At 55.1% G+C, this 136,730-nt stretch overlaps 5 protein-coding genes, 2 long non-coding RNA genes and 1 pseudogene across 23 annotated transcripts; 5 read left to right on the plus strand and 3 right to left on the minus strand.

Moving 5' to 3' along the window:
* Positions 1-2,446: 2,446 nt before the first annotated feature.
* Positions 2,447-16,041, plus strand: UBE2L6 (ubiquitin conjugating enzyme E2 L6). Its single transcript, XM_027562284.1, has 4 exons — positions 2,447-2,802; positions 8,870-8,965; positions 12,061-12,247; positions 15,353-16,041. The coding sequence occupies exons 1-4, from the start codon at positions 2,776-2,778 to the stop codon at positions 15,502-15,504; spliced, it is 462 nt and encodes a 153-aa protein (XP_027418085.1). The 5' UTR covers positions 2,447-2,775; the 3' UTR covers positions 15,505-16,041.
* A 2,032-nt stretch (positions 16,042-18,073) lies between these two features.
* SMTNL1 (smoothelin like 1) lies at positions 18,074-32,157 on the minus strand. 5 transcript variants are annotated; one of them, XM_027562286.1, is made up of 9 exons: positions 32,057-32,133; positions 27,748-27,887; positions 26,047-26,708; positions 25,705-25,837; positions 25,336-25,387; positions 23,565-23,726; positions 23,298-23,412; positions 23,033-23,184; positions 18,074-18,325 (listed from the first exon to the last, which is right to left on the minus strand). In XM_027562286.1, exons 3-9 carry the CDS (start codon positions 26,704-26,706, stop codon positions 18,181-18,183), a joined length of 1,419 nt encoding a protein of 472 aa, XP_027418087.1. In that variant the 5' UTR covers positions 26,707-26,708; positions 27,748-27,887; positions 32,057-32,133; the 3' UTR covers positions 18,074-18,180. The 5 variants fall into 5 exon arrangements, with proteins under 5 accessions (XP_027418087.1, XP_027418090.1, XP_027418089.1 ...); XM_027562289.1 differs by lacking the exon at positions 27,748-27,887 and having other exon boundaries at positions 23,565-23,723; positions 26,062-26,708; positions 32,057-32,157; XM_027562288.1 differs by lacking the exon at positions 27,748-27,887 and having other exon boundaries at positions 26,062-26,708; positions 32,057-32,157.
* Positions 32,158-32,894: 737 nt separating this feature from the next.
* On the minus strand, positions 32,895-35,991 carry LOC113905266 (annotated as a pseudogene).
* Positions 35,992-41,256: 5,265 nt separating this feature from the next.
* Positions 41,257-43,899, plus strand: TIMM10 (translocase of inner mitochondrial membrane 10). 2 transcript variants are annotated; one of them, XM_027562292.1, is made up of 3 exons: positions 41,257-41,336; positions 41,816-41,932; positions 43,475-43,888. In XM_027562292.1, exons 2-3 carry the CDS (start codon positions 41,862-41,864, stop codon positions 43,674-43,676), a joined length of 273 nt encoding a protein of 90 aa, XP_027418093.1. In that variant the 5' UTR covers positions 41,257-41,336; positions 41,816-41,861; the 3' UTR covers positions 43,677-43,888. The 2 variants fall into 2 exon arrangements, with proteins under 2 accessions (XP_027418093.1, XP_027418092.1); XM_027562291.1 differs by lacking the exon at positions 41,257-41,336 and adding an exon at positions 41,344-41,696 and having other exon boundaries at positions 43,475-43,899.
* Positions 43,900-46,365: 2,466 nt separating this feature from the next.
* LOC113905268 lies at positions 46,366-48,444 on the plus strand. The gene is made up of 2 exons (XR_003514626.1): positions 46,366-46,543; positions 47,374-48,444. It is a non-coding gene; the product is annotated as an uncharacterized LOC113905268 (long non-coding RNA).
* A 9,452-nt stretch (positions 48,445-57,896) lies between these two features.
* On the plus strand, positions 57,897-88,741 carry SLC43A1 (solute carrier family 43 member 1). 8 transcript variants are annotated; one of them, XR_003514628.1, is made up of 16 exons: positions 57,897-58,348; positions 59,598-59,764; positions 71,469-71,646; positions 71,758-71,813; positions 71,977-72,053; positions 75,353-75,445; positions 77,470-77,603; positions 78,942-79,117; positions 81,123-81,269; positions 81,356-81,391; positions 81,721-81,803; positions 82,828-82,969; positions 83,417-83,490; positions 85,673-85,764; positions 86,063-86,186; positions 87,751-88,741. XR_003514628.1 is itself a non-coding variant. In XM_027562297.1 (16 exons), the coding sequence occupies exons 3-16, from the start codon at positions 59,611-59,613 to the stop codon at positions 87,895-87,897; spliced, it is 1,656 nt and encodes a 551-aa protein (XP_027418098.1). In that variant the 5' UTR covers positions 57,912-58,348; positions 58,830-58,930; positions 59,598-59,610; the 3' UTR covers positions 87,898-88,433. The 8 variants fall into 8 exon arrangements, 6 of the variants coding, with proteins under 6 accessions (XP_027418099.1, XP_027418098.1, XP_027418095.1 ...); XR_003514627.1 differs by having other exon boundaries at positions 57,901-58,348; positions 81,686-81,803; XM_027562297.1 differs by lacking the exon at positions 85,673-85,764 and adding an exon at positions 58,830-58,930 and having other exon boundaries at positions 57,912-58,348; positions 81,686-81,803; positions 87,751-88,433.
* Positions 88,742-92,161: 3,420 nt separating this feature from the next.
* LOC113905272 lies at positions 92,162-94,715 on the plus strand. 3 transcript variants are annotated; one of them, XR_003514629.1, is made up of 3 exons: positions 92,162-92,253; positions 92,537-92,706; positions 94,354-94,715. It is a non-coding gene; the product is annotated as an uncharacterized LOC113905272 (long non-coding RNA). The 3 variants fall into 3 exon arrangements; XR_003514630.1 differs by having other exon boundaries at positions 94,559-94,715; XR_003514631.1 differs by having other exon boundaries at positions 94,572-94,715.
* Positions 94,708-111,557, minus strand: RTN4RL2 (reticulon 4 receptor like 2). Of its 3 annotated transcripts, none has more exons than XM_027562299.1 (4): positions 111,176-111,557; positions 104,306-104,784; positions 102,451-102,669; positions 94,708-96,067 (listed from the first exon to the last, which is right to left on the minus strand). In XM_027562299.1, exons 1-4 carry the CDS (start codon positions 111,204-111,206, stop codon positions 95,318-95,320), a joined length of 1,479 nt encoding a protein of 492 aa, XP_027418100.1. In that variant the 5' UTR covers positions 111,207-111,557; the 3' UTR covers positions 94,708-95,317. The 3 variants fall into 3 exon arrangements, with proteins under 3 accessions (XP_027418100.1, XP_027418101.1, XP_027418103.1); XM_027562300.1 differs by lacking the exon at positions 111,176-111,557 and adding an exon at positions 104,963-105,129; XM_027562302.1 differs by lacking the exon at positions 102,451-102,669 and having other exon boundaries at positions 111,176-111,554.
* Positions 111,558-136,730: the final 25,173 nt, after the last annotated feature.

Genomic DNA, 136,730 nt, shown 5'->3' on the forward strand with positions numbered 1-136,730 from the left:
TTCTCTACATCTATGCGCTTGGTTTTCAGTTTGTTTGTTTAGATTCCACAGAGAGGTGACTTAGAGGCCTTTCTCCCGCAGCCTTTTGCTCTCTTTACAGACACACATCTCTGATTCAATGGTGAAGACAAAGGTTGACCTCAGCCCTCTCCATGTCCTGCAGAGAGCTCAGCACAGGCCTCACAGTAGCAGGCACTGATTAAACTTTGTGGAAGAAATGAATACAAGCCAACTACATTAGAGAAAAGTAAAAACAGTTCTTCTGAAACCTTGTGACTCAGACTTGGACTTGAACCCGCCGTCTTTTAGCTGAGATCACACACCTTGATTTCAAGACTTAATGAGGCTCTTGATGTCTCATCGCAGAGAGAATTTTGTGAGACAAGGTGATAGGCAGGAAGTGGATTTATTTAGACGCAGCACACTCCACAGATAGAGTGAAAGCTGTCTCAGAAGAGAGTGGCCCTGAAACCTGGTGTGGTTAGTTTTTATGGGCTGAGTAATTTCATAGGCCAGTGTCTGCAATTCACTTGTAATTCACTTTGTCTCTTCCAGGACTGCCCTTCTCTGAGGCTGGATCCAGTAACCCTCCTGCAGGCTTCCACAGCATCAGATGATTGTGTGTAGCCTAACGCTTATCACTTTGCATTAAAAATGCAGGGACTGTATTCTTTCTCCATCTCAGTAGCCAAGAACTTCTCAAGTACAAGGACCCCACGTTCTCACTGTGGTCACTGCCTGGTGCTCCCTAGTAAATGCTTATTAACTGAGATGAACAACCAGAGACGGGCTCAAAGGCCTCAGTTCCTTCATTTCTACCTATGCTAAGAGCTTGTGGACAGTGTCCCATTCATTTCTGGCAGAGAGAAGACGCCCTGTTTGGGAATTCCCTGGCAGTCCAGAGGGTAAGACTGTGCTTTCACTGTTGTGGGCTTGGGTTTGATCCCTGCTCAGGGAACTACATTTTAAAAAAAAAAAAGAGAGAGAGAGAAAGAAAGAAAACAAGAAGATTCCCAGTTAAAACTCATTGAATTCAATGAAACAGAGAATAAATCATTCTGCAAACACATCCTGCACACCAGCAGAAAAGTTGTTTGGTATCAAGACACCTAGATAAACAGGAAGTGAGGCCGTGAATTCAGAACTCAAAGTATGTGCCCAAAATGTTTTCCGCCTCCTCTGAGCTGAAAGAGGTGAGGGTAAGGGAGACGGGTTCACCCAGTCTCACCGTTACTGGGAGATTACTCCTCAGATGCTGCCCTGTGCTCTGGGGCTCCAAGCCCATGAGAGCCTTACCTTCATGCTGGGGAAAGAGCCCCTGCCCTCGCACAAGGGCGGAGAGCCCTGCCTGTGTTCTGGGGCACACAGTAGGCCTGCGGTGTGTACTGGACCCATGCTAAGATCAGGGAGGGCCCTGAAGTCTGTGCTGGGGTGCCACCACCCAACTGTCTCCCAGATCTGCGTGTAATAGGTGCTCGTGAGCGTCCTTAGTCGCTCAGTCGTGTCCGGCTCTGTGTGACCCCATGGACTGTAGCCCCCCAGGCTCCTCTGTCCGTGGGATTCTCCAGGCAAGAGTACTGGAGTGGTTTGCCTGTGCCCTCCTGCAGGGTAGTAGGTACTTCAGTCAGTCAGTCAGCCAGTCAGTTCAGTCGCTCAGTCGTGTCCCACTCTTTGTGGCCCCATGGACTGCAGCACGCCAGGCCTCCCTGTCCACCACCAACTCCCGGAGTTTGCTCAAACTCATGTCCATTGAGCTGGTGATGCCATCCAACCATTTCATCCTCTGTCGTCCCCTTCTCCTCCTGCCCTCAATCTTTCTCAGCATCAGGGTCTTTTCAAATAAGTCAGCTCTTCGCATCAGTTGGCCAAAGTATTGGAGTTTCAGCTTCAGCATCAGTCCTTCCAGTGAACACCCAGGACTGATCTCCTTTAGGGTGGACTGGTTGGATCCTTGCAGTCCAAGGGACTCTCAAGAGTCTCCTCCAACACCACAGTTCAAAAGCATCAATTCTTCGGCGCTCAGCTTGCTTTATGGTCCAGCTCTCACATCCATACATGACCACCAAATACGAAACCTAGAAAAGGACTGAAAGGCCCACCAGACCCCCGAAGCTAGAGGATGGGTCTGAGGGCGCCCCTCGGGGTGCTCTGCACCCAGCGGTCACGTGGGGGAGGCTGCCTCCCCTACCCAGTGCGGGACAGCACAAAGGACCCCAAGGGAGGGCCCTGGGGGCGGACATCGTCTCCGGTGTCTCCCAGCCATTTGTAGAGTTGGGACACGGGGCAAGAGAGGGTTAATGGTTTGCCCAGGGCGGGCTCCGGGAATCCGCTGGAGGGGCTCAGGGCGCCGGTCTGACGGTGGGGACCCCAGGCGGCCGGTCGGGGAGCTGCGCGTGCACGGCGAGGATCTCGTGTTTACTCGGGGCGCGCGCGTCTGGAGCAGAGCGGGCTGAAGACTGGGGTGGAGCCCGGCGCGGCCTCGGGCGGAGGCCGAGGCCCCGCGCCCCGCGAGTGCTCGCTGCCCGGTGCCCGGCGCCCCGCGATGCCGCGCGCTCCCAGGCCCGCCGGGCTTTAGACAAGAAAGCGCTCGAGCTCCCGGCTCCGGAGCCCATCGGGGCCCGGGCGCGCCCCGCTCCTCGGTGGCCCCGCGGCCGCGGTGGGCGGAGCGGAGCGCGGGCGGGGCCCTTGGGGGCGCGGCCCAGGGGCAGGGCGCGCGAGCCCGCAGGCCGCTCCAGAGTCTGGCGAGTCCCCCGGAGCCCCGCTCTCGGTTCTAAGATGACGGCGAGCAAGCGGGTGGCGAAGGTAACCCCTCCCGCGCGGCTCCGCGCGCCTTCCCGGGCCCCCGCTCGTCGCATCCCGCCCTCTGCTCCCCGAGCCCGTTTAGGGGATCCGGGGCCGCTGATCCCTGCGTCCCTACCCCCTCCCCGAGGACCAGTGGGGCTGCGAGAGGGGCTGCGGTTTCGGGGGGTGGGAGGACATGGACGGGGGTGTCGACGGCTCTCTGAGCTGTGCTGGGGGATGAGCCGCCTCCCCCGAATCGGTTTCAGTTTCATTTCTCCTGCCAGAAACTGTGACAGTTACCTGCGTCCCGGGTGCGGGGCTTCCCCGGGGGCTCAGCTGGGAAAGAGTCCGCCAGCAAAGCGGGAGACCTGGGTTCGACTCCTGGGTTGGGAAGATCCCCTGAAGGAGGGAAAGGCTACCCACTCCAGTCTTCTGGCCTGGAGAATCCCATGGACTGTATAGTCCACGGGGTCGCAAAGAGTCGGACACGACTGAGCGGCTTTCAGTTTTAGGTGCGGGAAGGGTTGGTTGGTTCCTTGGCGTCTTCCTGCAGCCGGGCGCTGTGGTGGCAGGTGCCTGTTAAGCAGAGATAACCAGGGCCCCCGTGCTTTGGTGCCCGCTTTAGAGCCCGGAGAAGGGGGACGTCCCTGGCGGTCCAGTGGTTAGGACTTCCACTGGAGGGGGCACGGCTGGATCCCCAGTCGGGGAACTAAGATCCCTCAGGTCGTGCAGCGACACCTCCGCGACCCGCCCGCCCCCTCCCCCTCCCCGCCGCGCTCAGAAAAAAAAAAAGTCCCAAGAAGTATGGGACGCTGAGTAGGAGTTGAGAGCAAAGTTCTCAGGGTTTTCTCCGGAAGAAAAGCTGCCAGGGCGAACCCAGGAGGTTACCTGGAGTAGATGGTGTGAGTTCATTTGGTCTACAGATGTTGTTGAACGCCTCCCATACGCTGGTTCCTGCTCTAGGAAGTACGGAGGCAGAGAAAATGAAAAAAGTCTATCTTTTTTCTGATCAGGGACACAATTTTGAAGTGAGGTCGGGAAGGATGGTGAGGGAGGGATTTTCCCCAGGAGGTGGGAAAACCCAAGGTGTTTGGGGGACTGGGGTGTGGCTGGGATTGGAGATAGATGGGGAAGGTGGGGGAGTATTCCCTGGTGGCTCAGCTGGTAAAGAATCTCCCTGACGGTGGAGCAATTCTGGGGAGGTGGGTCTGACACCCCTGAGGCTTTGAGTCTCTCAAAAGTGCCCCTCCTGTGTGCAGGCATGAGGAGGGTGAACAGGAGGTGCTACCCTCAGCCTCTGGGAAGAAAATGATCACAGGTTGGGGCACAGAGAAGGCTCAGCCCCAAAGGACTGAACTCTGGAGGTTTGGCAGCGATGAGGCAGAGAGTTTTTCCCACCAAGCAGGAAAGCTGGGAGCCAGCCTGTGTCTCCCCGGCACCATTAAATGGCAGGTAGTTTACAGCGGTCATTTCAGCAACCCTGTGAGATGAGTCCTCTACCCCATTTTACAGATGGGGAAGTTGAGGCTCACAAAGACTAAATTGATTGTCCTGGGTCACCCGGCAGGCAGTGATGGGGCTGGGATTTGAGTCCAGGTTGGTGAGGCTCCAAGCCAGAGGTTCTTTCAGCGGCTTCTCTATTTTCATTTTCTGTTCCTCTGAGTCAGGTGATTTCTAGCAGGCCTTGGGGAACAGCTGTGTCTAACACAGCTGTTGAGACAGCTGTGGGTTTCAACACCTCCAGGCTTTGCAAAAGTCTTGACAGAACTCATGTATGACAGGTAAAGTCCAAGTTCCTTCAGTTTTGGTAAAGTTGGGAAAATGTCTCTTCCGGGGCTTTTCTGTGCACTGTGGGGCTTCCTTGTTGCTCAGGAGTCACAGACGATCCTGGAACTGGTAGCAGCAGATGCTTCTAGTTTGGGGTAGCAGATCAACGAGGGATCATAGACTCTGGGCCCTTTGTTGGCATGAACAGAGGTGGAGTGTAGAAGGATAAGAAACAGGGGATAAGGGTGTGCTTATATTTTGGGGCTCAGAGAAAGTATAGCAGGCGCACAGTGTGAAGGGTTCCCCCAGCCGTGGACCGTCTTTGGGGCCCTTTCTCTCTGCCTTTGTTTATACCAGAGTTTCACAACTTTGTCGCCACTGATATTTGACGTTGAGTCATTTTCTGAAGGATGTTATCACACCCCCGGTCTCTACCCACTGGACGGAGCAGCACTCCTCCACATGTGGCAGCCGGAAAGGGGTCTCAGTTCAGTTCAGTTCAGTTCCGTCCCTCAGCCGTGTCCGACCCCATGAATCGCAGCACGCCAGGCCTCCCTGTCCATCACCAGCTCCCAGAATTCACTCAGACTCACATCCATCGAGTCGGTGATGCCATCCAGCCATCTCATCCTCTGTCGTCCCCTTCTCCTCCTGCCCCCAATCCCTCCCAGCATCAGAGTCTTTTCCAATGAGTCAACTCTTCTCATGAGGTGGCCAAAGTACTGGAGTTTCAGCTTTAGTATCTATCATTCCTTCCAAAGAACACCCAGGACCGATCTCCTTTAGAATGGACTGGTTGGATCTCCTTGCAGTCCAAGGGACTCTCAAGAGTCTTCTCCAACACCACAGTTCAAAAGCATCAATTCTTCGGCGCTCAGCTTTCTTCACAATCCAACTCTCACACCCATACATGACCAGAGGAAAAACCATAGCCTTGACTAGACGGACCTTTGTTGGCAAAGTAATGTCTCTGCTTTTGAATATGCTATCTAGGTTGGTCATAACTTTCCTTCCAAGGAGTAAGGAAATCTTTTAATTTCATGGCTGCAATCACCATCTGCAGTGATTTTGGAGCCCCCCAAAATAAAGTCTGACACTGTTTCCACAGTTTCCCCATCAATTTCCCATGAAGTGATGGGACCAGATGCCATGATCTTCGTTTTCTAAATGTTGAGCTTTAAGCCAACTTTTTCACTCTCCTCTTTGACTTTCATCAAGAGGCTCTTTAGTTCCTCTTCACTTTCTGCCATAAGGATGGTGTCATCTGCATATCTGAGGTTATTGATATTTCTCCCGGCAATCTTGATTCCAGCTTGTGCTTCCTCCAGCCCAGCGTTTCTCATGATGCACTCTGCATAGAAGTTAAATAAGCAGGGTGACAATATACAGCCTTGACGTACTCCTTTTCCTATTTGGAACCAGTCTGTTGTTCCATGTCCAGTTCTAACTGTTGCTTCCTGACCTGCATGTAGGTTTCTCAAGAGGCAGGTCAGGTGGTCTGGTATTCCCATCTCTTTCAGAATTTTCCACAGTCTGCTGTGACCCACACAGTCAAAAGCTTTGGCATAGTCAATAAAGCAGAAATAGATGCTTTTCTGGGTCTAGACATTGCCAGAAGTGCTAGGGGCGGGTAGATAAAGGAACACCCCGGTTGAGAACCTCTGGTTTACACCCATTCAGTGTTCCAGAAAAATATGACCTGCCCTTGAATGTCTCTTTTTAAATACATTTATTTATTTTTTGGCTGTGTCATGTGGCTTACAGGATCTTAGTTCCCTCGCCAGGGATCAAACTCTGTGAAGGCGTGGAGTCCTAACCACTGGACAGCCAGAGAATTCCCTAAATGTCTTTTTATCTATTTTTTTTTAAGGTCTATTGCCAAGGGGAGGGGAAGAAGGGAAGGGCAGCGTTGAGTAGGGGGTAAGAGGTACAAACTATTAAGTATAAGATAAGCCACAAGGATATATATACTGTACAATATGGGGAATATAGCCAATATTTTATAATCACTATAGACAGAGTATAACCTTTAGAAATTGTGAATCACTATATCATAACATATAATATTGCCCAGCAACTATACTTCAATTAAAAAAAAACTTCTTTAAAGAAAAGAAAATACATTTTTGAAAAGGTCAGTTGTCCCACGAAAAGAACCCCAAATGGAGAGCGGGAGTCCTTGGTCTAATACTGACACTGAGATGTGCTGCACACTGGGGCGCACATCGCCGAGCACGACAACGTACAGCCTAGTGTTAACGGCTTTGGAAAGTCCCTCAGGGAAGAACTCGGTTTAGCCTAGTGTTTCCCAACGTGCTTGACTGTGGAATCCTTTTCCGGTAACAACTGTGAACTTTGCACGGGACACGCTGTGCACATCTGCTCTAACTGGGCCCTGTGCCCTGGGGCTTCGCCAGCTCTCTGCAGGCGGACTCCTGTTCCTGCTGCAGGGCCCAGCTCAGTGTCACCGCTGTGAGGCTTTCCTGCTCCCCACGCCCTCCCCTCTCCTCTCTTCTCCTTTTGAGAGGGTAACAGGCAGGAAGGCCAGGGGTCTCCAAACGGAGGAAGCAGGCTGCAAGCGTCAGACGTTTTTTTATCGCTCTCTTAAGCGGCAGGAGGAAACAAACAAGTGTGGGATTTTTTTCCCTTCTCTATATTTTTCTCTATATTTTCCATTCTCTAAATTTAAAAGGAGGTTTTTCTTAAAATTCTGTGTTGCTATGACGATCCCTGGCTCCACCTGAAGTTAACTTTTCGCAAACCTTGAGTTTACCAATGCATTTTCTTATGGAAATGTTTGTCTTATGCTATGTTAACGACCTGTGTATTTACCCTGGACTCTGTCTGTCTTCAAGTCGGTTCAGCTTAAGACTCAGAACCGATAAGGGCTCGACAAACCTGTGTGTTTTACTCGTGCATTGTTTTCCTCGTTGATGTTAATGAAACTATATATTTCCTTGGAAACCTGTGTTTCTTCAGCATTCATGTCAATTTCTTTATGGCCCGGGATGACTCACCTGGTGCCAAGGTCATCTCAGAACGCACCTGTGGGTGAGGGGCCTGGTGCCAAGGTCATCTCAGAACGCACCTGTGGGTGAGGGGCCTGGTGCCAAGGTCATCTCAGAACGCACCTGTGGGTGAGGGGCCTGTGCCACTCCGAGGTCTGAGACATCTCCTGTCTCTAGTTAGCGGCCTGCCGATAGAGTGTACCATGCTGTGAAGGCTAGCAGGGCGGCACTCTTTCTGCCCTCTTCCGATGTCTATGTCAGAAGCTTTCTCTTTTCATGCTTTAATAAAACTTTATGACACAAAAGCTCTGAGCAATCAAGCCTCGTCACAGGCCTGGGATTGAACTCGGTCTCCTCCGGAGGCCAAGAATCCCGGCGTCTTTCACGACTCGGCGACCACCTTTCCGTTTCCCCTCCTATTACGCGTCCACACTTTATTCATGGAATCACAGCGTCCAGTGAAGCTCTCGAGGGCGGGCCTGTGCCCTAGTGACCTGTCCGTGGAGGACGCTGTTGGGAGAGCTCAGTGGTGCTCAGGGGACGGGCCGCCTTCCTGGAAGGCAAGTCGTTGCTTGTCCTCTGGTTTCCCTGCTTGCCGTGTGGCGTTCTCCTCTGCTGCCGTCTGCCTGAGCGGTGCCCCCTCCCCAGGCCTGCTCTGGGGCAGTCTGACGGGGACAGGCTGGCGTCTCTGCTGCCCGCCCGCCCTGCCCCGAGCACGGTGAGGGCGTGTGGCCATGCTGCTCGCCAGTGGGTAGAGGGAGGCAGGGCTTCGTGGCTCCCTAGAAGAGAGCCAGAGGACAGACGTGAAGCACCTTGGGTTCTGGAGAAAAGACTCTTCAGAGAGCTGTGATGTTGTTATTTAGTCGCTCAGTCATGCCTGACTCTGCAACCCCGTGGACTGTAACCCACAGGCTCCTCTGTCCATGGGATTCTCCAGGCAAGAATAGTGGAGCGGGTTGCCCTTTCTTTCTCCAGAGGACCTTTCCCACCCAGGGATCGAACTGGGTCCCTTGCATTCCAAGGCTGATTCTTCACTGAGCCACCGGGGAAGCCCCAAGAGGTTTACTCCCAGGTTATAATATCTAGACCTGGTGATCTGCATCATCCTCCACCTGGTACCTACCGAGCTGGAGTGAAGCTAAAATCTGGCGATTCACTAAAGGCCCTGAGCACCGGGCCAGACACACTCTGAGTGCGAAGTGAATGCCGGCTTCTGTCCTGCTTGGAACTGGGGACGGTCTGCTGTGGGGGGCGGTGGGGAGGGTGCCGGAGGAGGGGAGACTCGGCCAGCTGCCCGCTCTGTGCCCCTACAGGAGCTGGAAGACCTGCAGAAGGAGCTTCCCAAGTACCTGCGGAACCTGTGCAGCGAGGAGGACAACGTGCTGGTGTGGCATGCGCTCCTGCTGCCTGTGAGTGTCCGGGGGCCCTGCTGGGGCTGGACCACTTAGGGCAGGGGCCGGGGCAGGGAGGGCTAGACTGGGCGAGGACGTTCCCTGCCTGAGAATCCTTTCTTCTTATTTTTGGCTGCACCGGGTCTTCGTTGCTGCACGCGGGCTCTCTCTAGTTGCGGCTGGGAACCAATCTCTAGTTGGGTGCCGAGGCTTCTCAGTGGGGTGGCTTCTCTCGTTCTGGAGCGCGGGCTCCATGACCGGCACACTGCCTTAGCTGCCCCACAGCGTATGGGATCTTCCTGGGCCAGCGATGAACCTGGGTCCCCTGCACTGGCAGGTGGAGTCCTAGCCACTGGCCCATCAGGGAAGTCATGGAATTCTTTTTTCACTGGAGATGATCATTGGCAGACGGGGGTGTCTCTCTCTACATTGATTGCTTCTGAGGTGCAGGCCAACTGATGAAGAGGCTAAAAGGCTTTTGGACTTAGTTGGAGACCCCTTCTTCAAGCCAGTAGCTACTGAGCTCATCTTGGAAGCTTCAGCAGACAAAGAGCATAAAAAAAAAAAAAAAAAAAAAGGCTTCCTTGTTGACTTAGTGGTAAAGAATCTGCCTGCCAGTGCAGGAGACATGGGTTCAATCCCCGACTCGGGAAGATCCCACATAGCCGGAGCAACCAAGCCCGTGCACCACTCCATTGAGCCTGTGGTCCAGAGCCTGGGTCCACAATGCCGGAGCCCACCTGCCATGACTGCTGAAACCCGAGTGCCCTAGAGCCCCCCTTTGCTGAGGCCTCACCCTTGGTCTTGCATCTGTGTCCCAGCCCCAGCCTCTGCACGTTATCGAGAACACATTTTCTTTATCTGTCCAGCATTTGCTCAGACATACCCATGACTACCACAGCTTCCTTTCTGCCTTCTGCTCAAGAAGAGGAAATTTCTTAAAACCTTGACTCTTTTTTCAAAAGGTTTATTTATTTGGCTGCACCAGGTCTGAGTTGCGGCCTGTGGGATCCGGCTCCCTGACCAGGGATCGAACGCGGGCCCCCTGCTTTGGGAGCACGGAGTCTTAGCCACCAGGGAGGTTCCACGTATGTCATCCTGACGGTCATCCTCCTGCCTTCTCTGCCACGAAGGTTTTGAAAGGGTTTGGAGCTTTCGCAACAGCCTGGAGGCCCCTGTGCGCTGTACTGGGGTCATCCGAGCCCCGGGGTCCCCCCACTAGGGGTGTGGATCACTGCTCCCATGTGGAACAGTCCAATCGACCGTGCTGAATCCCCATCTGGGCAGTGTTGCTGTGACCCTGGGCAGGTTACTTGTATGCACTGAACTTGTTTCATCTGGAAATCCTGATGCTAATACTATGAGTTCTCAAAATACTTACCCTAATAGCTGACACATATGGAGTGCTCGCCATGTGCCTGGCCATGTTCTAGATCCCTAACGTGAATCAGCGCAGGACTTCCCTGGGGGTCCGGTGGCTAAGACTCTGTGCTCCCAGCGCAGGGCACCTGGGTTCCATCCCTGGTCAGGGAACTAGATTCCACATGTTGCAACTAAGACTCAGTGTAGCAAATACATAAATAAACAGTAAAAAAAAAAAAAAGAAAGAAAAGAAAAGAAAAGCTGGTGCACTCTTCATTACCTTAAAAGAAAAGTGAATTGACTCATTTAATTGCCGCCCAAGCCCTGTGGAGAAGGCTGTGACTCTTTCTGTAAGGAGAGCACAGAGACGTTCGGCTGCTCGTCTAAGGTCGCACAGGCATGGGGTTGACAGAGCCACGACTCACACTCCAGCCACGTGGCCCGAAGACCACGTAACCCCTACACCCTGCTGCGTGGGCTAATGCGTGTCAAGCCCTTAGCAGCAGGCAGCACAGAGCGGATGCAGGAAAGCCTTCCAGTTGCTCAAGTCTAGAGGGTCTTCTGCTGGCTCTTGGCAACGCTTAGGCACTCCAGTTCCGAACTGTTGTTTTAAGATGGTAGAATACCCATAACAGTATGTACCCTCTTAACTATTTTTTTTTTTTTTTGGCTTTGCTGGGTCTCTGTCGCTGCAAAGGCTTTTCCCTAGGTGCAGTGAGCAGAGGCTACTCTCCAGGTGCAGGCTTCGCGCTGCAGTGGCTCCTCTTGTCATGGAGCACGGCTCTAGGGCGAGAGGGCTTCGGTATTTGCAGCTCCCGGGCTCTAGAGCACAGACTCAGTACTTGTGGCGCACGGGCTTAGTTGACTTCCCTGGTGGCTCAGACGGTAAAACATCTGCCTGCAATTCGGGAGACCCAGGTTCGATCCCTGGGTCGGGAAGATCCTCTGGAGAAGGAAATGGCAACCCACTCCAGTACTCTTGCCTGGAAAATCCCCTGGACAGAGGAGCCTGGCAGGTTACAGTCCATGGGGTCACAGAGTTGAACACGACTGAGCAACTTCACTTTCATGAGCTTAGTCACTCTAGAACATATGGGATCTTCCTGGACCAGGGATCAAACCCACGTCCCCTGCACTGGCAGGCGGATTCCTAACCACTGGGCCACCAGACACGTCCTAGAAAAATGGTCAACAAAGTAAATCCTAAAGGCTTTCATCACAAGGGGACATTTTTTTCCTTATTCTTTCTCTTCATTATTTTATATGAGAAGATGGGTGTCAGCTGAACCTATTGTGGTAATTCACAGCATATGTGAATCCAACCATCAAGCTCAACGCCTTAAGTTTAGTGATGTGTATCAGTTATTTTTCAATGAAACTGGAAAGATGTTAATTACCGATATAATAAAAAGAAGCTAAGGTGGTCCTGAGGATGCCTCCAGTCAAATTGCACCCATTTTTCAAGAGAGGAAACTGAGGCTTAGGGGTGGGAGGCAGCTGGCCCTCAGGCGCACAGCAGAAGCCAGGATCTGACTCGTGTGAATACCAGGCCAGGGCGCTCTGACCCACAGCCCAGTTGCTAAGTGAATGCACGTGCAGTCTGTGTCCGCATTCACGGTCCTTGCTCGGAGTGGAGCAGAGGAAGCCTGGGCCCCTGGGGCAGGGCGGGGAGGGCGGAAACCAGGCCCAGGTCCTGGGGGGAGGAGGGCAGCTGTGCCTCTGCCCAGAGCGTGACCCCTTCTCTCGCACAGGAGAGGCCACCCTACAACCTCAAGGCCTTCAGGCTGTGCATCAGCTTCCCCAGGGAGTACCCGTTCCAGCCCCCGACGGTGAAATTCACCACTAGGATCTACCACCCCAACGTGGACAGGGACGGGAGGGTGTGCCTGCCCATCATCAGCAAGAAGAACTGGAAAGCCAGCACCAGGACCTGCCAAGGTGGGGGGCCCCCCTGGACGGGGCCCTGGACTGAATGGGTCGGAGGGGGAGTCCCGGGACCGCTTTTGTGTCGGTTGCTCCTGTTTACTGTCGCTCAGTCGCTAGGTTACGTCGGAGTCCTTTGTGACCCCAGGGACTGTGCCCCAGGCTCCTCTGTCTGTGGAGTTCCCCAGGCAAGAGACTACTAGGGCTTCCCTGTAGCTCAGACGGTAAAGAATCTGCCCGCGACGCGGGAGACCCGGGTTTGATCCCTGGGTCGGGAAGATCCCCTGGAGAAGGACATGGCCACCCACTCCACTGTCCTTGCCTGGAAAACTCCATGGACGGAGGAGCCTGGTGGGCTACAGTCCATGGGGCTGCAAAGAGTCAGACGTGACTGAGTGACTGAATTCGTTGAATTCCCTTGTCTAACTCAATGAAACTAAGCCATGCCTTGTGGGGCCACCCAAGACGGAAGGGTCATGGTGGAGAGGGCTGACAGAATGTGGTCCACTGGAGAAGGGAATGGCAAACCACTTCAGTATTCTTGCCTTGAGAACCCCATGAACAGTGTGAAAAGGCAAAATGATAGGATACTGAAAGAGGAACTCCCGAGGTCAGTAGGTGCCCAACGTGCTACTGGAGATCAGTGGAGAAATAACTCCAGAAAGAATGAAGGGATGGAGCCAAAGCAAAAATACCCAGTTGTGGATGTGACTGGTGATGGAGGCAAGGTCCGATGCTGTGAGGACAGCCGAAGGGGCGGGCCTAACAACGATAAATGCATCGCTTCATTAGGCACTCTGACCCTGCACTAAAAGCATCACACGGTATCTTTTTAGTTCACTTTTTTTTTTTTTTTTTACTGAAGTATGGTTAATTTTGAGGGAAGGAAATGGCCACCCACTCCTGTATTCTTGCCTGGAAAACCCCATAGACAGAGGAGCCTGGCAGGCTATATAGTCCATGGGGTCGCAAAGAGTCGGACACGACTGAGCGACTTGGCTTTACTTTTATGGTTCATTTACAATGTTGTGTTAGTTTATGGTCCACAGCAAAGTGATCCGGGTATACACGTGTATATGTATTCTTTTCATACTCTTTTCCACTGCTGTTTATCACAAGGCACTGAGAACAGGTTCCCGGGCTGCACAGCAGGGCCTTGCCGTCTGCGTCTTTTGCGTACGGCAGTCTGTATCTGCTCACCGCAAACTCCCCGCGTAGCCCTCCTCTCCTGCTTTCCCCCAGGTCTGTAAGTCTGCTTCTGTTTTGTAAATGAGTTCACTTGTATGTTTTTACGATTCCACATGTAAGTGATATCATATGGTCTTTGTCCTGCTCTGCCTGACTTCCTTCACTTCCTTTACTTGATACGGAGATCTCCGGGTCTATCCGGACGTTGCTGCAGATGGCCTCTGTTCACTGTTGTTTGTGGCTGAGCAGTATTTCCCTGTACGTGTCTGCCACATCTTCTTTATCCCCTTGTCTGTCGATGGACATTTAGGTTGCACTCGTGTCTCGTCTGTTGTAAATGGTGCTGCTGTGAACGCTGGGGTACACGTAGCTTTTTCAATTAGCGTTTTCTCTGGGTATATGCTCAAGGGTGCGATTGCTGGACCATTCGGCAACTCTACTTTTAGTTTTTGAAGGAACCTCATGCTGTTTTCCAGAGTGGCTTCACCAATTTACCTATCCCACCAACAATGTGGGAGGGTTTTCTCTTCCACCCACCCTCTCCAGCATAAAAATTCACTTTTTTCTTCCGTATGGTATTTTTGGTATACATCCATGGATGGCCAATTGAAATTATAATGGATTAATCATAATTCAGGAATACAAAAATGGAGCTGGGTGGCCCTTGAGGACTTGGTCTCACATACGTCCCTGCACCACTGAGAACCTGAACTTTCTAACCCAGGCAACCAGCCATTTTTAACACACCAACCTCATTCAGTCCTCCTAGAAGCCCCTTGAAATAGTGCTCTCACCGGCCCCATCAGGACACAGGCGTGTGAGAGCTGAGCTCTTACCTGAGCTGGCAGGTGGTAGAGCTGGGATTCGAGGCCTCCCTTGGCCGGCTCTGAACCTCGCGGCTCAGCAGAACTTTCTTCAGTGATGGAGTCGGTACATAGCAGCCGTGTCCAATGCCGCAGACGCTGGCCCCATGTAGGTTTCAAGCACTTGAAGTGTGGCTGTTGTGACCGTGAACTGCTTTGCTAATTGTCGTGAATTTCAATTAATTTAAATCAAGATGACCACACATGGCTGGCAGCTACATGTCGGGCACCGTGGCCCTAGTCTATGGACGTAATCAATATGTGATCAGTCCTGTTTCTGGGGACTTGCCTGGTGGTCCAGTGGCTAAGACTCCACACTCCCAATGCAGGGGGCCTAGATTTGATTCCTGGTCAGGGGACTAGATCCCACAAGCCGCAACTAAAGATCCATAATGAAGACCCAGAAAGGCCAAATAAATAAATAAATGCTTTTTAAAAATATCCCACCTCTGGATCAGCCCAGGAGTTCTTAACCCTGGAAACAAGAGTGCTGGGAAGAGAGGGAGGCGTGGTCCTTGGTGAGCACCAGAGCTCTGCAGAGCGCCCCGAGCCCAGGGCCGCACGCTGGTGTGTGTGCCTACGGGCACGGGGGGAGGGGGACACTGTCTCCGCCCAGTTCCCGAAGTCACCCGTGAAAAATTTCAAGCCACAGGGCAGGAGTGGTTTCCAGTCTTGAGCCTCAGAACCCTTTTTCCCCAAATAAAAAATTTTGGAATCCTATTACTGTCTCCATGGACATGAATTTGAGCAAACTCCAGGAGATAGTGGAAGACAGAGGAGCCTGCGTGCTGCAGTCCTCAGGGTCTCAGAGAGTCAGACGCAACAAAAGCAGAGCGGTTCTGGCTGAAAAGGGAACAGAACCCGGAAACCATGTTGATCTCACCAACCCCCGCGACGGGGGTTGTGACACGGTGTGAAAACCACTGACTGCCATCTGATTTGCTCGTAGAGCCGTCCTCAGGCGTGGGTTGGTGTGGGTTTCAGGGGGATCTGGGAGTGGGCAGCATCGCTTCCTTCCCAGGAGTTTTTTCTCTCCCTCCTGATGTCCTGATCCGACTTTTCTCCCCAGTCTTGGAGGCCCTCAACATGCTGGTGAATCAACCGGAGCCGGGACAGCCCGTTCGGCTGGAGCTCGCGGAGCAGCTGACACAGGACCCAGAGCTGTTTGACCAGATGGCCCAAGAGTTCACCCTCCAGTTTGGAGTGGACCGGCCCTCCTAACCCAGCTTCTGAGCCGCCTGCTTTCTGTGTGACGGATGGACGCCCCTCGTGGATGGGGGACCAGAGCCTCTTTGCGATTTTGCACTTGCTCATGTCTTCCAAGATTTCCTTCTTAGGTTGCGTGTGTGTGTACGGGGAGGGGACTGCCATTATGAGTGTGGACCCACTGGCCACAGATGTGCTTTCCCCAGCCCCTTTCTCTGCCCCGGAGCCAGAGGCATTTACGTTTGCAGACTCAAAATCCAGCTCTCCAGTGCTCCGTGATGGGGGTTCCTGGTCCCACCGGTTGGTCCATCTTAGAGACTCAGGCCACCTTCCCGGCCAGATGAGCAGCCAACCCGAATCCCCACCCCCCACAGAGCCCTGCTTGGGGGGCAGCAGATAGGAGGGGGCCGGGGGAGGAGGGACTCTTACCACTAAGTACTCTGGGGATGGAGTGGTTGAATCGTAGACTTGTATAGATTTAGGTGCAAAACCTTTCCGTTTCCACTGATGAATCATAAAGTGAAGAATCTCCTCTCCACCCCAGAAATCTGACTGTACGGTCTTTCGCTTTGTTTTTTTTGGCCGAGCTGGTATCGTCACTGCTGGCTTTCCTGTAGTCTCGGCAAGGGGGAGCAACACGCTAGTTGCAGTTCCTGGAGTCTCGGCAAGGGGGAGCTCCTCGCTCGTTGCAGCCCCCGGCGTCCCATCGCACGTCCGCTCTTGCCGAGAGCGGACTCCAGGACGCAGTAGCTGCAGTTCGTGGGCTGGGTAGTTGTCGCACGTGGGCTTAGTTGCTCTGCGGCCTGTGGAATCTTCCCCGATGAGGGATGGAACTGGCGTCCCTTGCACTGCAAGGTGGAATCTTAACCACTGGGCCACCAGGGGAGCCCTGACTACATGGTTTTTAACCCACTGCTGTCCCGTTCGGAGGCCGGTTCCTAGCGTCAGCTTTATGCACGGAGGGGTTTCCCTTCCAGCTTGAGTCCAGGGGGAGCCAAGGAGACCGTGCGTTTGCTCAGCTGTTAAGCACAAGGGTCCACCTGAGCGTTCACTGAGGGGGCAAGTGGTTCATCAGGAGGAGGCTTGTTTAGCTGCAGTCGAATGAAAGATGCCTGCTTCCCCATCAACGGAGGGCTCGCAGGGCATGGAGCCTTGTGTGACCCCAAGCGCTGTGGGGAAAGCTGGCTGTGAGGGACCCGGCCACCCTCAGCCAGAGGGGTCGTCGACCCACCCACAGGAATAACGCCCCCGTTTTATACAGGAGGCAGCCAAGGCTAACCGAGCACTCCAGTGGGTTGCCACGTCCACTCTGCTGACCCGGGCAGAGTCCACACCTCTGGCCACAGTGCCGAGCTGGCGGGCTTTCATTTCTGTGTTTTTCCTGAGCTGTTCTCATCAGCGCATATGCTCCCAATGGCTGATAAAGCCAGACAGGACTGTTAGCAGGACATTAGGGTCAGCTCCGGGCTTCCTTGGTGGCTCAGCGGTAAAGAATCTGCCTGCAAGACAGGAGATTCCCCCTGGAGGAGGGCATGGTGACCCATTCCAGTATCCTTGCCTGGAGAATCCCATGGACAGAGGAGCCTGGCGGGCTGCAGTCCACGGGGTCGCACAGAGTCGGACATGACAGAAATAGGCAGCTGCAGCAGTGTACTCAGCTCTAGGGCTCATCTCTAGTGAGCAGCAGAAAAACGGAAACAAAACCTCAGCCAGAGTTCAGGGATTACCTCAGCACAAAGGAGGAGCTTCTGGAGGAGCTTCTAAAACCACTGGCCTTTTTTTTTTTTTCATTTTTTTGGCCGCACCACACAGCATGCAGGATCTTAGTCCCCTGACTTGGGATCGAACGCATGCCCCCTGCAGTAGAAGTGTGGGTTCTTAACTACTGGACTGCCAGGGAAATCCCCAAACCACTGGCTTTTCAGAGACAGAACATGGAGTATCTTAGAGTCAAAGAAATCACCTCCGGGTCCCACGAGCCTAGTTTGAGTGAGAGTTCTAGAGAATCTTCTATTCCAGTCCCTGTCCTGGAATTCCCTAATCTAGAAGTGTGGAAAGAGGGGAAAAGATGTGGGAAAGTGCCACCCGTGGCTGGAAACGTGAGGATGCCGTCACCTTGGCCACTGCTTAGAGAGCGTTTACGTGGCGGCCCCGGCCGGGCCTTTTGTCCTTCGTTGCCGTGTTAGTCGCTAGATGGCTAAGTCGCGTCTGACCCTGACCCCGTGGACTGCAGCATGCCAGGCTCCTCCGTCCCCCACTGTCTCCCAGGGTTTGCTCAAAATCATGACCACTGGGCCGGTGATACTGCCTACGTAATCCCATTTAGCCCTCACAGCACCTGTGGGATTTTGAGCCGCTATTATCCCCGTTCAAATGGCGAACTGAAGCTCAGAGAGGTTCTCTCACTGGCCCAGGGACGCACAGCTTCTTGGCGATGAGACCCAGTGCACTGTCCTGTCCCAGATGCCTGTCACGGTTGTTGAGAAAATCACCTCAGGTGAGGAAAGCAGGCGGCTGAGGCTGCTTATCCCAGAGTGAGAGAGGTTCCCAGCAGGGTAGGGAGGGAGCCCCGAGGAGCCAGACAGGATTTTACAAAAGAGCCTTTAATGCAGGTTAGACTGGGGCCACCTGCCCAGCCCCGCCGCCTCCGTGGAGCTGAAGGGGGCCTCCGGGCCAGCACCGGCCAGCCCCTCACTTCTTCTTGGTCTTCACCAGCCCCTTCTGCACGAGGCTGCGGTACAGCTCCTGGATGTAGGTGTAGACGCACTTGGAGTCGGGCACCGCCAGCCGCACCATGTCATCCACCTCCAGCAGCTGGGCGCAGTCGGCCAGTTTCCTGAGGGGCAGACGGGGAGGGGTGAGAGGTAGGGATCAGCTGTCAGGGGAAGAGGTGGGGGTCTAAGGGACGGGTGGGGCAGCCCCCCAAGGATGAAGCCCGCAGGACTGTGTGCAGCAGCGCAACTATCCCATTGTACAGATGAGACAGCTGAGGCCCAGCAGAGTCAAGACTCAGACTCAGCGTGGGTTGATTCCAAAGCCCGTGTTTCCACTGCCCCACGTGTCATCACGGGGGAGTGGGGCCCTCCGGTGTGGGGTTCCGAGGTAACCCACCCATCTGTGTGCGCCTGTGTCTGTCCTCTGGAAGGACAGGCCCCACAGGAAGAGTGAAGAGCACAGAACGCTAATCCCGGCTAGAGTGCAGGCTTGCAGCCTCAACTCTCCAGCCTCAGTCAGGCTCTGTGCATGCACTGAGGGGTGCCACGTGCTAGGTGTTCTTCCGGGGAGTTCAACACTGAACAGAGTAAGAATCCCCCATTCTCATCAACGTTCTCGTGGCAGAACACAGGCAGTCGTCAAGTAGAAATTGATGGTACGTCAGAGGACGAGCGATGCTACAGAGAACAATAAGGCGGGGAACGACTGGACGTGTTTATGTTCAAGGGGATTTGCTTTTGTAATATGTTGGTGATGGCATTTATTTATTTATTGTCAGTGCCTCGCAGCTTCTGGGATTTTAGTTCCCTCACCAGGAATTGAACCTGGGCCCTCAGCAGTGAGAGCACAGAGTGCTAACCACTGGACTGCCAGGGAGTTCCCAAAGAGAGAGAGAAAGAGACAAGTCGTTCAGTCGTGTCCAGCTCTTTGCGACCCCATGGGCTGTAGCTGACCAGGCTCCTCCATCCATTGGATTTTCCAGACAAGAATACTGGAGTGGGTTGCCATTTCCTTCTCCAGGGGACCTTCCCGATCTAGGGATCGAACCCGGGTCTCCCACACTGCAGGCAGACTCTTTACCATCCGAGCCACCAGGGAAGCCCGGAGTTCCCCTAGGGGATTTTTAATAGGAAAAGTTCTCTTAAAGAGTACTTTTAAGCTCAGGAAAGTAAATCGGGTGCATATTTGCAAGAAGGGGGTTCCAGAAAACAGCAGGTGCAAGCGTCCTGAGGCAAGCGAGCTTGAGCAACTGCGCGGAACTTAGCAGCAAGTCCTGTTTCTCTAACTTCCCAGCTGCTCTTTGGGACCACGGGCTACTCCTGGCCTCGCTGAGGCTGACCATCTGATCGAAGCACTGTTGGGGCCTTGCCACCACGTGCCAGGAGCCTTATCAAGTGTTTCTCTCTCCCCTCTGTTTTTTTGGCCACACGGCACAGCTTACAGGACCCAGCTCAGCCCAGGGCAGTCAAAGCCTGGGATCTAAACCACTAGGCCAGCAGGGAGCTTCTAAATGCCTTCTCTTGAATGCCCTCATTCACTCCACTCCTCTGTGTTCAACCGGCAGAAGGGGAGCCGGAGACTCGCAGCATCTTGGTGGTTTGCCCAAAGTGAGCGGCACAGCTGGGACTCCACCGCAGGCCTGCTGGACGGCCTGGCACCCTGGCCCTGAAGCCGAGCCCCGGAAGGCTCCGCCACCCAACCGCTCGGGGTGCCGGCGGGAGGGGCCACCAGGGTCCCCTCGGGCATCCTCTCAGGGCTGAGTCAGCTGGACCAAGAGCCGAGCCAGATGGGCCTGGGGGCAGGTGAGGAGCACGGACCAAAGGGCTTCAAGGCCCCGAACGAGCTCCCCGCAACCAACGCCGCCATGCTGCCGGCTCCTGGGTGTGGCTCGAGGTGCGGTTTCCACCCAGGAGAGGCGAATGCTTCATTCCCACCGGGCCTGGGGAGCCGGGGCGGGCTCCTCCAGCAGCTCACTAATCAAGCCCCCCAGGGGCCCAGCGCTGGGCTCCCGGGGAATCAGAGGAGCCTTCTAGAAGGGAGCCAGCTGTGGCCAGGCCCCTTACTTTGCACACTTCATCTTCATACCCAGACCTAGGAGAGGTTCTATCAGCTGCCAAGGGTCAGAGAGCAAGGGAAGGGGACTTTCCGCGTGGTTCAGCGGTCAGGGCTTGGAGCTTCACTGGCAGGGGCGCACGTGTGACCCCTGGTCTCCCGTGGTCAGAGAACTAAGATCCCACATGCCTGATGGCACGGCCACACACGCACAGCCTGGCAGCCGCAGGAGGACAATGACCCCTGGCCCACAGGCCAGGGACGCCTGGTCAGGGCCAAGCCACACGCCCTTCTGATGGTGACCGAGAGCTCACAGCCCCGGCCAGGAGTTTCCCTTTCCAGGGCCGGGTTGGCCACTGCCCTCCTGCACCAACCTCCCATAACTCCCTGCTGGCAGCCACACAAGCATCGTCGTGACCGTCAAATCAGACAATCCAAGGGAAGCACTTAGCAGGACGCCTGGCATCTGGTCACGCTTGGTTCACGTGGCTTGTCATGGCCCTTAAAGGTGCTTCCGAGCTCAGAGCAGGACATGGGGCTCCCGACCCCTTCACCGCCACCCCCACCCCCACCCCAGGGCAGGATAATGTGAAACTGGAAGGGGCCTTACAGAGCACCAACTCCGCATGCATGCCTGTGTACCCAGTCGTGTCTGACTCTTTGTGACCCCACGGACTCTAGCCCTCCCAGGCTCCTCTGTCCATGGGATTCTCCAGGCAAGAATACTGGAGCTGGTTGCCATTTCGGTAAAGAATCTGCCTGCAGTGCAGGAGACCCGGATTCAATCCCTGGGTCGCAAAGATCCCCTGGAGAAGGAAACCGCCACCTACTCCAGTATTCTTGCCTGGAAAATCCCGTGGATAGAGGAGCTTGGCGGGCTACAGTCCGTGGGTCTCAAGAGTCTGACACGACTTAGAGACTAAACCACCACCTCCAGGAGATCTTCCTGACCCAGGGATTGAACCTGGGTCTCTTGGTGTCTCCTGCACTGGCAGGCAGGTTTTTTTAAATCACTGAGCCCCTGGGAAGCGATTCTGGAGCACCAAGTCTGGGAGTTTTCAGATGGCATCCTTGGTGCCCGAGGGCCCAGGAGATATGCTTCAGGATCATCTTAGGAAGGGGGTTGGACACTGATCTGGGGTGCTCCGGGAGCCCCTCCAAGCCTACAAAGGCCACCCTTAAATCTGTTTACTGTGTTGGGCATCCTCTTACTGTTTTGTTTGAGGAAGCTGCCGGTGGGGTGAAGGACCCATTTGAAAAGCACCGGTCAGTATCAGCCATCTGATTTTGCCGATGGGGACACGCAGACCCAGAGAGGGGAGGGTGGCTGCCCCAGGCTTCTCCACGGGTTGGTGGCCAGGCCTGAACTCGCTCAGAGGGCTCGGCCTCCCGGACCGAGACGCTGGCAGCATCCCCAGTGACTTGCCCCATGCTCCGGGCCTGCAGAAATGCCCTCAGCCATCCCTTCCCAGGCCTCAGAGCTGTCCTGGAGGACGACACCCTCTGCCCAGACCGGGTGGCTCAGAAGCCTCCCCCAGGCAAGAAAGGATGCGTGAGCCAAGTATGAGCCCCGGAGAGCCTCAAGGCCTCTGGGGACTGGCCGGCCTCTCCGGGGACAGAGGTAGAAGCCTTTGGCCCAGTCCGGCTTTGGGGCTTTGGTGTGGAGACTGCCTCCGCTCCCCACTGCCCAGCAGCCTTGTGTTCGCCTCTCAGGGTCTTCCCTGGGCCCCGCTGCTCCTCACGCCCCTCCTGTCTAGTGCACCCCTTCCCCATCCCTCTGCGGCCCAGGCACCCAGCTGTGTAAACCTCAGCAATAAATCTCCCTCCGGGTCCCACAGGGGATAACAAGTATCATCACAGGGGCTTCCCTGGTAGTCCTGTGGTTGGGAATCCGCCTGCCAGTGGAGGGACCATGGGGTCAGTCCCTGGTCTGGGGTGATTCCACATGCCTCCGGGCAACTAACTCTGTGGGCCAGCCAGAGTCTAGAGCCTGGACAAAAGAAGCTTGAGCACCACACGAAAAACAGTCGCTGCTGTTCATTGCACCTGGAGAAAGTCTGTGCAGCCAAAATTAAATTAATTTTAAAAATATGTATCAATTGTGATATCATTCATTTTAGTATAGGAACAGCAACTAGGGGTTTTGTTTTTTTTAAATGTTTGCCATGGGTTAGGCACTGTGATAGGGCCTTTAATTATTAATTCTCATCACAGCCCTGCCGAATGTCACGCCCATTTTAAAGGTCAGAATATAGAGGCTCAGAGAGGTGAACGAGACTACCCAAGATCACACAGCTGACAAAAGTCAGGGTCAGAATCTGGCCCCAGGTCCCTGCAAACTCCCAGTCTTCCCCTCCTTTCTCTCTCACCCGCCTGCATTTTCTCTGCCTGTCCCCTCACATTTAATTCCGCATGTGTGTGTATTTGCTGTCTGTCTCTTTAGAGTGTGAGTCACGGGACTTTGCTGGTGGGCCAGTGATTTAGACTCTCTGCTTCCAACGCCAAGAGTGAAGGTTTGATCCCTGTTTGAGGAACTAAGATTCCACATGCGACGGGACACGGCCGAAAAGTAAAATAATATAAAATAGAATAGGAGTCACAGGCAAGCGGGGATTTGGTCGGTTTCACCCACTGCTCCGTCCTCCGCCAGTTCCCCGCATCTGAGAAGCACCTGTCGGATTCAAGGAGATGTGGCCATGGGCTCGGCCTGACCGTCCTTCCCCGGGCCCCTGCGGCTCGGCCCCCGGTCCCCGCCGCGCGGCGCCCCCGGGCTTACTCTGCGGTGGAGAAGGCCAGCGTGAAGTTGTGGCGGCGCTGCGCGGGGTCCAGCGCCGCGTAGTCAAAGGCGTCGGGGAAGAACTTGTGGATGAGCGCGCAGAAGGCCATGCCGCTGCCCCAGCTCGAGGAGAAGTTCTGGATGTCCACGTGCTGCGGGGCCGGAGCCGCGTCAGGGGCCTGCGCCCAGCCCCGCCGGACCCCAGCCCAGCCCCGCACGGCCGCCGCCCGCCCCCGGCGTGGCCGCCTGCGCCCGCCGCGCGCACCTCGTAGCTCCTGGTCATGGCGCGGCACCACTCCAGCAGCATGTTCCGAACGCCGCCCACCGCCGCGCCCGCCGCCTTGGTGTTCCGGAACAGGGCCGTGGGGCCCGCGGCCGCCCTGTGCAACGGGGCGGGAAGGGGGGGTCCCATCAGTCGGCAGTCCTCCCGGGTCGGGGTAGGGCCCATCAGATGTCCCTCTGGGGCTCGGGCTGCTCCTCCGCCCCATCCTCCCACCAATTCAGCCCCGCCAGCCCCTCGCCCGAATCCTACCCCCCGAACTTGTCCACGATGGCCTTGCGGTTCTGAGCTCGGGGTCCCCGGGGCCGGGTAGGAGCGGACACTCTGCGCTCTGGCGCCTTCTCTTTCTTCTTCTCTTCTGAGGGAGGGGGCTCCGTGGGGCTCTGGGGCACATCGCTGGGCGAAGAGTCACTGCTTGGAAACGTTCAGAGGAGCATGAGGGGGGCTAGGACGCGCCTCTACAGGGAGGAGGCTGGCTGGGCAGTGGTCCCTGCGGGCCCAAGAGGCTACAGAGCTACAGTCCCAGCCTCACACACGTGCCTCCAGGCCCAGCACTGGGAGGCGCTGGGGAGAAAGAATGAGGTTCAGTCTGACTGCGTAGGTTAGAACAAGGGCACATCTGAGGTCTGACCTAAGTTCCAATCCTACCTAGGCTTCTTATTTGCCATGTGATCTTGGGACTGTCAAACCAGTCCATCCTAAAGGAAACCAACCCTGAATATTCACTGGGAGGACTGATGCTGAAGCTGAAACTCCAATACTTGGGCCACCTGATGCGAAGAGCTGACTCACTGGAAAAGACCCTGCTGCTGGGAAAGATTGAGGGCAGGAGGAGAAGGGGACGACAGAGGATAAGATGGCTGGATGGCATCACCGGCTCAATGGACATGAGTTTGGGAAAACTCCACGAGTTGATGATGGACAGGGAGCCCTGGCGTGAAGTCCATGGGGTCACAAAGCGTCAGGTGCGACTTAGTGACTGAACAGCAACTTGGGACTGTCAGGTCGCTTCTATGAGCCTCAGCTTCCTCGTCTGTATAGTGGGGACAGTACCTGACAAGGTGGGTCTGAGGCCTCTGTAAGAAGGGGAATGTGAACGCTCACCAGGCACCTTTCCCTAAGGAGGTCACACGGAGGTGACTTTCAGCTTGAAATAAAGAAAGGCTTTTCTAACGACAAAATTTGTGCCCTGGCAAGAGGAGGGCTCTCGTGTTATCCAGCATCTTTCAGGCACCAGGCGTCAGGCTGAGTGCTTTATACACAGACGTCATCTGAGCCTCACAAGAAGCCTATGAGGCAGGTACCCTGACCGTGTCCACTTCCCAGGGGAGGAGGGGGAAGTGATACGATCAGACAGCGGGGCTTCCCCAGTGGCTCAGTAGTTAAAAAAAAAATCCGTCTGCCAAGGCAGGAGACGCGTGTGCCATCCCTGGGTCGGGAAGATCCCCTAGAAGGGGAGATGGCAAACCCACTCCAGTACCCTTGCCTGGGAAATCCCACGGACAAAGGCGCCTGGTGGGCTACAGTCCATGGAGTCCCAAAGAGTCAGACAGGAACAACCTAGCGACCGAGACAAGTGGCAGTGTCGCTGTCCAAACTCAGGCTTTCTGCTCACGTGTGACTGGTGACGCTGAGACTGCGGAGACAGACAAGACTGGGGCTCCCATGAAGAGCCCTGGGGTGCTGGAGAGGAGGCTTCTCCAGCAGTGGGTGGGAGGCCAAGCAGGGATGCCCCACTGCCCTTTGCTCCCCGCTCCAGCTCTCCTCGTTTCCCAGGCTCTGCCCTGAGCTGCTGCTGTTAAGTCGCTTCAGTCGTGTCTGACTCTGTGTGACCCCATGGATGGCAGCCCACCAGGCTCCCCCGTCCCTGGGATTCTCTGGCTTGCCCTGAGCTAGGGGGCAGCAATATTCCTGGCATATCTCGAGACTAGACACTGGAGGCCCAGTCTCAGGGGACAGCAGGCTTCAAAGGGAGCAGGTTGTGGTGTGGAGGGGGAGCTGGGGCTCCAGCGTTTGACATTACCTGGCTGAAGGACCGAGTTCTTCAGAAGCAGCGGTGTCTGGGCTCAGCCCCTCTGAGGGAGAGGAACAAGAGGGAGGGAAGCGGGGCGACCCCGGCGTGCCCCCTGGGCAGGGCCTACAGCAAGGTGGGCTCCTGGCCCCCTCCCCCTCCAAGCCCCACAGGGTGGCCCCTGCAGCAAGGTGGGCTCCTGGGGGCCCCGCATGACCCCAGGTGGGCGGTGCAGCAGGTGGGCTCCTGGCCCCCCTCTTCCACCCAATGCCCCCCTGGGGTGGCCCCTGCAGCAAGGTGGGCTCCTGGGCCCCTCCCCACCCCCAACCCTCACCCCCGGGGCGGGCCCAGCAGCAGGTGGGCTCCGGGGCGCCCCCTCACCTGGGCTGGCACTGCCACCCTCCTCTGTGGGGCTCTCGGGCCATCCCTCCGGGGAGCTGGGAGGCCCCCCTGCCCCGTCCTCAGCCTCTGCCCCCGCGCCCTGGTCCTGCTCCTCATCAGGACTGCCTGGCTCCTGGAACAAATGCACCCTGGGTGGGCTCGTGCCTGCCTGAGGCTTCAGAAAGATCTGGAAGGCAGTCTGGGGCCAAGCACGGCTTCCGCCACCTGCTGCCACCCAGGCTCTTGGACTTACCCCGAGGAACAAAGCGGGACAGGGGCTTACTTGGGGGAGACTCTGGACTGCCATGGGGCCCCCTCCCTCCTCTCCACTCCCTCACTCACCACCCGCTCCGTCACCTCCTCCTCCTGTGGCTCGGGCTTGGCCTCGTCCTCCACGGCGGCCTTCGGAGAGTCAGGCTGGGCCGCTGGTGCGCCGGCTTCCTCCCGGGCTTCAGCCTGGGGCTCCTCGGTCTTGCCGCCCTCCTCCTGAGGCCCTTCAGCCTCCCCGCCTCCAGCCTCGGCCTCCTGCGCCCCTGAAGCCTGCTTTGGCTCAGCCTGGACCTCTCTGCTCGCGTCGACTGTCTCCCTCGACCCCAGCCTGGCCTCTTTCTCATCAGCGCTCTGCTCCTCAGAGGCCGACGCGGTCTCCCTGTCTCCCTCAGCCCCCGCGGGCTCAGAGTCGGTCTGGTCTTTCCTGTCGGTCTTCCCATGGGCCGCAGCGGTCTCTCCCTGCCCCGGGTCTTCCTGTTGAAGCTCAACCTCCCCTTGGGATTCCGCCTTGACCTCACCCAGCCCATCTGCCTGGCATTCAGCCGAGACGGCGTCCTCGGCCGGGGCCCGCTCCTGCTGTCCCGCCGTGGCCGGCCCTGCTCTAGCGGCACTCTCAGCGGGGCCTGCAGTCTCCTCCTCCGCAGAGCCGCCACTTCCCGCGGGCTCCGGGGCCTCCGCGGCTGGGGGGACAGTGGCCCCGTCCTCGGAAGACTTCCCCGCCTTCTGCTCCATCTCTGGAAAGAGAAGACAGACACACCCAGTCATGCCCCCTCTCTCCAGGTGAAGGCCCTGGAGTCGGGACGCCTTCAATTCAGTCCCGGGGCCCCCATTGCTTGGACGTGAGACACCAGCACGCACTTTCCGTCTGGTTAAATGAAGGGGGAGGGCACCACTTCCCCCAAAATGGGGTGTTGGGCCAGCTCTGTTTACTTGATGTCCACCGAACGGTTCTCTGTGGGTTGTGACTTGGGCTTTAAAGAACACTGGGTCAGGACTTGCTTGGTGGTCCCGTGGTTAAGAATCTGCCTGCCAATGCAGGGGACATGGGTTTGATGCCTGGTACAAGAAGATTCCACACGTGGAGGGGCAGTTAAGCCCTTGGACCACGACTACTGAGGCCCGAGAGCCTCACAAGAGAAGCCCTGGGCATCGCAGGGAAGAGTCGCCCCACTCGCTGCCACTAGAGAAAGCCTGGGCACAGCAGCAGAGACCCAGCACAGCTAAAGGCAAATAAATAAACACACTTTAAAAAAAAAAAAACAGAGTCACATAATGCCTTTTCAGTGATTTGGCCCCTTTTTGAATAAGTCAGCGAGGTGGTTACAGTTTGACACTCGCATCCCTGGACAGTTGCTCCTCTTCCCTTTTGATGGAGATAGCTGTCCGCAGGGCCCGCAGGCTCAGAGCCCAAAGCAGACAGGAGTCTCTAGATAGAATCAAATAAGACTGCTTTTATTCCAGTTGGATTTATTTTTACAGTTACGTTCTATTTCTGGCCAGTGACATGGAGTTTCCAATAGTGATATAAAGTTTCTTTTATAAATGCATTTATTGAAGTTAAAATCAGCTAATTCGAAGGAAGATATTCAGGAAAGCAGGATACGAGATACCTAAGCCGCGGAGATGGCGTAAGGATGCCTGAGATTTGGGGAGCCCTGGGCCTGCATGGGGTCTGTGTCTCTGCCAGGCTGTGTGTGAGTCTCCGAAGAGCTGGCCCTGGGCCTGGCAGAGTTCCCTTTGGTGAAGAACAGATATGTGCTCTCCCTGATTAACCTCCGCAGGGAAGTCTGATCCTCCAGCTGCCGGGGGTGGGAGGAAAGGGAGCGCGTGACACTTCAACGTGAGGTTTCCTCTTCAAGCTCCGTATGTACAGTCAGCCTTCCATGTCCTCGGGCTCAGTGGATTGAACCAACCTCGGATGCAAAATGTTTGAAAAAAAAAAAAAATCCAGAAAATTCCAAAAGGCAAAACTTGAATCTGCAGCCGCTCCAACTATTTACGTAACATTTACATTGTTATTAACAATTGTTTACATAACATCGTCATTGTACAGGGCATTACAAGCGATCTCGAGCTGACTTAACGGTATCAGAAAGGACTGTGTAGGTTATAAGCAGACGCTGCCCCATTTCATGTGAGAGACGAGAGCATCTGCAGATCTTGGTGTCCACCAGGGAGGCTGGGACTGCTTCCCCACTGACACTGAAGGATGGTTGTGCTGTCCCATCTACGGAAATAGCTGGGTAGGGGGACAGAGCCAGCTCCTTCTGCCCTTCTTGGGGGGTCTGTTTACAGAGAAAATAATCCCCGAATAATGTTTAGGGCATGACTCAGGCAGTAAAAGAAGCAGACGTTGCTGTCACTGGCTAAAAATACCTCCTGCCCCCTGCAGGGCCGTCACTCTGGGTACAGTACCGCTGGCACCTGGGCAGTTGGGACGGAGGCAGGAAGACGGGCATACGAGGGCCAGGGCCCTGTCCCTGCCAGCCATTCGGGTCCTGGGGGTCCCCGGTTCAGTCTCCCACAGTTTCCCCAGGAAGCGGGCTGGGATTTTCAAAGATGCTCACGCTGCCCTTCAATTCCATCACTCCCACTACAGCCCATGGTTCACAGCTCTGGCAGTGAATTAAAGCTGGAGGGAAATCAATGAAGCCGGGAGATGGAACGCCCATCGGCAAGGAGCTAGGAGCTTGTCCTGACCTCAGCCCTGAGCCTGGGACTGGAGCGAGTCTCCTTGCCTCTCTGGGGAGTCTTCACTTCCAACACAGACGGGACCGGTCTAGATCGAGTTGGCAAACTGTGTTCTGTGGAAAACTGTGCTGTGCTCAATCGTTCAGTCGTGTCTGACTCTTTGCAACCCCATGGACTGTAACCCCCCAGGCTCCTGTCCATGGCGATTCGCCAGGCAAAAATACTGGAGTGGGTTGCCACGCCCTTCTCCAGGGGATGTTCCTAACCCAGGTCTCCCGCATTGCAGGCAGATTCTTTACCAGCTGAGCCACCAGAGAAGCCCAAGAATACTGGAGTGGGTAGCCTAACCCTTCTCCAGGGAATCCTCCCAACCCAGGGATCAAACCCAGGTCTCCCTCCTTGCAGGGGGATTCTTCACCAGCTGAGCCACCAAGGAAGCCCCAGAATAGTGGAGTGGGTAGCCATTCTCTCCTCCAGGGGATCCTCCTGATGCAGGAAATTGAACCGGGGTCTTCTGCATTACGGGTGGATTCTTTACCAGCTGAGCTACCCCGGGAAGCCTGTGGAAAACTAGGGCCTCCTAAGACGTTAATAGGGCTTTCCAGGTGGTGGCAGTGGTAAAGAACCCGCCTGCCCATGCAGGAGGCGAAAGAGACTCGGGTTCGATCCCTGGGTCTGGAAGATCCCCTGGAGAAGGAACTGGCACCCACTCCAGTATTCTTGCCTGGAAAATTCCATAGGCAGAGGAGCCTGGTGGGCTACAGTCCATGGGAGCTGCAGTCCATGGGGCCACAAAATCGGACACAACTGAGTGAACAAGACATTAATGAGGGCTTCACTGGGGGCAGGAGGGTGTTCACTGGCTAAGATTGTTCCAGAAACAGCCTACTCTTAACCCTTTTAGAGTCTTACAGCTTCATTAGCACTTAGAGTCCAGATACCCCATGATAAAGAAATCTTAACTTTGTTTAGCTTCCTTTAACTCATTTTTCTCCAAACATATTTTCTTCCTTTAACTCATTTTCTCCATATTTGGCCTTGGGTTTTCTTTTTCTTGCTTTCTTTTCATTTTGCTTTGTCTACCCTGAGGTAGTCTCTGCCCCGAGTCTCTTTCTCCTCCTGCGTGGGCAGGCGGGTTCTTTACCACTGGCACCACTTGGGAAGCCCGATTAATGTCCTGCTGCTGCTGCTGAGTCGCTTCAGTCGTGTCCGACTCTGTGCGACCCCAGAGACGGCAGCCCACCAGGTCCCCCATCCCTGGGATTCTCCAGGCAAGAACACTGGAGTGGGGTGCCATTGCCTTCTCCAATGCATGAAAGTGAAAAGGGAAAGTGAAGTTGCTCAGTCGTGTCCGACTCTTTGCAACCCCGTGGACTGCAGCCCACTAGGCTCCTCCGTCCATGGGATTTTCCAGGCAAGAGTACTGGAGTGGGGTGCCATCGCCTTCTCCAGATTAATGTCTTAGGAGGCCCTAGTTTCCACAGGCTTCCCTGGTACAGATGTGAGAGTTGAACCACAAAGAAGGCTGAGTACTGAAGAATTGATGCTTTTGAACTGTGGTGTTGGAGAACACGTTTGAGAGTCCCTTGGACTGCAAGGAGATCCAACCAGTCCATCCTAAAGGAAATCAGTCCTGAATATTCATTGGAAGGACTGATGCTCAAGCTGAGGCTCCAATACTTTGACCACCTGATGCGAATAGCTGACTCATTGGAAAAGACCCTGCTGCTGGGAAAGATTGAGGGGCAGGAGGAGAAGGGGATGACAGAGGATGAGATGGTTGGATGGTATCACTGACTCAATGGACATGATTTTGAGTAGACTCTTGGAGATGGTGAAGGACAGGGAGGCCTGGCGTGCTGCAGTCCATGGGGTCACAGAGAGTTGGACACGACTGAGCTACTGAACAGCAACCCTGAGGCGCATCTACCGCCCTCTTGGGCAATGCCACCTTTAGCAGAAGAAAGTATAGTGAATGCTGGTCTAAATGGTCAACACGCCCCATCCCTGCCTTGCGCTCTTGTTTGGAAGGTGATATGGCGAAATGGTGAAAATCACTGATTCTTCAGCTTCCTACAAGGGGATTCCCAGCTCCCACTGTGACCTTGAGCAAGCTTCTTACCCTGCCTGGGTTTTGCCTTCTGGAGATAAAAATAGGTCTCACCTCATAGGGATGGTGGAGGGTTAAGAAAGCCAATGCATAGAACGTATTTGGGGGTGTTTCTGGCACGGAAGGAGGACTCAGCATACATCAGCTTGTACGGTGTAGGTTGGCTTCCGCCCTGCCCTGGGCCAGATTAAGGTCCTGACTCAGCCAGGAGGGCATTTAGTTGGTAAGACAAGGCAAAGAGAACTGAACACCGGTAAGATGAGGAGCTGTTTTTATGCCTCAAAGTGTGGCAGTGATAGGCTAAGACATAGCTGAGCCCTGCAGCCATCTTACCCTACATCCACGCGCCACAGACACAGCACGGTGGAGGGGAAGGGCAGGTGTGTACACACACACACACACCAGCACTAACAATTGTACACCTTGCACTGTGGGCACCCTCCTATACCTCCCTGCTTCCTCACTCTAACCCCTCAGAATAGGCGTTATTGGCCTTGTTTTACAGATGGAGGAATTTGAGGCTCGGGGAGTGGAAGTCCCTTGACTACAGTGGTGCTTAGGACAATTAAATGGCCAAACTGTATGTAGAACCCAGGTCTCCTGACGACCAGCCCAGAGCTTCTGCCGGAGACGCTGCCCCCAGTGGCTCCTCAGCCAGGGCCCCGTGGAAGGCGCCCAGCGCGGGTGAGGGGGACCCCAGGAGGGCAGTCAGATGTGGCTGAGGAGGTCGGCTCTCGCTTCCAAGTACGTGGTAGCCTCCTTCCCCCTGCCCTGCCCGGGAAGCCTTCATTCTGCCCTGGTTTTGTGTCCGCCGTGGCAGCTCCTGTCTCTTCCTGTTTGCCTTGGCAGACGGGAAGGCAAAGTAGCCAGGAGCCCAAGTTCCAAGCCCCACATAGTGGAGACGGTGCTGGGAGGCTCTGCTGACACCTCCACAACCTCTGCCGCTCGGTCTGCCTTCCTGTGGTCCTCCAGCCAGCCACATCCCTCGGAGATGCCCCCCTCAGCTGCTCAGAGACGCCGCCTCCCACCCCAACTGGACTGGGAAGTCTCCGAGGCCCTCTCTGCCCATCAGGTCCTGGTGGGTGGCCACCTGGGGGCGACTCTGGTAGACACCCCAGGGTCTCCGACCTCCAGCTCAAAAGAGTTGACATAGTGATGGAGAGAGTCAGAGAGGATTTCTCCAACCGGGGGGCGCAGCTCAGAGGCTCCTGCCCTTGGAGGTGGGCAGAGGGGTCGGCAGATGAAGGGGCTGCTTGGAAAGCGGTGCAGGGCTTCGCCTACCTGGGGGGCCTCTGTCTGGGGTCCTGGAGCCGTCTCCTTCCTTGAGCTGAGCGGTGTCTCTCCCGGGCTGTCTTTAAGCCCCTGGGCTTCTAGCCCCCACCTTCCCCCCACCTGCCCCCCCACCCCCCCACTTCAAGGGCCTGGGGCCACGGACCAGCATTGTTTACTACCCTGTTGGTACAACACTCCCCCTGGACCCGGAGGCTCGGGTTTCCCGTGGAGCGCCGACAGGTGGCACCTTTCAATCACTGCCGGGCCCTCCCGCCTGCCCGGGCTGCATCCATCCTGGGCCCGTTTCCTTCCCTGCGTCCTCGTCCTCGCCTGGCCCGGGCAGGCCCCAGGGGCCCTGTGGAGCATGGTCGCCAGCTGTCCGGCCTCCCCTGCCCATCCAGAGCCCAGGTCCTGCACCTCCCTGCCCTCCACCCTCTGTTAAACAGTCCCTTTACCCGTCCTTGGACTAAAGCAGCTGCAGGAGGTTGGTGAGGGAGGGGGTGAGTGGACAGCTGCCATGCGGACCTGTCTTGGGGGCCCCCCGATGGATGGGGTGGGGGAGGGGCAGAGAGAAGGGAGAGGGTCCAAGCTGATGGCTCACGAGTCCAGATGATACAAACCGAGCTCTATTTTGTGCTGAAGTGACCGGGACACGGTAGGCTCAGAGCAAATTTTTGCACTGAATTGAGATTTTTGCTCCCCAAAACAGAACATCTTTCTTTACTTTCTCCAGGGGTCCTGTGGTCTAAGAAGGGGACTGCTTTCGGAGAATGCGTGAGGGGGGCTGTGACTTACAAAGCTGGGGCTCCCCCAACCCTCCCCCCGCACCATCCCCACCACTTCAGCCATCCTGGCCTCCTTCCAATTCCTTCAATAAATTGCCTCCTTTCCGTTCTCGGGACTACCACCGTTCCCCTCCTGCCCTTTGTAAGACTGACTTCTACTCTGAAATGTCATTTCCTCCTAGAGGCCTCCCATGACCTTGAGTTCCTCTCCATCATCTCCGCATAGTTTATTTCCTTCTCGTATATTTATTGAAATCCAAAATCACCTCATTCATCACTGGAGTTTCTCTCTAGACTCTAAGCTCCAGTAGGGCAGGGGCTTTACCTTCCTGTTCATGGCTATATGCCTGGGGCCTAGCAAGTTGCCTGGGTCAGATGGGGTGCTCACTAGATAGATATTAAATGAGCAAATACTTTAGTTAGCTTAAATATGGAATGAAAACTCAGGGGCTTCTGCCTGGCATGATCTGAAAGCCTGGTTTGGGTACCAGTGGTTGAACAGTGCAATGTTGCTGATTGCCAGCCGTACTTAGTGTGAAGACGTCTATAACTTTAAGGGCCTGAAAATTGCAATGTGGAAAAAAGACCTCATCTGTTAGAGATACAGTTAGATGGAGAAAATACGGCTAAATGCTGACAACTGTCAAGTCCTGGTGATGGGTGATTAGCATCTGAGAATTCAGTATGCCGTGCTCCCCACTTTTCCGGACTTGTATTTACTTATTTTTCATGTTTCTCCTTGCCTCTCTGTTCAGGTCTTTATTCAAAATCAGCTGCCCCAGATGAGTTGGTGTTTATGGAATAAGCAAACGTAAGTGTGCGCAGCAGCCTTCTTTCCCTCTGGGGTAGCCTTCTTTCCTGCGGGCTTCTTCTCAGCTGCTGGTTTCTTGGTGCCCTGCAGCCTTTTTTCCCACCGCAGGTTTCTTGCCCCGAACCCCCTTCTCATCTGATTTGGTGTCTAGTACTGCTGCCGCCTTATCCGGACGGACTCTGGTTCTTGGCCTGTTGAAGAAGGGCATTCTGGTGCGTGGTCTTTGCGTGTGGGTTAAGCTTCAACATGAGTCTCAGGGTTTTCAGTGCATTCTTTCTCAGGACTCTGCGATGAATCTTCTTGCGTGGTGCTCAGAGTGCTCTTTGGATTTCTGGGCTTTTCAAGAGGCTGCTGAGGTCTGTATTGAGCATCTTGTGCAGGGGGAGATTGTAGTTACTCTTGAGGGAGGCTGCTTGATGCCAAGTGCCATACAGCTCATCTGGCTTTCGGAGAGCGCTTTAAGTCCGAATGCAGAAACGCCCCACATGACCATCAGGAGCAAGTTTCAAAATGTTCAGCTTGCTTCCATTAATTCCAGGGATGTTTCTGAAGGCCCTGATGATACCACTGTCTTCGTTACAGATGAGGCTGGGTCCCCTGCGCTGGACACGGCGAGGGTTTCTAATTTTACCTCTGCCAGCTCTCATTCGCTGAGAGGCGTAGACCTTTCTGATGTCATTCCGGGCCTTCAGTTTCTTCAGAAGCAAAACAGCCTGCTTGGTCTTCTTATAGCCTTCAACTTTATCTTCAGCCTCCAAAGGAAGTTCAGGAGCTTCCCCTACACAATGACCTTTAGGCATGACCAGCAGTGGCGAGGCCGGGGTGGCTGGCGCAGAGCAGATGGAGCATCGCTGCTGCTCTGTACTCGCTCTGCGGTGCCAACGTCGTCAGGTCCTGGTTGGTGCAAACAGGTGGCCCCCACGACACGTATTTCCAGAAGCACCCTGGCCAGAACGGGGAGTCCCGCCACCTGGAACCCTGGGAATTCGAGCCACAGCTCTGCCGGTACCCCGACACTCGGCACGGGTTTGATGACCTGCTGATCGACTGGCGGCAGAGGGCTGTCTGTTGCTTTTGCGCAAGTTGGTGTGAACCTAGTTCACACTATCTGGTCGAGTGGGAGCCTTGAACACAGCAGGCAAAGTGACATTTCTGCCAGAGGAGCCCCCTTTTCGGAGCACACTGGGGTCAGTGGACAAGCGCACGCCGTGGCGGGGAGAGGAGAGCAGCGCCCACAGCAAATGTCTTCTGTACTTTTAAACTTTGCCCTAATAAATAAAACTCCAAAAAGAAAGCAACATTTCATTGTTATTGAGCAACTGTCATGGATTAGATACGCTATTTTTTCTGTTTGTTGTATAATGATTTTTAAAACTTCATTTTGAAATAATTATAGGTTTATAGAAGTTACATAAGTAGTACCGAAAGGGAACTGAAGGTTACATTTTACTTAAGATTTATCCACTGAAAGCCAAATCTTACATAACTTATGCAATATCAAAACAAGGAAGCTGGCCTGGATATCATGGCTTGTATGGTGTTATGACAGCTTAGATTTGTATAAAACCTCCACCCACAATCAGGACATGGAACCATTTCACCCACACAAAGATCTGCCTTGTGTTATTCCCTTAGGCACACTTCCCTCCCTCTCCCCACCAAATCTAACCCTAGGCAATCTCATTAATCTTTTCTCTCATCGCTATAATTTTGTCATTTTCAGAATGTGGTTTAAATGGAATCATACAGTTACACAATCATTCATAAAATCTGATTTAAAAAAGTCCCGTCTAGGGAGCAGATTCTTCTTGCAAGAACCCATCTTCTTTTCCATGTAATTTCTTAATATTCCATATATTTATAATGTTTTCAAAAGCAAAAACCAGGATCACATATGTACAATAATATACATCACAGTATTATCTCAATAGACAAAACTGGAAACAACCCACAAGTTCATCAACAGGAGCATAGATAAATGCATTACAGCTGATTTATACAATCAAACACTCGACAGCAATAAAGAAAAATGCATAAGAGATACACACGACAGTATGGCTGAAATCTCACCAATGCTACGTTGAGCTAAAGAGGTGAGGCACAAACAGAAAGTAATGTATAATTTTGCTTACATGATGTTCAAGAGTAGGCAGAACTAACTGATGCTGATAGAAGTCAGAATAGAGGTTCACTGCAAGAGAGGGGATATTGACTGGGAAGGGACATGAGATAACTTTTTAGGGTGCTGGAAGTATTTTGTATCTTGATCTGGGTAATGGTTATAAAAATGAATATCTGTTTAAAAATTAAGATTCTGCATGTTATTACTTTACTGTCTGAATTTTATACCTCAGCTTAAAAAATTTATTCATTTTTGGTTGCCCTGGGTCTTTGTTGCTGTATGCCGGCTTTCTCTAGTTGCAGAGAGGGTAGGCTCCTATCCATCGCGGTGTGCGGGCTTCTCATTGCAGTGGCTTCTCTGTTGCAAAGCATCTGCTGTAGGTGTGCAGGCTCTGTGGCGTGGCTCAGGGCTTATCTGCTCCAAGGCACGTGGAATCTTCCCGGACCAGGAATTGAACTCGTGCTATCTGCAGTGGTAGGCAGATTCTTATCCACTGTGCCTCCAGGGAAGTCCTATACCTCAATTTTAAAGTATCAGGGCATAGGGTTTAGCAGAGGTTGAGTCCTTACAGCAGTGCTGTAATGAGACCCAATGTTTAAAATCATGGCTTTCCCAGGAAAGTACATCGTGACCAACCACATAAATTGTCTGGCCCACCTTCTCCTACAGGCAGTGTACCCTTGCATCATTAACTTGCATCTTTAAATTTCGTTCACTGGGATGTCCCTTGAAGTATCCAGGATTGAGGTGGATTTTTTCTTGGGGTCAGGGGAGGAGGGCAGGGAGCAGGAGACAGGCATGCAGAGAAGCACATTGTCTTGTTCCCTGGTGGCTCAGACAATGCGTCTGCCTGCAATGCAGGAGACCCAGATTCCATCCCAGGGTTGGGAAGATCCCCTGGAGAGTGGATAGTCTACCCACTCCAGTATTCTTGTGTTTCCCTGGTGGATCAGACGGTAAAGAATCTGCCTGTGGTGTGGGAGACCTGGGTTTGATCCTAGGTTGGGAAGATCCCCTAAAGGAGGGTATGACAACACACTCCAGTATTCTTGCCAGGAGAATCCCCACAGACAGAGGAGCCTGGTGGGCTACAGTCCATGGGGTTGCCAAGAATTGGACATGACTGAGCAACTAATACCCTTCACACTCACACACACTCACAAATACCCTTCTTCTTCACCCAAACATGCTAGGATGGCTCTGGTGGCAGCTGCAATGGCTGCCTAATCATCTTTATGAAGAGATGGTCTGGGGCATCTACTTCAGTTCAGTTCAATCGCTTAGTTGTGTCGGACTCTTTGCGACCCCACAAACCACAGCACGCCAGGCCTCTCTGTCCATCACCAACTCCCGGAGTCCACCCAAATCCATGTCCATTGAGTCGGTGATGCCATCCAACCATTTCATCCTCTGTCATCCCCTTCTCCTCCTGCCCCTAACCCTTCCCAGCATCAGAGTCTTTTCCAACGAGTCAGCTCTTCCCATCAGGTGGCCAAAGTATTGGAGTTTCAGCTTCAACATCAGTCCTTCCAATGAACACTCTGGACTGATCTCCTTTAGGATGGAGTGATTGGATATCCTTGCAGTCCAAGGGACTCTCAAGAGTCTTCTCCAACACCACAGTTCAAAAGCATCAATTCTTCTGTGCTCAGCTTTCTTTATAGTCCAACTCTCACATCCATACATGACCACTGGAAAAACCATAGCCTTGACTAGACGGACCTTTGTTGGCAAAGTAATGTCTCTGCTTTTGAATATGCTATCTAGGTTGGTCATAACTTTCCTTCCAAGGAGTAAGCGTCTTTTAATTTCATGGCTGCAATCACCATCTGCAGTGATTTTGGAGCCCCCCCAAAATAAAGTCTGACACTGTTTGCACTTTTTCCCCATCTATTTCCTGTGAAGTGATGGGACAGGATGCCATGATCTTAGTTTTCTGAATGTTGAGCTTTAAGCCAACTTTTTCACTCTCCTCTTTCACTTTCATCAAGAAGCTCTTTAACTCTTCTTCACTTTCTGCCATAAGGTTGGTGTCATCTGCATATCTGAGGTCATTGATATTCCCCCCGGCAATCTTGATTCCAGCTTGTGCTTCCTCCAGCCCAGCGTTTCTCATGATGTACTCTGCATAGAAGTTAAGTAAGCAGGGTGACAATATACAGCCTTGACGTACTCCTTTTCCTATTTGGAACCAGTCTGTTGATCCATGTCCAGTTCTAACTGTTGCTTCCTGACCTGCATACAGATTTCTCAAGAGGCAGGTCAGGTGGTCTGGTATTCCCATCTCTTTCACAATTTTCCACAGTTCGCTGTGATCCACACAGTCAAAGGCTTTGGCATAGTCAATAAAGCAGAAATAGATGTTTTTCTGGAACTCTCTGGCCTTTTCGATGATCCAGAGGATGTTGGCAATTTGATCTCTGGTTCCTCTGCCTTTTCTAATACCAGCTTGAACATCTGGAAGTTCATGGTTCACGTATTGCTGAAGCCTGGCTTGGAGAATTTTGAGCATTACTTTACTAGCGTGTGAGATGAGTGCAATTGTGCGGTAGTTTGAGCATTCTTTGGCATTGCCTTTCTTTGGGATTGGAATGAAAACTGACCTTTTCCAGTCCTGTGGCCATTGCTGAGTTTTCCAAATTTGCTGGCATATTGAGTGCAGCACTTTCACAGCATCATCTTTCAGGATTTGAAATAGCTCAACTGGAATTCCATCACCTCCACTAGCTTTGTTCATAGTGATGCTTTCTAAGGCCCACTTGACTTCACATTCCAGGAAGTCTGGCTCTAGGTGAGTGATCACACCATCATGATTATCTGGGTCGTGAAGCTCTTTTTTGTACAGTACTTCTGTGTATTCTTGCCACCTCTTCTTAATATCTTCTGCTTCTGTTAGGTCCATACCATTTCTGTCCTTTATTGAGCCCATATTTGCATAAAATGTTCCCTTGGTATCTCTAATTTTCTTGAAGCCATCTCTAGTCTTTCCCATTGTATTGTTTTCCTCTATTTCTTTGCACTGATCGCTGAGGAAAGTTTTCTTATCTCTCCTTGCTATTCTTTGGAACTCTGCATTCAAATGGGTATGTCTTTCCTTTTCTCCTTTGCTTTTCGCTTTCCTTCTTTTCACAGCTATTTGTAAGGCCTCCTCAGACAGCCATTTTGCTTTTTTGCATTTCTTTTTCTTGGGGATGGTCTTGATTCCTGTCTCCTGTACAGTGTCAGGAGCCTCCATCCATAGTTCATCAGGCACTCTATTAGATCTAGTCCCTTAAATCTATTTGTCACTCCCACTGTATAGTCATAGGGGATTTGATTTACATCATATCTAAATGGTCTAGTGGTTTTCTCCACTTTCTTCAATTTCAGTCTGAATTTGGCAATAAGGATTTCATGATCTAAGCCACAGTCATCTCCCAGTCTTATTTTTGCTGACTGTATACAGCTTCTCCATCTTTGGCTAAAAAGAATATAATCAATCTGATTTTGGTGTCAACCATCTGGTGACATCCATGTGTAGAGTCTTGTGTTGTTGGAAGAGGGTGTTTGCTATGACCAGTGTGTTCTCTTGGCAAAAATCTATTAGCCTTTGCCCTGCTTCATTCTGTACTCCAAGACTAAATTTGCCTGTTACTCCAGGTGTTTCTCTTGACTTCCTATTTTTGCATTCCAGTCCCCTATAAGGAAAAGGACATCTTTTTTGGGTGTTAGCTCTAGAAGATCTTGTAGGTCTTCATAGAACTGTTCAGATTCTTCAGTGTTACTTTTTGGGGCATAGACTTGGATTACTGTGATATTGAATAATTTGCCTTGGAAACGAAGAGAGATCATTCTGTCGTTTTTGAGATTGCATCCAAGTACTGCATTTCGGACTGTTTTGTTGACTATGATGGCTACTCCATTTCTTCTAAGGGATTCCTGCCCACAGTAATAGATATAATGGTCATCTGAGTTAAATTCACCCATTCCAGTCCATCTTAGTTCGCTGATTCCTAGAATGTCAACGTTCACTCTTGTCATCTGTTTGACCACTTCCAATTTGCCTTGATTCATGGACCTAACATTCCAGGTTCCTATGCAATATTGCCCTTTACAGCATCAAACCTTGCTTCTATCACCAGTCCCATCCACAACTGGGTGTTGTTTTTGCTTTGGCTCCATCCCTTCATTCTTTCTGGAGTCATTTCTCCACTGATCTCCAGTAGCATATTGGGCACCTACTGACCTGGGGAGTTCATCTTTCAGTGTCCTTTCTTTTTGTCTTTTCCTACTGTTCATGGGGTTCTCAAGGCAAGAATACTGAACTGGTTTGCCACTCCCTTCTCCAGTGGACCACATTCTGTCAGACCTCTCCACCATGACCTGTCCGTCTTGGGTGGCCCCACATGGCATGGCTTAGTTTCATTTAGACAAGCCTGTGGTCCGTGTGATCAGATTGGGTAGTTGTCTGTGATTGTGGGGGAATCTAACAGGAGGTGAATAAAACATACTGTATACTTGACTCCTCTTTCTATAAGAAGGCGCCTCGCTGGTCTCTGCAACCCCAGAGACAGTTCAGGGATCTCCGCACAGCTGTACTCACCCGAAAGCCCTCTTGAACTCTGGCTCTCAAACCTGCCCGCACAGGGAAATCGCAGGGGAATTCTACAATGGACCTGTTACGTAGTTAGAATAGGAAAAAGGAGCCCAGAATGGCGGTGGCTAAAACACAAGGAATGGGAAAGCCCAAGAAAACAGAACAAAGGAAGGTCTGAGGACCAGAGTGAGGCCCTCAGGTAGAACAAACAGCACTCCTGGCGAGCCCAATTTACATAGGGCAGGCCCAGGGGAGGGAAAAAACATATAAAAAGAGGAGCCTAAGGGCTGGGGCGCTGTCTCTCCCCCGTCTTCGCGCCGTTTGGGTCGGCATTCCCTCACGCCTGGAAGATGTATTTTCCTTTATTTTCTAAATAAAACAGAACTGTAACACGGAGCTATCCAAGGGTTTTAACCTCCGTCGCTTCAAATTCTTGCTGACGAGACAGAACCGAGGAAATTACACACTCCCACGACATACCGATGTCTGGGTCCTAGCCTCGGGGATTCTCATTTATTTGGTGCGAAGTGGGCCCTGGACACGGGTGATTTTAGGCGGCCCAGGTGGGGTTACATGCATCTGAGAACTTCAGTTTGAGGACGTGCTTCCTTCTCTGCATCAGACCTGCACTCCGACGTCAGCCCCTCCCCGCTCCGGGGGGCGGAGGGTGAGGTTCACCGAGCTCGGTACCCCTGCCCCCTCTGACAGAACCGATAAACTCAAGCCGCTCCGCCATCCCCGCTAGGGACCCTAACTCTACCTGCTGCGGGCGCTCTACGGCCCGCCGCAGCCTCTATGGTACCCTGCAGTCCTCTCTAGCACCTGGAGGACTCCCTCACCTCCGACGGGAGCCAGCCACTCCCTATGGTGGCGGATTTCCCGGCGCCGCCCGCGGCGGGGTCTTCACTCCGGAAGCGCGGCCTGAGCGGAAGGGAGGCGGGACTTCCCGCCGGCCGCGCCCCACGTGCTTCCGCCCTGCCCCATCCGCGCGCGCGGTGAGTTTGTGGCCTGTGCCCGACGTCGGGGGCCCCGGGGGCGCGGGGAGAGGCCCGGGCCTCGGGGAGAGGCTTGGAGCGCGCGGCGACCCCGAAGACGGCGCCGCCGCTCCAGGGCCGTGGCCCCGGGCTCGGCCCCGGAGGGCCGCGTCGCATCGGATCCGCAGGGCCCCGCGCGTTCGTGCCGGCCGTTTGGGGCCCCGTCCCCGATCCCCTCCTCTTCTCCCGGAGAGACGCCACCTTGAGGGGCTGGGCGTCAGGGTGCCGGGACCCGCTCTGCAGGCCTGCCGTCGCCGGCTTTGCGACCTTGGGCGGAGCCTCGGTTCCCAGGTCCGACGCTGGGTGCTTGAGCTTGCCGAGGTCAGCGGCCCCTCCTGGTCGGATGCCCTTGGGATTCCTCCACGTCCTGCAGCCCCTGGACGGGAAAGCGGCTGGGAGGGCTGGGTGCTGACCGTGATGTCTCCCCCGCCCAAACCCAGGAACTAGGAGGCCCGCACGTGATCTCTTCCAGGGCGCAGGGCTAAGATGGACCCACTCAGGGCCCAGCAGCTGGCCGCAGAGCTGGAGGTAGAGATGATGGCCGACATGTACAACAGGTAAGGCCGGTCCTGCCCCTCACGTCTTAGAGAATGCTCCCAAGTCATCCTCTCCAAGGGCAGAGGTGGGCGACTTCCGAAAAATCTTCCTCTTAATCTAGGATAAACTGAGGTCCATACTTAGCTTCCCAGCACCCACCCCCACGTAAGCATGCCCAGTGGCTGAGTCGTGTCTGACTCTCTTCCATCCCTTGGACTGTAGCCGGCCAGGCTCCTCTGTCCATGGCATTTCCCAGGTAAAAAGACTGCAGTGGGTTGCGTTTCCTTCACTCACCCCCATGGTTAAGGGCTAATGCAGATGCAGTGTGGACTGACTAGAAGGACTTTGACATTGGGATTGGGATGGAATTGATGGAGGAGCCGAACAGGAAGAGAAACGAGGCTCTGGTTGGGTTCTGGGGACAGTAGAGCAGTTGCCTTTTGACAGATCCTGCGTAACCCGTTTAGCAATGCTGAGCACTTTATAGGCATTATCTTTTTATAATCTCCACTGAGTTCCCTTTTCCCATTTTTAAGGTGAGGACATTGAGGCTTGTAGAGGTTCAGCAGCTTTCTCAGGGTCCACAGCTCGTCAATAGCAGTGCCAGGACCAGGACTTCAGTCTGACTCCTAATGAGTCATCGGGCAGATTTGGGAACAAATCACAGACACATCAACCACCACTACTGTGGCCTTGGGCAAGTTACTTGGACTTGTAGACTGGTGGTTATCCCAGCTATAAAGTGGAGTTCATAATAGTACCTTTCCCATAGAGACATTATAAGTATTAAATGTTAAAATATAAGACAGACTTATCAAGCCCAACACAGGTAGGCAGTCAACAATTATCTGCTCTTTTTATTGGCTAAAACTCTCCGGTATCTTCCTTTGATTAGTTGGGTTTGTCTCGAAGGCTATATGTGAGAATAATTTTCTGAAGTAAGCTGTGAAGTCAGGCTTCATGCGTGCGTGTAAGTTGCTTCGGCCGTGTCCAAGTCTGCGACCTCATGGACTGTAGCCCACCAGGCTCCTCTGTCTGTGGGATTCTCGAGGCAAGAACACTGGAGTGGGTTGCCATGCCCTGTTCTAGGTGCTGTTCCCCGCCCAGGGATCAAACCCACGTCTCTTACGTCTCCTGCATTGGCAGGCGGGTTCTTTACCACTGCGCCCCCAGGAAGCCCCCAGTCAGGCTCCCTGGGGTCGTAGCCCAGCTTTATGTGATCCTGAGGCTCCCTGTTCCTTCACTCCCTCATCTGTAAAAAGGGGGTAACGATCGTGCCAACTGCATAGAGTCATTCTAAGGACTGCGTGGCAGAATCCACGTCACGCACTTAGCGTGATGTCCGGAACGTAGCCAATACTCAGCTAACGGTTCCTGTCTGATGAGTCAGAAACACGGGGTGACCATGGGCTCAGACAAGGGCCTCCCAAGACGGTGGAGGCGCAGATTGGGGGTTCACACTGCCTTCCTGGCGGGTGAGATCAGGGTAGCAGGGCAGGAGTGGTCGCGAGTTCCTGGTTTGCCACAGCAGGCTGCTGATCCGACCTGGCCCTTCTTTCTAGAATGACCAGCGCCTGCCACCGGAAGTGCGTGCCTCCCCACTACAAGGAAGCAGAGCTGTCCAAGGGCGAGTCCGTGTGCCTGGACCGATGTGTCTCCAAGTACCTGGACATCCATGAGCGGATGGGCAAGAAGTTGACAGAGCTGTCTATGCAGGATGAGGAGCTGATGAAGAGGGCGCAGCAGAGTTCTGGGCCTGTGTGAGGCGAGGCAGCACACCCTAAGGTGCTCCCCCTCACTCCCCACCTGTCTCCTAAACGTGCCCCCCGCTGGGCGTCATCTGTGAAGACTGCCAGGCCTGGACTCCTTCCGGAGGGTCTTCAGGAGCTGGGGTATGATGGAGCCCTTTCCCAGGCGGGCCCGTGACTGTGTGTGTGTGTATATATTATATATTAAAACAAATCTGTTGGCATGCACAGTGTGCAAAGCAGTGTGCCTGGCACTTGGGAGTGAAGGCGGCAGACACAGCCTCTACCAGCAGAGGGAGTCTGACGTGTTTAAAAGCAGAGACCGGTCCTGTGGCTTAAGTGGGCAGTCCCCATCAGCCGCTCGCTGTGTGACCCTGACCTCACCGTGCTTGGCTTCCTCATCTGTAAAGTCGGGGGACAGTCATAGGGCTGGGTGAAGGTAAAGTGAGTTAATGTGAATGAACCACTTGCAGTAATGGCTGGGCCACAGAAGGTTCCCAGGATACTTCTGGTTTTGTAACAAGCATGTGCTTTGTTTGGTTTGGCTGCGCTGGGTCCCCGTTGTTGGGCGCGGGCTCTCTCTGGTTGCGGTGTGCGGGGTTCTCGTTGTGGAGCACGGGCTGTAGGCACAGGGGCTTCAGCAGCTGCAGCTCACGGTCCCAGTTGCTCCGCGGCAGGTGGAATCTTCCTGGACCAGGGATCAAACCCGCATCTCCTGCATTGGCGGGTGGCTTCTTCACCACTGTACCACCAGGGAAGCCCAGCTTTTTATGTTTAACAACTGAAGTGCAGGCAGGCACATCATTTTCCCAAATAATGGAAAAGAAATGATTTAGAGGAGTGGGTGGAAAGCAGGTGGAACTTAAGTAGCCACAACGTCTTGGTTCTAAACGGCCATAGCGGAACACGTGAAGGGACCCAGCGTCACGCACGGTGTGTGTGATCAGGGGAGGGCCTGAGTGTAACCGCCATTAGCCATCTGGGGTCCACGTGAGTCCGCACTGCGGACCGCTCTCCTCGCCCTTGGTGGGATCTGCAGTCCGATCCACCCAGCAGGCTAGAGGCCATCTTAGGAAACGGGGGCTCCGAGAGGTGGTTTCTGGGTTACAGGAGAGGAGCGGTAGCCTGGAGGCCAGGACGGACTGCACGAGCTGCCTCGCAGAGGGGAGGCCGCAGCGACGCCTGTCCTGACGGTGCCCTTGGAGAACTGTGGCTCAGAAAGGGCGGCTCGCTGCGCCGGGAGCTCCGGTGACCCCAGTGCTGCTGTGGTAGCAGAGCCTTCAGAGCAGAGGCTGGCGTCCGGCATGTAACCTCACCGGGCCCTGGGCGCGCAGGACAAGTAGAGGCAGTGCATGTCAGGCTTACAGAGGACAGGCTCAGGGAGCTCCCTGGCCGCCCAATGCTTGGGTCGTGTCACCTTCACTGCCAAGGGCCCAGGTTCATTTCCTGGTTGGATAACTAGTATCCCACAGACTGCACGGAGCATCCGGGAAAAAACAGTCCAGATCAGGTCAGACCGCCTGGGGTGAAAGTTTCAGTCTGTGTGCTCCTGGGGAGGCATCTGATGGCTCTGTGCCTCAGCTGAGTGCGTGCTCAGTCATGTCCGACTCTTGGCGACCCCATGGACTGCAGCTCACCAGGCTCCTCTGTCCATGGGCGTCTCCAGGCAAGGAGACGAGTGAGTTGCCATGCCCTTTATCAAGGGATCATCCGACCCAGGGATCGAACCTTCGTCTCTTCCATCTCCTGCACTGGCAGGCAAATTCTTTACGGCCAGCACCAGCTCAGTCACCCTGTGATAAAACCAGTTCATCGAGTTGTCGTGAAGATTAAATGTGTTAATAATAACTAAGGCACTTGGGAAAGTGCCTCCCTTTCCCATGTTAAATACTCATAATGTTACCTTTTAAAAAAAAATTGTTAACTTGGATGTAAGGAGACATGAGATAATACCCCCAGAAAAGTTAAAAAACCGTTGTTAAAAATCACCTCCAGGCTGGGCTGAGAGCCCGTGTCCAGGTGCTGCAGTGCTGGTGTGGGCCAGCAGGTGGCGCCGTCCGCCCACGGGAGTCCGCCCGCTGGCGCCGGTCCGCGGGCATTCCTCGGGTCCTCAGTGGGGGTTGTGCTAGGAAGGGTGAATGGTGAGGAAAACAGACTGTGCCTGCCCTCAGGTTTAGCAGGAAGTGTCAGGAGTTTCCAGGGTGCATCGCCGAAACATATTAGAAGCAAGGGCGGTCGGGGTGGAGAGAAGAGGTTTCAGCTACAGACAGCACTGCAGAAAAGCTCGCGTTGGAGTGGGATGGGATGGGAGGTGGGTGGTGGAGAAGAGACCTGTCTGAGGCCGGGCCGGCGCAGCTCCACAGAGCCTGAAGAGCTGTGTTAAAAGGCTGGGTGTTCTCTGAAGGGCATCAGCAAACTGGAAGGAGGTGAACCCTGGCGGTGAAAATGACAAATCTGCATTTTAAAGGCTCCCTCTAGCTGCCAGCCGGGTGGATGGCGGTAGATGGATGACATGGATTCAGGGGAGACATGCCAAGGATCCAGTGAGGAAATGGGTGTGTGTGTGTGTGTGTCTGTGTGTGTGGATTCGAGTACAAGTACCTGTTGAGGGCTTCCCTGGGGGTCCACAGGTTTAGCGTCCACCTTGCAATGCAGGGGACGCTAGTTCGATCCCTGGTCCAGGAGGATCCCACGTGCCATGGGGCACCTAGAGCCCTCATGCCACAACAAAAGGAGCCACCGCGATGAGAAGCCCGCGTGCTGCAAGCAGAGAGGAGCCCCTGCTGGCCGCAGCTGGAGAAAGCCTACACGAGGCCACGAAGAGCCAGCACGGCCAAAATGAACAAGAAATTAAAAAAAACCTATTGTTGCCACATCGTGCTAGTGAGTATATTATTTCATTAAGATCCGATAACAGCTCTGAGGCAGGTACTGTGGTTCTCATAGATGAGGAAGCTGAGGCTCCCAAAAGTAAGTAACTTGCGAAGGGTCCGAGATCAAGCAGGTGGCAGGACTGCAGCTAATTCAGAGCCCACTTTCACCCACTCCTCTGGGTCGAGGTGAGGGTGGACTTGGGGAGTCTTCCTTAATATGTCAGCAAAGTCGTATCTCATTCAACAATATCTGCTGTTGCCTTGCCACGTGCAGAGAGCTATAGAAGGTGTACAACGTGAATTAGCTGGGTCCCTGCCTTCAGTGAGGGCTTCCCAGGAGACGCTAGAGGTAAGGAATCCCAGTAAGAGATGCAGGTTCAATCCCCTGGAGGAGGGAATGGCAACCCTTTCCAGTATTCCTGCCTGGAGAATCCCATGGACAGAGAAGCCTGGCAGGCTACAGTCCATGGGGTCGCAAAGAGTGGGACATGGGGTGGCAAAGAGTGAGTTGGCATGCGGGCTGCCTTCAGTGAACAATATAGGGGGCGGGAGGGGAGGCCTGGAGAGGTGAACAGACCTGTGAAGGGTGGTGGAATAGGCGAGGCCCGCCTTCTCGGCTGAAGAGAAGGGTCAAAAACTCAATCCTCGTGTGCGCTCGCTAGACTGTCAGATTTACAAATTGAGTGTCTCGTGAAAAACCAGGACTTTGGCTTCTTTTGAAAAGTTAGAAGGTCTGACACATCTGCCTCCTTTTCTGCGTGGCGGGGGTCTGCTGGAGGACGGGCGGAGGCTCCGCCGTCCAGCGAGCCTTCCCTACCCCGTGTCTCCCCTCCTCCTCAGCGCTGCACCATGTGCTCCCTGGGTTTTCAGCCGAGCCTAGCCGGAAGCTGAATGAGAAAACACGAAAACACGTCATCCGGTCGTCCTGTCCAGGAGCGAGCTGTCTCCAAGGTGGCTTCTAACGACCCACCCACTCTGCTCACTGCTGTTCATCCCCAGTACAATCTCCTTCCAATGTGCACCTGACCTTGAGAGAGGCTTTTGGTTGTTGGATTTTTTTTTTTTTTTCCTTTTTTAAACTTTTTATTTTGCATTGGAGTATAGCTGATTGATGGGCTTCCCTGGTGGCTCAGCAGTAAAGAATCCGCCTGCTTATGCAGGAGATGTAAGTTTGATCCCTGGATTGGGAAGATCCCCTGGAGAAAGACATGGCAGCCCACTCCAGTCTTCTTGCCCAGGAAATCCCATGGACAAAGGAACCTGGTGGGCTGTAGTCCATGGGGTTGCAAAAGAACCGGATGTGATTTGGCAACTAAACAAAACATAGCTGGTTAACAATATGATAATTTCAGGTGAACAGCAAAGGGACTTAGCCATACATATACACGTATCCATTCTCCCCTAAATACCCCTCGCATCCAGGCGGAGTTCCATGTGCTATACAGTAGGTCCTTGTGGGTTATCCGTCTTAAATACAGTGTTCACTCCTCCTCGTAGAGGCTTGCATCGAACGAACAGAGCACGGCAAAGGCGATGAACACTGCGACCAAGGCCCAGGCACAGAAGAGCGTAATGGCCGTCCCTGTAGCGTTCCTCTCGCCCCCACCATCCCCGCTCCTCTCACTTGGAAACCCTCAGGAGGCGGGCTTCCATGTTGTCAGCTGCCCTAGGAAGAGACCCGCATGGTGAGGACCTCAGGCAGCCTCCGGCGCACAGTCAGCGCGGAACTGAATCCCGCCAGCACCCACCCGAGTGAGCTGGGATGCAGGTCCTTCTCCTGTATCAGATGACACCAGCTCTGGCTGGCACTTGGCAGCCCTGTGAGAGCCCCTGAAGCAGAGGACTGAATGGACCTGCACCCTGACTCCCAGCCTAGGAAGCCGAGATAATAAAGGTTGCTTTAAGCCATTATTTTCTGGGGTCATTTGTTACAGAGAAAGAGTTAACAACCACTAACAGTTCTCACAACCGTTAACGGTTGTCAGAGAATATGCTCGGTCATTCTACACCTGTGCCTGGAAGGATCGAGGCGCCGTTCCAGGCATCTGCGGTTCACCATGGAACAGGACAGGTGAAGATCCTTGTCAACCTGGAGTTTACATCCTAGGGCAACGGTTTTACATAAACCTCATGCTGCCATCTATCGGGTCGCACAGAGTCGGACACGACTCAAGTGACTTAGCAGCAGCAGCAGCAGCTGCATGCTGTTTTGAAGGAAAGAAGGGAGAAAGTTCTTAACCTTTCAGCTCTTGGACCGCTCTGAAACTCCCAACAAAAGCCACAGACTGGTTCTTTGGAAAACTGTATGCGCACATAGGGTTTTGTATGCAATTTCAGGAAGTTTCATAAAAATTCTTGTGGGCTGACCTGAGGGAAATCTTGTGACAAGCATCAGTTTGAATGCTGGGGCAAAAAGAAGCAAGACAGAAATTAAAGTACCTGGGGAGAGAGAGGTACTAAAATCAGCCACTTTTAAAAAGTAATTAAGCTGCACCAGGTCTTAGCTGCAACACGCAGGATCTTTCTGGTGCGGTATGTGGACTCCTGCTGGCGTCATGTGAGGTCTAGTTCCCTGACCAGGGATTGAACCCTGGGCCCCCTGCGTTGGAAGCATGGAGTCTTAGCCATTGGGCCATCATCAGGGCAGTTCCATAAAATCTGTCCCTCTTATAATTGTGATGAGTGCTATGTAAAGGGATGACCCCCTCCACCCCAGGTCTGAGTGCTCAGAGAAGATGGTCACCCTGAAAGCGATATGCGTGAGAGACACCTGAAGGTTGGGTAGGAATTTGCAGGGGGACGGGTGGGGGAGGGGGGTGGCTTCTGTGCTAAGTCACAGGTTAGTGTTAGTGGTGGGGGCGGTGGGCGCTGGTCCCTGCCCGCCAGCCCACACGGACCATCAGAGGAGACACACATCGTGATGAAATGTGCCAAAGGGCAGCTCAGATACCGCACGAGTCATATAGCAGAGGGACTTATTGTTGGAGTCAAAGAGCCTTCCTGTAGGAAGTGACGGTTAAGTCAAAATCTGGATGATCAGTAGATAGACCAGGACAGAAGAATGTTCCAGGCCCAGGTGGGAGAACACGGGGTGTTGCTGGATAAGGCCAGGTCACCCCGGTGAAAACACAGAGAGGGGAGATGCCAGAGGGGGAAGGGGGCGGCAGGAGGGCCCAGATGGGCCCGGAGGCGCTGCTGGGAGCCTGGACGCTAGCTCAACAGGCTCGGGAAACCACCAAGGGGAGTGGCCTGTAATTCTCCCTGGAAGGCAGACTTGGATCTATGAGTGGAATCCGGAAGGTCAAGGTGGAAACGCTGCAGGAGCCCAGGTTGGATCTGATGAGGCCCGGGCTTGTGGGACAGCAGTCGATGGAGAAGAGATCTCTCTCTCTCTTTAAAAATAAAAAAAAGTTTGTCCATGTCACTCATGACCAGGGATCGAACCCAAGCCCCTGCAGGGGAAGTGCGGCGGGGGCGGGGGGGGCGGGTGGTCTTAGCCACTGGACCGCCAGGAAGTCAGGCATCAGAGGTCGGAACCGCAGGCTCACCAGTAGGTTGGATGTGGAAGGCGGGGCTGGGAGCAGAGACCGGATTACTCCAGTTTGGGCTTAAACGACTGCGTGCAAGGTGGCGCTTTTACAGACCCAGGCAGCAAGGGAGAAGAGCGAGGGAGGGGGGAGGAGGGTCATTTTCCGTCGTCACTGAGCACTCATCGTCTTAGAGGATCCCGTACAGCTGGCCTGTCTTTACTTTCCAGCTGCAACCTCTCGCCACAGCCCCCCTCCGTCTACGCGCGCTTCGGTCCGGGCGCACCGTCAGCTCCCACAGTGGTTCAGCGTCCTCCTCGGCACTGTGTCTAGTCGCTCAGTCGCGTCTGACTCTTTGCGACCCCACGGACTGTGGCCCGACCCAGGCTCCTCTGTCCTTGGGGTTCTCCAGGCAAGCATACTGGAGTGGGTTGCCACTTCCTTCTCCAGGGGAATCTTCCCAACCCAGGGGTCCAACCCGCGTCTCCCGCATTGACACGTGGGTTCTTTACCGCTGAGCCGCCTGGGAGGCCCGTCCTCCTTTTCAGCGTGGATAAGTCAGACGCGGGAAGTCTTCCATAGTGCGATCTCGGCACCGCAGCCTCTGCAGGGACTCCGTCCTGCCCTCTAGTCTAGATCACCGCCCTCCCGGGTGACGCGTGACAGCACAGAATCTCTGTCCCGCACGGCACTTCCTTTAGACGCAACTGCGCTTGCCACGCCATAATTTGATTTCTCGCTGCCTCTCCTCCAGCGGACTTCATGTTCTCTGAAGATAGACTCTGTGTCTTATTCATCCTCCAATTCCCTAATGCCTGATGCTTCTGAAAGTATTTAAAAATTTCTTTAAAACTGAGACATAATTCACATGATGAGAAAATCCACTCTTTTGAAGTGTTCGCTTCAGTGAATGCTAGTACATGCACAAAGCTGTACAATCACCACCACTATTTAATTGCTCATTTTCTTCACACCCCCCCCCATTTCTCCCTCCCCTGTTGTTACTGTTGGTCCTTGTTGGTTTCTTTTTTTTTTTTTTTCCCCTTTTTTTTCCTTGTTGGTTTTTGACGACTAACCTTCAGTCTCAAGGTATCTGCCCGTTTTCGGCATTTCGTATGCATGCAGTCCTATAATATGCAATGTTTTGCGTCTGGCTTCTTTCCTTCAGCATGATGTTTTCAACTTTCGTCCATGTTGTAGCATATATCAGGACCTTTTTATGACCAAATAATAATACGTTGAATATTACTTATGCATTTTTTATTTTAGTTTAGTTTTGGTCACCATGCAGGGCGTGTAGGATCTTAGTTCCCCAACCAAGGATCAAACCCAGGCCCTCAGCAAGGCATGTCCTAACCACTGAACCCCCAGGGACTCCCGCGACACACATTTTTATTTGTCCATTTATTCCAGGACAATTGAGTAGTTTGCACTTCTTGGCTTTTATGGATAACAGGGCCATGAACATTTGTGTCTAAGTTTTTGTGTCCACATAATGGTTTTGGGTTCTAAAATCACTGCAGATGGTGATTGCTGTCATGAAATTAAAAGACAGTTACTCCTTGGAAGAAAAGCTATGACCAACCTAGACAGCATATTAAAAAGCAGAGACATTACTTTGTCAACAAAGGTCCGTCTAGTCAAAGCTATGGTTTTTCCAGTGGTCATGTATGGATGTGAGAGTTGGACTATAAAGAAAGCTGAGTGCCGAAGAATTGATGCTTGAACTGTGGTGTTGGAGAAGACTCTTGAGAGTCCCTTGGACTGCAAGGAGATCCAACCAGTCCATCCTAAAGGAGATCAGTCCTGGGTGTTCACTGGAAGGACCGATATTGAAGCTGAAACTCCAGTACTTTGGCCACCTGATGCGAAGAGCTGACTCACTGGAAAAGACCCTGATGCTGGGAAAGATTGAGGGCAGGAGGAGAAGGGGATGACAGAGGATGAGATGGTTGGATGGCATCACCAACTGGATGGACATGGGTCTGAGTAAACTCTGGGAATTGGTGATGGACAGGGAGGCCTGGTGTGCTGCAGTCCATGGGGTTGCAAAGAGCATGACTGAGCGACTGAACTGAACTGAAAGTTCTCAGTTCTCTGCAGTATATACCTAGGAGAGGAACTGCTGGGTTTCAGTGCTGACTCTGGAACTATTTGAGGCTCGGCCAAACCATTTTTCCAAAGTCGCTGCACCATTTTATTTACATTCCTCATGCAAAGGTTGACCGTGACTATTTGTGGGGCTGAATAAATCATGTCTCCACCGTGAGCTGGATACTGTTACCTCCTGGAAGAGGGAGGCTCAGCCCTGCGAGTGCCTCAGGCAGACCAGCACACGTGACCGGAAGCAGGGCGGGAAGGGGCCTCCGGCTGTGACCTGGGAACGCAGTCCTGGCACCCCAGCGGGAGGCGGGCGGGCCAGCAGCTCACAGGACACGCAAGGCAACAGCCCTGTTGTCCTCCGCTCTGGGACAGAGTCTAGAGAGGGGTTACTGTCGGGGCAGGTGAATCCTGTGACTCTGATACGGGGGTGGGTCTCTGGTCTCTGAGACTTTCTCAGGGGGTCCTCGTGGTTAAGACTCCAGGCTTCCACTGCAGGGGGAGAGGGTTAATTCCTGGTCTGGGAACTAGGACCCTACATGCCATTCTCATGGGCCCCCTGCTGCTGCTGCTGCTGCTAAGTCGCTTCAGTCGTGTCCGACTCTGTGCGACCCCACAGATGGCAGCCCACCAGGCTGCCCCGTCCCTGGGATTCTCCAGGTAAGAACACTGGAGTGGATTGCCATTTCCTTCTCCAATGCATGAAAATGAAAAGTGAAAGTGAAGTCGCTCAGTCGTGCCCGACTCCTAGCGACCCCATGGACTGCAGCCCACCAGGCTCCTCTGTCCATGGGTTTTCCAGGCAAGAGTACTGGAGTGGGGTGCCATTGCCTTAAAGTCTCTCTCTTTTCAAAACGCATTTACTGATTTTTGGCTGCGCTGGGTCTCCAGTGCTGTGAGCGGGTCTTCTCGGGCTGAGGCAGCGGCTACTCCCTGATTGTGTAAGGGCTTCTCATCGCAGCGGCTCCTCTTGTCTCAGAGCAGCGGCTCTGGGCATGCGGGCTTCAGCAGCTGTGGCCCAGGGGCCTATTTCCTCCTTGGCAAGTGGGATCTTCCCAGACCAGGGATCGAACCTGTGTCTCCCATGTGCGCAGGCAGGCTCTCGACCCCTGGACGGCCAGAGAAGTCCTATTTTTTTTTATTATTATTATCTGAACCATTACACTGGCTTCTTAACTGCTCTCAAGTCCCTCTTCTTTCCATTCCTTAAACACAGAAACCCGACCATATCTATCTCCTTCCTTAAAAAACAGACAAACTAAACCAAAAGAAAACAAAATCTGGGAGGTCCAATCACCTATCTCACAGAGTAAGACTTCTCACAAGAGAAGACTCTACACATGGACATCACCAGATGGTCAACACCAAAATCAGACTGATTATATTCTTTGCAGCCAAAGATAGAGAAGCTCTATACAGTCAGGAAAAACAAGACCGGAAGCTGACTGTGGCTCAGATCATGAACTCCTTATTGCCAAATTCAGACTGAAATTGAAGAAAGTGGAGAAAACCACTAGACCATTTAGATATGACCTCAATCAAATCCCTTATGATTATACAGTGGAAGTGAGAAATAGATTCAGGGGATTAAATCTGATAGACAGAGTGCCTGAAAAACTATGGACAGAGGTTCGTGACATTGTACAGGAGACAGGGAGCAAGACCATCCCCAAGAAAAAGAAATGCAAAAAGGCAAAATGGTTGTCTGAGGAGGCCTTACAAATAGCTGTGAAAAGAACAGATGAGAAGGGCAAAGGAGAAAAAGAAAGATATACCAAATTGAATGCAGAGTTCCAAAGAATAGCAAGGAGAGATAAGAAAGCCTTCCTCAGCGATCAGTGAAAAGAAATAGAGGAAAACAATAGAATGGGAAACATCTCTTCGAAAAATTAGGGATACTAAGGGAACATTTCATGCAAAGATGAGCACAAAAAAAGGACAGAAATGGTATGAAGCAGAAGATATTAAGAAGAGGTGGCAAGAATGCACAGAAGAACTGTACAAAAAAGATCTTCATGACCCAGATAATCACGATGGTATGATCGCTCACCTAGAGCCAAACATCCTGGAATGTGAAGTCAAGTGGGCCTTAGGAAGCATCACTATGAACAAAGCTAATGGAGGTTATGGAATTCCAGTTGAGCTACTTCAAATCCTGAAAGATGATGCTGTGAAAGTGCTACACTCAATATGCCAGCAAATTTGGAAAATTCAGCAGTGGCCATAGAACTGGAAAAGGTCAGTTTTCATTCCAATCCCCAAAAAAAGCAATGCCAAAGAATGCTCAAACTACCACACAATTGAACTTATTTCACACGCTAGCAAAGTAATGCTCAAAATTCTCCAAGCCAGGCTTCAACAGTATGTGAACCATGAAATTTCAGATGTTCAAGCTGGATTTAGAAAAGGCAGAGGAACCAGAAATCAAATTGCCAACATCCACTGGATCATCAAAAAAGCAAGAGAGTTCCAGAAAAACATCTATTTCTGCTTTATTGACTATGCCAAAGCCTTTGACTGTGTGGATCACGATAAACTGTGGAAAATTCTTAAAGATATGGGAATACCAGACCACCTGACCTACCTCTTGAGAAATCTGTATGCAGGTCAAGAGGCAACAGTTAGAACTGGACATGGAACAACAGACTGGTTCCAAATAGGAAAAGGAGTTCATCAAGGCTGTATATTGTCACCCTGCTTATTTAACCTATATGCAGAGTACATCATGAGAAATGCTGGACTGGAAGAAGCACAAGCTGGAATCAAGATTTCTGGGAGAAATATCAATAACCTCAGATATGCAGATGACACCACCCTTATGGCACCCTTATGGTGAAGAAGAACTAAAGAGCCTCTTGATGAAAATGAAAGTGGAGAGTGAAAAAGTTGTCTTAAAACTCAACATTCAGAAAACGAAGATCATGGAATCCTGTCCCATCACTTCATGCAAATAGATGGGGAAACAGTGGCAGACTTTATTTTTTTGGGCATCAAAATCACTACAGATGGTGACTGCAGGCATGAAATTAAGACGCTTGCTCCTTGGAAGGAAAGTTATGACCACCTAGACAGCATATTAAAAAGCAGAGACATTACTTTACCAACAAAGGTCCATCTAGTCAAAGCTATGTTTTTTCCAGTAGTCATGTAGAGATGTGAGAGTTGGACTATAAAGAAAGCTGAGTGGCAAAGAATTGACACTTCTGAGCTGTGGTGTTGGAGAAGACTCTTGAGAGTCCCTTGGACTGCAAGGAGATCCAACCAGTCCATCCTAAAGGAAATCAGTCCTGAATATTCATTGGAAGGACTGATGCTGAAGCTGAAACTCCAATACTTTGGCCACCTGCTTCAAAGAACTGGCTCACTGGAAAAGACCCTGATGCTGGGAAAGACTGAAGGCCAGAGGAGAAGGGGACGACAGAGGATGAGATGGTTGGATGGCATCACCAACTGGATGGACATGAATTTGAGTAAACTCTGGGAGTTGGTGATGGACAGGGAGCCCTGGCATGCTGCAGTCCTTGGAGTTGCAAAGAGTCGGACACGACTGAGCGACTGAACTGAACTGAACTGACTGATTTCACAAAGTGGGAAATCCTTGGCCTGGCAGAGGTCCTTCCAAACTGACCCCAACCATCCTTTCCGGCTCCCTTTCTCACTCTGCTCTTCCCGTTATTGGATAGACATTTACCAGTGGCAGTTACAGGTCAGGTCCTGGGATAGGTTGCAGGCATAATACAAACCAGCCACAAAGTGGTTCCCATGGTGCCTGCCCTCCAGGGAGTTCTAGCTCCTGGGGAGAGAGCAGGCAAGATACTGCTGATTCTAGATCAGGGTGAGCACTTCATCTCAGGATAGAATAGCATTGAGCAGGCCGGCGGGGGCCGGGGGAGCACCTCTAACCCAGCCTAGGAGATCAGAGCTTCCTGCCAAAAGGGGAAACTGGAGGAGAGTTGCGAAGGACGAGTACATCGGAGATGAAGGAGGGAATCTGTCTTTCCCACAAGATGCAATCGCAGATGCAAAGGGAAGGCGATGTGGAAGCAGCGGCTTCACACTTTATTCCACAGGTGCTTCTCCAGTGCTCTTAGCTGCCAGGGGCTCTTTCTGGCTCTGGAGACACCGCAGTGCACACAGCAGACCAGAGCCTTGTCCCCATGCAGCTGACAGGTCCCCAGGCGAAAAGATGCAAATGTGGGTTGGAGAGAAAGGCGAGCATTAACAGCCACAGGGGAGCCGTGGACCCCTAGAGTCTGTGGAGCCGGGTCCACAAAACCCCTGGAATTTGAATGTAGATATACATGTGTCTGCATGGTCACACGGGCCTGTTCACAGGGAGTGGTCTCAGCATTTTATTACATTCTCGAAGCGACCTGTCCATGACTGCCTTGGGTCATGGGGTCCTTATTCTAGGGCCCCTGGTGCGAAGCTAAGGAATTTGACCTTGATCTGGAAGTTCTGGGAGCCAGTCGTGAATTTTGAGAAGCGAAACCCTCAGTGCCTGACACCCACTGCACCCCTGCCACAGAGAAGTCCTCGTGCCTTTTCAGCTGCTAAGATTCTGCTTTCGCTGTTTCCTCCCGACCTGGAGGAATGGGAAGGACCACCCTTCAAAGCCAGCCAGGCTGACTTTGCATCCCCTTTAGACCTACCGTTTTCCAGCTGCTAGCCCCCAGGCCTGTCCGCCTGTGACAAGCTCCAAGGTTTAAATGAGCCTGTGATGTTTTGAGGATTTAATGATAACTTTTGCTTGGAAAAATATGGGCTTCCCTGGAGGCTCAGACAGTAAAGAGTCTTCCTGCAATGTGGTAGACCCTGGTTTGATCCCTGGGTCAGGAAGACCCCCTGGAGAAGGGAATGGATACCCACTCCAGTATCCTTGCCTGAAGAATCCCATGGACAGAGGAGCCTGGAGGTCTACAGTCCGTGGGGTCGCAAAGAGTTGGACACGACTGAGCGACCGACAAACACTTTGCCTGGAAAGTGCCCAGCATACATTAGCCACTCATCAAATGTGAGTTCCTCTCATGGTGAAGTGGCTCAGCTGTTTAGAGAGTCCCTCTTGTCTGGGGCCTGGAACATCCTGGGCAGCTGCTCACAAGCCCAAAGAGCTTTGCGAACATCATCAGCATCACTCTCCAGACCCCCCAGTAAACTCACATCTGTACTGATGGGCCCTCGCCCTCATCCCATGAGTCCACACCACAGCTCACCCTCTGTTTTACAGATGAGGACGCTGAGGCTCAGGGAGGTCCAGAGGCTGTCTGGAGGGCTCCCATGACCACATCTTCTGTAGCAATAATGGCAGTGGCAGCAGTAATAACCACAGTGAACTCTGACTATGCTTCCTTTGTGCCAAGAGCGGCCGTGAGCATTTTGCCTGTCTCAGAACGCCCAACTCCAGCCCCCAGCTCTCCAGCAGTCCTACCATAGGTACCATTGTAAGGCAGGTGCTGTTGGTACAACTTAGAGAAGGAAACCGAGGCTCAGAGAGGCCAAGCAACTCGCTCAAGGTAGCGCAGGACAGCGTTCACGTCCACTCTCAGAGCTCAATCTGACTACCTCTACAAGGAAATCCGTGTCACTCTGCCTCTCTCGGAAAACTCTGTTCCCCAGCTGCACAATTCAAAACCCCACCCGTACCCCCGCCCCCCGCCCCGCCCCCATCGGCCGCCGGCCCGGCATCGCGGTCAGCACGCTCCAGCCGAGATGTTCTTTGCTGTGGCCGAGGATACAGAGAGGGCTGCCTGGTTCTCCTTGGGGGCCGAGGCAGAGGCTAGGGGGAGGGAGATGGGTGGACATTTTAGGCGCAGGGCCGTGTGCCGGGGAGGGTGTCTGGGTATCCGGGATCGAGTCACGTGCTCGTGAAACTCGACCTAGGGGCAGGGTTTGGGGAGGGAACCCCCGCCCCCAGCTCGGGGCGCAGCCCCGGACGGGCGTCAATACAGCGGTTGGCTCGTTCCGTCGATTCACCTCGTCCTACCCTCGCCGCGCGGACGGGGGGCCGCCCGGAGGCGTCGTGTCCCCCGACCTCCTCCAATGGAACAGGGGCGGTGAGAGCCCCAGGCGGAATCTCCGAGGCCGCGAGCGCCGGGACGGTCCCGAGCTGGGCCCGCCGGACACCGGACACCGGACGCCGGACGCCGACGGGTCCGCGGCCACGCGAGGCGCGTCTGCCCGGATCAGAGGTGAGCAGCCGGCGGGGCTGGGCTGGGGGGTCCCTGAGAACCGGGGGTCCCCGGGTGGCTCCTGCCGATTCTTCCAGGCTCCCCAAGAAACCCTGTCACCTGAGCGCGCGGCTCCGGCCCCTTCGGTCTGGCCCCTCTGCCCCTCTCCGGCGGCCCTTCCTCGGCTCTGGGCCACACTCGCGTCGGAGGCCGTGCGGACCTGCGGACGCGCCCGAAGGCCCAGGCCCATTTCACAGATGGGAATACTGAGGCTCCCGGGGGCAGGCACTCGCGCCTCCCCCAGCTCTGCGGCCCGGCCCGCCCCTCTCCTCTGCGATTTCCTCGGGCTTTCCTTCCCCCTAGTCCCGGCCGCTCTCCGCCCCGGCGCCGCCCGCATGCTGTCCCCTCCCGCGGCGGCGGCCGTGCCCGAGGCTGGGGCGGGGGCAGGGCGGGGGGAGCGCAGGCGGCTTGTCTCCCTTTGGTAAACACGCCCGCTCCCCAGCCCCTCCGCCGCCCAGGCCCTTATTGAGTCAGCAGCCGCCGGACTTCCTGCGGGAACCCGAGCCCCGTCCCCGGACAGGAGAGGACGAGCGGGCGCCTCGGGTGAGAGGGGGGCGCGGGGGTCGCGCAGGGCCCGCCTGGGGCGCCTTCCACGTGGCAACTGCGGGCCGGGAGCGAGAGCCCGCGGGCGCTTGGGTCGCCCGGCGCGGGAAGGGGCAGGGCCCGCGGGAGCCCGGCCCCGGGGGAGAGGAGTGGTCTCCCCGGGGCCACGGGAAGACGGAGGGAGGCGGGGGGTGTCCTGGGGCTGCTATCGGACTTCCCCTTCCTCCTCCTGCTCTCCTCGGGGGGTCCTTCCTGGAGCTGGAGGCTGGCTGGCGGCCGGCGGCGGCTTCAGAGCGCGCCTTGCCCCTTGCTGACCTCTGGGGACTCGGGGAAGCGCGGGTTTGGACGCCGGGAGCCGGGCACCGCGTGCCTGGGCCTCGGTGGAGAAGCCTGGAGGCGCGCCAGGAGTCCGTAGCGCGCAGACAGGACCTTCCGGTCCCTAATAGTGACCCGGGGGGCATGGGCGACCCCAGCGCCTCCGGCGCTGCCCCTGCGCCCAGACCCAGCTCGGCCAGACCCGCTGGGAAGCCCAGGACGCGATGGGGGCCTCCGTGAAGGGCGTCCCCCCTTAGCGGGCGGGCTCAAGGTGGGTCTCTAGAGCCCCCACGATAAAGGATGCTTCTCGGGGTCCTCTGGGCGCTTGGCTTAGTCCTCTGTGCCCCAGCAGGCTGGCCACCGGGATGGCCCCCACGCTGGAGCAGGCGTACCGGAGACGCTGGTGGATGGCCTGCACCGCGGTGCTGGAGAACCTCTTCTTCTCCGCAGTGCTCCTGGGCTGGAGCTCCCTGCTGATCATGCTCAAGAAGGAGGGCTTCTACTCCAGCATGTGCTCAGGTACCCCAAGAAGGGACCAGCGGGGGCGGCAGACGGGGACAGGGGGCGCTGGCCGAGGCCGGAGACCCAGCACCCCGCAGGGGCTTGGACACCCCCACGTGTCCTCCAAACTTTATCTAGAGAAGAACCCACTAACCAAATTGCGTTTGCACTCAAACCCAGGCATCCTGCCGGCATCCAGGTTCCGGGTGGGAGCCTTTGGCAATCTCAGGTCTAGGGCAAGACCGCACTGCAGCTACTAGCTGAGTGAGGGTTTTCTTGCTGGGGCTATTGTCAGGCTGAAGGAGGCAAAGGAGAGTCTTCAAGCTGGATTTGACCGTCAAGGTGGTGGAGGGTGGGGGTTGGTGCGCCTCCTTTTCCAGGCTCTTGGAGGCCCTAAGTCACCTCTTATACAAAGTGAGTAGCCCATTTCCTCTAGGGCCCCAGCTCATGGGGGTCTCTGTTTCCCATTTTGGTCACCTGGGCTTTGTATGAGGGGCCCTGAAGGCTGGAGTGACAATTCTAGCAATCTTGGGGAATGCTGGCTGTCTTCAAGTGCCAGGAGACAAGGAGTTGCCCCTCCTGCTGCCTGGGAGTTGAGTTTCTCCTCCTGTCTGACATGGGGATCTTTCTTTTCTGGGAAGGAGGGTGCTGAACTGACAGGCTCAGCCCAAGGAGCTGGAGGGATGTGGAGTTTGGCCCTGGCCTGCTTATCCTCTTCCTCCAAACACCTGGCTGAGGAACTGGCTTTGGAGGAGGGCCAGCTTGGGTTAGAATCCCAGGAGCTGGCTGACACTGGCAAGGTCTCTAAAGTGCTGAGCGCTTCCTGGGTGGCACTAGTGGTAAAGAGCCCGCCTGCCAATGCAGGAGACATGAGTAAGAGGCAAGAGTTTGATACCTGGTTGGGAAGATCCCCTGGAGGAGGGCATGGCAACCCACTCCAGTATTCTTGTCTGGAGAATCCCATGGACAGAGGATCCTGGCGGGCCACAGTCCATGGGGTCGCAGAGAGTTGGGCATGACTGCAGAGAGCACGAACACAGGCTAAACCATTGAGCTTTAGACACCTGGTCTGCAAAGTGGGAAGAAAAGCAGTGTCTATGCAATGAGAGGGAACAGTACGTGATCCGTGTGAGTGTCCTTCCTGGCTTCTCGCAGCTCCTGACTTCACTCCCTGCAGCCTGCCTTGGCTGTGGGAGAAAACTGTTGCCTTTGCGGGAGTGGAGCTGGGGCGTCCTTGATTTCTGCACCCTGCCCGACTAATCCGTAAGCGGCAGGTGGGGTGCAGGATGCGTGGGCATGCACAGCCTGATGGGGGGCCCGAGGAGGTGGGGATTCAAGCTGGCAGCTGGCTAGGAAGGGCAGGCTGGGTCAGGAGGTGCTGGCTTGGGGTGGTGTGCTGGGCATCCCAGGGTGGCTGGAAGAGCCAGGCAGAGGGCCGGGGCATCCCTGTGCCAGGGGAGGCCAGGTGTCCAGGTCTGCGCTGAGCTGTTTGCCCTGGACACCGGGGAGACCTGCCCTTTGCTGCCTCCTGGTCTTGATGCCTGTCTCTGCCTGTCCAGTGGCTTCTTCCAGCCCTCTGCACCTGTTTTTTTTTTTTTAATCAACTTTATTGAAGATTAATTTACATCACACATTCTGATGAGGTTGGACAAATTTATACACGTTAGGAACCATCACCACATTCAATATTTAGAGTATTTCCGTCACCTGCAAAACTCCTTCCCTCTTGCTGCCCATTGTCCAGCTTTTCAAAAATATGGATAGAGGTTGATTAAGATAGAAGTCTCATGGCTTACAATTCACCCATTGAAAGTACACAAGTTGGGGCTTCCTGGGTGGTCCAGTGGTTAAGAATCCGTCTGCCAATGCAGAGGACACAGGTTCCATCCTTGGTCCAGGAAGATCCCGCATACTGTGGGGCAGGTGGGCCTCGAGCCTCTAGAGCCTCTGCTCCCCAAAGAGAAGCCACTGCAGAGAGAAGCCCCGCACGGCCACTCGAGTAACCACTGTTCACCACATCCGGAGGAAGCCTGCGTGCAGCCACGAGGACCCAACATGGCCAGGAAAAAAAAAGGATACAAGTTAGTGGTTTTTAATTTATTCAGAGTTGTTCCACCATCACCACAACCACTTTTAGAACATTTTCTTTGCCCCCTAAAGTCACCCTGGATCCAACAGCAGTACCCACTCCCCACTGCCTCTTCTTTCACCCCCCCCAGCACGAGGCAACCCCTCATCTACTTTCTGTTACAGATTTGCTATAACAGACACAGACTTGCTTATTCTGAATGTTTCATGTAAATTGCATCTTATAACAGGTGATCTTGTGTTAGGGTTCAGTTCAGTTCAGTTCAGTCACTCAGTCGTGTCCGATTCTTTGCGACCCCATGAATCACAGCACGCCAGGCCTCCCTGTCCATCATCAACTCCCAGAGTTCACTCAAACTCACGTCCATCGAGTCGGTGATGCCATCCAGCCATCTCATCCTCTGTTGTCCCCTTCTCCTCCTGCCCCCAATCCCTCCCAGCATCAGAGTCTTTTCCAATGAGTCAACTCTTCACATGAGGTGGCCAAAGTACTGGAGTTTCAGCTTTAGCATCATTCCTACCAATGAACACCCAGGACTGATCTCCTTTAGAATGAACTGGTTGGATCTCCTTGCAGTCCAAGGGACTCTCAAGAGTCTTCTCCAACACCACAGTTCAAAAACATCAATTCTTGGGTGCTCAGCTTTCTTTATAGTCCAACTCTCACATCCATACATGACCACTGGAAAAACCATAACCTTGACTATCAGATGGACCTTTGTTGGCAAAGTAATATCTCTGCTTTTGAATATGCTATCTAGGTTGGTCATAACTTTCCTTCCAAGGAGTAAGCGTCTTTTAATTTCATGGCTCCAGTCACCATCTGCAGTGATTTTGGAGCCCCCAAAAATAAAGTCTGACACTGTTTCCACTGTTTCCCCATCTATTTCCCATGAAGTGATGGGACCAGATGCCATGATCTTCGTTTTCTGAATGTTGAGCTTTAAGCCAACTTTTTCACTCTCCACTTTCACTTTCATCAAGAGGCTTTTTAGTTCCTGTTAGCATGATGTTTTCAAGGTTTTTTCGTGTTGGCAAAGGTATCAAGACGTGGTTCCTTTCCAAGTCCTTTGCCACCACATTTTATTTCTCCCTTCAACAGTTGCTAGACATTGGGTTGTTTCCATTTGGGGGTTATTATGGTGATGCTCCTGTGAACACTCATGCTCAAGTCCTGGGTGGACATGTGCTTTCCTTCCGTATGGAATTGCTGGGCCACAGAGTAACTCTAACATTGGGGGAACTGCCAGCTGTTTGCCATTTTCCATTCCTATCAGCAGTGCACGAGTGTTCCAACTTCTCCATATCCTAGACAATGTTTGTTATTTCTCATCTGTTTTATTGTGGACAGTGCTATCTTTCTGTGGTTTTGATTTGCATTTCCCTAGCGGCTACGGAGAAGGCAATGGCACCCCACTCCAGTACTCTTGCCTGGAAAATCCCGGGGACGAGGGAGCCTGGTGGGCTGCCGTCTATGGGATCGCACAGAGTCGGACTCGACTGAGGTGATTTAGCAGTGGCGGCGGCGGCTAATGACGGTTGAACATCTTTCTCATGTATTCTCGGCCACTAATGTATCTTTTCTTGGAGACATCTATTTAGATCCGTTCCCCATTTTTGAAGTGGGTTATATTTTATTCCTGAGTTATAAGAGTTCCTTGTATTATAGGTGCAAGTCCCTTACCAGATATAGGAGCTTCTCACTTCAGGGATGTTGCAGACCACAGGCTCTGGGATGTGTGGGCTCAGTAGTTCCAGCTCCTGGGCTTTGGAGCACAGTCTCCGTAGTCACCGCGCACACGGGCTTAGCTGCTCCTCGCAGGTGGAATCTTCCACCCCCAGGGATCAAACGCGTGTCTTCTGCACTGGCAGGCAGATTCGTTATCCCTGACTCACCAGAGAAGCCCTCTTTTCACATTCTTTATGGTGTTCTTCCGAGCACAGAGCTTTTTTTGTTTAACTGAAGTAGAGCTGATTTATAGTGTTTTGTTCCTTTCTGGTGTACAGCAAAGTGATGCAGTTTTATCTGTTAATACATACACTCATATATATGTGTAATTACTTTTCATTTTATTTTCCATGATGGTTTATTACAAGATATTCAATATATAGTTCCCTGTGCTATTCAGTAGGTCCTTGTTGTTTATCCGTTTTGTAGATAGTAGTTTGTAGCTGCTAATCCCATACTCTTAATTCATCCCTCTCCCCGCTCCCGCATTCCCCTTTGGTAACCCTAAATTTGGTCTGGAGCGTGAAAGGTTTTAATACTGGTGAAGTGCAAACTATCTTCTCTTTGGACACTTGTGCTTTGGTGTCATGTTTAAGAAACCATCGCCTCATCTAAGATCACCAAGATTCACATCTGTGTTTTCTTCTAGGAGTTTTACAGTTTTAGCTGTCACATTTAGATTTCTAATCCATCTGAACTTACTTTTTGTGGACGGTGTCAGGTAGCCATCTGGTGTTTCCGGTTGCCCGGACGTGAGTGTGTGTTGGAGGCTGGTTCCTTGGGATCACTAGTGGTGACCAGAGTGACCCCTCCTTGTTTCAGAACTTTATGAACACTCTGATAAGCGGGAACAACGGGCTCTCTTTCATTCAGAGGACTTCAGCCTCCAGACGTCTGGCTCCTGGGGGCTGCTGTACCTGCTGCTCTGCCCAGCGCACCTGCTTTCTGCCTCTTGAAGCTTCCCTCGACAGGGTCCCAAGAACACAGACTCAGGCCGGGACTCTGCGTCCCCACTGTGTGTGGGAGGAGGCAGACGGTGCGGCTTCCCGATCTGCTCTGTGCTGCTTGGCTGACTGCAGCCAGTTACTCACCCTTCTTAATATTGTTGTTGTTTTTGAATCGCTATGTCATGTCCCACTCTTTTGCGACCCTATGGACCGTAGCCCACGAGGCTCCTCTGTCCATGGGATTTCCCAGGCAAGAATCCTGGAGTGGGTTGTCCTTTCCTTCTCCAGGGGATCTTCCCAACCCAGGGATCGAATCCACATCTCCTGCCTTGGCAGGCAGATTCTTTACCCCTGAGCCGCCCGGGAAGCCCACTAATATCTCCGTTACCCTGTATATAAAGTAGGACCGACAATCCCTACCTCACGAGGCTGTTGGGAAAGTGAAATGAGAGCCAGCAAACATTTCAGACTCCAGGCGTGCATTCTTCTTTTGTTCTGTGCCCAGCTCTCCCAGCATTTGCTGTGCGACCTTAGGCGAGTTCCTTGGCCTCTCTGGATCTCTGTGTCTAAGTCTGTGCCACGGAGTGGACAGCCCTCATCCCTCTCGCTTCAGGGAAATGACATGAGGACCAACGATGCCGTTTAACAGACGTTGAGTTCGTCATCGAGGCGCTTATTAGCCTTGGCTTTGGGGCTCCCTGACCACCCCTTTCTTTCCTCTCAGCTTCGGTGGATGGCTCACCCCCCACAGGGGCACCGCAGCTAAAGCGGACTCTGTTACTCAGAAGGTGGGCAGAGGCGATTCAGTTGCCGACACACAACTGCATATGCCGCATAAATGCCACAACAGTGAAGCAGCAGCCAGCGCTCACCGAGCACTGACTGCTAGTGAGATCTTTAGAGGTCACACAATGTTGTGAGGCCCTCACAGCAGCTCTGCGTTTGTAGCAGAGCAAGCCGGAAGTTCCTTGCTGGTCCAGTGGCTAAGACTCCGTGCTTCCCGTGCAGGGAGTCTGGGTTTGAGCCCTGGTTCCCGTGCAGGGAGTCTGGGTTTGACCCCTGCTTGGGGAACTAGATCTCAAATACTTCAATTAATGCTGCCGCTAAGTATCTTTTATGCCACAGCTAAGACCTGGCACAGCCAGATAAAATGGAGCCTGGGGGGCTATATATAGTCCATGGGTCGCAAAGAATTGGACATGACTGAGCGCACAAGCACAAAATAAATATTAAAAACAAAGAGGAGAAAGCTGAAGCTCAGAGATGGTAAGTAATTTGCCCCAGGTCACACAGCGAATAAATAAGGAGCAGAGTGAGTGTTCAGCCTCAGATCGGACCCCAGAATCTTTCCCCATGGGCTTTAGCTCAAGAGTCCTCCTGTGGGAGTCCTGTTACAGACAAGACGGCCAGCCAGAGCCCAGACCTGGGGGTGTTTGGGACTGTGGCTGTTAGCTGCAGGGCGGGGAATCTTGGGGCTGGGGGGAGGGGGTGATGGTGAGGAAGGGCTCACAGACCCAGGAGACAAAGACAATGGGATCTTTCTGTGAGTATTGTGTGTGCGCAGCAGTCCCTACAGCCCTCCTCTACAGTTGCAACCACTGAACCCATTTCACAGATGGGATAACAGAGCCTCAGAGGTTCGGCCGCTCAGCTAGTGGAGCCAGAAACAGTCATCCCCGGTGTTTCCCAGACCTCTCATTTGCAGTTCACCTGCATGATTTTACAATTCTGTGTGCCATAGGTACTATTATTTACTTCCTATTCCCTTTTAAATCAGTCCACTTAAAAAGCCTCATGAAAACAAACAAACAAAAAAAGTTTTAAAAGCCACATTTTCTTTTCCTTTGTTAAATTATTTTTTGCTGGAGTATATATAGTTGCTTAACAAGGTTGTGTTAGTTTCCGATGTACAGCGAAGTGAATCAGCTATGTGTAATACTAAAAAGCCTCATTTTATTTATTGATTTTTGGCCACGCTGCCTGTGGGATCCTAGTTCTGCAGCCAGGGATTGAACCCACACTCCCTGCATTGGAAAAGCAGACTTGTCATCACTGCACCACCAGGGAAGCCCCCTAAAAAGCCGCAGTTTAAAGTGTGATGTTCTTGGAACCTTGGGTTTGATGTTACTCACAGATGCATGTCATACATATATATCTCTTTGCTGTTGTTCCGTTACCAAGTCGTGTCTGACTCTTTGTGGCCTGGTAGACTGCCAGGGTCCTGTGTCCTTCACTATCTCCTAGAGCTTGCTCAAACTCATGTCCATCGAGTCAGTGATGCCACCCAACCATGTCGTCCTCTGTTGCCCTCTTCTCCTCCCGCCCTCAGTCTTTCCCAGCATCAGGGTCTTTTCTGATGAGTCGACTCTTGGCATCAGGTTGCCCGTCTGTCTTGGGTGGCCCTGCATGGCATGGCGCATAGCTTCACTGAGTTACACAAGCCCCTTTCCCAGGGCGAGGCTGTGACCCATGAAGGGATGTGTATTTCCATATGTGTACGTATGTACATGTGTGTGTTTGATATACTTTCGAATAATATCTATAAAAAAAGATACACTTTCAAATAACTAACACTGTGAAACCTGTACAGTTAACCCCTGAACAGCACAGGTTTGAAGCGCTCAGGATTGTTTTCAGTAGTAAATCGTACAAGGTTGCACACTTCCTGGTGGGTTGAATCTGCAGCTGCAGAAACGCAGATACAGAGGGACCCCGAGTAGGTCAGGCTGACTCAATTACAGGCAGATTTTCTAACTCGAGGAGGACGGGTTAAGGCCCCAACCCCCTGTTGCTCAAGGGTCAACTGTACCTCTAAAGCCCACTTGAGTGTGCACACGCCATGCATACCACACTGGGGAAACACTGTTTTCTCTGACTTCAGAGCCCAACTCGGTCATTAACTTCCTGCATACGTTCCTTTCATCACACTCATGCTTTGCTTGTCTGTAAAATGGGAGACATTAGATTTCAAAGACCTCTCCTGTTGTAACTGACACAGACAGAGGTCTAAGAGGTCTTTGCACCCTGGGCTGGCTCCCCTCTTGCTTCAGAAGTCTGGCTTAATCTAAAACAGTGGTATAAACAAACTCATTTACAAAACAGAAATAGGGTCATAGCTGTAGAAAACAAACTCGCCACTACCAGGGAGAAAGGGTTGGCAGGGGGTAAATTGGGAAATTGGAATCGATTTATACACAGTACTATATATAAAATAGATAGCTACTGTACAGCACAGGGAACTCAACTCAATACTCTGTAATGACCTATATGGGATTTAAAAATAAAGAGTGGATATATGTATAGCTGATTCACTTTGTTATACAGCAGAAACTAACTCAATTATACTGCCATAAAAAATACATTATAAAAAAAAAGGTCTGGCTTTATCCATCCAGCAACTAGCTCCTGTGAGTCAAACTCACAAGAGGCAGACCGACTGAAACCAGAGAAGTGAATGCATTAATGGACCTTCAGTTATTTGCTGTCCTCTGGGCCAGAATTCTCCGCCCATGGAAGAACGCACGTCCTTCCCAGCACTAGCGTTGGGTTCAGAAACTTACTAAGTTGCTGTGTTTGGGAGAGAGCAGCCCGGTGGAGCAACCAGGAAGTGTTGGCTTTGGAGAAGGTCTTGAGCTGGAACTCGGCCTGCCTGTAAGAAGCTGTGTGACTTGCTTTGTTTCTCAGAGCTTCACCATCTGTGGGGGTCACTGCACTCACTTCTTAGGGTTATGAAGATTAAATGATATACTACGTGGAAAAGCCTGGCACAATGTTGATTAGCTGAGAGCTAGTGAGAGAAAGTATCATTCGATTGTGAAAGACTTAGGAGCAGGGCCCGTGTCTAATTCAGGGGCTGCAGACTCAGAGGCCTGGCAGTTAATAACAGTTGGGCGTTAATATCCAGCAGGCGAATACAGCTACTAATAGTACATTAACTTTGTATGGTGGCGGTTGGTAACTAGACATTGGCATGATTGTTTTGCAGTATATATAAATGTCAAATTTCTGTGTTGTACACGTGAAACTGATGTATTATGTGTCAAGTATACTTCAGTGAAAACCATAATAATAATTAGGCCAATCGGGGCAGCTACAGGATGGTGAATGGTGGGGAGCTGATAGGGAGGTGACTTAGAGAGGGCAGGCCCTGACGAAAAGGAGTGGCCGCCACTTGCCTCCAGCAGTGGCCAGATCTTCTAACGTGGTAAAGAAAAGCCAGACTTCGGGATTTTTAGATGATAGCTCCTGATTTTAAACTGGCACCCGGGGACTTCCCTAGTCGTCCAGTGGTCAAGACGCCGCCACACCTCCAGTGCAGGGGCGTCAGCTTCAGTGACTGTCAGAGAGCTCGATCCCACAGGTCGCCACTAAGATCTGGTGCAGCTAGATGAATAAATAAACGGCCCCCAGTTAAAATTTGCAAGCCAAGCAAAACACCTGCAGGGCTCCTTGCTCGTCCCCTCTTCGCAGCCTCTGGCCTAAATCATCAGTGTTACCTACTGTCAGATCACGGTGCTTTTGTGTAGTAGACGTCACTGAAGTGTGTGGAGGTGGAACGGACAGGTGCAGAGCAACCCAGTGGAGAAGTAAACAGTGGCAATGAAGATCACTAAATTGGGGGGCTAGCCTGAACCCCAGAGGGGCTTCCCAGCTGGTGCTAGTGGTGCAGAACCGCCTGCCAATGCAGGAGGCATAGAGAGGCGGGCTCAGCCCCGGGGCCTGGAGGATCCCCTGGGGAAGGGAATGGCAACCCACTCCAGTATTCTTGCCGGGAGAAGCCCATGAACGGAGGAGCCTGGGGGGCTACAGCCTGTGGGGTCACATAGAGTCAGACACAACTGAAGCAACTTAGCACGCACAGCACCTGTTGCTCTTTACAAGAACCCCCTACATACCACCGAGTTCTGTTCTGAGAGCATGTTCTTAAGTCTGTTTGTTAGTAGGTCCAAAAACTTAGCCTAGGTACCCAGCCAACACAGTCGGCTATGTAGTACTGTGTGTAATAGGTTTGTAATACTTTTCACACAAATAATACATTAAAAACAAACACAAAATAGAAAATATTTTAAACGTTTACAGTACAGGTGGCGCCAGTGGTAAAGAACCCGCCTGCCAATGCAGGAGGCATGAGAGACGTGGGTTCAATCTCTGGGTCGGGAAGATCCCCCGGAGGAGGGCATGGCAACCCACTCCAGTAGTCTTGTCTGGAAAATCCTGGCGGGCTACAGTCCATAGGGTGGCAAAGAGTTGAACACGGCTGGAAGTGACTTAGCACAGCACCGCGCTTGAAAAGTGCAGTGTACAGAACAACAGCTGGCACACGGGCTGGCATCGAGTGAACAGGCAAGAAAGCTACTGACTGGAGGAGGGAGAAAAGGTGGGAGATGGTGTAGCTGAAGGGTCGTCAGCAGTAGGAGACAGAGGGCGAGCTGCAAGGTCACTCACGCCTGACATTTACGGAACACACGTTCGCAACTTGAGGTTTGTTTGTCGGGGACTTTCTGTATGTCAGCATCCACTTGATTATTATCTAGTACAAACCCTGTGAGAGCTGAGAGCTGTCTTATTCACTGTGGGGTCTCCAGCACATGGAGGAGAGGCTCCCAGATTGTGGACCACCATTGACCCCTTCATCAGCTGTTCCGGGAGCATCTTCTTGGGGCCAGGCCGAGTACAGAGCTCTTTTCGCCCCTTCTCCAGCTGAATCTCCTAAGGAGCCTGGGTTAGCCATTCTCCGCTCCCTGTTTCAGGCAAGGGGCCTGAGCCTCAAAGAGAGGAAGTCACTTGCCCAAGGTTGCACAGCCAGTGGGGGATGGGGTGGGAATTCAGACCCTGGTCTGTCTGCCCTCCAGGAGCACCCTGACTCTGCCCTTGGCCACGATGCCTCGGTGAAAATAGGATGGAGGGGAGTCCCAGCCTCACAGTTCACTGAACCTTGAATGAAGTGAAAACCCACTCCTTCCCCCACCATCAGCCTTTCTCTCTAACCTGTCACAGCTCCCAGGTGGCATCTTACCTGGGGGATGACTTCTGGAGGAGTCCTGTAGGGCAGTGCCATGCTCCAAATTCTGTATCTTGGTTTCCTTATCTGGAGAGTGGAGATAACTTAATTAGCTAACTGCTGGGACTGTCATGAGTTAATACAGTGACTGTTGAGAATATGCCTAGAACATGGTTAAATGCTCAACAAATATTAGCTCTTGGGGGACTTCCCCAGAGGTCCAGTGGCTAAGACTCTATGCTCCTACTGCAGGGGGGCCAGGTTCAATCCGAGGTCAGGGAACCCAGCGCAGCCAAATTAATTAATCTAAAAATACGAGCTATTATTTTATCAGAATGCATTTTTGGGGAAAGGAACCTCTAAGTTTTAAGGGAATTCTTGTTATATCATTCGAATGTCACTCACTGAAGCTGTTCCAGACTCACAGGTGCTTCCTGTTGCGGATCTACCACCCCCTAACCTTGGGCACTGAGTGAATATTTCAGTGCAGTAAATACTTCGATGTGTGTTATCCTGTTCAAGCTAGTTGAGGCCTCAGGTTGGATGTGTGACCCACCCTGGGTCATATACTGCATGCATGCCTACTCAGTCGTGTCTGACTCTTTGCGACTGCATGGACTATAGCCCACCAGGCTCCTCTGTCCATTGAATTCTCCAGGCAAGAATATTGAAGCGGGTAGCCTGTCCCTACTCCAGGGGATCTTCCTGACCCAGAGATCAAACCCAGGTCTCCTTCATTGGCAGGCAGATTCTTTACCACTGAGCCACCAGGGAAGCCCAATACCTGTTGCTACCATTTATGGAGCCCCTTCCCCATCAGAGTAGGTATGATTCCAAAGTCCCCTGGTCAGCAAGCAAGCAGAGGCCCGGGCACTGGGGGGCCGGACCCCTGATCCCAGCACGTGCTCCTGGGATGGTTCCCGCGGTCACGTGCTGCCTCTCCTCCCCCCTCCTCAGCTGAGAACACCACCAACACCACCCAGGACGAGCCGCATGGGTGGCCCAGCTGCAACCAGCAGGAAGAGATGCTCAACCTGGGCTTCACCATTGGCTCCTTCATGCTCAGCGCCACCACCCTGCCGCTGGGGGTCCTCATGGACCGCTTTGGCCCCCGGCCCACGCGGCTGATGGGCAGGTAAGGCGGTTGGGCTGTGGGGGAGCTGGAAGGGGCTGCGAGGGGCTGGAGGGTGGGATGGTGCTGCAGGGGGAGGGAGGCAACCGCTCCCCTTTCCCTGCTTCTCCATAGTGCCTGCTTCGCTGCGTCCTGCTCCCTCATGGCCCTGGCTTCCTGGAACACCAAAGGTGAGATGTCTGGCATCTTGTGCCCCCACAGGAGGAAAATGGGTGGGATGAAGGGGGGCACAAGAGGAAAATGGGTGGGATGAAGGTGGACGGTGCCCCAGCTCCTGCTTTTAGCCTCCCCCAGCTCCCCAGAGGCCCTCATCCGTCTCTCTCCCCTTCCCAGTTCTGTCTCCGCTGATATTCCTGGCACTGTCCATGAATGGTTTCGGTGGCATCTGCCTAACCTTCTCTTCACTCACAGTGAGTATGACAGGCCCTGACTTGGCAGCAAGGTACCCAGGAGTGGGGTGGGCGGTAAGAGCAAGAGGGACGCAGATCAAAGACGTGTGTGTGTGTGTGTGTGTGTGTGTGTGTGTGTGTATCAGAGAAGGGTGGGTGTGAGGCTGTGTGTGTAGATGAGGCTGTCAGTGTGGATTCTGGATGTGTGTGTATGTGTGTGTGTGTTTCCCAAGCCCATACATCTGTCGAATTCCATCCTAGGCACTGGGGCCATGGCACAGACAGAATTGATAACTTCCCCTTCTGGAACTTTACGTTCAGGGGTTGGGGGAACAGACAACCCTAAAAACAAGTAAACTAATGCGGGCTGTCCTGAATGCTGGAAGGAAGTAAGAGGGGCCCGCAGCTTGAGACTACGGGTGTATGTTTGCCACATGGTGTACGTACCGTGCGGTCTGTGGCAGGTTAATGTGTTTGTCGGTTTGTTAGACTGAACCATGCAAAATTGCCGACGCTTGACGGTGCTCGACTTTCAAAGAGGGCCTTTTTGCCTGGCTCGGCCTCCTACCGGGGTGCTTGGTGTGTGTCACTCTGAGTGTGTGTGTGTGTGTGTGTGTGTGTGTGTGTGTGTGTGTGTGTGTGTGTGTGAATGAGTGAGCAGAAGGGATGGAGGCTTATGGGTAGCCTCCGTGGTGCTGGGAGGGGCTGCAGACTGGGCTGCCCCGGGCTGTTTATCTTAGAGGAGAGCGCCTGACCACCAGACTGGGTGTTCTGGCTGAATTTCACCGCACCCAGCAGCTGCCTTTAATTCCAGCCCAGGACATTTCACAACTCCCTGAGGAAGCGGGTCCCCTCCTCCCCGCAGGACTACGCAGCCCCTCTTCCACTCCATGCAGCTTGGCTCAGGGCCCCGAAACCCTCCTCTCCCCTGCCCTTGGGGCTTGACCTCGAACCCTGCCCGGGGGCCCAGGGGACGCCACGCCCCCGTCCCGCCGTTACTAATCTCCAGCCAATGGTAGGGCCCGACTTCGGCCCCGCCCCACCCCGCCCCCGCTGTTAGTAATTTTCCAGCCAATGGCAGGGCCGGATCCGGCCACGCCCCCGTCCCGTCTTTAGTAATCTCCAGCCAATGGGAGGGCCGGGTTCCAACCCCGGCCTTGGAGCTGGCTCGCCCGCGCGGATCCCGGCCGGAAGTCCAGTGCAGCGTCGGCTTAGCTAGGCCGGCCCAGGCCGTGCTGGGCGGAGACGGCGCTCGGACTCTGGCGGGAGGCGGGTGGGAGGGCACGACAGGGGAGCGCCGCGGCGCGGGCCACTCGCCCGGCCCTGGCGCTTTCTCTAGCGTCCTTGGCAAGCGTGCCTTGCAGATCCAGGCTGCCGGGGAAACCCCTGCCCGAGTAGGGTCATCCCGGCCCCGCCTCTGTTTCCCAGACGCGTGGAGGTTGATGGAGATTGTGGATGTCTCTGTGTTTATTCCCCTTCCTCTCCAGAGCTGTTTCAGATCCGTTCTGAGCCTCACGTTTTCCCCTCTGCGGAGAGGGTTTTAGCCCTGTGTGGCATCTAAGACTGTTCCAGCCGGGGGTTTCTGTGGACTGGCAGTGAGGAGTAGGGTTCGGGGTGGGGGTTACCTGACTCTGCTTTCCCCTCCTTCCAGGTGCTCGGACTCTGGCTCAGGCCAGTAAACAGAAAACCAGTCGTTCTCCTTTTTTTTTTTTTTTAACTATTATTTGCATTTATTTTTTGTGGCATTTATTCCCCAGGCCATAAGCTTTTGGCCTTTTTTTTCTTCAGTTTCTCCTCAGATATTTTTTTCCTTCTGTGCAGCCTCCTCTTTCGTTTTAGGAACCATCTGTTCTTTTTCAGTAAGGATCTTCTCAGTGTGGCAAGGAGAGCTCGTGTATGGGTTGATCCGACCATGAGCTCTGTAAGTCCTTTGCTACATCCTTGGGGCTTTGTTCACCTGAATGTGCTCAGTGACCAGAAAATCTACACCTAAGCCCTGCAGTTCAGCATTACTCTCTGCATTTTTGAGCACGTGCAATAAAAATTCAGCACTCTTGTGGGGCCACCGACCCCGAGTCCAGCCCCACCGTTTGGCCCATGGACATCTACCAACTCCACCACTGTAACGACAGAATGGCACACATTGCTTCTTTAAAGTGACATCCTTCAGATACTTGAGGGCTTTTCAGATGTGCATACCCTTAATGGCCTGGGCAGTTTCATGAGTGTTCTTAAAGTGAATTGCGGATCTGAACTTCCTGATTTGCATGATTTTGTGGGGTTTTCTGGGTCAAGAGAATAGCGCACCATTTTTAGAGGTTACCTCAGGCTGCTTACTGGAAAAAGCACGACCAGTTCTCTACCGGTGGGAATTCTGGGCTTGCTTGGTGTGTCAGACACAGGCCTGGCCCTGGCCCTGGCCCTGGCCCTATCCCCTATCCCCTCCCTTACTCCCATCATCCACTCCCAAGCCCTCCTGTTACCTGTCCTGGCTCAGTTGAAACCATGGACTGTGGCCTTTGGGGTTACTGAGAAGGTTAAAAGGCACCATCCTGGTAGTCACAACCTTGGGGTCTGGGATAGAGCTTGTATGGCCAGAACTGGGGAGAAAGTCACTAATGAGCTCCGTGAACTTAAGTACATTTCTTTCCCTTTCTGAGTCCCAGTGCTCAGCTATCAAAGGAGTTGCTCTAGATTGGTATTTCTTAAATACCTAACCATGGCTTATTAAGAGGCAAGTCATGATTAAGGGACTCCATAAGTACCCAACTTAGGAAACCCTGGGGTTAAACAGAATTTCTCCTTGCAGGCACTTCCGTGTGTGTGTGTGTGTGTCTGTGTGTGTGTGTGTCTGTGTGTGTCTGTGTGTGTCTGTGTGTGTGTAGGGTGGCAGGGGAGGGCTTCCCAGGTGGCTCAGTGGTAAAGAACCTGCCTGCCAATGCAGGAGACACAGGCGACACGGGTTTGGTCCCTGAGTCGGGAAGATTCCCTGGAGGAGGGCATGGTAACTCGCTTCAGTATCCTTGCTTGGAGAGTCCCAAGAACAGAGGAGCCTGGTGGGCTGCAGTCCATAGGATCGCAAACAGTCAGACGCGACTGAGTGACTTAGCACACGTGCTGTGTGTGGGAGGGGGTTATAGCAGTTTCCCTCATTGATTTTGCCTTAGAACTTTTCTGTTGTGACTCGGGCACATGTTCCTGGAGCTCGCTTTGAGGACTGCTGGGATTAGAGGCTTCCAAGCTTTTCCAAGCAGGGGAAGGGGAGCCCTGGGCGGGTATCAGGGTCTCCCCAGCTCACGGGCACCCATCTCCTCTCTCAGCTGCCCAACATGTTTGGGAGCCTGCGCTCCACGTTCATGGCCCTCATGATCGGCTCCTACGCCTCTTCTGCCATCACGTACCCAGGAATCAAGGTATGAGGCTGCTCAGGGAGTGGGTGGTGGTCCGTGAGGTTGCTTGGTCTTCTTTCTGCCTTGAGACAAGAACTAGGTGCTTGGTGGCTGGTATGTCTGGTGACCCATCTCCTGCCAGGCGGAGGTCAGCTCCCGCCTCCACAGGGACAAGCCCCGGGGCGTTGTAGAAAGAGCCCGGTGCTGCTGCAGACCAGCGGGTCTCTGTTATCCTTTCCTTTCCCGTCATCTGAGTCCAGGCCTTCATGCTGCCTCCCAGGCCAGTGCTTTCTCAGCCAGTCTCCCTGCCTCCAGTGTTTTCCCTCTCTGAGCAATCATCTGCATGATTTCCAGAATGATTTTAGATGGAGAACTAGCTCACCCACCTGCTCTCTCACCTGCGGAATCAAAAACAACCCCTTTACATGCCTTCCAGGCCCTGGGCTCTTGGACATCACCCCACTTTTCACGTCACGTCTCCTTTCCCTGTCCTGGAGAGGCTGGGCGATTTGGGTCCTGAGGTCGCCAAGCTAGTCCAAGCGAGGCCAGCTGCAAGACAGGTCCACCTAGAGCCAAAAGGCCTGAGTTCTCACTCTGGGCAAACCTGGAGCCTCCTTCCTGCCTCTGATGTCAAATGACCTTCTCAGCTGGGCCAAAGCATGCTCTTTAGAGTCTGCTCCGGGGAGTTAATTTATTATAGTAAGTCCCCTGCAAAGGAGTGAGTTCCATTCCAAGAGCCTGTGTGTAAGTCCTATTTGTTTGCAAGGCCAAAAAAAGTTAGCCTCCATACCCAACTAATACAATCGGCTGTATGTGAAATAGGACTGACACTATTTGTATATAATGTAACAGGTGTGTAATAGGTCTATGATACTTCTCACATAAATAACACATTAAAAAACAAGCAAACACAAAAAAGAAAGAACACCATTTTTAATCTTATAGTGGAGTAGCTGGAAAAGCACCATAGGACAGGGCAGTAGCTGGCATCGCGTGAACAGGCAAGACGCCATGGTTGGATGGCATCACCGACTTGATGGACTTGAGTTTGAGTAAACTCTGGGAGTTGGTGATGGACAGGGAGGCCTGGTGTGCTGCAATCCATGGGGTCACAAAGAGTCTGACACCACTGAGCACCTTCACTTTTTGCTCAGCCTCCGTCCCAGTGGTGGTGCAGTCCGCACTGATGGGGTGGCTGACAGTTGTTCAGGCAGGACCAGGCCTGGAAGGGGGGAGGTCTCCTTTCCCTCCACTAAGGCAGAGCGATTTGAGGAGCCAGACCCTTGGGGTGTGGCCCTTTGAAGCTCTGTCCTGCTCCCGGGGAGAAAAGAGCCCTGAAGCTGGAGCCCAGGAGGAGCGGTTTTCCCTGGCAGAGCCAGAGCTCAGAGCAGGGACCTGGGACCAGGGCAGACAGCGGTCCTCCTGGGCAGAGGGTGGCAGGCAGGACAGCTCCGCCTGCCCAGCTGCCTCACCCGCGGGGCTGACCCATGGACACAGAATTGGTCAGGACAGAGCCTGCTGGCCCTGAGGCTGCACAGCATCCTGCTCCCCCACCTCCCGGGTCGCCACACCTGTGAGAGCTGAGCTAAGACTTCTCCGGTGGAGGTTTTGTCTTTCCCCCAGGGAGGGCGGCAGGAAGGGGCAGGACAAACACGACTGGGAGCTTCCACTCTCCTCTCTTGTCGATGAAAATGAAACGTGTGTGAAAACGAGCACGTGTGTGGAGTCAAAGGCAACACTGGTGTATCTTCTTAAGATAAAAATTGAGATTCCAAAGACGTGTTGAGTTTGTGGCCAGCCTCTTCGGTATCTGCTGGGAACCACGTCACTCTTGGGAGGGATGGGGATGAAAAAGGGAGAGGGCAGTGGGGCTTCTAGATCCGGTCTTAGCATCTGCCCTTGGTGTTTTCATCTGAGAATTGGGCACATGGGGTGGGCTCGAAAAGACCTTCCCGGAGGCCTCTGGGGCCCGGGTTACGGCTCTGGCTGGAGGGGGTGGGCCTGGGGCCCGGCAGCTTCTGCCACGGGCCTCCCTGCTCCCCCCACAGCTGATCTACAATGCCGGTGTGTCCTTCATGGCCATTATGTTCGCCTGGTCGGGCCTGGCCTGCCTCATCTTTCTGAACTGCGCCTTCAACTGGCCCAGTGAAGCCTTTCCCTCCCCCGAGGAAGTCAACTACAAGTGAGCAACCGTGGCGGTAGGGGGAGGGGGAGATGGGAGGGGACCCCACCTGCAGACCTGGAAGCCGGGTGTGGTGACGTGATGCTAGAAGCAGCTCGGGAGTCAGGGAAACCCAGCTCTGTGGACTACCTGAGCTTTCCGAGCTCTGCTTTCTCACCTGAACCTCGGGCCCGATCTGACCCCCCTGCAGGTGTTCTGCATGGCTGGGGCATGACACTGGGGAGTGCTATCCTTCTGTCCAGGCTGGAGGATGGGGTCAGAGTGGCAGGGACGCTTGCCACAGTGCCACATGCCATGGGGACCCAGAAAAGGGGTCTGCAAAGGAATGATGTCCCACCCCTTGTGGGGCAACCTGAAGGTCAACTTATACACACACACACACCCCGCCCCATCTGTTCACACACACACACACACCTCGCCCTGTCAGTTCACACACACACACACCGCCCCTGTCAGTTCCCCAGGGTACTGGGGTGATGCTCCGCAACCAAGCATCTCGGGCGCCAGTCAAATAGCTGACACTGATCGAGCGCCCTCTGTGTGCCAGGCCCTGCGCCCAGTGGCCATTCTCAGACTCAGGACGTGGGTTCTGATATTAACTCCATTCCTAACAGGCGCAGGGGCACACAGTCACTTTCCTGGAGTCACACCATTCGAGCGGGACGGGGGTGGGGGCCGCACGGTGACTCTAAGGTTGGGATCAGGACTCCAGAACCTGGGACTCCCCTGGATTCCATGCCTTCATTTCCAAGGGCCTGAGTTCAATCCTTGGTCATAGAATCAAGATCCCACAAGCTGCATGGTGCAGCCAAAAGGAAGAAAGAACTTCAGAGTCTGAGTTCCTCTTTTAAAAAAATGTGTTTATTGAAGTATAGTTGGTTTACAATGGTGTGTTGGTTTCAGGTGTACAGCAGGGTAATTCAGATACACATCTACTCTTTTTCTGATTCTCTTCCCTGCTAGGTTGTTATAAAATATTGGATCTGTTTTCCTGTACTAGGCAGTGGGTCTCTGCTGGTTCTCTGTTTTATGTTGAGGTAGAGCAGTGTGTATATGTGAATCCCAGACTCCTAATCTATCCTTCCCTCTGCCCAGTCCCTCGCCAGAATCTGGGTCCTTAGGGCGGCCTCCAAGGCAACAGCCTAAGTGGAAAGCGGCTTCATCCACCCTTCACTTAGCGGGTGCTGAGCCACGCAGACAGAAGCCCCGCGCTGCAGAGCACGTCAGTGCTGGGTGCAGGGGACTTGGCACCCCCAGGACAGCACCCACCAGAGGCAGGATGCGGAGGTAGGGCTCCGTGGGGCTGCTTTCCACGAGCTGCTGCCCGGCTCCCGGCAGGGAGAAGACCAAGCTCAGAGAGCTGGCCCTGGACCACAGGGTGACCGGGGACCGCTTCTACTCCTACGTCAGCACGGTGGGCCAGCGGCTGAGCCAGAAGGCCCCCAGCCTGGAGGAGGGGGTCCTCTTTATCTCATCCCAGGACGTGCGCGGCGGCGCAGAGAGCTCTGCTGAGAGTGAGTCGCCGGTCCCGGGCCGGCCTCGGCGGGTGGAGAGGCCAGGGCCTCACGGGGAGTCAGCAACCTTGCCTGGGTGCTCATTTTCCCTCCTGAGTTCTCACAACACCCGTTCCCCTCCCCCCGGCGCCCCCCTCCCCGCCTCCCTCGCCGGACAGGTGGGCCCGCCTCCCGTTTCTAGAACGGGGGCAAAGTCGAAGCTCAGAGAACTCCAGGATGCTCGGGTTCATGGGTCCTCGGCCGGGCCGCTTCCGGAATGGGGCAGGTCCCTTCCAGGCCTGTGGGAGAGCGGGTTTCTTTGCGCTGGGCTCCCTGCAACCTCCAAGCCTCTTGGGTCAGACGCCCCCGGGGGAGCCAACCACCAGGTTGGGTCCGCGCGCCCCGGTTGGTTGGCGCCCCTGCTGGCCGCGTCGGGGAGCTGCGCCTGCCTCCCGCCCGGCCGCTTGGCGGGGCGTCAGCCAGGAGGTGCGGGGAAGCCGATGGGAGTCCCGAGATGGGGATTTGAGTCCAGCTCCTCGGTTCCAGGCCACGTGACTTGGGTGGGTCGCTTAACTCCACTTCCCCCGTCCCTTAAGCTAGCACTAAGAACACCCTGATGCTGGGAATGATTGAAGGCGGGAGGAGAAGGGAACGGCAGAGCATGAGATGGTTGGATGGCATCACCGACTCAATGGACATGAGTTTGAGCAAACTACGGGAGTTGGTGATGGACAGGGGGGCCTGGCGAGCTGCGGTCCATGGGGTCGCAAAGAGTCGGACAGGACTGAGCGACTGAACTGAACTGAGAACACCCACCTCACAGGGAAGTTAGTTGGGAGGATTGAACGAAGGGAGGAACATGAGCTCTCTGTAAACTGAGGCATGCTGTGAGGTTCTGAGGTGGTCCCCACTGATGGGTCCCCCAGGCAGAGCTGTTACGGGCTTGAGCTGAGTCCGTCTGACCTGCAGCTCCCAGCCCTGGGACCTTGGGCAGGTCAATGGCTGTTCTGAGCTGCAGTTCCCCATCTGTCTGATGTGCGGCACGCTGGGCTGTAGTACAGAAGCCGCCTGTAGTGCAGGAGAACTGAGTTCGATCCCTGGGTCTAGGTGATCCCCTGGAAAAGGGATAGGCTACCCACTCCAATATTCTTGGGCTTCCCTGGTGGCTCAGACAATAAAGAATCCACCTGCAATGCGGGAGACCTGGGTTCACTCCCTGGGTTGGAAAGATCCCCTGGAGGAGGGCAAGGCAACCCACTCCAGTATTCTTGCTTGGAGAATCCCACGGACAGGAGCCTGGTGGGATATAGTCTGTGGGGTTGCAAAGAGTTGGACACGACTGAGCGACTAAGCACAGCACAGTTTCATAACATGGGATGATGCATGTCAGGTGTGCAGCACACGGCAAATGCCTAGTCAATAGTAGCCAGAGTTATTACCAGGCGGAGAAGGCAATGGCACCCCACTCCAGTACCCTTGCCTGGAAAATCCCATGGATGGAGGAGCCTGGTAGGCTGTGGTCCATGCGGTCGCAAAGAGTCGGACACGACTGCGAGACTTCACTTTCACTTTTCACTTTCATGCATTGGAGAAGGAAATGGCAACCCACTCCACTATTCTTGCCTGGATAATCCCGGGGATGGGGGAGTCTGGTGGGCTGCCGTCTATGGGGTCGCACAGAGTCGGACATGACTGAAGCGACCTAGCAGCAGCAGCAGCAAGCCTAGGATACACACCTGGAGGTCACCTGAGAATGTTCTGGTGAGGGAATTCCCTAGTGGTCCAGTGGTTAGATCTTGGGCTCGAACCCTGGTCAGAGAGCTGAGATCCCACAAGCCACGCAGCGTGGCCAGAAAAAAAAAAGTCTCCTAGTGAGATAGTTACAGAGCTGGGCGACTCGGAGGCCAGAGAGGCTGAAGCAGCCCCTCTCCGAGTTCACTGCAGCGGTGCCCACCAGAACGGCACCCCCTGGGATGCCGCACACTGGAGCCCCGGGGCTCAGGGGCGCCCCCCGCTATCCCCCCAGAGTCTGTGCCCCTGCGCAGGAGCCTCTGCTCCCCCATTTTCCTGTGGAGCCTCCTCACCATGGGCATGACCCAGCTGCGCATCATCTTCTACATGGCCGCCATGAACAAGATGCTGGAGTACGTGGTGACGGGCGGCCAGGAGCATGGTGAGGTGCTGCTGAGCCCCGGGGGCTGGAGGTGTGGGGGGCACGCTGGCCGAGCTCCCCTCACCCTAGCTTCCGCCCCCCAACAGAGACGGATGACCTGAAGCAGAGGGCCACAGAGACAGGTAGGAGGACAAAAGCTTAGGCCTGGACCCTTACCCTCCCGTCGTCGGGTGACCCGTCCTTGGGTCGTCCGGCCTGGCCGTGTGGGGGATCTGAGAATCTGGGGGTCAGAGGGGGAGATCTTGGCGTCTGCCCTCTGTGAGGCCGGGCTGCCGGGTCCGCCCGCCAGCCCCTGACCCCCCCCCTCCCGCCCGCCCAGTGGGTCAGAGGGGGAGATCTTGGCGTCTGCCCTCTGTGAGGCCGGGCTGCCGGGTCCGCCCGCCAGCCCCTGACCCCGCTCCCTCCCACCCGCCCAGTGGAGTTCTACTCCTCTGTCTTTGGGGCCTTGCAGCTGTTGTGCCTTCTCACCTGCCCTCTCATCGGCTACGTCATGGACTGGCGGATCAAGGACTGCGTGGACACCCCCACTCCCAGGTGACCTGCCCCGGGGTGGGGACGGCTCTGTGCTTTCACACCCAGTGTCTTATTCCATTCTCCCAAGGACCTGGGAGAGGAGGGGCCCATGCATTTTACAGATGAGGAAACTGAGACCAGGAGGGGACGTGGCTGCCTTGAAAATGAGCACAGCTGGCAGTAAACGCTGCCTGTGCCCCAGGCACCTGCACTGTCCTATTTAACCTTGCGCCGGCTCCCTGAGCTAGGTACACACATTATTATGCTCGCTTCACAGGGCAGCCAAGACGCAGAAAGGTTCAGGAACTTACCCAAGATCACGCAGCTTTTAGTAGGAGGTTCCAGAGCCTTTGTCATGATGAGCACACTCTGGAGCCTTCTTAAGGTTAGGAAGAGATCGATCCGGTGTATTAGATATCTACTACTGTGTAACGAAGTACTCTCAAACTTTGCATCTTTAAACAATATTTATTATCTCATCCTTTCTGAGAGACAAGAATCTGGGAATGACTTAGCTGGGTGGTTTTGGCTCAGAGTCTTTTTGAGTCTGTTCAGACTGGTGTAACAAAATAGCAGACAAAGTAGCTTGGGGTCGGTGGAAATTTATTTCTTATAGTTCTGGAGGCTGGAAGTGCAAGAGCGGGGTGCCAGCATGGGTGGGTGAGGGCCTTCTTCAAGGCGGCATATTTCTCAGTATCATCCCATAGAACATGTGGCCCAGACGGTAAAGAGTCCACCTGCAAAGCCGGAGGCCTGGGTTCGATCCCTGGTGGGAAAGATCCCCTGGAGGAGGGCATGGCAGCCCACTCCAGTATTCTTGCCTGGAGAATCCCATGGGCAGAGGAGCCTGGCAGGGTACAGTCCAAGGGGTCCCAGAGAGTCAGACAGGACTGAGCACGCACGCACGCACACCAGATGGTGCTGGAGGAGCCATGCTTTGAGAAGCACATGGCTGGAAGAGAGACTTTCTTCCTTTCCTGGTGCCCTGAAATGGGAGGGCGGGCCGCTGAGGAAGTTGGGGCCAGTGACGGCCTGTCCTGCGCAGGGACGGGGCGGCCACCAAGTCCGTCAGACCACCTTACCGCGAGATCCAGAAGCTCACCAACGCCATCAACGCCTTCACCCTGACCAACCTGCTGCTCGTGGGTTTCGGCATCACCTGCCTCATCAACAACCTACACCTCCAGGTACCATCTTCCATGCGCCCCGCGCTCCCTGCCTCATGGTGGTCTCCCCGGCACCAGCCTCCGGCGGCGGGGTCCCCATCCTATGGGTCTACTTGCCCTGTTCTCCAGGAGGTGTCTCCGGGAGGTCGGTGGGCGAGGAGACCGCCCCGTGGGCTCTGTCCCCTTCCCCGCCTCTCCGCACCTCCGCTCCCGCCCCCACCGCCCCTCACCTTCGCCCCCTCCCCTCTCCACACCCCCGCTCCGCCCCCTACCCTCCTTCCCTCCGCCCCTTCCCCTCCGCCCCTCCGCCCCCTCCACTCCTCCCCTCCGCCCCTCCACCTCCACCCCTCCCCTCTCCGCACCCCCGCTCCCGCCCCCACCGCCCCTCCCCTCTGCCCCCTCCCCCCTCCACACCCCCGCTCCGCCCCCACCACCCTTCACCTCTGCCCTCTCACCTTTCCGTTTCAGTTTATGACCTTCGTCCTGCACACCGTGGTGCGCGGCTTCTACCACTCGGCCTGTGGAGGCCTCTACGCCGCTTGGTGAGTCAGCCTGGCGGATGGCCTTCCCGAGGGCTCCCCTTGGCGCACCCCTCCCCAGCCTCCGTCCCTGGAATGCTGGCGTCTGTGGCGCTCCTTGGTAAAGACCCTGCCTGCCAGTGCTAGAGACGTCAGAGACGCGGGTTCGATCCCTGGGTGGGGAAGATCCTCCAGAGGCGGGCATGGCAACCCCCTCCAGTATTCTTGGGCTTCCCTGGTTTCTCAGTCGGTAAAGAATCCATCTACAATGCGGGAGACCTGGGTTCGATCCCTGGATGGGGAAGATCCCCTGGAGGAGGACATGGCAACCCCCTCCAGTAGTCGAGCCTGGAGAATCCCATGGACAGAGGAGCCTGGGGACTCCTGTGGTTCACAGGGTCACAAAAAGTCAGACACGACTGAGCGACTTAGCAGCAGCAGCAGCAGCAGCAGGGTAGGTGAGGATCTGGAGGTAGTCCAGCTCATTGCCCTCTCCCAGCTCCCTAGTGACGGGGAGCTCCCTGCCTCCAAGGCAGCCCTCTTGGGACGACTCCACCGTCAGAGCGTCCTCCCTTAGGGGCAGCTGACATCCTGGGTTTGGCCCTGCATCTCCCTCCATAACGCCCGCTCCCCTTCCCGCAGTGGCCCCTCTGCCCCCGTCAGCCCTGCTGGAATCTCCAGACCGCAGTCTCTTTGCCTCATAACATGCCTGCTTCATGTGGGGCGACCTCCCCTCCCCTGGCACCGCGTTCCCCTTCCTCTGTGGCTTCTGGTTTCCATGCCGTGTCTCTGCTGTCCGTGTGATGGGGAAAGAGGGGTGACGACACCCTAACGGCTGTGGATGGCTTACTCCACGGTGGGTGCAGGGTGAGACGCTGACCCCCTCCCTTATCCAGACCTCGGGGCAGCTGCACCTGGGCCGGAGGTCACCCTGGATTCCGCATGCTCATTGCTCACAGCCCAGGTCGTGCTCCACGCTCCGCAGACGCCACGCGTGGCCCTTCTCGGCATCCCTGGCGATGGCACGCGCGTCCTGGCTCGTGGCTGCCGCCGCCTCCCAGCAGCCTCCCCCATCTGCCCTTGCCTCCCCGGTATTTCTAACGCAGGAGCTGTCCCGTTAGGACATACGTCTCTTCCCCATCTCTCCACGGCTGCCTCTCGTCTCACATTGAGAAAAAGCCAAAGGCTCTGTTATGGCTCAGAACGTCCTGCCGGGGGACGTCCCTGGGCGTCCAGTGGTTAAGAATCTGCCTTGCGGTGCAGGGAATGTGCGTTCGATCCCCGGGCAGGGAACTGAGATCCCAGAAGCTGTGGAGCAGCTCAGCCCCACGTCACGACCGGAGGGTCCGTGCGCCACAGTGAAGCACGCAGCCAAGATCCCGCGAACCCGACTGAGACCCGCTGTAGCCAAATAGATAAATATATTAACATAAATGAAGAGACTCCGCAGGGTCTGGCCCCCGGGGGCCTCTCCCTTCCCTCCCCACCACGCTCACCCCGTCTCCCGCTGCAGCTGCCTCGTGCTGCAGAAACCTCGTGCGCCCCTTCCCAGCACCCCTCTTCCCGGCTGGTTCTTCCCCCAGACGTCCACCAGCCAGCTGTCGCGCCTTGCTCGGGGCTTTCCCCAGAGGCCTCTTCTGAGCCTTGCCCACCTCCCTAGAAGCACCCCCTGCTCTGCTCACCTCTGTTCCTCAGCACCACCACCTTCTGACATGCGGTGCTTTCTTGGTTTTCGGCCGCACCACGCGCGATCTTAATTCCCTGACCAGGGACGGAACCTGTGTCCCCCTGAAGTGGGAGCTGGGAACCCGAACCGCTGGACCACCAGGGAAGTCCGCACTACGTGTCTATCTCGCCTGTTGTGTGATCACTACCCAGCCACCCAGAATGCCACCTCCAGCTCTGGTTCTTTGCTCTCTGTCCACGCACCTAGAACAGTGCCTGGCGCATGGTAGGAGCTCGATAAGTAATGTGTCAGAAGAATAAAAACAGCCCAGTGAGGTTAGCACTCTCCCTGTTTTTAGGGAAGGAAATGAAGTTCAGAGAGGCTGAGTTACTTGCTGTTATCACACAGCTGGTGGTGGTGGTTTAGTCACTCAGTCGTGTCCGACTCCTGTGACCTTGTGGACTGTAGTCTGCCAGGCTCCTCTGTCCATGGGCTTTCCCAGGCAAGAATACTGGAGCGGGTTACCATTTCCTTCTCCAGGGGATCTTCCCGACCGGATCGAACCCTGGTCTCCTGCACTGTAGGCAGAGTCGTTACCAACTGAGCTTCGACGGAAGCCCATCACACAGCTAGTAGGTGTCAGAAACCGGTTCTGTAGCCTTCAAATCATAGCATATACCCTCGAGGCCAGGGCATATGCAGAGAGCCTGAGACTTTTTAAAAGTTTTTGCCGTGCCACTTGGGATGGAACCCTCGCCTCCAGCCCTGGGAGCGCGGTCTTTAGCATTGGACTGTCAGGCCCATCCTGAGCCGGAACTTTTAACCTCTGCCTTGCCTAGTGGACAGAGCGTGATGTCCAGGGCTGGAGGGCACAAGCTGGGCTGGAGAGGGGCGAGCGCCCCTCACGCGGGGCCCCCTTCTCTTCGGCAGGTACCCGTCCAAACACTTCGGGACGCTGACGGGCCTGCAGTCCCTCCTCAGTGCCGTGTTTGCCCTGCTGCAGCAGCCGCTCTTCATGGCCATGGTGGGGCCCCTGAAAGGAGAGCCCTTCTGGGTGAGTGGCAGGGGGGCGTGGGGGCCATGGGACCCCCCTGCCTGGGTGCAGCTGAGGAGCTGGGGAGCTGGGGGTGGGGGGCTCTCGCAGGTGGTGGAATCTTTCATTCTCGTCTCAGCCAGGAGGCACCGTGGAGGTCGCTCATCTAGGGGTTCCCAACTGGTGGTCGGTCAGACCTCCTTATAGACGCCCCAGCCTGGGCCCAGGACGCTGTAATAAGCTCCCAGGTGACCTGGGGATTGGCCCAGTCCTGATCCAAGGCAGGGACCTTCTCTCCTAGAAAGGGCTCCTCCAAACCCTCTGAGCTCAAACACCCCCCATGCTGGGGCACCAGCTGTTGGTCTTGTTGGAAAGGCTTTTCCTCGCTTTGAACTGATCCCACCTCCCTAAAGCTGACATTTGCCCCAGGGACCCACGCGCTCCCCTCAACCCTCCCGCCAGAGCATGACAGCCACTGTGTCCCGAGTGCTCACCAGGCGCTTATAAGTACATCAGTGCAGTTCAGTGGCTCAGTCGTGTCTGACTCTTTGCGACCCCATGGACCGCAGCACGCCAGGCCTCCCTGTCCATCGCCAACTCCCGGAGTTTACCCATACTCATGTCCATCGAGTCAGTGGTGCCATCCAGCCATCTCATCCTCTGTCGTCCCCTTCTCCTCCTCCCCTCAGTCTTTCCCAGCATCAGGGTCTTTTCCAGCGAGTCAGTTGTTTGCATCAGGTGGCCAGAATACTGGAGCTTCAGCTTCAGCCTCAGTCCTTAGTGTATTTACACTGAACATGGCCACCATGGCCCAGAGGATGGGGGATGTAGACTCGAGGTGACTGGCCCGTGAGCCGCCCCGTGAGGAATGGGGTGGGCTGTGTGCAGGGTCTGAGCGGGGCCTCCCGGGCCTCCTGCCCCCGCTGCACAGGGCACCCACACTCACCCGCCACCACCCTGCCACGGGACCCCACTGCCCACGTCCTCAGAGGCCCAGGCTCCCAACCCACACCAGGTCATTTGGGCCCTGGTGTCAGGTGGGGTTCAGACCCGGCTCTGGAGCTTTATGGGCATCCCGTGAGATGCTAGCAGAGAGCGGCTGCCCACAGCAAGGGCTCGCTCTGTGTATCTTCCGGCCCAGAACCAGTACCCCCTAAAGGAGATCAGTCCTGAGTATTCACTGGAAGGACTGATGCTGAAGCTGAAACTCCAATACTTTGGCCACCTGATGTGAAGAGCTGACTCACTGGAAAAGACCCTGATGCTGGGAAAGACTGAGGGCAGGAGGAGAAGGGGATGACAGAGGATGAGATGGTTGGATGGCATCACCGACTCAATGGACATGAGTTTGAGTTAACTCTGGGAGTTGGTGATGGACAGGGAGGCCTGGCGTGCTGCGGTCCATGGGGTCGCAAGGAGTCGGACATGACTGAGTGACTGAACTGAACTGAACTGCACTGCACTGAAGAGGACCCGGGGTGCAGATGGCTGCCTTCTCCTCCATGAGGGAGGCTGAGTGGCCCCCGAGGGTGAGGAGGGTGGACAGATTGCCTCTTTTTTCTCTTTCTCTCTCCCGGCCCTGCAGGTGAATCTGGGCCTCCTGCTCTTCTCACTCCTGGGGTTCCTGCTACCATCCTACCTCTTCTGCTGCCGTGCCCGGCTCCAGAGGGCAGATGTCGCCTGCTGGGGGGGCCCCCTGAAGACGCACGGCGGCCCCAAGGTGGCGGCCTAGGCCCCCCGAGTCCCGGGCCTGGACCACAGGCGGCCGTGGCCTGCACAGAGGCACTGTCTCTCCCTGTGACCTCCGCACAGCGCCAGGGATCACGGATTTATAAATAACGGGAGAAGTTCTATTTTTGTGGGGACGTGTGAAAAAGAAAAAAAAAAAAAGAAATCCCCAAAGCCATGCTCTATTGACCGAAGACGCCCCCTGTGCCAGGATCGCACCTTCTCGAGCCTGGGGTTGGAGGGCCCAGGGTGCAGCCCTGCACTTCCTCTGGGCCTCGTCTGAGGAGCCTACCTGCTGGTGCCTTCTGGGGGCCTGTGGGGTCAGCGAACAAGTGACCCCTCAGCTGTGCAGGGCCCAGGGTACATGCGATCGCGTGTGGAACTCCCTTCTCCTCCAGGGAAAGGGGCCGAGGTGTGCCGGTCATGTCCTGAGGCCTCGGCTTGGGAGCGAAGCCCCTCCTGGGGGCTGAAGGGCAGGTTCTCTCCCTGACGCTGCTGCCTGTAGATCTCAGAGGAAATAAAAAGGGAAGTGAGAAACTGGCTGCGGTGTGCCTGCCTGTGTCTGGGGTTGGGGGGGGTGCGGTGTCTTCCCACACCTCCATCCCCCTTCCTCACCCAGGCTCAGCTGGGCATTAACTAGGACACTTAAGGTGCCAGCCCATCCACCCCCAGCTGCCTGCCTCAGCTCCTTGTTATTTGCCGTGCCCTGGAGCGGGTGGAGGTCCTGCCCTCTGCTCCCACCCGCCTCCCCACTTCTCAGGGTTTGGGGTACATCTGGCAGGGATGTTGGCCTTTCTCTCTACTGACGATCAAGGCTTTGGAAAAAATGCTAAGGCGTGCCTCTTGAACTTTCTTGTCATGCGTCTCTGGAGGTCTGTTGAAAGTAACATTTTTGGGGGGGCGGGTGTCGTGTTTTATCTTAAAACTTCATGCAAATTTCGAGCTTCATCTTGTGCTATATTTATATTTACTTTCAGGAATAAAGGGAGACTTTAAAAGTTACCTGCATCAAGGGAAGACACCGTCTTTGAGGGCAAGGGGCCTTCCAGGAAGCTATACCTCATTTATCCCACTCCTGCCTCTCTTTCTGTCCTGGGACATAAACCTGAAACTCACAGAGGGGAGGGACACGGCAGGGAGGGGCCTGTGTGTCCATGCTCTGCCTGTCCCAGCTACACAGGCCCCTCACTGCGTCCTCACCGTAGAGGTCGGTGTCTCCGGGTCGTTTTGTAGAGAGAGAAAGACTCAGACAGGTTAAGGCACAAGACCCAAGGCACAGAGCTGGCAGGTGGTGGGGCTGGGCGTTGTGGCTGCTGAGTGCGAAGCTCAGGTCTGCCGATGCAATCAGCAGAATCCAGGAGGTTCTGAGATTTGTCAGCCCACCTCTCTGCTGCCCTCTCAGGGCAGAGAGGAACCACAAAGGCCTTATGTACCACCCTACTCCCAAAAAACCTAGGAGAACCCCGAAATAATGGCCGTGGAGGACAGTATTGCAGAGGAGGCCTCCCTTTGTCTGCAGTTCTCTTTAGAAGCGGATTCGGTAGCCTGACTCCACCATCTGACGGATGTCCAGCGGGGTCTGGAGACGCGGCTAAGCCACACGGCGCAGCCCTGGCTGCTCACAGCCCAGGCTCCTGGCTTCCCACGGTGTCCTTTACGCAAAGTAGGAAACCAGATTTGGACCGCATCCGCCAACGGGTTGGACGGGCTCCCAGCAGCCTTGCCTGGGTCTCGCTCCACTCTGTGCCCGGGGACCTTGACTTTCCGTCTGGAGAGGGGCGGGCGGAGGGAGCCGGGCTGTGCGGCCCGCACTCTGCGCTCCGCAGGCGGCGCTGCGTGGCTGCGGCTGGGACGGGGTTGAGGGAGCCAGGGGGGACCCCACACCCTCCCTCGACAGTCCCTGCCGGCTCGTCCGCCTCTCCTGGGTCGCATCTCCAGACCCCTCCCCTAAGACAGCCCCGTGCCCCCCGACCACGGCGCCACCGACCCTCGAGGCTGAAAGAGGGGGCCTCGATCGCGCCCCCGCCCCTGCCCAGAGGGCGTGGGACCGGGTGGGGGACGCAGGCAGGGATCTCGGCCTCTTGGGGTGGGGTGTCTTCTCGCCCCGCGTCCCCGGGGCGGGGGCGCTTGGGGAGGGGGCTGGCGGGGGCGGCCGTGAGCTGGAGCCTGTTTGTCGCGGCGCCGCCGAGTGGAACAGATGGCTGGGAGGGGGGGAGAGGGTACGTGGCGGGGAGGAGGAGGCTGCGGGGGCCGGGGGCTGAGGAACGCGGGATTTCGACGCCCCGAGTCTCCCGGGAGAGGCGCCCCTCCCCACCTCTTCCCAGAAAGAGGGGGCGGGCAAGCGCCTGCCCTTTCTCCACCCCCCCCAAGACACCCCCCCCCGCAGACCCCACCGTCCCCCTGGGGGCGCGCCCCTCATCCCCGGGACCCCCAGAGTGGGCGGCGTCCAGGCCGCCGGGACGCAAGGGTTAATGGGGGTCCCCACCCCCGCTCCGAGGGGCGAGGGGGCGGCGGGACGCGGGGCGAGACTTCTGGGGGGAAATGTGCCAATTGGAACGTCACGCAGATGAGCTGAGGTGGGGGCTGGGGTCGGGGCACAGGGCGGGGGTCGGTGGGCGAGGGACCCGAGGGGCGGGCTGGGGGCTCCGGCCAGGGCAGTGATGGGGACCGCCACGGAGGCCCGCGGGTCTCTGCAGAGGAGGCCGCCCCCCGACCCTGCGCCCCAGAAGAACGAGGCTCTCCTCGGGCGTGACCCTCACCGCGGCCCCGCCCCGTCTGTCTCCTGCATCCTTCTCCGCCCCTATCTGCGGCATCACCCCTGTCCACGCAAGAGTGTTGCCCGTGGCTTCCGCCAGGATCTAACTTTTCTCTCTTTGCTTTCTCCTGTCTGCCCCCCTCCCTCGGGACCACCGCACCTCCGAGGAGCTGTTTCTCCGCCTTCAGAGACCTTCCTAACCCAACCCCACGTGTTAAAATGCAGATTCCAGGGCTCAGGGAGAAACTGGCCCAGTGGGTCTGAGGGGCTTGGGAACCTGCGTCTTAGCTGTTTCCCACCCGAATCTGATAGGAAAGACCTTCACTTTCAGAAACACTGGGCAGGGACTGGGAAGCCTGGATAAGCCTCCCTCAACGGCCACTCGCAACCTCTCTCTCAGGATCCTGCCCTCCCCTCTGCTCGGTGTAGTCACCTGGGCTTCCAGGGGACAAAAAGGTGCCAGGAAGGACAGAAGGAAGCAGGGAGGGAGGAGGAAGGAGGAAGCAGCGAGTCTGTGCCTGCTGCTCCCTCTCTGAGCTGTGCCTTCCTTAGCCTTCCTCTCTCTGTGCCCGGCCCTCTGCCGCAGCGGGGAGCCGTCCTCAATCAGGCCACCAGCCTTGCCTCACTATCTCCCTTCCCTTCCCCACCTCATCTGAAGTTTCTAGGAAGGCCAAAGGCTCCTGGGATGGGCCGTTTGGGTCTTAGGAGGGAACGGCAGAGCCCAAGTCCCCACCTCCCCAAGAAAGAGGCAAAAGCACCCCTGGGATTGAAAGAAAAACCAGAGGAGGCGGGCAGGGCTCGGAGAAAGATAACAGCAAACAGATGGGTGACCTTCAAGGGCCTTGCACTTACTCCCCACGACAACTCCCTTAGGCAGGCGCTGTCGCCCCCATGTTGTAAATGCAAAACCAAACGAGGGATGCTCAGAGAGGTTAAGTGACTTGCTCAAGGTCACACTGCAAGTGGGAAAATAACTCGGTCATTCACACTTCTACGTCTCCCAGAGCCTTTCTCAGGAGGTTGCTGGGAGGTGCCCCAGGCCTGCCCTGCCTGCCCCACCTGCCCCACCCCCGGGGGCCGTGGGGACAGGAGAGGGGACCATGCAGAGATCAAAGGGGAACATCTGATAAGTCTGGCTGGAAGCATTAAAAATTCATCTAGAAACCTGACCCCGGCTGGACCTTGGGCCTACCACCTGGACTGTCCCCACCTGGCGGCCTCTCAGAGCCTGATGGGCAAATGTCACTTCCACAGGGACCTGGGAGCCCCCTCCCACCCTCACCCCGCAAGTCTTTGCCTTTCATAGGAGAGGGGTTCTCTCATGGATTTGGGAGCTAACATCGGGAGTCAGCAGCTCAAAAAGCAGGGCTGACAACCCTCCCCCCACTCTGAGTGTAAGAACCTTAGAGGTTTAAGGGCTTACGGACCTTGTCATCTGGTGTCCTTCTCTGCCTCTCCCCACCCAGTAGGAGAGATGCTCACGCTCAGGTTAGGATTCCTGCGCCTGACTGTGGCCGGTAAGGGGCAGCCACCTCCTGGGAGCCGGCCCTAGCCTGAGCCTCTCCCAGCAGCTTTGAAGGAGGAGAACAGAACCCCACGGCTGAGGTCAGCAAGATGGAGATTTGGCCTTGGGGAGGGGCTCTGGACTCTGTTATCTGAGGCAGGGGGCGAGGGTCCCATGTCTGGGGAAGACTGAGGAACTTTAGGAGAGGTGCAAAGTGGATTTGTGGTGTTCACATTCACGGTAATGGAGGGCCCACATGGTGCAATCTTTCCAGCTGGAGTGAAGGTGTCGGGGGGAGGGCAGGAGAGAAAAAGATAGAAAGCGAGGACCGGACGCTGCAGGGCCTCCGAGGCTTTGCTAAGACATTTTATCTTTAACTTGCAGGGGAACAGGGAGCCCGTGGTACGTGCCTGAGTAACACAATGACATAATGCGAGTTCTGGTCTGATGGATCTGGCCAACATGGGCCCGTGGAGTGGGAGGCAGGGAGAGATCGAATGCAGGAAATCGGGAGAGGAGGTTACTGCTATTTTCTTCCACATTCTAGGCATGAGGTAATGAGGAGATGCATCAGGCAGGGAGCCGGGGCTGCGGCGGGGGGAATGGGAAGGAAGGGCTGGGCGGGGGCTGCGGGGGGACCGGGTGGGTGAGCTGATGGGAGATTCAAGGAAGAAACGGAGGAGCTCACCGCCATGGGTGTCGGGCAGCCGGAGAACACAGAAAGCAGGGAACACGGGCTGGGGCTGGGCACTCGGTGTGGGGGGGGTGGTCCAGGAGGTTCCTCTCCGGGCTGGGAAGTGTTGCACAAACCCCCTCCCCTCTCTGAGTGGGCCTCCACTGCCCTCCTCGGAGCATCCCTGGGGGGTGGACCGGAGGGCCTTGCAAGGCCCTCCGGTCTCAGAGTGTGCGGCTCAGGCTTATCTGTCTGTGTTGTCTGGGGAGGCTGGGGTCTGGGCATGTGAGATCTCGGGGTGGTCTCTGTGCGAGCACTCACGGGAGTGGCTGTGCATGCCGTCAGTATTTGGGGTGCATCTGCCTGTTTGTGGGGCCCGTGGGTGTTGGCGTGCCTGCACGTGCTCTCTCTCGCTCCGCGTTGGTGCAAGTGTGTGTGAGCGAGCGTGTGAGCGTGGGTGTACACGTGATGGGCGTCCGTGGGTCTGTCTGGGCGGGTGGGGGCGGGGGTGGGGGAAAGTGGCCTTGCTGTCGGCTTTCTCCCGAGGCTCACACACCCCCCTCGCTTTCACCGTTCTGAAATAGCATCTGGACCAAAAGCCCATGAATATTTCACGACGATAATTCTGTGACCTGGACAGCCTGCTTCTGATTTACCAGCATCCTCCCCCCTCCCCCTTCCTGCCCAGGCCCCAGTGGTCTCTCCTCCTTCAGAGCTCTTGCAGGCTGGCCCCCTAAGCCCACTCATCAGCCTCCTCAAAGCCAGCATGACAGGCGCCCCCGTGAGACCCCAGATTCAGCACTCTCCACTGCACCCCAGCCTCACACCTTTATCCAAAGTCTGCCTGCTTCAGGCCTCAGATGGTAACTCCTGTTCCATCCTCCACTCTCTGCCAGCCTTCTGGGACCCCTGGCCAAGGCCACAGGCCCTCAGTATCCTTAAGCCCTGGCACCACGGTATCCTCTTTCCATCCCCAGCTTCCAAGTTACATTCTTAACCCTAAATTTAAACCATCCAAGTCTCCCCCAATTGCTTCTGGCAGACGAGACTCACCCAAGTCCTCAGCCAAGGCTCTCCCCTTTCCCTAGCCTCTCCTCCACACACCGGAAAGAAGCTTCTCATCATACCTCAAGTGAGCAAGACACCCCGACTTGGGATTCTCATCCCTCTGATCACCAAAATCCCTCGGCTTTTCCACTAACCCTCTTGGAGAACTGCCTCTCTGACCGGATTCCTCCCTGATGTCTTCTGCCTCACAGGAGCCAAGGGGAAAAGCCCATTGGCCTACAGGGTTGCTGTGTACAGCTGTGCAGGTTGCACTCTGCACAAGGGCCGAGTGTGAGCTGAACTCCAGCTTTTTGCTGTTTGCTAAAGTGTTTGCTGCAGTCTGAAGCTGTGTTGCCCTAAGGAAGAGGTGTCTTTTTCAGGTTTACCCAAAGCCATGTTTGGGCTGGCTGTGACCATCGCTGCCCATGTTATCACTCCTCCTTGCAGGGGAAAGTGAGATGCTGCTTTTTCCTTCCTGAAGGAACAGGGCCTGGGAGATAACCATTAGCCAGGCTGGAGGCCTTCCCCAGGTCTGGCTTCATCGGCACAGACAACTCAGGGTCGGCTGCAGCCGCTTCTCCTGGACAGATGAGGAGGCGAGGTGTGATCAGCACACTCCTGGCTTTCGGATTTCACCTGACCTGCCCGGGGCTCCACAGTCACCCACTTCTTCCTCTGCCTTTCAGTTTCTTTTCGTAGGGGAAACAGCAGGAAGCACTTGGATGCTGTGGAATGGCTCCTGATTGCTGTCTAACTCTCCCGGCCCCTGAAAGCGTGATGGTTCTAAGCCCTTCTCCCACTTTTGAGATCCTGAGCCAATAAACTTTACAGGAGATAAAATAATAGAATTTTTTAATAAACTTTTTTCCCCCCAAAACAATGTCTGTTGATCTTCACCACACAGGGGCCATGGTGGAGAGGAACGTTCTCTCCAGGCACCCTCAAAAGTGTCCAGGGTAGACTTAGGAGAAAAGTATTTCTCCAGTGTCGGGAAGTTGAGGCGAGGGGCGAGGATAAGCAGAGGCCTGGGGCTGGCCTGACGTCCCCCCAAAGGGCTCCGGGGAGCGGCGCCCTTCCCGGAGCTTACGAGGGCTCTGCTGGTGGGCGCTGCTCCGCAGACAAAGCTCCTCTACCATAGGCGCTGGAGGACGGGGTCCGCGGCGGCCCGGGGTGCCCACTCAGCCTCGGGATGGGCACGGGTTGACGGCCGGAGATGGGGAGAAGACCCCGGCCATGTCTTCGGGTGGCTGGGCCACCAGATGTGCGCCTCGGGGGCTGCCATCAGCCGGCGGCCCGGGAGGCGGGGAAAGGTGGCCGGATCCCTGGGGATGCGAGGCACTGGGAGAAGGCAGGCCGCCAGCCCGAGGTGGGGACTGGAGATGGAGGATGAGGGGCGGGGGTGGGGGGCCGGGGAGACGCTGGCTGCTTCAGTCTCAGCACCGCGGTCAGAGGTGGTGGGGCGCCAGGATCAACAGGCAAAGCAGCGGGGCGGCGAGCCCGGGAGCGCGCGCAGGGGCGCGGGAGTCCGGGGGCGCCTGGCAGGCGGCGCCGGGGCACGTCTGCTCGCCCCGCCGGTCCTCGCTGCCGTAGCCGCCCCAGTAGTCTTCCTCGGTGGGCGCGTCGCCACCCGGGCTCCCCCGCGCGTCCTCGGCGGGCAGGTCGCGGTAGAGGGTGGAGGGGTCGGCCGGCGGTGCCCCGGCCTCGGCCACCCCGTACAGGTGGTTGGAGGAGCTGTTGGCGCGCGCGCGGCCCCCGGGCCGCGTGGGCGCGGCCGGCGGGCAGGCCTGGAAGTCGGCCTCGCGGAGCGCGCGCAGGTCGCGGCCCCGGCGCTCGGGTGGCGAGGCGCACGTCACGTCGGAGCTGGACACGCGCGCGCGCTGGAACCAGGCCCAAAGCGGCCGCGCGCGGCAGTCGCACGCCCAGGGGTTGGCGTTGAGCCGCAGGAACTCGAGCGACGGCAGGTCGGCCAGCGCCTCGCCGGGCAGCGAGGCCAGGCTGTTGTTGAACAGGTAGAGGATGGTGAGGCGGCCGAGGCCGCGGAAGGCCGCGCGGTGCACGCCCTGCAGCCGGTTCCCGTGCAGCAGCAGCCGGTCCAAGCTGCCCAGGCCGCGGAACACGTGCTCCGTGAGCAGCCGCAGGCGGTTCCCGTGCAGGAAGAGGTGGCTCAGGTTGGCCAGGTCCGCGAACAGGTCATCCTGGGGCGGGCACGGGGGAGAAGAAGACGGATGAGTGTGCCTGAGCCGGCCTCGGAGGGCGTTAGGGAAGGGCGGGGAGCAGCGTGGCAGACCAGGAAAGGGTCCACCTTCTAGAGTCCTGGGTTCGAATCCTGCCTCCTCTAACCTACTTGTGCGGGGAAGGCAGTGTAGTTCTTATAACTTTGGGGTGCATCAGAATCCCCTGCGGATCCCTGATCCCCGCCCCGCCCCCCAGTTCCCGATTCAGCAGGTCTGCGGTTGGGGTCGGGGCAGGAGCCCTGCGATGCTGCATGTCTTCACGAGTTCCCAGGTGACGCAGACGCTGCAGGTGGGAGGGCCTCACTTGGAGACGGGAACTTACGATTTGGTTGAGCATTTACCTTGTTTCATTTTATCTGCACATCTTACAGACTTCCTGACTCCAAATCCTGGCCCTACTATTAACTGACCCTTGAGCAAGTCACTCAGTATCCCTGTGACTCAGTCCTTCGTCTGTAAGATGTGGTTAAATGAAACAACAGGTATTGATATATGGGGTGGGCATTGCCTGAGTTAGCCATTATTGTGAACTTGGCCAGCAATATGTCTCCTCATCCATAAAATGGGAGTGAGTGTACCTCCTCCTGGGTTTGTTCTGAGCCTTAAAGAAGACAATCCACGTGCGGATGAGATGGGTGAAGTCCGGGTTTAAATGCAGCTTTGCCCTCTTTGCAGCTGCGTTACCTTCCCCAAGTTATTTAGCCTGTTTCCTCAGTGTGTATAACTCAAAAGAACAACTCTTTCAGCAGACTGAGGGGGGGGGGGTTACATGAGATCCGGTAACCATGTGGTACCCAGTCAGCACACAGACCACCATCAATAAATTATGGTTATTATGACAGTGGGGGCTTCCTGGGTAGTCAGTGATAAAGAATCCACCTGCCAACGCAGAAGACAAAGGTTCGATCCCTGGGTCAGGAAGATCCCCTGGAGAAGGAAATGGCAGCCCACTCCAGAATTCTTGCCTGGAGAATCCCAGCCTGGTGGGTTACAGTCCACAGGGTCACTTTAGCTACTAAACAAGAACAACATTATGACAACAGGGTCTTAGAATTAGGTCCCATCCCCTGTCCTTTAACAGAGGACCTTCCTGGAGCCTGAAAGTTCTGCTACTAGGCTGGGACATTAAGGGGACCATGTCAGCTCCACCCCACAGGGACAGAGGGGCTGTGCCCCCTGCCCAAGGCTGGAGAGTCTCTGAATCGGATCCTATTAGTGCTGGAAGGGCCCTGACTGTGGTTCCGGGAGGGGAAGGGTGGGGTGGGTGTGCTCCATGGAGGGGAGCTAGCAGGGGCCTGGGCTCTGTATTTTAGCCAGTTCACCAAGGTATTGGTGATGGGCAACCTGGTTAGGGAGTGACTGCTTCTGGGTGCACCAGCCCAACCTACCTTTTTTTTACAGAGAGCACTGATACCCAGACAGATGAAGGGCTCGCCAGAGAGGCGGCCAGAGCCCCAGTCCTGAGGTACCCCACCTTGTGGAAGACACCACTGTGGTCCGCAGACACAAGGGGTCTGGTTCTGGGGGACAGGAGCATCCTACACCCTCAAGCCAGCTCCCCCTGGATTCCCGGTTCCTGGCAGTGGCTTTACCACTGAGATGACCCCCCCAGCGGCCCCCCCACCCCACCGCCAGGCGCCGGGTCTCAGGCTCTCAGGCGGGGGGCGGGCGATGACTCCCAACCCACACTCCCCCCCCCCCCCACCCCGCCTCCACCTTCCTGTGCTCCCGCGTTGTCTCGCCCCCTCCCATCTGGCTTCCGCCCTCTCCGCTACAGGAACCGCGGCTGCCAAGAACCCTCCTCTCGGCCGCACCGAGATCCGCCCCCCTCCACCTTGAGGCTCCCTGCCGCCGCCCCGCCCCCTGCCCCGCTCAGGTCTCCCTCCAGGGGCCTCGAGCTGGTCCAGCGGGCCCTGGCGTCTTTGTCCTTCTCTTCTCGGCTCCCCCAGGGCGGGGGCTGAATGCCTTCCACTAAGGAACACCTAATGAGCATTTCTCTTTTTAATGGAGCGTCAGCAAGAGTAAGATGGACCCAGAGATGCCGGGTCCAAGGATTGATATGGGAGGGAGGGGTACAGAGGGCAGAGGTGATGGGCACTTCGGAAGCTTCCGGACGTCCGGAAGGGGCGACCCAAGTTCAGAGACCCCAGGGAACTCAAGCCCCCTTGACCCGCAGCCCGTTTTCCGCTACAGAATTCCCTGAATCCAGTCTCTTTGTCTTTCCCCCCGAAAGTCCTGCCCCTGCCCTTTCTGAAACCCAGCCTTGGGGGGTACCCGCCGCCCCCGCCCGCCCGATCCAAGCTGTTGCCAAATCCCACTGCCACTTCCTAGGCTGCAGCTCTCAGATGCAGCCCTTCCCCTCCCCGCTGTGAAAACGGTTCTCTGTGCATTAATAAGCTCTTGACTTTCACAGCCCTCGCCCTCCCCCACCACCCTCCCTCTCACCCCCTCCCTCTGGGCAGAGAGCATCTGCTAAAGTCATCCTCTTCCATTTCGGAAAAACCACATTTCTCTCGCACCACCCCCCCCCCCCCCCCCCCCCGCCCCGCCCCGGCCGGTTCACAGCTCTCTGCATCCATTTGGAATCTCAGCGCAGCGTCCCTGCCCCCTTCCCTGGTCAGCATCCTGTTCTTAACCTTGCCTCTCCCGGTCCAGCCTCCAATCAGCTGCTGGGCTGTGTGACCTTGGCAGCTGCAGGCACCTCTCTGAGCCTAAGTTTTTTGTTTTTTTTTTAACCCCCATCGGTGAAACAAGGGACTTGAGGTCATTGATCATTAAGATCCATCCTCATCTGATATTAATGAGCAAGAGAGTCCTGGAACGTACCTCATTCATTCAACAAAGCTGGCTGAGCGTCTGCTCTGTGCCAGGCACCCCCACGGACGGCTTCACCCATCTACCCCGGGAATCATCACCATCATTTGCGTCAGCAGCTGAGTAACCGAGCGCTTACCATGTGCCAGGCTCTGTGCTACACAGATCCCATGTAGTAACCGGATCCTCAGAGCCCTGTGAGGCAGAAAATATCCTCCCCCTTTCAGAGGTTAGGGGAGGGAGGCTCGGAGAAGGCAGGTGGCTGGCCTAGTGCAATGCCCAATAGGAAGTGCCTTGCAGACGTGAACTCTGGAGCCAGGCCTCCGAACAGCTGCACTCTGGACTGAGACAGACCCGAGTGATTCTAGACTGTGCTGCTCATGAGCTGAGCAGCCTTTGACGGGATGCCTTAACTTCTCCGAGCTTCGGTGTCCTTAGCCATTGCGTGAGAGGAACGATGCTTACTCTGGACAGGGCTTCCCTGATGGCTCAGCGAGTAAAGATTCCGCCTGCAATGCGGGAGACCCCAGTTCGATCCCTGGGTTGGGAAGACCCCCTGGAGAAGGAATAGGCTACCCACTCCAGTATTCTGGCCTGGAGAATTCCACGGACTGTATAGTCCATGGGGTCACAAAGAGTCGGACTGACTGAGCGACTTTCACTTCACTTCATTGGACTGGGCATGCGGAGCCCTTTTCAAGCAGCATCCCTTTTAATCCTCACAACAGACTCCTGGGGTTTAGGGCATTGTCCCTGTTTCACGGATGGGTCCGTTGAGGCTCAGAGCGGTTAAGTAACTTGCCCAAAGCCACAGGGCAAATGAGACCTGCCTGATGGAAAGACTGCTCTTTTGTGGCACGAAGGCTGCTCTAATGATTCAAAAAAGGGTCGGTGTGTCTATCACTCAGTCCCACTCCAGTAGGAATGGCGCTGCAGGAGAGCAGGGAGCCTGTCCTCGGTCACGTCTGAAGCCCTGGCACCCAGGACGCAGCCTGGCGTGTGCTCAGCGGTTAGCTGTGAGCAAGGTGCCTGCCACAGGCTGCCTCAGGGTGGGACATCAGGGAGAACCCTCGACCCCGTTACCAGCTCCACCACCCTCCTCCTGAGATGCTGTGGTCCTCTTCCCTCCACCAGCGCACCCCTCCTGGGTGGCCCGGCACCATTGCAGGTCATGCCTGCACCCTAGGGACCTCACCCCCGCTCGTGCGCCCCACCTGCCTGTGGCATCTCCCGGGCTAGTCTCTCCGGGCCATTCACAGGCAGAGGCTGCCTCCTTCCCATTTGTGAAGGGCCAGGTATTTCCTTCCCATGACGCCTGTGCCATTCAGGCCAGGGGCGTACAGAACCGGCACGCCCCATTTTAGAAGAGCCCAGCACTGCTGAAGGTGCCCCCTGCCCAGGTCGTTCCTGACCCCTGGCCCCAGCTGCCATTTGTGATGGCGGGTCAGGCTTTGACGACCAAACTGATTCAGCACGGGACTTTACAAATACGAGTTCATTGACTCGTTACAGCTGTTGATGGAAGGTATTCTTTTTTTTTTTTGGAAGGTATTTTTTTTACTAGTCCCATCTTAAAGTTGGGAAAACTGAGGTTCAGAGTCAGGGGCACCAACTTGCCGAAATCAAGTTGGAAAATAACAGAGCAAGGATGCAAACTCAGGTCTGCTGACCCTAGATTCCCTAACCTACTGGAGTGCAACTGGATGGTAGAGACACCCGGCTCTTTTTTAATCGTTAAAAAAGATTTAATCATTAAAAGATTTGATCATTTTAAAAGCCTGCATGGCATAACCGACATATATTGATAAGGAGGTCAGGGTCTCAGTAATAGTGGTTGTCGCACTAGTAATAATTAGCAACAATAATAATCATAGTGCCCATATATTGATGTGGCCCTGTGCTAAATTTTATTTTCTCTTATTTGGCTGCACCATGTGGCACACAGGATCTTAGTTCCCTGACCAGGGATCGAACCTGTGCACCTTGAAGGGTAGTGCTAAGTGTTAAGCACTGGACTGCCAAGGAATTCCCTACATTTTAATCCTTACAAAACTTCTTAGATCAGTATTGATATGATTAAGTAGTATCATGATTGCCAGAGAGGAAATGCACTTGGAGAAAGGTTGAGTAATTTGTCCAAAGTCACATGTGCTCCAGGATTTGAACTCTGGTCTGGCAGATTCTAAAGCGTGTGCTTTCAGAAATAAGCCCACTCTGCTGCTCTTATGAGTGCCACCGCCCCACACCTGGTCAGACCCCCGTGGAGAGTTCTGAGTGATGAGAACAGCCTGAAATGTCATCAGATCACGAGGGTTCGCGCTCCTCGGTCTTCCTGGTGGTGCAGCCTCAGAAACGTCATTCTGTGCCCCTGCTCCCCGCTTGCTGTGAGGCCTGTGAGGCTGAGATCGCGCAAGTCCCCAGGCACTGGGACAGTGTTTACGAGACTTTGGGACAAAGTCTTTGGGACCCTCGGTCTCAGCTGCCTTATCTGTAAGGAGGTGTGAACAATCCCCAAACAGGGCTGCAGAAATGAGATGAGGTGACCAAGTTAGGAAGGAAACCGTGAGGTGCCAAGTTAGGAAGGAAAAAAAAAAAAAAAGGAGTGTTCTGGCACCCACCCGTGGTCTCAGCAGAATCCTTGAAGTTGACCCATATCTTCAGGATAGGGCCCAAGATGAGCCATTTCACCGAGACCAGTATTCAATGAGGCGGGTTTCTCTTTTTAAAATAGTATCTTAACAAGCATTTATAGCATGCTTACCGTATGCCAAGCCCTATCTTAAGTGCTTTACAAATTATTCATGCGCTTAACGCTTCTGAAATCCCTAGGAGATGGATGCTATGACTACTCCAATTCTACAGATGGGAAAACTGAGGCTCAGGGAGGTTATAAACGTCACACACTTGTAAATGACGGAGTTGACACCTGTAAAGTCCTTAGCACAGCACCCGACACTTAGTGTGCCCACTAATGGCTTGTTGTTTAGTCATTAAGTCCTATCCAACTCTTTGTGACCCCATGGACTGTAGCCCGCCAGGCTCCTCTGTCCACGGGATTTCCCAGGCAAGAATACTGGAGTAGGTTGTCATTTCCTTTTCCAGTGGATCCTCCCGACCCAAGGATCGAACCCACGTCTCCTGCAATGGCAGGCGCTTTCTTTACCACTGAGCCACTAGGCTGAGGGCTAGTGGGCTGCTACTATCAGTATTTATGCAATAAATATGCTTGCAGTGCAGGAGACCTGGGTTGGGAAGATTCCCTGGAGGAGGGCATGGCAACCCACTCCAGTATTCTTGCCTGGAGACTCCCATGGACAGAGGGGTCTGGCGGGCTACAGTCCATGAGGTCACAAAGGGTCAGACACGACTGAGCAACTAAGCACAGCACACGGAGTAAGAATAAAACACAACATACTTTCCCAGCGCACGATCTATTTTACTTCCTGTCTCTCCCCGCCCCTAGACTGCTCTCCACAAAGGCAGGAGTTTCCTCTGTTAACACTGCCCTTTTTTCACCAGCAAGCACTTACTTGGTGCTCAATAAATGCTGGATTACTATTGCTATCGTTACTGTCACTATCAGCATCAGATGCGCACGGTGCTGGGCAGTCAGGCCCCAGCCCGGGGTGAGGAAGGAGAAGGGCCGTCCAGGTGGGTGTGGGGAGAGGGTCGCAGCTGGAAATCCAGAGGCCTGAAACTGAGAGGGAGGCTTTTCTCCTCGGATGGTTTGCAGGGCCTGCTATTGCTTCCTGGGGAAACAGTGGGAGGACTTGACTGTCAGACAGTCAGCATAAGAACAACAGGGAACAATAGATCAATAATAACAACAATAAATAACAATTACTGTTATTCCTTCCTTTTTCTGAGCATCCATTTCCCAGCAACCTCACAGCTCATCACCCTTTATTGTCTCCTTCTCCCATTGCGCTGAGACAGTAGGTTTGGGGGGATGGGATCCCGGAAGGGTAGGGTTTCCCCTGGTCTCGGCACCCAGTGAGCGGGAGCCTCCTGTGGGGTGCCAGCTGCAGTGGCTCTGCCCTCCGTGTCCCCCTGCCCGTGACGTGGGAGGGCGTGTGGGTGGGCGAGAAAAGCCGCCACGATGCCCCTCCGGGCTGCACTGCCGCGAAAAGGCAGAGTCCCCCGGAGGCAAGGGGGAGAGGAGAGATCACGGGAAGAGACACACACCTCCACCCAGACAGACTTGGGGGGGTGTGTGTGGAGTGGGCGCGTGAAGGGAGACAGACAGAAGAGGCAGAGGCAGACAGACGGGGGAGGCGAGTCAGTGAGCAAGATGGAGAGGGGCTGCGAGGGAGAGACAGACAGACAGCTAGTCAGACGGGGAGTGGGGAAGCAGAGAAAGATGGAAGGGACAAAGGAAAACCCTGGATCAGGGGGAGGAGCAGAAGCCTTCAGAGGGGAGCGAGATGCTGAGAAATGGAGGGAGGGGCTTAGACACAGAAGGAGGGGCCGGGACTCGGAGGGAGGGGCCGGGGCACGGAGGGAGGGGCCGAGACACAGAAGGAGGGGCCGGGGCACGGAGGGAGGGGCCGGGACACAGAAGGAGGGGCCGGGGCACGGAGGGAGGGGCCGGGACACGGAGGGAGGTGGCGAGACACGGAGGGAGGTGGCGGGACACGGAGAGAGGGGGCGAGACACGGAGGGAGGTGGTGAGACACGGAGGGAGAGGGTGGAACACGGAGGGAGGGGGCGAGACATGGAGGGAGGGGCCGGGACACGGAGTGGGGTGGTGAGACACGGAGGGAGAGGGTGGGACACGGACGAAGGGGCCGGGACACCGAGGGAGGGGGCGGGACACGGAGGGAGGGGGCGGGACACGGAGGGAGGGGCCGGGACACGGAGGCGGGTGGTGAGACACGGAGGGAGAGGGTGGGACACGGACGAAGGGGCCGGGACACCGAAGGGGGGGGCAGGACACGGCGGGAGGGAGCGAGACACGGAGGGAGAGGGTGGGACACGGAGGGAGGGGGCGGGACACGGAGGGAGGTGGTGAGACACGGAGGGAGAGGGTGGGACACGGAGGGAGGGGGCGGGACACGGAGGGAGGTGGTGAGACACGGAGGGAGAGGGTGGGACACGGACGAAGGGGTCGGGACACGGAGGGAGGGGGCGGGACACGGCGGGAGGGGGCGAGACACGGAGGGAGGGGGCGGGACACGGAGGGAGGGGCTGGGACACGGAGGGAGGGGCCGGGACACGGAGGGAGGGGCCGGGACACGGAGGGAGGGGGTGAGACTGGGACGAGATGGTGAGACACGGAAATGCTGAGCAATGGAGGCGCTGGGCGCGAGGTAGGGAGGGTCCCGGGGGAGAGAGGCGAGCAGGAGAGGACTCCCGTGTTCGCGTCCGCGCGCGCCAGGCGCTCACCTGTAGGTGGACCAGGCTGTTCTCCTGGAGGTAGAGGTACTGCAGGCTGACCAGACCGCGGAAGATGGTGCCGGGCAGGCTGCTGAGCTGGCAGCGGTAGAGGTGCAGCGACTGCAGCCGCTCCAGGCCCTGGAAGGTGTCGGGCTCCAGGGAGCGCAGGTGCCGGTTGTCGCCCAGGTCCAGCTCCTCGAGCGCCTGCAGGTGGCGGAAGGTGCCCGGGTAGATGGCCGAGAGGTTGTTGGAGAAGAGCCACAGGGTGAGCAGGCTGGGCCCGAAGGAGCCGGGCCGCAGCGCGCCGATCAGGTTGTTCTGCAGGAAGAGGCGCTGCGTGCCGGGCGGCAGGGCCCGCGGCACCGCGGAGAAGTTGTTGGCCTGGCAGCTCACGGTGGGCGGCGCCGGGTAGCAGGTGCAGAGCATGGGGCAGCGGGCGGCGGCGGGGGCCGCGGCCAGGAGGAGCAGCAGGACGCAGGCCGGGGGACCTGCGAGCAAATAGGCGCTAGGCGGGCTGCCCGGGGCGGGGGGGGGGGGGGGGGGGGGCGGCTAGCAGACCCCGCCCACCTACCGGAAGGGGACCTGCGGGGATGGGAGAGGGGTGGGGGCGGGCGTTGGGAAGGCTGCCAGGGGGGGTGCCAGCCACAGGCCCGCCGGCCCACCTACCCCTAAGCGGACCTGGGCCGAGAGCCTTGCCTTCCTCGGTTGGGGGAGGCTGGGATTCGGGGTGCAAGAGTTGCAGGAGGCCCTGGTCACTTCCACCGACTTCCCTGGTGGCTCAGATGGTAAAGCGTCTGTCTACAATGAGGGAGACCCGGGTTCGATCCCCTGGGTGGGGAAGATCCCCTGGAGAAGGAAATGGCAATCCACTCCAGTACTGTTGCCTGGAATATCCCATGGACAGAGCAGCCTAGTAGGCTATTGTCCATGGGGTCGCAAAGAGTCAGACACGACTGAGCAACTTCACTTTCACTTTCTGGCCACTTACACTTTTGGAGGCTCCCGGTACATTAAAATAAATGCTCAGAGGACACTCTGATTATGTTGAAAGTTGTTTGGTGAGCGGCATCTACTTTCCTTCCCGTTTTCACTGTGGTGGGTCTGGCGGTGACTCTGGTCTCGGGCCAGTCGTCAAGAGTGGCCCAAATGTCAGGTGAGGACCAGTGCTATGTGGGCCGGGGGTTGGGGGGCAGCCCTGTATGACGTTCCATACAGCAGGGGTCCCCACCCAGGACCTAAGGCCTGATGATCTGAGGTGGAGCTGATGTAACAACAGCAGAAATTAAGTGCACGACAAGCCTAACGCGCTTGCATCATCCCCAGACCACCCCCTCTCCTGGTCCGTGGAAGAACCGTCTTCCATGAAACCGTCCCTGGTGCCGAAAGGGCTGGGGACGGCGGCTACACGGGGCTTTAGCAGCAGCCCTGTCCTCTCCACATTAGATATGCAACACTCGTCCCCTCTTACGAAAACCAGAAGGTCTCCAGGCATCATCGCCAGTATCACCTGGGAAGAAAAACTGACCCCATTTGGGAACAGGTGGAGCTAAACCGAGTGAGTCTAACGACCTCTGGCCCCCTGGTGACCGCGGGCCTGCTTCCTCACCTCTCCACTCTGGTAGGGCTCTCAGGGGCCAGGGGCAGGGGGTCTCTCCCTGCGGCCAGCAGCCACCTGCAGGAGAGTGGGGGTGGGTGTCCTGGAAGAAATGCCACTTCTGGGCCCTGCCCGGGCAGAATCAGCGCCCCGAGGGCGACAGCCCAGGAACCTCACTTTACACCCCAGGCTCTTCTTCAAAGTAACTTTAAAAAAATTGTTTTTTTCAAAGTAACTCTTGAAGCTTGGCTATGATTCAGACAGAGAGGCAGGCCCAGGGACTTGGGGGCTAAAGAGTCACGTCTAGACCCCCACGCCCCTGAGCGCCAGCGGGGCGGTGGGCCCCTCGCCCATCCTGACCCTGGCCTTCTGACACTGACCCTCACTGCAGCTGAGGAAGTTCTGGAGCCACCTTGACCTCTACCCTTGATCCTGGCTTCCCGACGACTCTTGGGATTTTCTTCTGGCAGGTTTTGCAGCCCCCAAAGGCCAGATGCTTATCCTCTGGGCACACAGGGAAAGGGCACCCTCTGCTCCAGGCAGTGTGCTAGGCCTGGAACGGCCGAAGACCTGCTCCCTGGGACGCAAGGATCTGAGATCCTGGGCCCTGGGGTGGGGGGGAGAGACTGAGGGGGTCCATGCCTTCTGCTGACCCCAGGTGTCAGAGGCGTGAAGGCGTGTGTGAGCCAGGTGCTCTGTACATGTAGCACTCCTGGGCCCGGGGTGGCACACGGCGCGCACATGAGTGCACACGGCACACACACACAGGGTGGCATACGGCACACACACGGGGTGGCGCACAGCGCACACACGGAGTACACACGGTGCACACACGGAGTACACACGGTGCGCACACACAGGGTGGCACACGGCACGCACACAGAGTGCACACAGCACGCACACACGGCACACATGCGGGGTGGCATTCGGCACACACACACAGGGTGGCACACGGCGCACACACGGAGTGCACACGGCGCGCACACACGGGGTGGCATACGGCACGCACACACGGCACACATGCAGGGTGGCATTCGGCACACACACACACGGGGTGGCACACGGTGCACACACATGGCGTGGCACACGGCACGCACGCAGGGTGGCACACGGCATGTACATGGAGTCCATACGGCACACACGAGGTGGCACACGGCACACACATGGAGTACACACGGCACACACATACACAGGATGGCACACGGCACACACATGCAGGGTGGCACTCGTCACACACGGAGTCCACATGGCACACACACACAGGATGGCACACAGCGCGCACACACACAGAGTGGCACACAGCGCACACACGGCGCACACACGACACACACACGGGGTGGTGCAGGGCGCACACACGACGCACGCCCCGGGACAGCACACAGACCACGTGCATGGCGCGGATGTCAGGAATGCTTGGTGAAGCCTCCTCCCTGGAGGATGGCAAAGGCGCGGTCGTCCCCGGCTCCCGGCCCCCCGCGAGCGTGCAGGTGTGTGCCTGCGGCCCCCCGCGTGTGTGAGTGCCGGGCCCCGTGCGTGTGTGGGCCGGGTGTGATGTAATACTCAGTGACACAGCCGCCGCTGTTCCATTCGTTCACACCACCTCCGCGCTGCTGGCCCTTCTCACCCCTCCCCCGAGCGGCGTTTCACGATCACTCTCTCCTCCCGGGGTTTCTGGGAGCCACGTGGGCTGCAGGGGTGCGTCTCTCGCCCCTCAGCCCCACCAGGCAGGGGTGGAAGCCTGGGGGGGAGGGAGTTTCACGAGGGCTGGGCTTTGGGGCCCAGGACAGCGGTGCTCAGAGCCGGGCAGCCCTCCAGGCTCATCCAGGTTCTGGTTCTGCTGACCTGCCAGCCGGGGATCCGAAAGGCCCAGTGCCTCGGCCAAGGTCACACAGCAGAGTGGGGCAAGCACTGGAGTGGAGGGGCCCCGTGGCCGGCCAGGGCCGTTCCCTTCCTGGTGGGGTCCCCCTCCGGCTCCCTTCCCCAAGGACTCGACACCAGAGAAAGCCATATCCCTCGCTGAGCCCTTAATCCTGCGGCTGATCCATCACCTCGCAGCGTGTGTGTTCAGAAAGCCGCCAGCCACCACCCCCCACCCCACCCCCTGTCCCCCCAGGATTATGGAGCTCTTTCCCCAGCCTCCTGGTCGACTGTTCCCCCAGCAAAGGCAGAGGGAACAGGAGAACCCCCAGAGAACAGGGGGACAGAGAGAGCAGAGAAGCCCCAGGAGAGATGGGCCAGTCCCCAGGGCACCAGGGTCTCCTCCAGCCTGGGGTGGGGCAGGGGGCTCAGCATCGACCCCCTCAGTCCCTCTAGCCCACACTTCCCTGCCCCGCTGCTGGCCCCCGTTGCCCCCATCATCCCGGCCCACCTCCCCATGGCCTAGTGGTGCCCCCGTGGCCTCTCTGATGGAGGGCCCTGGGCAGGGGCCCCCGTGACAGCTGCTGCCTAACGGTGACTCTGTTGCCATTTCTGGCCCTGGCTGCCGCCATGCAAGGCAGCTGAAACCCAAGGAGCCTCATCCATAATTCAGGCTGCGGCTCACACTGGAAGCCAGGCGCAGGGGAGGCTGGGGGGCTCTGGGCTTCTCTGCCCCCAGGGCCTGGTGAGCGGTGTCTTTCTCCCCCCCTCTGCCCCCCGCAGCCCGTGCTCCAGGTCTCCGGCTCACCACCCCCCTCCCTGCCCCCTGCCTCTCCCCACCAGCACTCCATCCCCCCCGCAGGCCCCGCCTTCTCCCCCAAGGACCACAGGTCCACTCCGGGCCTCATCTCGTGCATCCCTGGTGACCACTGGGGCGAGAGGCACAGAATCTCAGAGCAGGAACAGCGGACACTTCGTCAGCCATCAGGGGCTGACCCCTTATCTCAGTGGCCACGCCATCAGTGAGCAGCCCAGGCCCTCATCCGAATCTCAGTCTGCCTTCAGCCCCTTTCTCCAAGGCTCCATCTGACTCCCCACCATTATCTGGGCCAAAGAAAGCCCATTCCAACAGCTCCCCCCACCCTCTCTGCTCATGTCATCCTATCTTTTCTCTTTTTCATTTTTCACTGAAGTCAGTAGGTAGGTGATGCTCAAGTTGCAGGGGAGCATAGAGCAGTGATGGGCAGAAACCATCTGTGACTGAACACCTACTGTGTGCCAGCCACCGCATTTGGAGACGTCTTTGTGCACAGAATCAACACAGCATCACCCCCATGAGACCAAGATTCTGGCCCCCATTTGCAAGCGAGGACAGGGAGGCTCTCAAACGTGAAATGAGTTGCCTCGGGTCGTGCAGCTGGTACAAGGCAGGACCTGGATGGGACAAGTTCCTGTCTAAAGGGACTCTCTGACCTTTCTCTGGGAGACCCCACGTCAGCCACGGAAGCCACCCCTGTGTGTGAGAGTTGCTGGGCTTGGGGGAAAGCGAGGATGGAAATTGAGCCCAGGTGCACAAGGCCGGGCCAGCAGTGATGCTGGTTCTGTTTGCCTGTCCAGGGTCGAGGCGAGGGGGGAAGCCGGGCTTTCTGCAACTTTGGCTCCCTGGGCTCCAGGCTCTGGTTGTTCGAGGTGACATCCCATCCGAGAGGCGGGAAGAGAGGCCCGTGTCCAGAAGATGCGGCCAGAACTGACCCGGGGAGGGAACGGAGAGAGATCGGAACATGGCACCGATCCCGGAAGGCAGAGGGGCCCAGAGCCAGAAATGATCCATTCACCGAGGGCCCATTGTCAAGGACGCCGGCGATAGCCCTGGGGCGTCAAGGCTCCCAAAGTCCTAGGCCCAGGAGTCACCCCTTGGTCCAGAGATCGATGCAAGAGAAGAAGCTGGAGGAGGAGGTGGGGAAGAGTGGCCCCAGGGAAAATGCTCCCTGGGGAGGGAGTCCAGGCCTGGGGTTCTGACACCCAAAAAGGCGGCAAAGGGCTGGGGCCTGCAGGCAGATGCTGAGGAGGTAGGGGCCGAGGAGGTGGGAGGCGATGGCGTGACGCAGGGCCCGGGACGCACTGGCGCGGGTGACGGAGGTTTAGAGCCGCTGCAAACAGCTTCTCACTCTGCCAGAATGTAACACCCCGAAATAAGCAGCCACGGTGGTGGCGGAGACGGCAGGCTCCTCCTCCTCCGACGGCCGGAGGGGCCCAGAAGTATAAATGGCAGCGTGCGGTCAGCCAGGGCGCCCACCCATGGAGGCTGCCGCCCCACACAGGTGGCTCCCCCAAATCCCCCTCACAGCTGCCTTCCCACCCAGAGCCCGCAGCGCAGAGCCCGGGGCGAGGGGCTGGCCCGCCGGCCACTCCCTGCGAGGAGCGGTGTGACGGGCAGGCGCTTTGGAAATGGAGGGCTCCCCACGTGGACGTGCTCACCAGAAGTCTCTTTGTCTCTCTCTCCCCTTCCTCTGCCTCCTTCCTCTCGGCCCTTCCCAGCCCTCGGCCCTGTCCTGATCAACCCCGACCGCTCTCTCCTTTCTGGTTTCCCAAACCCAAGCCTGGAGCTCACGGTCCCCTGTCCCTGACCCCGCACCTCCGTCCACCGCCCCGTCCTCCTCTGCTCGCCGGCTGTCTGCTCACACCCCGCGCCCTCGGCATCCCTAGATCGCAGTCCTCAGCGCCTTCTCGTCCCTCCCACCCCCAGGAGCCGGGCCCTGACCCTAGTGGTCTGCCCCCCTCGCCCCTGACCCGGCCTCCCCTCTCCCCGCCCCCGCCCCTCCGTCCTCACCGGGGTCCCCCTTCCCTCCCAGCTTTCCTGTCTAACCTTTCTTCCGCCCCCTCCTTGCTGCCCTCCGCGGACCCCTCTCCATCTCTGGCTGCTCCTTGCCTGCCCCTCGCTGCCAGCCCCTTCCCAGCCCAGCCCAGCCCCCGGTCCCTGGCCCACACCCTGGTCGGTCGGCCACACCTGTCCGTGGAGCGATGCCCTTTCTAACACACACCCCCCTCCCCGCGCTGTCCTACCGGGGAGGGCCGTTGGGGTCGCCCCCGACCCTCCCAGACAGCGCCCTGCCTTCACCCCCCGTCTCCCCCCGGCGACTGGAAAGTGCTGAGGCACCGGGCGCCAGAAGTTGCTGAGTCGGCGCTGCCCGGCCGCCTGGAGCCCTCAGCATCGCCCGGAGCAGGTGGGGCCGGGACGGCGGGACCAGAGCGCCCCCCGCCCCGGCCCGGGTCCCCCCTGGCTCAGGAGCGTCCCGCCCTGCCCGGCGGGCTCCGGGGGCGGGGGCGGGGCCCGGGGCTGCGTGCTCCCCCCCACCCGCACGGCCGCCCCACCCGCGCGCCCTGGGGGCCGGGGCGTCCGGCTTCCCTCCGCCCGCGTGGGTCCCTACCTGGCAGCAGGCTCCCGAGCCCGGGCAGCATCTTGTCGCGACGCTCGGGGGAGGGGGGCGGCGGGGGAAGGGCGCCTCCACGGGCTCCCCGAGCCCGCCGGACGGACGGCGGGGGACCCCGCGGGGCTCCGGGAGGGCCCCGCGCGGCGTGGCCGGGCCGCGGCGCTCTACCCCGCGCCCCCCGGGCTGCGAGCCTCGGGAGCAGCCATCGGCCCCGACGGGGCTCAGCGGGGCGCGGCCGGGCGCGGAGGGCTAGGGCTGGCCGTAGACGCCCGGGGCCCGCGCCCCTAGGAGCGCAGGCAGCGCGCGGGCCCGTCCGTCAGTCCGTCGGTCCGCGCGCCCCGGCCGCTCGCCGAGCTAGAGTGCGGACGGCGAGGCTGCTCTTCCCACCGCCTCCTCCCCGCGCTCGCTGGCTCCGCCCTCGCCTCCCGGCTCGCCTGCTTAACCCTTGCCTGGCCGCCAGGAGGCGGAGCGGCTCCCCGGCCCCGGGCAGTCCGGCCCCCTCCCTTGTCTGGGGGGCCCAGAGGGCTGTGCTCGATCGCCCCGCTGGGCTGTGTTCGATCGCCCAGCTGGTGGAGGAATCCCCGCCTGAGGGGGTGCGGTCGTGTTCGGGAACCCCGTGAACTCGCCCAGTTCCCCCCCCCGCACCCCAACTCCCCCGAAGGGCTCCTGGGTCACCTCCGCCCGCCTTGCGCAGCCCGGGGCTCCTAAGCGCAGGCCTCGGACGCTCCTCCCTCTGGGAGAACTCCGAGATTCCCGCTTGGTTTCTGTTTCCAGACCCCGAGCCCTGTGTGTAAGAACAGTGTCAGCAAGACTTTGTGGGTGCAAGCTCCGGGCCACGTGAGCGCGCGCGAGCCAGGATGCTTGTGCAGGTGTGACAGGGCTGGCACGTGATCTTTCTTACGGGCCGGGGGGTGGCCTGGGTACCTGAGTGGGCGAACCGATGAGCCGCCGGGTGTTCCCCCGCGCGCCGGTCCGCGCGAATGGGGAACCTGGGGCCGGGGGAGTTTGGGTGCAGGCGAGCTTGTGGCCGGGGTGGCCGGGGTGTGTGTGCCCTGGCGTGTGTACGCCCCTTGATGCCCTCGCAAGCGGGGGCAAGTTTGGGTGCGCGAGGCTCTCCTCCGCGAGGGCGGTGGAACCCTCGCGCGGGCTTCCTTCTCAAGAGGGGTGTATTCCAACCTCTTCTGGACCCCCTTGCGCCCCTCATGGCCTCGTTCGGGGCGATCCCTGCGGGGCCGACACCGAAGCGTCTTCTCATAAAGGCGGCGGTGGGGTTCACCCCGGCCTTCACCTGCTCCAGGGCGAAGGGCACCTGGAGCTCGGGAGCGCCCCGGCGCGGGACGGGTGGGGGGCCCTCGGGGTCGCCGTTTCGGGGCCGCAGGTCGGGCTGGGGCTGTGAGCGCGGCGCGTACCACCGAGGCGGGCGGCGCAGGACCCGCAGGCATCCCGGACGGCACCGCCCGCGAGCAAAGCGACAGATGCCCTCGGCGCTCCGCCGGGCTCCTCCTCTCCCTCCCGGGCCAGAACAACAGCTTGGCGCCTGGCATACAGTCGGCGCTTTATAAATGCTGATCTCATCTTTCCATTCACTCTCGGTCCGTCCGTAATCTCGTGCGTCCCTCGTTCCCGTCCGATTCCTCTCCTTTCTCCCCCGACTCTTACATTTCACGGTCCCGGTCCCCGTCCCCTCCCATCCTTCCCCGTCTCCTTTCTCTCTCCCTCCCCTTCCGCGTCCGCCTTTCTGTCTGTGTGTCTGTCGCTCGCCTCCGGTCCTCGTGACCCCGTCTCTCCATCTCTGGGTCTCGTGTCTCTCTGTCAGCTCCCTTTCCACCCGGTTTCAGTCGCGGGCTCCCAGCGCTCTTGCCCCTCGGCGCTCGGGCGCCCCCCAGTTGGCTCCATTGTCTGCCCTTCCCCGGCTCCCAGCACCTAAATTTCCTCTCCCCGCGACTCAGACTTCGGGTAGGGTGGGAGTGCAGAGGGACGGCCCCGGGGCCCCTGTCCACCCCCCCCCACACACACACACACCCATCTCTAGAAAGCAGGGTCCCTGCGCTTCCCCGGGCCCACCCCGCGGAGCGCCCGCGCCCGGGAGGGGGGCCCGCAGAGGGAGGCGGGGAGGGAGTGTTGGGGGAAGCAGGGTGGGATTTGGCGGCCTTCCCCGGAATGAGCCGCGGCACAATCTGTCGCTGGGTTTGTTTGCCGAGCTGCCTCCGGAGCGCGGTGGGGCTGGCTCCCGGGAGCGAAATATCACACGAGGCGGAGACAGACGCAGAGGGGCGGGTGGGCGGCGGGCTGACTCAGGTGTGCGCTGTCATCGGTCCCTGGGCCGGCGCTCTTGGAGAGGGGGTGGTTGGGGGGTACCCGGGAGGACCCCCGACACTGGCGGGTCCCGGAGCTGGGAGGGGAGCTCCCATCCCAGGGTGACTTGCAGGAAAGGGGGAGCCCCTGCCAATGATCCCGGCCTGGGAGCCCCAAGAGACACCTCGAACTTGGGTGTGTCCCAGTCGGTGAACATTCCCTGTGCTCACGTACCCCACTACCCAGGCGTCGGTTGCCTATAATTATCTGCTGACTCACTACTTTCCCCTACTAAACCTCCAGCTTTTTGAGGGCAGGAAATTCGCCTCATCCATCTTTGCATCCCCAGCAGGTGCTCAATGAACAGGTCGGGTGGATGAATGGCGCGTGGGTGGGCAGTGGGGTCTCAATTTACAGGAAATACCATCTTCCCAGGAGAGCTTTCCCACCTCTTGTTCCTCCCATCCCTTAGGCCGTCCCCCCAACCCCCAGCCTCTCTTACAGACAGGCAGGAAATTGGAAACAGCTCTTCCAGAGGACCAGAGTCCTCTAGGTGACCCAAAGAGAATGCCTTCCTTCTTCTGGGGCCTCAGTTTCCTCATCTGTACGATGGGAGTATACCACTCACAGTTATGCTTCAGCTTACCAATAAGTCTCCAGCAAGTCAAGGTATGAGAAAGGGCTTAGTGAAACGAGGTTCTGCCTAGTGTTGGTGGTGGCAGCAGCTGTCGTTACTGTTTGGGTGGTGATCCTTAAGGTCTTTATCTCAGTAGAATCAGACACCCTGTGGGATCGAACTGAACTTCTGCGGTTCGAGGTTTGAGGATCTAAGGGATGGAAGCTGATGTGGGTACTCTTGCTTAGTTGCTCAGTGGTGTCTAACTCTACGACCTTTTGGATGAGTGGCCCACCAGGATCCTCTGTCCATGGGATTTTTCAGGCAAGAATACTGGAGTGCGTTGCCATTTTCCTCCTCCAGGGGGTCTTCCCCACCCTGGGATGGAACCCGGGTCTCCCTCCTTGCAGGCGGATTCTTTGCTCACTGAGCCATTGGGGAAGCCCAGGCTGATGGCCCTCGGGGCAAAGTGAAAGGGGGCATCTTATGCCGATCTGGACACCTGGCAGGGTTCTGCGGGGTGCTGTGTCCCCGGGACTTGGCACAGAGCTGGCCCGCCCTCTGGTGGCCTTAGGTGGATCTGCAGCCCCAAGGGACACCCAGGAGCTCAAGCAAATTGGCTGATGGATGGATCCCCACCCCCTCCGCCCTGCCCAAGGAAGGAGGGTTCCCTGGGTGGAGACCTAGGAGGTCACTTGGAAGAAGCAGCAGGACACGGACACAGACTAGATGGGTCTTGACTTCATCAACCAGTGCCCTCCTTTCAACATCACGCCTACTCTCAGTGTGACCCCCAGGGCCCCATCCCCCTTCTGGGCAACTCCATCTGGTGAGTTCACCAGAACCTTCCTGGTTCTTTTTCTCCACGTATTTGGCAACAAGGTGGGGTGGCTCAGTGGTCCAGAGCAGAGCTTTGCCAGGTGCTGTCCTGGCTCTGCTGCAGTCACAGCTAGATGACCTTGGGCTAGCAGTTAACATTTCCTAAGCTTCCGTTTCCTCCTCCGAAAAATGGGGGTGGAGGAGGGCAGCAAGCAATTGTAGTTCCCGGAACTTCCCTGGTGGTCCAGTGGTTAAGAATCTGCCTGCCTCACAGGTTGAATCCCTGGTCAGGAGAGATGCCACATGCCTCGTGGCAACTAAGCCTGTGAGGCCCTGCTCTGCAATAAGAGAAGCCACCACCATCAGAAGCCCGCACACTGCAGCTGGAGGGTAGACCCCTGCTCGCTGCAACTGGACAAAGCTCAGGAGCAACAGCAAATACCCAGCACGGCCAAAAATAAAAAAAAAAAAAAAAGAAGAAGAAATTAATGGGAAAAAAAAAATCAGGGAAACCTGGCGTGCTGCAATCCATGGGATCATCAAGAGTCAGACACGATTTAGCACCTGAACAAAAACAAGGAAAACAATAGCCGCTCCCAGCTCATCGGGTTGTTTAAGGATTAAATGAGACAAGGCATGAAAGAACCTAACACAGAGCCTGATCCTATGCTCAATAAATTCTAAAAACATTCGTATTAATTTTCTTGCTTACCCTAACAACAACTGGAAGACATAGATGCTGCATTTCAGGGGCAGACAGTAAAGTTATGACCTGAAATCTCAGAGGTCCCAAGTGGCAGAGCCGGGTCTGAGAGTCAGTTCTTAGTTCGAACGTCCCACCCCACGTGTCTGACCTCCGCCTGTCCACCTGCCCCAGCCACAGACCAGGGCTGTTTGCCCGGTCTGTATTAGAAGCCTTAGGTTCTAGCTCGGACCCTGCCTCTGAATGGCTGTGTGATGTGGGACAGACCGCTATTGTCCCTGGGCTTCCAGCTCCTCCTTCTTTCAAAAGGTGCATCTTGAACTCAGAACTCTTGAAAAGTCTCGCAAAGCCATGACTGGGTGACATCCCACCATTGTGACTCTGGAATCAGAAGCTACTGAAAATGAAGCCTCTCAGCTAGATTCCGTGCTGCCCCCATCTCTCCCAGCCCTGGGGGTGTGACGGGGGCCCCAGAGGAAGATTAGAGTTTCTAGGGATCCCCACTCCCCCAGGCACTCCCACTGGCTGCCAGGCCTGCCCTGACCCTGTCGGTGATCGGTGATCGGTGATCGGCGGTTGGTGAGCGCATACTCTGGAGGGAGGGAGAAACCGCTGCCCCTGCCCTTTGCACCCAGAACCCTTGCCAATGAGTCCCGCGTCCTCCTCTGCCTGGCGTGCTGGGGACAGGGATCCTTTCTGAAACAGGAGACAAGGAGACTGCCCTGGTGGTCCGGAGGTTAAGAATCTGCCTTTCAATGCAGGGGGTGTGGGTTGCATCCCTAGTCCGGGAACCAAGATCCCCCACGTTGCTGCGCCTGTGCACGCTCGAGTCCACACACCGAAACTGGGGAAGTCCTCAGCCTCAGCGAAGACCCAGTGTCGCTAAATACACAAAACAAACACGAGAGACAACACCTAGACTAGATTGTTTAAAGGGCAAGGGTGTCAGAGTGCGCCTTCTCCCCTGCTTGGCCTCTAGGGTCTCTGTTCATCTACATCACTTGTGCTGATAACTGGCCTTTACTAACGACTTGCTTCGTGTCACGAATTTATGTGCACTGGCTCATTTAAGATTCAGAGCAGCTCAATGCACCGGGAGTCTATCGATGTCCGCTTTACACAGATGGAGATACAAACTCGGAGCGGTGCTACTACCTTAGGTCTGGGCGAGAGGGGTCTTGCCCTGGGTCTCGTGCAGTAGAGGGTTTTGCTGTGGTCCTCCTCCAGCCAGCATCCTTCCATGGGGGGAAAGTCCAGAAACTAAGCAGCTGTGTCCTCGGAGAGTCTGTGTTCCCCTTTTACTTTTTATTAGTTATTTAGCTGTGCCATGTGACTTACGGGGTCTGAGTTCACTGACCAGGGGTTGAACCCAGGCCATCGCAGAGAAAGCCTGGAATCCTGACTGCGGAGCCACAAGAGAACTCCCTGGATTCCCCTTTGAAACCATGCTTTGGGTATCCAGAACCCTGGGATCTCCTGATCAAATGACCCGAGCCTACTTCCAGGACCTGTGTGGGCAGCTTCTCCATCTGCCTTTGCACCCTGTGTGTATCCCTAGATTGGCTAGGAGGCAGCTGTTTGGAGGGGCTGTGGGTGGAGCTTGGACATGTAAGAGGAATGTTAGGATACATCTGTGTGAGGCCCCTGGCTTGGGATGGAGCTGTGTTTGGGAAGAAGAGTTGGCTGTATTAATGTAGAGAGCTCTGAGAAGTCAGTCATTCTAAACTTGAACTTAGCCGTCCAATGTCAGGTTCTTTTGAAGAACATGACAGAGTGATACCAGTGTGGTAGAAGGCTGGGGGTACCTCGTGGGCAGGGGCTGCCTGGCGTGGACCCTGCCAGTCTTTGGTACCAGAGCCTCTGTTTACAAAGATGAAGGGCAGCTGGACCAAGAGGTCATGTGGCTTCATCAGAGGTGTCATGACAAAGAAGCCTGGAGCCAGGCTCTGAATCCAGGTCTGTGTGAGTCTTTCTTTCCTTCACGATGCTCCATGCCAGTCCCGAGCAACAGTCAGAGTGTTGGCTCCCTGGGGTTCTCTTGGTTAGAAACCTGGGTCCTGAGCATCCCTGCTGGCTCAGTGGTAGAGAATCCACCTGCCGAGGCAGAAGACACAGGTTTGATCCCAGGTCTGGGAAGATCCCATGGGCCTCAGAGCAGCTAAGCCCGTGCACTACAACCATTGAGCCTGTGTTCCAGAGTCCGGGACCCGTAGCTACTGAGCGCACGTGCAGAAACTACGAAGCCCACACACCCTAAAGCCCGCTCTCCACAAGAGAAGCCACCACAATGAGATGCCCCTGCCCACGGCAACGAGCGAAAAGCAACAGCACAGCACAGCACGGCCAAGAAATAAACAAAATTATTTAAAGAAAAAGCAGGTTGTCCCATCGTGTCTGCTGGAGTGCCTTTCCCGGTGAAGAGCGCCTCCCTTTCTCACGAGACTGTGAGCTCCGTGTCGTCTTTGACTTTGTCTGTTCCATGCACCTGGCACAGCTTGGCCCGGAGGAGGCCCTTGGCAAATGTGGCTGGTCTGTCGGACCATCGACTAGTGAGGTGGATGCTAGTAAACCCTCGTGGTTCACGGTGCTGCGGGGCTGATACCCAGCTGCTGCTAAGTCGCTCAGTCGTGTCCGACTCTTAGCGACCTCATGGACTGCAGCCTACCAGGCTCCTCCGTCCATGGGATTTTCCAGGCAAGAGTACTGGAGTGGGGTGCCATTGCCTTAGGTGAGAACTCGGGGTTGGAGGGTGGCTGTGGGGAAGGACTAGGAAGCCTGGCCTGGGGGGTGGCTATCGGCTGAGTTGCCTTCGACTCCATCAGCCTGGGCACCCGTGCTGTAGACAGAAGACTCCCCTGACTCCCCTTTCCTGGTTGCCCTAATTCTCCAGCTGCTCCCCCCCGGCCTTGGGGACCCCAGGTGAGGGAGGTGTTCGTGGCATCCCCTCACCATGTGTTCCCCCGCGGACCACACACTTTACTTACCTGCACAGCGAAAACAGCCCCTTTCCCCAGCCATTCTGTGGGCCAAAGCCACTGAATTTGTGAGGGAGCATGAAGGGCATTGTGGGGGACCACGCAGGGAACCATGAGCTCCAGGACAGGGCACACAGACCCTCGTGCCGTTCCCAGCCCTGTGGTGGCGTTCAGACCCCTACTCTGGGATCAAGCCCCGGCAGCCCACACGCGGACAGCTTTCTCGGTCTCCCACTTTCCTCAGCTCATCTCAGAATGAATCCTTCCCAGGGTGTTGTGTGATCACGCACCCTCCTGCTCAGAAGGCTCCAGTGGCCAAGTCTGGCTGGCAAATGATTAAATTTATCGACTCTGAAATGCTCATTCAAATGGATAAGAAAAGCCTCCAACAGATAAGCCGGTGAAGGATGTGGACCAGTACTCCACCCAAGAGGATAAGCAGAGAGTAAACAAATACTTGGAAAATAGTTCAGCTGGTTAGTGATCAAAGAGATGCAAACGAGAACAGTATGGAGATTGCATTTCATACTTATTAAATTAGCAGAATTTACAACCCCCATCCCCCGGTGCTGGCAGGGCTCGATGAAGTCTGTCTTCCTCCCTCTCTGGAAGCAGTGTGCAAAACTCTGGAAAACAATCTAGTACAATGTAACAAGAGCCTTGAAAACATTATTACCTTTTGACCCATTAATCTCACCCCTGGGAATTGATTTTAAGAGCACAATTCAACAGAAGAAAAAAGCTCCAGGCATGTCATAGGCATTATTCGCCTGTATTTCTCCAGGCAGTGAGATGGTTAAGAAAACCATGCCTAATGTAGTCAATGCAACATTCTGCTGCCACAAAAATGATAATTATAAAGAATACGCAGAAGCATGAAAACTGTTCATAACATCATGTTTGTTGAGAAAAAGCAGGATACACAATTTGCATGAACGCTGTGATTGCAACCACGAATAGTAAGTATTCATGTTGACGAAGTCTGTAGGAGAATATGCAAAATTGAAAATTATTTAAGGTTGGGGAAATGATGAGTGGTTTTCCTTTTTGTTTAAGAATCATTCTTTGTTAATGTTGTTGAAATGTTTTCACAACAGAATGAACACTATAAAAACAAAACCGTTTTTATGGCTTATAGAATAAAGCCAGAACTCTTTAGCCTTCACTCACTATAATGACTGCTTAAATATTAATAATGGATGTAAAAATTTTAATTAATAATGAAATAATTTAAAAAATAGTGATCACATTTGTTAGTTGTCTGCTACATTCCAGGCAGTGAAGTGAGTGAGTCATCCATGTGGTTTCATTGGAGCTTCATGACAACCCTGTGAATAAAAGCTAGTATTATTCTTGCTTTACAGATTAGGGACCTGAGATCCTGTGATGTTCGGCCACCTGCACCACTTTACAGCCAGGGCTCTCTGATTCCACAGCTTGCGCTCAATGCCGTTGATTGGCTTTTTGTATGTCACGTATTGAGGCACTTCAGTCACTAGTGTCCCACCATCATGATTTGGGAATAACTGTGGCTCGTACGGGCTTCCCAGGTGGCACTAGCAGTAAAGAACTGTCCTGCTTAAGAGCAGGTTCGATCCCTGGGTCGGGAAGATCCCCTGGAGGAGGGCACGGCAACCCACTCCAGTATTCTTGGCTGGAGAATCCCATGGACAGAGGAGCCTGGAGGGCTACAGCCCATGGGGTCACACAAAGTCAGACACGACTGGATTGACTTAGCACACACACATGTGGCTCATACATCATGTACTGTGAAGTACTTAATTTTAAAATTTAGGGGACTTTCCCGGCAGTCCAGAGGTTAAGACGCCATGTTCCCAGTGCAGGGGGGTGCTGGTTCAATCCCTGGCTGAGGAGCGAAGCTCCCACATGCCCTGCTGAGTGGCCAAAAAATAAAATGTAAATCAACTCAATTTTTAAACATTTGAATGCCTACTCTGGTATTTTCCTAAACAAGAATCCCCTTGGAATCATCTGTTAAATGTATTGGTTGTATTTTCCAATGTGCAATAATACAAAAAAGTGTTCATAGCATTAAAAAAAAATCACCTGAGATCATCTTGTAAACCTCTCTTGGGGGAAAAAAACATGAACTACCTTCTGCCACAGTTGGCCCCGGTCTCCCGTTCCAGTCTTACTTCCCCCACAGCTCCCGCTGTTTCCGCTACGGCCATTCCTGAGGCTGGAGCCCCTCCTAGGGCTCTGCCAAGCTCCCCAAGCTCCTCCCAGCCCTGCCCCGCATCCCCTTCCTGCTCCCAGCCTCAGGGCATCCGCAGGGCATGCCTGAGCCAGTTGCACACTGAGCCATTAGTGGACAGAAAGGACACAGACCAGAAGGCTGCCCATCACAATAATTAACTCCGGTTTCAGCTTCCCTGGTGGCTCCGACCATAAAGAGTCTGCCTGCAACGCAGGAGACCGGGGTTCGACCCCTGGGTGGGGAAATCTCCTGGAGAAGGGCATGGCAACCCGCTCCAGTACTCTTGTCTCTGGAACCCCATGGACAGAGGAGCCTGGTGGGCTACAGCCCACGGGGTTGCAAAGAGTCGGACACTACTGAGCGACTAACACTTTATTAAACTCCCACTGTGTGCCAGGCATTATACTAGAAACTTTATACACGTGATCTAATCAGCTCTCTTCTTCTCCTTTGTTTTCTCCCCTTTTCTGAGTCAGAGTTCTTTTTATTGTGTTGTGTTAAGGACACTTAACATGAGATCTACCTTCTTAACAGATTTTTTAAGCGAACAATGCAAACTTATTATCCTTAGGCACGGTGTTGCACAGCATACCTCTAGAATTTACTATCTTGACTAATTGAAACTTTACTGTTGGCTCCTAATAATGACCTTATAAAATGGATATAACTTTTAATTTCTGTTTTGTTAGGAAACCGAAGCCCGTAGGGTTTAAGACGTTTGCTCAGGTCACACATTGGATGAGCAACAGCCCAGATCCGAGTCAAATACTGTTTGACCCCTACGTTCCTTTCACCGTTTGGATCCAGGGTCTTATTAGTGATGAGGGTTATACAAGAAACAGGCCAGCAGCTCTCTCCTCTCTGCCCTCCAAAGTGGGCGCATTCATTATGGATGGGGTTCCTAATGAGTACAGCCGCTTTGGAAGAGAATTTGACAACAGCTATTAAATGTAAAATGCTCATGGACTCCAAAATTCATTCAATTCAGGCTTAGGAAATCATCCTGCAGTTATTCGTGAAATGGACACGGAGCTATCTGTAGCTTAATAGTCAAAGTAGCATTGTGTGTGGTAGCGTGTGATGTAGGAAACACAACCTAAGTATCATCAATAGGGAATTGTTTACATAAATTTTAGCACATCCGTCAAAAAGAACCAACAAAGTCTGTGAGTTCTTAGGGGCTTCCTCAGCGGCTCAGTGGTAAAGAATCTCCCTGCCAAGGCAAGAGGTGAGGATTTGCTTCTTGCGTTGGGAAGAGTTCCCTAGAGAAGTTCTAGTATTCCTGCCTGGGAAATCCCACGGACAGAGGAGTCTGGCAGGCTACAGTCCGTGGGGTTGCAAAAGAGTCAGATGCTACTTAGCACAGGCCTTGGCAACTAAACAGTAACAAGTATGTTCTGGGACTTCGCTGGTGGTCCAGAGGTGAAGAACCTGCCTGTCAGTGCAGAAGACTTGGGTTCGATTCCTGGTCCTGGAAGATCCCACTTGTCTTGGGGCAAGTCAGCCTCTGCACCACAACTATGGAGCCGGCAGGCAGCAATAAAGACCCAGCACAGTAAAAAACAAACAAAACAAAACATGTAAATATATATGTACACACATACCCATATGTTCTCATATGGAACAATATCAAAGATACTAGCCAAGCAAAGTGCAGAACAGTATGAGAGTATGTTACCATTTGTATCAAAACCCTGTGAGATGAAATATAGAGAGTTATATACACATATACTGACACACACAGACTCCCTCCGGAAGAACGGGAACAAAACAGGTAGGGGTGGCTGCCCAGAATTGGGTCCTGGAAGGACTCTGGTTGAGCGGGAGTGAAGGGTCTGGCTGCAGGGTTTGTCTGGCCTGCAAACTGTGTGGAGTTTCAGGGTAATTTGAGGGGCTTGTGGATTAGAGTCCTAGGGACGCCCCACCTCAGCCACCTCTCAGCTCCGCCCCGGATCCCCCGGGAGACTTAGGCGTCACTGTGTAACCTTTTGCGCTGCTTCTGTTTTAAAACCCTGTGCATGTATTACCTGTTTAATAATTAAAATTTATAATTAAAAAAGGAAGAATCTCCTGCCTGAGGCAAGACCCACCTGAGCAACGGTGGCTCTCCAGGCTTCAGGACGTAGCTCTCACGGCACAGGCAGGATCGAGGCTGCAGGATGTAACTCTCACGGCACAGGCAGGACCCAGGCACCCTGTCTCTTTTTTCAGTTCACAACCTTCGCCTGTCTCTTCTCTGGCCAGCAGCTGGGAGGCTTCAGAGGTGGATTTTTGGTCAAGACACATTTCAGTGGCTCCTCTAAGTCTAAGGGCTTTATTCTAAGGCGGGGATAATGTGAAAACAGAGTCCATTAGATGGGGATCATGTATTCTTCACAGGATGGTTTGAGGGGACGGCAGCTGGTCCTGGGTGGTACCTGTCATGGTCCGGGCGTGAGTTGGAAAAGGATTTCCAGACACGAGACAGAATGAGAGGGAAGTAAAGTTTATTAAAGTGGGAGACGCTATTAGAACAGCAGGCCAGCTCAAAGGAGAACTGACATTGAACAGGAGTCCTTAATCCACTTTTACACCCAGGGTACAAGGAGTGGGGTAGGGGTCTTGTGGTCATTTGCTGATTGGATGAGACACGTGTACTGGGTTGGGGAAAGCAAGGCAAATGCCTTCTTCCTACGGAGTAGGAGGGGAGACAGGTTATACTGCTCAGGAGGACCTGAAATCCACTGATAGTCACAACATGGGGAGGGAAGGACCATCAGGGTCTGGTTTTCCTTTCCTACATGCCAGGACCCTCCTTGGTTTCATCTGCTCTTTCTCCTTGGTTCACCACGGTACCCAGAGAGGGGACAGGCCCGCGGGGAGACCGCTTTATGTACAACCTTGGGGAACTGTTTATGTTGAGTTGTGAGAGGGTCAAACCAGAACACAGTGCAAATGGGAAGGATGCCCCTCATCCAACAGAGTACTTTACAGAAAACCCAACCCAAACTGGCTTATCCAGGTCTCCTTGTACTTTGGGAGGAGAAATCAGACTGTACCCCGCCACGGGATAAAAGTCTTTCCCTTTTCTCCGGGATATTTTAGGTCAAAACCCCCTCAAGACAGCTGTCACCTGAAAGGAATTATACACTGATTGACTTGGATTGGGGTTCCTGAATCAGTCCCTGGCAAGGAGGCTGATACCACTGTGATTATCTTGGACGCATCAGGACAGACTTGCAGGTGGGATCAAACCCAGAGCCGTATCATTGCTGGACAATGTGCTGTACTCTTTTCTTTTTTGCCATCAATTCCAACACGCTACATAAATTGTTTATTTACTCGGTTTATTGTTCATTGTCACCATTCCTGGAAGGTAAAAGTGTTAGTCGCTTAGTCATGTCCAGCTCTTTGCAACCTCATGGACTGTAGCATGCCAGGCTTCTCTGTCCATGGGATTCTCCAGGCAAGAGTACTGGAGTGGGTTGCCATGCCCTTCTCCAGGGGATCTGCCCAACCCGGGGATTGAACCCTGGTCTCCTGCATTTCAGGCAGATTCTTTATTGTTTGAGCTTCAGGGACGTCTAAACCTGTCCGCAAACACGCCGCTGCGTCTCTTCTCACTGGTGGGACAGATGCTTGGGAGTGGGGTGTTGGTGGGGAGGCCTCTGATGAATTGTGGAGAACTGTGCAAATCCGAGTGAGTGCTCTGTCTCCTCCCTTTCCGCCGGCGGGAAGCTCTGAAGAATGGAAACTCAGGCCCGGGGAGTGGGTACAGGGAGGACTGGACAGGGACTTGAGCGCCTATTGGAGCATCTCCACAGGAGGAGGCTCTAAATGACGGGAAGAAGGGCTGTGTTCACTTTTGAATTTTACCGTATTATTTATTATTATTTGGCCATGCCATACAGTATGTGGGATCTTAGTTCCACAGTCAGGGATCGATCCCTCGCCCCCTTCCCTTCCAGTGGAAGTGCCGAGTCTTAACCACTAGACCGCCAGCAAGTCCCAGATGATGCTCGTTTTGAACCGTGCGGATGCATCCAGGACTGAGGGTTTTCTAGAGCTTTCCCCAGGGAGGATGTCCCTCCCCTCGGGGAGTGAGACCTCCGAGGGTCCCTAAAGCATGCAGCTTCTAGAGACAAAGGCAGCCATCCTGGGTCTGTTCACCCCGGGAGAGGGCGGCTGAGTGTGGGATGTGGGCAAGTGTAATAAGCACAGAGAGGCTCTGGTTCCTAGCAGTTCCCAAAGGAAAGGTCCCTGAAAGTGGGGAACTATTAAGCTTCTTGGCATCTTAAAACCAAGCGCAATTCAACTTCAGAGATTGTTAACACACCTTCCAAGGCCGTTACTAGGAAGCTTTGTCTGATTAAGTCCCACTCTCGGGGTGTCTTTTTGAACAGAAATGTGCTTTTTTTCAGATCCCAGAGATGTAGGATCAAAATTGGATATTCTCTCTCTTTGAAGAAGTTGGGTTTAGGACGAATTCAAGGATGACTGACCCTACAGAAAGGGGAGCAGATTCAGGAAGAAATGAGGTGCAGGGCAGAGATTTCCCCAGAGTGGTCGTTAAGCTGGTCAGAAGTCTGGGGGGAGGGGGAGGGGCAAGAGTCTGCATTTCGCTTTAAATGACAGTTTATCATGCACAGGATAAAGAGCACAAATCTAAGTGTATAGCCCGGAAGCATATTACGTGTGAACAGAGCTCTGCGACACCTCTCAGGCCCAGACGCGGAGCCCTCAGGCACCTCAAGCTGCTCTCTCCCCGCTGTAAGCACCGAGCCCGTCTTCCGCTGCGGCCGAACCAACCTCCACTCTGACCTTTCTCACCATGAGTTCATTTTGACGGTTCTTGAATGTCACACAAATAGACTTATACATCATAAGCTCTTTTTTAAGCTTTTTTTTCTTTTAATATGTACCATTTTTAAAGCCTTTATTGAATTCATACTTTGCCAACAAAGGTCCATCTAGTCAAGGCTATGGTTTTTCCAGTGGTCATGTATGGATATGAGAGTTGGACTATTAAGAAAGCTGAGTGCCGAAGAATTGATGCTTTTGAACTGTGGTGTTGGAGAAGACTCTTGAGAGTCCCTTGGACCCCAAGGAGATCCAACCAGTCCATCCTAAAAGAGTCCTGGGTGTTCACTGGAGGGACTGATGCTGAAGCTGAAACTCCAATACTTTGGCCACCTGACGTGAAGAACTGACTCACTAGAAAAGACCCTGATGCTGTGAAAAATTGAGGGCAGGAGGAGAAGGGGACAACAGAAGATGAGATGGCATCACGGACTCAATGGACATGGGTTTGGGTAAACTCCGGGAGTTGGTGATGGACAGGGAGGCCTGGCGTGCTGCAGTCCTTGGGGTCACAAAAAGTCGGACATGACTGAGTGATGGAACTGAACTGAACAGCATTGCTTCTGGTCTTGAGGCAAGTGGGATCTTAGCTGCCCCCCAGGGATCAAGTCCACCCCCTGCATTCGCAGGCAAAGTCTTAGCCACGGGGCCGCCAGGGAGCCCCCATCATGCACCCTTTTGGGTCTGGTTTCTCTGCTCACGTTGTGTCTGTGAAGTGAATCTGTGTCCTGTGCACCCACGGTTTGCTCTTTGTATTGAGAAGCAGTGCTCCTCTGTATGACTATAGGACTGCTGCTAATTCATCTTCTGCCCAGGGGGCATTTGAGCTGCTTCCAGGCTATTTTGAAGAAGACTCCTAGAAGCACTCTTGCACGTGCCTTTCGTGAACATATGCACTGGCTGGGTGGCATCACTGACTCGATGGACATGTGTTTGAGTAAGACAGGGAGGCCTGGCGTGCTGCAGTCCATGGGGTCGCAAAGAATCGGACACGACTGAGTGACTGAACTGAACTGAGCTGCGCTCATTTCTGTTGGGCAGATACCTAGGGATAGACATGATGATTTTGTGACGTGAGGGCTTGGCTGAAGGCTACCTCCAGTGGGGAAGGACGTTGGCTCCTGCAAAATGCCCACAGCATGAGGGACAGAGGCAGCAAAAATAGACATGAGTTTCAGGGATTCAGTCTGTCCTTGTGTGAGTCTCTTATGAGCTCTAGCCTGTTGTGTTTTTTTTGATAATTTAATTTCTCTGTTTGGCTGTGCTGGGTCTCTTGCTGCTATGAGAGCTTTTTCTCTAGTCGAGGTGGTCAGAGGCTACTCTCTACTTGCTGCGCACGGGTTTCTCATCGAAGCAGCTTGTCTTGTTGCAGAGCACAGTCTCCAGAGCAACAGGGCTCAGAAGTTGCGGCTCCCAGGCCCCAGAGCCCAAGCTCAGCAGCTGTGGCACGCGAGCTTCGTCATCCTGCCGCATGTGAGATCTTTCGGATCAGGGATTGAACCCTTATCTCCTGCACTGGTAGGTGGATTCCTTACTCTGAGTCACCAGTGAAGCCCCAGGTCCAGCCTCTTTTGATCTCCACCACTTTATATCCACCTCCTGTAGCCAACTTTCTTACCTATGGAATTCCACTTCTGACGTGAGATGCAAAAACTACAGTCTTGCAAAACTGCTTAACCAGCTGCCACACTGGGTAAGTCGAAATCCCCGGGACAAATCCATAGACACAGGACGCCTGCTTCCCTGATGAAACCTGGCTGACGGTGTGGGTGAGGGTTTGTCTCGATTAGAAACTGCCGAACAGTTTTCAGAGTGGCTGTGTCTGTTTCCACTTGTGTAGCAGCCTCATCCTTCTGTGATCTTTTCACCCTTTCAAACTTCCCCCACCCTGGTAGGTGGGTATCTGCATTTGTAAAACAGGCTTTCCTTGGGATTCTCATGAAGGATCAAGGATAAGAAACTGGTTTGGAGGTTCAATGCAGGATACAGGAAGCTTGGGGCTGGTGCACTGGGATGACCCAGAGGGATGGTATGGGGAGGGAGGTGGGAAGGGGGTTCAGGATTGGGAACACGTGTGGATTCATGTTGATGTATGGCAAAACCAATACAATATTGTAAAGTAAATAAATAAATAAAAGAAAAAAAAAAAAGAAACTGGTTTGGGGAAAGACTTTGGCAGCTGAAGGAAGCCAGTTAGATCTGGAATTCTGTCCTCACCACTTACTGACTGTATGAATTGGTTGACTTTTTATCTCTCTGGGTTTCAATTTTTTCATCTATTGGATTAATTATTAATCATTGCTAACAAGGATTGAGTGCTTACCAGATGCCAGACACTGTTCGAAGCACTGGATGTATATTAACTCGTTCAACTCTCTCAACAAATGATGAGGAGGGTGTTATTATTATTTCCAACCTAGAGATGGGGAAGCCGACACCAGGATCCACCCAGGCGGCCTGGCTTTGTGTTTTGTCCCTCCACCACAAGGCCACGTGGAGACGAGATGACAACAGGGAAGTGACGGTTCTGCCGAGGACGGTGGGTCTTAGCGGGGAACTGCCCTGCAGTTCTATCAGATATGCAGAATTTAATATAAACAAACAAGCGAACAAAAAAGCCAGCCATGATCATGATACATGATATAGCCATAAAGGTAGGATTTTCGTAGAAGCCAGAAAAATCCAGCACTGTCCAGAGAAAAGGACACCTCTATGGCCCCCTGCCTTGGATATTCTCGTCCCTTGGCATGTAGGAGGATCTAGAGGAGTGCGTCAGCCTTCACCTAAGTGTCAACCCATCAATTCCCTTCACTCTGACTTTGGATTGAACAAAGTATTGATTTCCTTTCCCAAAAGTCTGTCCTTCCTGAAGAGATTGTGCTGACCAGCCAACCTCAGGATTCCTGTCTCCTAGATGGTTTCATTTCTCAGTGTAAATTAGTAAATTGCATTTCAGGTTTAACACTCAGTCTCTTGTGAGTTGGTTTAGTTTAGGTCATTCCCCACTCCTTTCCCCCCCCACGCCCACCCCGACCCCACGACAACAATTAAGTTCCCAGGGAGAGGCTGGAGGGGAGACATCAACAGGGTAATATAAGAAAGATGTCCAAAGAATGGCATGAATATGTGCCCTTTGAGAGTGCAGAGGACAGAGAGGGCCTTCCGGGGGCGGGGGGAGGGCGTGAAAAGGAACTTCAAGGAAGACTTCCTGGAGGAGGAGGACATTGGCACAGGAAGAGGGATAATGCATAGAGGTTGGAACACAGGCTCTGGAGTTGGCTTGCAAGTCTGTCTCCTTCCCCATACTGGCTGTATGACTCGGTCAAGTTCCTTTATCTAGGCCTCAGGTTCTTCACCTTTAAAGTGGGCATAACAGTAGTAGCCACATTATGGGGTAGCTGTAAGGATAAAGTGACCATATATCACACGTGAATAGCTCTTAGCGCTTAGTGCCGCGCCCACAGACGGCACTCAGAATGGCTGTCGGGAGTGTTGCTTTGTTAACATCCAAAACGAGGCTTTCATTGAGGAGAATGCTACGAGAAGGCAGGTGGAGGCCTGCCGTGTCCCCAGAGGCAATTTTGTTTCAAAGGGATGAGTTGAGTCTGTGTTTCCTTTAAGACCCGGAGGCCAGAAAGCTCTTTGCCATACACAGCTCCTTCCGGGAGCGTGGTCACAGCCTGTCCTGTGGTTTCACAGAGCTGTCTGTACAATCTATAAGAACCCATCGGCCTTGAGAACTTCCGAGGTTTCTGAGTCATTGTCAGGCCGTTTCAACTTCCAAGCAGAAAGGCCGAGGGCAACTCACCCCCAAGGCCTTGTCTGGCCTCCTGCATGGGTGGGGGTGGGGGTGGGGTTCTTCCTGCTCCCCCCAACCCCCAACAGATCCCCAGCCCTTTCAGCCTCCGCACAGAATCCCAGCATCACCAGGGGTGGGGCTGAGCCAGGTTCAGCTCAGGCTGTGCTGCTCTCCCCTAGAAGATGCTCCCAGCTTGGTTCCCAGGCCTGGACCCGGCCCCCAGGCCTCCTGCTTCTCTGTCCCGTGTCCTGTGATCCTGGGGGGCTTCCCTAATCTCCCCACAAGCGTGATTCTGGTGGGGCCCAGAGGAGAGGCAGAGGAGAACAGGTTAGGGGGGCGCCAGGGTTTCCCCGTGCTCTCCTGGGCAGCAGAAACCGCCCACTCCCTGGTACTTCCTCACCCCCACCCGGTTCTGAGAGCTGACGGAGTACGATGTCCAATTAGTGATCTCTGAAGAAGAAGACTTAGCCTCGGGACCAGGGACCAGGCTGGATCACTCAAGAGCTTTGGTATAGCAGAGTTTTATCAAAGTGAATAAGGGACAGAGAGAGCTTCTGGCACAGACATCAGAAGTGGGGAGCAGACTGACCCCCTCGCTAGTCTAGGCAAGGCCTTCTATATTTTTACCAGAGCTTCTCCCCCAACGTACAGCTCAAATTAACAAGATTAGAATTTACAATAGAAAGGTCTTACCAGACCCGCTCCCACAGTACACAAGTTTTAAGATCTCGAGATTGGTCAGAAGGTTCCTGTTAAGGAGAAACATGTCCTTGAGCAAGAAACATGGTAGATACTTTGATAAAGATACACTGACTAAATTAAAGATACACTAAGACAAAGCACTGTAGAAAAAAGCCATTGTCCTGTTCTGCTTCTTGAGAACCCCAGAGCCCTATCTCCTCCCTGGGGAGACTCCTACCGGACTTGCTATCAACCTAACAACTGACTCTGCGTTTCTTCCCACTTCTGCCTTTGCACAAAACGCAAGTGTTTTCATCGGCCCCAGCTCTTCCCTGTCCTCTTTCTCCTGGCGGAGCTGGGCATCTGAAAAATCCTGCTGTTTTCATTTGGGAATCCTGTCTCTCCCCCTGGGTTCATCGCCTCTTTTCGGCAGAATCCACAATGGTGGGTGCGGGTTGCCGGGTAAGTGAGGCTGGGAGACACAGATCCCTGGGTGAATGGAGAGGCAACACTCTGCTCTCCTTTTAATCAAGGCTACCTTCCGAAGCGGGTACCCAGCCCCATCCCTATTACCAATAAGTGAAACCCACCCACCTCATTCCCGCGCATGCTCTGTCCGGCACTTGTGGGAGCCCCGTCAGAGGGGATGGGTGGGGTACAGGATGAGAAGGTCTGTCGCGCTTGGAGCAGTAGGGTGTACGATCCAGCCCTGCCACACGTACTGCGGGGTGACCCCGGGGGGCTTGCTTGGCCCCTGTGGGCCTCAGCTGGCCCAGATAATGGATGCTAGTAACACCACCGATCCCCACAGGATTGTCTGAGGTTCAGAGAGAAAAAGCTCAGAGCACTTAGGAGAATGCCTGACAGATGGTCAGCGCTCAGTGAAGAAGCCTCCTGACGCTTGTCATTCTTTCTCTCAGGGGTGGGGAGGCCTTGCTGTTGACAGCATCTCCCAGCCTGGTTCTTAGCTCTGGAGATTCAGGAGTCAACAGGGCACCCAGGGCCCTCTGTTCCAGCAGAGTCTGTGCAGGAGATCGAGTTACCAACAACCGGTGGCTTGATGAGCATCACATCACATGAGAGCTGAGTGGAGAGGGGTGGGCGGAGGTGGGGGGCTCCGGAGGCTGAGTGCGGTGGGGGCCGTGACTCCCATTTCTATCACTGGCACTGGCTGAGCAGGTTTTAACATCTGTGGACTCCAGCCTCCACCAGAGCGCCCCCCGCCCCACGCCTCTTTGGGGGAGGGGCCCTTCCATATTCACTCCAGGATAAAGAGAAAGGTCTTCCCAGCGGGGTAGGGGGCCTCACCTTCATGCAGGGTTCTGGGGTGCCTGCCCAGCCCCTTCAGACTGCTTTGAACACACCAGGGGACCTGCTCAAGGGTCCAGCGGTGAGACTCGGCCCCTCTCCATCCTTTCAACAGACTTCCCCAACAGACTTCCTTCTGCAGCTCAGAGTTCAGTCCACCCGGCCTCTGCTTTGGACCAGTCCAGTCGGTGCTGTGAAACGGTCACCCGGGGTCACAGGGCTGTGCAGCTGGGAGCAGCTAGAGCTCAGATCTCGGGGGCCGAGGTTTTGGAACAGACCTCAGCCTTTAGGCTGTTAGGAGCACTTTGCCACCCTTCTCAAATATGACTCTGTGATTTCCTCCCCGTTTTTTGGTAACTAAGTAAGTTTTCTTAACAACAACAGCTGCTATTTATTAATTAGCTAGTGTACTAATTGGACAATTTCCTTACATTTTTAATCTATACAGCAACCTGATTCCAACTTTATAGAAAAGGACACTGAAACCCAGAGGGGTCAGCAAGAGCAGTAATTGGCCCAATAACTGTGTCTTTTTTTTTCATGCCTCAAGATGGTTAGTATTTTTCTCCCCGATTGAAATGAAACAGAAAATGTGTGCATTTACATTTTGCCTTCTGAAGGAGGGCCTTCAAACCTCATTCACGACCATAGCCAGGAGAATCAGTTTGATTTGCAGCAAGCCCAGATTATGAGAAGGCAATGGCACCCCACTCCAGCACTCTTGCCTGGAAAATCCCATGGACGGAGGAGCCTGGTGGGCTGCAGTCCATGGGGTCGCTAAGAGTCGGACACGACTGAGCGACTTCACTTTCACTTTTCACTTTCATGCATTGGAGAAGGAAATGGCACCCCACTCCAGTGTTCTTGCCTGGAGAATCCCAGGGACGGGGGAGCCTGGTGGGCTGCCGTCTGTGGGGTCGCACAGAGTCGGACACGACTGAGCGACTTCACTTTGACTTTTCACTTTCATGCATTGGAGGAGGAAACGGCAACCCACTCCAGTGTCCTTGCCTGGAGAATCCCAGGGACGGGGGAGCCTGGTGGGCTGCCGTCTGTGGGGTCGCACAGAGTCGGACACGACTGAAGCCCCTTAGCAGCAGCACAGCGTGTGCACCTTAGTTCTCTGACCAGGGACTGAACCTCGCCCCCTGCACAGGGCAGGTGGAGCCTCAAACACCGGGCCCCGCGGGAAGCCCCTGCACATAAACATCTGGGAGGGAGTAAGGGGCAGGAGAGAGCATGTGGACACTGTCTCAAGGGTGCCCTTTAGGGTGGGGGTGGGGGTCGGTCCTGGACGAGAGCATTCGGAGGAGGACAGAGCTCCGTGCAGACGTGGGGCTGCACTGGGAGCTGACGCTGCTGAGGGCCAATCACAGCTCGGGCCAGGGGATGACCTGGTGCAACTCATTCCTATGCCTTGTTTGCAAACTGTCCTTCCTTGACCTAAATAAACATACCCGCCTCCCCACCCCTTTGTCATAACATCCATTGGGTGGAGCCTGCATATCCAGACACGCTCATAATGGGAAGGAAACCTGCCCCCCAGCACCAGTACTTGGGTGGGAAGCAAGAGACCCAGTGCTTCTCCTCTGGGAGGAGTTTCAACAGGTGAAAGTGAAGTCGCTCAGTCGTGTCCAACTCTTTGTGACCCCATGGACTGCAGCCTACCAGGCTCCTCCATCCATGGGATTTTCCAGGCAAGAGTACTGGAGTGGGTTGCCATTTCCTTCTCCAGGGCTTCTTCCTAACCCAGGGATTGAACCCAGGTCTCCCACATTGTAGGCAGACGCTGTACTGTCTGAGCCACCAGGGAAGTCCTTGAACAGGTAAGCAGTGTCATCCAATGGGAACCACAACCATGACTCTTGAAGTAGAAGGGCGACGGTTTGGAAGCAGGAAAAGTCCAGATGAGAGACAATGAGTGTCTGAAGGGGACAGTGGCCGAGGATGCAGAGGAGAGATATTAAGGGGCACAATCGATAGGGCCTGATTGATTGATGCGGGCTGGCATCCAAAGGCCGTACTTAGGCAGCCACTCCAGCCTGAAGCGTTACACCGCCTTGCTCTAGCTGGTTCCTGAGCGCTCCAGCTCTGCCCAGGCTCCATGCTGGCCTCTGCCTGCAAGACCGTCCCCTCCGTCCAGAAATCCTGGGCCCCTCTGTCCTGCTCCCCAGCTAGAGCGTGAGCTCCTGGAGGGAAGGTGGTGAGTCTCTTGTCTCTGAATTCCAGCACCGGGCACAACGTCTAGAGCGCCCCCCGGATGTTTGTGGAGTGAATCGATCCGTTAAAAAAAGAGGCAGAGTGAAGGGAAGGAAGTGAAGAGGGAAGGAAGGAAGAAAGACCTCCGGGCGCACCATCGGATCTTACTGTAAGCACCCGCTCTGTGATGTTACAGGCTGATCCTCACCGGAGTCAGGCTCGAGAGTCATCTCAGTAGCATCCGCCTCTCCTGGCTTCTGGAACTCGATCCACATAAAACGGGAATGGGTCAAAGAGTATCCTATTATCGCATCCCAACGGGGTCAGCAAGATGGACACGTGGCCAGAGGGATGCCTTCTGCAGACCGAGCTGTGGGTGTGGGGGGGCCATGAGAGCAGAGAGAGTACCGGACAAGCAGACAGAGCCCTGACGACCTGTCCGGTCCCAGCTCTGGGCCTGGATTCACAGTCTAGAATCTCTCCCTCTCTCTGCTTCGACTGTGTTCCCTCCCTTGCTGCTTCCACACTTGCTGATCCCTCAGGTCCTCCGGAGACCAACACGTAAGCCAGAGCAGGAGAAAGGGCTTGAATTAATTCCAGTGTCTTTGTATCTTGCCGTCAAATGGAAAATCTTGCATCTTAGGTCCTGGTTATCCTGAGCTGCTATATTTTCTTTCTTTGTTTTCCACCCATCGATCAATTTTTTCTTTTTTTTAGAAAAGACTTGTTTTCTTCCATGTCCCACTGTGGTGGTGGTGTTCAGTTGCAAAGTCGTTTCTGACTCTTTGCAGCTCCCACGGACCGCAGTGCGCAGGGCTTCCCTGTCCCCCACTGTCTCCGGGGCTTTGCTCAAACTCATGTCCACCAAGTCACTGAGGCAAGTGACCGACGTCCCATGTGCCAGTGTGAAGCCTGGGAGTGTGAAGAGTGACCAGACGAGGCAAGTTCCTCTGAAGTCCCCTCCCAAGGCTGCTTCTGCAGGCCCTGGAGAACCCAGCACTATGGTGGACAGTCCAGCTACTGCCTGGCTGTACAGCTTCATCAACCCATCTTCTGTTTCTTTCGTGATATGATCGCGACCTTAATTTAAGGTGCTACAGGCTCCATCTTACAGGTGGGGCCTCCTAAGGGCTGGCTTGCAGGTGTGCTAAGCTGCTTCTGTCATGTCCGACTCTTTGTGACCCCAGGGGCTGTAGCCCGTCAGGCTCCTCTGTCCATGGGATTCTCCAGGCAAGGATACTGCAGTGGGTTGCCCTGCCCTGCTCCAGGAGGTCTTCCTGACCTAAGGATAGAGCCAGAGTCTCTTATGTCTCTTGCATTAACAGGCAGGTTTCTTATCAGCAGTGCCGCCTGCCAAAGGGCTGGCTCGGGTGCTTGGCTGGTTACACTTTATCCTTTCTGTTTTGGTAGCGACCTGAAAATATTCCCTGGTTCTGACTTTCCACTGTCCTCCTGATCTTTTAATTTTTCCTCATTAAAAGGAAGGGTGGGCTTGGAATAGCTTGAGTCCCTGAGCCCCAGGAGGAGCCCAGGAGGCTGGGCGTGGGGGTTTGTAGAGTGCCTTGAATATGCAAGAAGCTCTCTCCTCCAATTCAGCTTTCTCCACAGGGAACAGGAAACGGTCCCTGCGGAAGCCAGCAGCTCACTTGCTCTGGGCAGGAATGGGAGCTGGGCAGCTGGGTTGGCTGGCTCTCTCCTGCTGATCACAAGCTCCGGCGGGCAATTATATACGTCTTTGATTAATAAAAAATGGAGCAGTGAATGAATACTTAATCATCAAGGTCTGGTGGGTTGACTCTTTCAGAACCTGGGCTGGGGGTGTGGCAGGAAGTAATCAAAGGGGTCCTGGGCATTGAAAACGCAGAGCACCACTCCCGGTGGTGGTCTCTGAAAAGGTGCTGTCCACTGAAAAGAAAAAAAAAAACGAAAAGTGGCGAGTTATGTTTCCTTCGGGGATCTTTCTGAAGAGACGCCCTGGGACACAGCCTCTCACATTGCTGCAAGGAACTGTTCCAAAGAGCTAAGGGAGGAGCCGGGATATCCAGGAGTTTTACTGGAGAAAACCAATAAACACACACACAAACACCCGACCCCCCCCAAAAAAAAGAAAAGAAAACCCACTCCATATTGTCATACATGAAAAGATAACTGCCAATCACAAAAGCAGACAAGTAGGGGATCGGGCAAGAATCTCCGCTTCTTGAAGTTATTCCTAGATAAGATGCTAATTATCTAGGGCCAGTATCCTGTTTCTTCCGTTCTTAATCCCCTCTGAGAGCACCGTCTGGTTGCCTGCAGGTGCTGCAAGGAAATGACCACCCCCTCCAGCATTCTTGCCTGGAGCATCTACAGTCCAATAGATTGGGAAGGGGAGAGGGGTGCCTAGTGGGCTACAGTCCATAGGCTGGAAAAGAATCGGGCACGACAACACATTAGACAGCATATTAAAAAGCAGAGACATTACTTTGTGAACAAAAGCCTGTCTGGTCAGTCAGTTCAGCCGCTCAGTTTTGTCAGACTCTTCGTGACCTCATGGACCGCAGCACACCAAGTCTCCCTGTCCATCACCAACTCCCAGAGTTTACTCAAACTTACATCCATTGAGTCAATGATGTTGTCCAACCATCTCATCTTCTGTCGTCCTCTTCTCCTCCAGCCTTCAATCTTTCCCAGCATCAGGGTCTTTTCCAGTGAGTCGGTTTTTGAATCAGGTAGCCAAAGTATTGGAGTTTCAGCTTCAACATCAGATTTTCCAGTGAATATTTAGGACTGATTTCCTTTAAGATGGACTGGTTGGATCTCCTTGCAGTCCAAGGGACTCTCAAGAGTCTTCTCCAACACCACAGTTCACAAGCATCAATTCTTCGGCGCTCAGCTTTCTTTATAGTCCAACTTTCACATCCATACAAGACAACTGGGAAAACCATAGCCTCAACTAGACAGACCTTTGTTGGCAAAGTAATGTCTCTGTTTTTTAATATGCTGTCTAGGCTGGTCATAACTTTTCTTCCAAGGGGCAAGCATCTTTTAATTTCATGGCTGCAATCACTATCTGCAGTGATTTTGGAGCCCCCCAAAATAGTCTGTCACTGTTTCCACT

This window comes from Bos indicus x Bos taurus, chromosome 15 (genome assembly GCF_003369695.1).
Source record: "Bos indicus x Bos taurus breed Angus x Brahman F1 hybrid chromosome 15, Bos_hybrid_MaternalHap_v2.0, whole genome shotgun sequence".
Taxonomy (NCBI): Eukaryota; Metazoa; Chordata; class Mammalia; order Artiodactyla; family Bovidae; genus Bos; species Bos indicus x Bos taurus.

Coding starts and splice junctions, on each gene's coding strand:
- UBE2L6 (XM_027562284.1), top strand. CDS start 2,776: ATGACGGCGAGCAAGCGGGTGGCGAAG. Junction 2,803..8,869: donor CGAGCAAGCGGGTGGCGAAG/GTAACCCCTCCC, acceptor GTGCCCCTACAG/GAGCTGGAAGACCTGCAGAA. Junction 8,966..12,060: donor GGCATGCGCTCCTGCTGCCT/GTGAGTGTCCGG, acceptor TCTCTCGCACAG/GAGAGGCCACCCTACAACCT.
- SMTNL1 (XM_027562285.1), bottom strand. CDS start 26,706: ATGGAGCAGAAGGCGGGGAAGTCTTCCGAGGACGGGGCCACTGTCCCC. Junction 25,388..25,704: donor GGGTGGCAGTGCCAGCCCAG/GTGAGGGGGCGC, acceptor CCTCTCCCTCAG/AGGGGCTGAGCCCAGACACC. Junction 23,413..23,564: donor ATCGTGGACAAGTTCGGGGG/GTAGGATTCGGG, acceptor CCCGTTGCACAG/GGCGGCCGCGGGCCCCACGG.
- TIMM10 (XM_027562292.1), top strand. CDS start 41,862: ATGGACCCACTCAGGGCCCAGCAGCTGGCCGCAGAGCTGGAGGTAGAG. Junction 41,933..43,474: donor ATGGCCGACATGTACAACAG/GTAAGGCCGGTC, acceptor CCTTCTTTCTAG/AATGACCAGCGCCTGCCACC.
- SLC43A1 (XM_027562294.1), top strand. CDS start 59,611: ATGGCCCCCACGCTGGAGCAGGCGTACCGGAGACGCTGGTGGATGGCC. Junction 81,270..81,355: donor GACGGGCGGCCAGGAGCATG/GTGAGGTGCTGC, acceptor GCCCCCCAACAG/AGACGGATGACCTGAAGCAG. Junction 82,970..83,416: donor TCAACAACCTACACCTCCAG/GTACCATCTTCC, acceptor TTTCCGTTTCAG/TTTATGACCTTCGTCCTGCA.
- RTN4RL2 (XM_027562299.1), bottom strand. CDS start 111,206: ATGCTGCCCGGGCTCGGGAGCCTGCTGCCAG. Junction 104,785..111,175: donor GCTCGGGAGCCTGCTGCCAG/GTAGGGACCCAC, acceptor ATTTGCTCGCAG/GTCCCCCGGCCTGCGTCCTG. Junction 102,670..104,305: donor ACAGCCTGGTCCACCTACAG/GTGAGCGCCTGG, acceptor CTGTTTCCCCAG/GAAGCAATAGCAGGCCCTGC.